We start from the raw sequence: 107,000 nt of genomic DNA, 5'->3' as shown, positions 1-107,000 counted from the left end.
GGCAACAGAAGCCACAAATCATGAGAACTGGACACAAAGCTGAATCCCAAAAAATCAACAGGACAAAACTGACATATGATAAGCCAAAAACTTGCTTTTGCTAAAGTTACTCAACAGAAAACAGGGAAATAGGTAAGGATGGTTTGACTCAGAAATAGGAAAGGAGAGTTGCATCTTGTTGCCAGATGTATATGATTGCTTTGATTTGCAAAAAATTGAATAATAAATATTTCAAAGTACCAGGAAAGGAGGAGCAGCTAGCTGCTGGAATCCCATAACCTAGACCAGGGATGCTAACTCTGCATTCCCTTTTCTGAATCAATATCTACTTCTTATCTTCATTGGTCCCTGTCTTTTCAAAATGAGGAACTCTGGGAGTTGATTCTTTTAGCATTTAACTTGACAGCCACAAACCAAGAGTCATGTGCTAAAGGGGAGAATTCAGCATTCATCTTAAGTAAAGTTCTAGTTCTCTGGGTATCCCCGATGCCATTGATCCACCATTCCATCTGTGACTGCAATTATGGCCTACTGTGAATAAAGCAGTCGCTCGACACCCAGTAGTATGATCAAAGAAACTATAGCCTTCCATAGTACTGACACTCAGTATCAGCTAGAAGGGAAATTATATCTTTTAACATTTTCTCCAGAACTTGAGCTCTAACTAGATTGTTGTCTACCAACCATGAAATAGGTTCCGTCTCTTGCCTCACTACTTCTTTAACATACGTGCTACCTTCCCAGCAACAAACTGCTTTAGAAAAGAGTCATCAACTCAATCAACATAAATGGAGCCCCTTTGTTTAAACAGAAAACATGTTTAAGAAATCAGTTAGTTTAATCCTCTCTTCCCTGAAATGCACTGCTGTCAGGTGCAGTTGTGGTATAAAGAATTAAATACACCTTGCAGTAGTGCCATATAAGGTACAATATAATTTACATTAAGTGGAGTGACTTCAGTTTTCTCTTATCTATACGTTTGCATTTAATAGATATGTGTTGGAAAACAGCTAGTGTTTGGCTCTTAGTTCGGAGCTTTCTAATTCATCAATCTGTGGCAGCATCCAAACTATTTTTCCATGTTTCCTGATAACTGTATTTCCAACTTATGTTTACGAAATCCAGTGAGCCCTTCACTCATGTTCAATCAAATTTCTCTTTGTGGTACAAGTTTCTTCTTTTGAAACCGCATGTGTAAATTAAAGTGCTTGCCTGATTTATTTTTTAAAGCAAAGTCTCTTGGTGTGTTTTGTGTTAAACCTTCCTTTTGAGCAGAACTGTATTGCAGTGCGTGGAAGTGAAAATGTGAGTATTGTACTATGCATTTATTTTTAGTAAAATTTCATCAGTTTCTAGTTACTGCAAGCTGTTCTGGTAGATGGCATAAAGGAATAGTGTTCAGGCCTCTGATTGGTAGCCTTGGGTTCAAAATCTATCAAGTTTCATTCTAGTAAACTCCTTTGGGGGGAGATTTATCACTTTTAATTTTATTTGTAAAACATGTTGCCCAGCTATGGGCCTGTATAAATTGCACTTGTCCATTGTACAGCCAAATCACATTTTCATGATTGCTGACTTCTGCACCAGGTGATGTGGACTACCACAGTATTGGTGTTTCAGTATATGATCTGAATGGGAGAAGCTGGTACGGATGGATAGCTTTGTGTGAGAACTGTTCTCTTGTTGCTGAGCATGAAATTCACCAACACATCTTTAACAGTAGCATGGAAGGTGAAGTTGTAGGACAAAAGCAGAATAAGAAATGTAGCCTTTCTTGCACCATAAACTGACCTGGAAAAGCCTTTAGAATGGCTGGTCTTTTTCCCTGTCAAGGCAGGATTGTTCCCTACAGATATAACCATTTTTAGCCAGAGAGGGCAGGGCAGCTAGCAGTGATTCAATGAGCAGACACTACTTAAGACTGGTTGTTAATCATCAGAGGAGTGAAGTTCTGGAACTGCCTTCCAACCAGAGTCATGGGGGAAAATAACTTGTTGTAAGACTGAGTTTGATAAATGATGAGATTACATACAATGACATATTTGCTAATAGTAGATAGTCTTATCTCCAATAGCTACAGATGGCACGCTAAAGGGGGAGGGCTCTGCTATACTACAGAGAATTATTTCCCAGAGGTGTGGCTGATGGACCTTGCCCAATGATCAGGGTCTAACTGATCACCTTATGTAGGGTTAGGAAGGAACTTTCCCCAAAATCAGCAGAGCACTGTGCAGATACAAATATGTGGATCTGCATCCGTAACAATAAATTTCTATCTGACCCACAAGCCTTACTCCTTTTTAGATGTATCTGCATCCTCAACACCAATCTGCTGTTTGCTGACCCATCAAACAGCTGATCTGCTGTTCAGCCCTGCCTGCCCCCATCATCTGTTCTAGCTGGGGGCTGGCTGGCAGCTGCTCTAACCCTGCCCCAGATGTCAGAAAGGTCCCAGAACCTTAAGCTGTGACCATCCACATCTGATCCACAAAAAATGGTCCATGGATAGCCACAGTCTCAGATATAAAGTGGTTATCTACAGATTTGCAAAGCTTTACAAATCAAATTGGTGGAGAGCCTGTGGTTGGTTGTTTTTTTTTTGGTTTTTTTTTTTTTGTCATTGCTTTCCTCTGCAGGGTGGAGCATGAGTCTGATATTGGTTTGAACTACAGAAAATAGTGGAGTCTCTGTAAAAGTCTTTAAATCAAGATTTGAGGAATTAATCTGTAACTGAGCCAGAGGTTATGGGCCTACTACAGGAATGGATGGGTGAGGTTCTGTGGCTTGCAAATGGGCCAGTCAATGATCATGCTGGTCCCTGGTGGCCTTAGAGTCTAGGGCTCGATGAGCTGTTATGGAGTGTTAGTTTCCAAGCTGTGCTGCCCAGGACCTTCCCGTCCCACTACTGCAGGGAGAGGGGGGCAATGCCAGGTGCTAAGGATGATTCTCCTTTCCCCTGCTAAATTAGGATCTGTCCTAGCAGCTGCTGCGCTGCTTTTCTCATCAAGCACCAGGCCCTGATTTTCACTTAGGAGTCTCAGTGCCTCTAAACATCTAGGAACAGGGCAGGGCCCTAGCCCAGCTGGCTTCGGGGGAGGGCAGGCACTAGCAGCAGTGCCCCACACCGAGCATGCAGCCAGAGTGCGCACCCAGGCCGCCGAAGCTAGACCAGCTCCCAGACCCATGCATGTGCTTTGCACCCGGGGGCAGCGCACTAGGCCGCCTACCACCGCCCCCTCAGGCAGAGCCTGCCTGGGCTAGGGGCAGGATAAGCCCGCCCCACACTGTGCCTGCCTTCCGGCCTACCTTGTCCCAGGCGGGCGATACCACCCTGCCTGCCACGAGGGCCGGCTGAGAGTCCCCCCAGCCTCAGGGTGATACCATTCTGTGAGGGTGGGAGGGGCGGTGACCGGCCTGGCGCGCTGGCGCGCGCCTGTTTCCATAGAAACGGTGACAGCAAGAGCCGGGCCTGCGGCGAGGGGAGCGGCAAGAGGAGGCGACGCCGGGCCGGGTGGGGTGGGGGAAGCTACGTCCACCAGCGGGCCTGCGGGAGGAGCTGGTGGGTTCGGAACTTCGGACCCTGGGGCTGCGGGTGCGGGGGTGGCTGAGCCGGGGAGTGTGGGCGGGAAGAGGCTGGGGTGGCAGAGCCCAGGGGTTTAGGTTTGGGGGGGGGGGGGGACTCGTGAGGCGGGTGGCTGAGCCCAAGCTGTGTATGTGTGGGGAGGTGGCTGAGCCCAGGGCGTGTGTGCGCCAGAATGGGGAGCTGAGTACTGGGGGTGTGGGGGGGGCTGAGCTTGGGGAGGAGGTGGCTGAACTGAGGGTGGGGGAGAGGGGGAAGTGCTGAGCTTAGGACCCAGTTCCGGCCTCCTGGCTCCCCACTAACTAAGCTCACTCTCTTGTTCTCGTCTCCCCACCCCCCTCCGATTCTAGGTTGGCAACTAAATTTGAGGCCCATATGCAGAAATGGCTGGTGACCACGAGGAGACTTGGAGCAGTGATACTTGCCCCCTCCCCTTCGCCCTGTAAGGCCAGGTTAGGTAGAGCAGAGGACCAGGCAGAGGCACGCAGAGCCATAGTCCACCCCCTCCCTCTGAGAGGCAGTGACCACAAGCCCAAGTGTCAGGGTCAAATCCTGAGGAGACATCCCCCCACCCCACAACTTCTAATGCCAGGCTCACAGTAAAGGGGCATTTGCATGCCAGGGGTACAAGGCACATACAGGGTCTGACCTCATAGAGACTGAAGCATATTAAACATGGTCACTGACCCTTTAGTGGCATTGCCTCAGTTATGCTACTGAGAGGTTGTAGGCTGTCCATGTAACCCTAGCCTGAAAGCCATTTTTGTATCAGGATCTTTGGGGATGTACAATACCAGTTTGCCTCCGCTGGGGAACTTACCACAGTGGTCAAAAGTAGGACGACTGGATAAATCAAGCCATCTTCAACTTGGCAGCCACAATAGCCAGGGACCACCGCCTCATTCTGAGTCCCAGCCTGTTGAAGTCTGGAACAAAGACCCACGTAAACTAATCATGGACTTGGAGAGAAGCCTGAAGTTCCTGCAGCAGCAACATGCTGAGACCCTAATGAAACTTCATGAGGAAATTGAGTATCTTAAAAGGGAAAACAAAGGTGAGGTGACTTTCCATGTACGACTTTGTACAGATTCTGAAAATGCTAGGTGAGAGATTGGAAAGTTGTCACTGCAAGCAGGAAAATCTTTGACTTTGTCTCAAACACACTAGGTAGGGTGTGAATGAATTACAATGAATGTAGGTTCTTTGCTTTTATACCCCCACCTTTTTTCTCCCCTGTCATCTCTTTAAAGAGGTCCTCAATGCGACTTGCTTAGGACTAGACTTCAGCATCAAACTAACCTACCATTCCTTTTGCTTTTCACAAGATTTTGTTTTGGAATTGTTAGAAAATATTTCCCAACACTTAGACTATATTAGGGGCTATAAGAAGGGAATTCTAATGGTTTTGAATGTGAGAGCTAACAAAAGCTTAGAGGCAAATCTGATCAGTTGCTGACTCCAATGCCTGAAAATGCATGGGGGACTGGATAACTGGGAAAGGCAATGAAAACAGGGTTACTTACCAGTAACTGTTGTTCTTCGAGATGTGTTGCTCATATCCATTCGAATATAGGTGAGTGCACGCCCCGTGCACTGGTTCCCGGAACTTTTTTCCCCTTAGCAGGCCCCATAGGGTCAGCTTAGGGGCCCCCTGGAGTACCATGCTCATGCCGCGGTACATAGGGCATCGCCGACCCCGCGGGCCCCCAGTCCCTTCTTTCTGCTGACTCCGACAGCGGGGACGGAGGATGGGTGTGGAATGGATATGAGCAACACATCTTGAACAACAGTTACTGGTAAGTAACCCTGTTTTCTACTTCAAGTGATTGCTCATATCCATTCCAATATAGATGATTAAATAGCCATACCTTGGAGGTGGGTAGGAGTCAACGGCGAGCTGCTCTCATTAGAACGGCCCTGCTGAAGCTTGCGTCCTCTCTCGCCTGCTGCACGATGCGTAGTGGGACGTAAAGGTGTGGACCGACGACCAGGTAGCTGCTTTGCAGATGTCCTGCAGGGGCACTCTCTCCAGAAAGGCTGCCGACGAGGCTTGGGCTCTGGTTGAGTGCGCTGACACAGCTCCAGGAAGCGGCACCTTTGCCCACTCGTAGCAGGTCCTGATGCAGGCGGTGATCCTGGCCGAGATGCGCTGGGTGGAGACAGGTGAGCCCTTCATCTGGTCCACCAATGCCACGAACAGCTGCATTGACTTCTGGAACGGCCGTGTTCACTCGATGTAGTAGGCGAGGGCTCGTCTCACGTCCAGCGAGTGCCATCTCCGCTCCTCCTCCGAACCGAACTTAGTCTTTCATACCTAGTAGGCCACCAGTTCAGCATACCAAGGGATGGATATGTTGCAGTACATCTGAAATGAGCTGGTGATCTCAAATTTAGTTTCTACTGGACAAGTGTTCACATTACAAAAACACCGACTGAATCTTTATTGAGAGAATGTGCCTTCTGTCTTGCTGATTGTTTTTCCAGGTCAGGGTTGGAGCATGTTGTCAATAAGAGATGCAGGCAAAAAGTGCCAGTATGACAGACTGGTTCATTTTGAGCACAGCTGGTTTGCAATAAATACTACCATAAGAAAATTGACAAAAGCTCAAAGTTTGTTGCCCCTGGATAACAATAAATGCTTTTACATTCATGGTAACACCAGTAAATTCTTTAGAGGTCAAAGTAGCTAGATGTTTGGGCTAGTAATAAACCCTTGTTCATTGTGTATTCTTAGGCCTTTAGTTTTCAGTTTTTATTTTATTTAATTTTTCCCAGGAATGTATTGGTGTTTATTACTACAACAAAAACAGCTGAAAATCAGTGCAAAAAACTATTAAAATGTTTTTCTAGGTAAATATCAGGGTTTATTTTGGTGGACAGAATGATGGGGAAAGTATTCAGATTAATGCTTTGATGAAAGGAATTCAGTGTGGTTTGCTTCAGAACTAAAACAACTCAAAATACAATGCCACCTCTGAGTTTAAGAAAACAATGTATCTCTAATCCCCCAATAAAACTTTTTATTTGAATTAACAGTTTACTGTTGTAGACTTAGAGCTATTAGCCTATAAATATTTACATTTACCCAATATTTTAAAATATTTATAAACACCGACTGTCTTATGTGAAGTCCTTCAGTGTAATTTCCAAAAGTCCTGCATAGCATAGGCTCACAGCAATCTTTTTAAGGAGTCTTTTCCGAGGCCCGTTCTCCCACAGTCTTGGAGGTAGCCGAATTTAAAAAATATTCTCTCCACGTCAGCTGAGCCAGGTGGACAAGGAGGATGTGAGATGCAACATGGTTCAAAGTTGGAAAGTCAGTTTGGTTGATTTTCCACAATTCAAGAGGAGTGATGGAGTGGCTGTGTGGGGAAGGCATTGCCATGTAGGCACGGAATTCACTTTGTTTTTCACTTTCTTCGTTAGAAACCACAAAGGGGGAGATTATATGAGCATACTCTTTACATTTATCAGCTGAGGCCACACTTTTACGATGAGGGTCAAACAGCACAATGATTTTCTAGACTGATGATTCACAGTGAAAAGCTTCAGGGGACATATTGCAAGTGACAGTATCTTCCCACTTCTTTGACAGCTCTTCATAAAAACTTTTGAAAGCTTTTGCAGGGTTGTTCCACTCAGTGACTGGCGACAGACATGAAAAGATTTTTTTTTCTGGAATCTTCCCAGATGTGCTTTTGGGAGAAAGTTCTGCAGAGATATCATTAACCAGAATACCATACACCTCTGTATTAGAAAATATGCTGTCTGTTCCAATTTCTTCTATGCTTCATGTAGTGGTTGAATTGTTTCAATCAGGAATTCGAGGTTTTTAAAAAAAGGGTTTGCCTAATTTCTTGCATAGCCGCTCTGAGAGTTCAGCTTTTTGACTGTTGAACACTTCGTGATCTAAAAGTCGCATTAAGACCCCCATGCCTTCCGAACACTCTGTGCAACCAAATACAGACTAAACCATCTTGTCGGTACAACTGGAACTGGAATGCTGCATTCAAACACAATTTCTTTGCACACATCCTAAAAGAGGTTTTTTGTTTTACTTGAATGCTTGAAAACTCCTCCAGCATCTATTACAAATCTTTTTAAATAAGACATTTTGGGACACCTGTTGCATGAGAGAGCGCAACCTGCAGCAGGTGAGCTAGGCAAGACAAATGAAGCAATTCAGGTTTTTCATTCAGCTTTACATCTTGTGTGAACTTCATGCAGTAAGAAGCAGAGTCGGAATAATCACTGTTGCCATATCCTTCCAGGTAAATGCATATTCATTAGAAGTTTTACTGACACAAGCTGCAACTGTTTGACTCTTTGCTGACTTTACAAACTCCAAATCTGCCAAAATGAATCCAGGCTTCTCCACAACAAAGTCAAAAAATGAAAACAAAATCACCAGAGTGGGACAGTCGAGAACATCTGGCAACTGGTCAAAAATCAAAGAATTAACCATATTTCCAGCCAACCTCTTTAATTGTTGGTCAGCAACATCATTCTTCTCCAAATATTTCTTGGTCAGATTGATTGAATTTGGCAAGGATTTTGCAGCTGGATGGAAATTTTGTACAAAGGCCCCCAAACAACCAGCAGCAAGGCCTAGTCTAGAGGCTGCCCTGAAAATCAGAGGACATGTACAAATTCACTTACCACATCATGTCGATCTTGCGCTTTCTCCCATGCTCAAGACGAATGCTGATTCCAAGGTTTCCTCTTTTCTATTTTCACCTTCTTGTTTTAGCCTTAAGTGTTTGCTCTCCAAATGTTCTTTAATCTGGTCAGCTGGAGGGTCAACTTCGATGACACACCATTTGCAGCACATACACTCAACTTCATCCTTTTCTCCTGTTTTTGTTTTTTTAAACTTTCGAATACTTTCTTGTATTCTGAAACGTATTCTGATACAGGTTTTCGCTTTCTTCCCATTTTAGTGTGTCAAATCTTTAAACCGTTATCTGCTAACAACTAGAAATATATACGTGGTGGGCATGAGATTCATCAGTATGCTCTGAAGTGCGTGTGTATCTGAACTTGCGTGCATGCCTGTTTGTTTGTGTATAGCTTCTAGACTAATACATAGCCTTATTTCAAACAAGCAGCTTTGCATATACATACACAGACTAATGTATTATCATAATACATATATCTCATGCAATGTATTGTATTTTCCTAATAAAACATATTTTTATATATTTGAAAGATACAAAAGTAAGGTGAAAATCAGAAATAAATGAGTAATAAATATTTTTTTCAGTAAAATCGGTTTAAACTGAAAATAAAGGGGCTTATGTATTCTGCACTAACTAGTTTCATTTTTACATGTGTGACCTGAGTTTTATGGTATACTTCTATGTGCATATTTGTCTTAAAGCTACTGAAATAATTTTTCTTCAACTCTACTTCCCATCTCTGCGTCCTTCCCAATATTGTTTAAAGAATATCCACCCTTAGGTTTCATAATTACACTTACTCCCTCAGCCTTGTAAGCCTATGTGTTTAGTGAAGATTTTTTTCATTAAAAATGTACAGTCTGTCAGAAATGTTGAAAGCTGATGCATGTGACATTGTCTAGGGACAAGCTTAGCTGTACTCTATAATGGAAAAAGGGAACTTAAGGAGATGTGGAGTGTGCTCAAACTAAATTATGTTCTTCTTTGATTACAGATCTTCATTATAAACTCATAATGAATCAGTCGCTGCAGGTGAAAGGTATTCTATGCTTTTTATTCTTTTAGAAGTAGGATTATCTAGTAAATGTCTTGTTCTCTTGAAGTACCTTCCCTCCCCCCATTAATAATAGACATTTTGCCATGGTGCTTTGTCCATTTCCCAGCCCTGAGAGAGAATCTTGAGGTCATCTTCCCTCTGCACTACAGAAATGTTTTAGCTCTCTGGGGCCTGAAGACTGTGCACAGTGAATGCAGTATTGTTGCTTTCATATCGGAATTTAGTTCTCATGGGTTTGTGGGGAGAAATGGCATAGCTAAGCATGGGCTGAGTTTCATTATTCTGATCTAGATGTGAGTTGTCTGCCCTAAGCCAACCCCTAGGTTGGCATGATTGATAGGTTGCAATCTGAGTATGTTAGGTCAACCAAGAAGCATACCAATGATACTGTGAGAACCTTAAACAGTATCTGCCTGCAGTATAATGCTCTTCCAAACATATTATGCTACAGTTAAGATCCTAAGGACCAATCTATACTAGGATCTTTTGCAGGTATAGCAAGAGCAGTTGAGTGAGATTTGGGGGGGAGAGGAAGAGCAGGAGGGGACAATACCTTTGTACATGCAAAAGCCTGGCTGCAGATGCAGTTATACCAGCAAATGCATTTTTGCAGTGTAATTGATTTTGCTCCCTGGATTTTTATAAGTTATACTAGCTAAAACACTGGTTGCTTGAAGTTGCCTCTATACCAGGAGAGTTTGGACAATATAGCTACACTGGCAAAACTTTTATGTAGGCTAGGTATAACTTTCACAAGTACAAACATTCATGGAACATATCCCATAAGTTTTTCCCTTAAAGCTTTGGCTTCTGGAATAGTAATTACATTATAATGTTGGTTTCATTAGAAAAAAGTTTATAGCCCTCATGGCTGTAGAGAAACCTTTTAAAGAGGAACCCTACAGGCTCAAAAACCCTCAAAATAAGGGAAATAAAAAGAAGCCCCAATTTATCATCTTTCAAAGTCTCAATGTTTTAGGGTTTGACATACAACTTTAGAATGTTTGGGGGTTGGCAATACTGAATCTTTCACCCATGAGGCAAATCTATGTGAAGTCCATTAACTTTAAAGATATGCAAGGTCAAAGGTCAGAGTCCTCTGGAAAATTAAATATTTATTACTTTTAATGCATCCATCATGACAGACAATCTAAAGGATCTGTGTCTCCGCAACCTATGATAAGAAAAGCCTCGCCAAAGATGATACATAATTAAATGTTTAATCTAAAATACACTATGCACTTGCACTATGCTGTGTGGGTCAGCACACTCACTCTGGCAGTTTTCTACAGGACATAAGTTCCACAGCTAGGAACCCTGCCCATAAAAATACCTTGCCATGTGTCCTGAACACTACATACCTAGGATGTATCAGCAAAAGCGTCTTAGCTTACCTTAACCACGGCATTGGTTTGTAGGGAAAGAAATACTTATGGAAATAGCTGGGTCCCAATGCATGTTGCACTTTCTAGATTAAAAGTCCTGGAATTTCATTCAGAAGATGGCAGCTGGTGTATTTAGTCACAAGTTAATATGCTCCTGCTGATCCACACTTAAGAAGATAGGATATCACACATTCTGCCTTAGCTGAAGCTTCCAAGCTCAGCCAAAGTAGTACATGGAAGTTGTCCAAATGAGAGGGGACAGAAGACATGGCTGACTGTAGTGAGTTCAGCCTTAGAAAAGAGAGGCTACAGCCTCTAAGTTAACTGCAGATAACTGTATGAGCCACCACTGCTACCTAGATATACAAGAGCAGTCAGGAGCCCAGAATTACATTGCAATAACCAACTACTATGACAGAGGATGGACAAACTCCACAATAGGCAGCAGTCAGTCATCCATGTTCCTAGCTGCTTAACCTTGCCCCTGAGCATCCCTCCTTTTCACAGATGAACATTGTTATTTTATCCAGGTCTTTGTGCTCATATTGTGTTCCACACTGAGTGTAGAAAACACACTCCCACTGGTTAAACCAAACAGCTATTCTGTTCCTGTAGGTGCTATGGGAAAGTTACACCTCAGGTTGCCTTCAGCAATCCTGAATGGAGAAAGCCTTGTCTCTGCAGATTTTAAATAGTTTACCTGTGTATCCCATTCTAAACTGAGGATAATACAGCCTCCTTGCTGGTCATCTCTATAATCATAATGCCCAATTCATCACTTCTTCTTCTTTGCAGATGATAATTTAACTCCCTACTCTGCCAAGCTCCATTCAAGGCACCATTCCACAGGTAAAACAGCTTTAAAACTGCAAGATTTAACTTTAGGGGTAGCAGGACTGTAATAACTGGACAGAGTAGAGAAGAAGGGGAAAATAAATTACATGAAAAAGTATCTAGGCCTAGATATAGAAACAGGCAACAATGTAAAAATCTGAGTCTCTCTGAGATTTGTTTTAAATCTCTCAATGATGATCAGGAGTCCTAGTACACTTTTTTCACTTATTTGGATCGTATGTGCATTCATACGTTTGCACACATTCATAATAATTTTTACATTATGACTAAGTTGCTAAGAAATTGGGAGAACAAAGCCTAAGTTTAGGCTGCTTCTAGTTTATTTGATACTTACTGGGTTAGTGCTAACATGTCAAGAAATCCTATTTTACTAAATGTTGAGATAAGATACAATGAACCTGTTCAGTTGTTCACAAAATTAGGCCCTAAGAGAACATAAACTACCCTGAACTGCTGTGAAGGTGAGGATACTTAATGCTTTTATATGCAAGCTGTTAAGTCTGTCTTGTGACACATGTGCACACACCCCTCCCCTCTGAAAAAAAACTCATGTTTTGCCTTGCTGCAGTTTCTAGGTATTCCCTGACAAATAGGCAGCAGATGGACCAGTCCAAAAATCAAAAACTGAGTACAGAAGAACAGGTGGTCAAGGTGGTACAAGGAGAACCAGAGCCTCCCAGTCCAAAGGCGGAGAAGCCACTAGAGGAGGTTCTTTCTAGGTATGAGCAACCTACCAGCATACAGAAATTATAGGCAGTTCATTTGGGAAGGTTTCTGGGTTGTGCGCACGCAAGCTTTTTTTTTTTCCTTTGACATTGTGAATCCTATTTATAGTGCACATGCACTTTGCATATCTTAGAAATAAAAGTAATGTCAAGAACAGATTCAGGAGAGTTGAGAATAGGTTACAGTAAGTAACTGATTCTAGCAGTGGTATTGAGGAAGCTCTTCGGGGAAAAAGTCTTCAACTGAGTTGTCATTGTGTATTGCAATGCACACAGCCAGAAGTGCTAATTAATTCAAAGAAAAACTTAGGTGTAAAGTATACTGCCATGCACTATCCTAGGCAGAGGATACAGATAGTAGTTTATCTGCAGAGGATGTGATCTTTGTAGAGTTAAGACTCTGGGACCTGCCCTATTTCCTTAATTTCTCACTTGTGAAATAAGTATAATAGTTACCTGCACCATCAAGCAGTTGTGAGTCTTAATGTTTGACAAATGTTTTGGGGGAGGTAAATGCAATAATTATTTACAGCTACATACCATCACAAGGGAAATGGATTAATTTATTCCTTGATCACTTTTCTAGAGAGAACAGAGAAATCTCTGATAAAATTACATCTCCAGTGCTTTCACTGCCAAGCCAGATTAGATCTGGGCAAGCTCAGGTACCACCAGCCTCATCCAATCCTTTCCTGGTGAACGTCCTCCCTTCCCACATCCGGAAACCACCTACACTGGAAGAATGTGAGATTGTCATTCACCAGCTGTGGAACATCAACCACATGCAGGCACAAGAGGTGAGGCTGTTGATTCTAGCTCACTCTACTCTATTCAGTTAAGAAACAGTACATTTGTGATCATGAAATAGGGAATAGATTTTCAGAGGCAAGCGGATTATTTTCTCCTCTCTATCCTTCAGCTAATGTATTTGAAATCATATCTAGAAGACATCCACAAGAACAAAAGGATTCCTGAAGACTATCTGCTAGCCAGCCAGATTGGGTAAACTGTTTTGAGTTATGGTATTGGACAGATTCTAGATGAGTTTGCTAGCTTCCTTTCTGCTTTGTACTGGAATGAATTTGCACAATAGAGGCTATAGTGCAAAGTGCCTAGATAGAGGCCATTAGTGATCTTTGACTTTGTACTGCTTCCCTCCTTAACTCACAAAGGAAAGTTAATTTTGAACCACTCCCCCCCCCCCTTCAAGTTTTCCAGAATGCAACCACTCTACTGTTAATGTGAGTTTAAAATCCTCTCGTGATATATGCCTTAAATTATACATCTACACACAAGGGGCCAAATTCGACAGCTACAACCCCTGTGTCTTATTGTAACAAGACTGCTGCGCACAGCTGTTAACAGCACTAATCCAACTGGGAATAAACGTCCATAAACATAGGGTGCAGGTAGACTTGGGTTGTCAGTTTGTTTTTTCAGAGCACTTTCATTTAAACTGTCAACCTAGAAGGAGTTGAGATACATGGTTAACAGAATCCACTCAGTCCAATTGAAAGTCAGACCCTTCCACACAGAAGCATTTCTGAGAGATTCAGAGGGACTATATAGTTTGAAGCTTTGTTTATTTTAAAGAATGATCTTATTTATAGTGTAATACTGTCTACAGATCCCATTTGGGTTTAGGGCTGTGTTGTAGTAGGTGGTATACAAATACACAGTAAGCTCTTCAGGGCAGGATCTGTTGCTGTCTAGACACTGAACAAGAGAGAGCAAGGGGCAAGATATTACAAGGACAACAACAAAAGATCATGGGTTACACACAACTTGTCATTGAGAGTCACAGATTTCCCTTACCTTTTACTTCCCACCATTGCCACAACAGTTCTCCAATTAGAATCTAGAAGGCATGATCACTAGGACTGTTTAAAGTAGTATTTGCAGTAGCCCACTAACAAAGGCTGCAGATTCAGAAGGCACGAACAAATCTAGCCTGATCTGAATACCACAGGCAATTAAATTTCATCAGGTTACCTCTGTATTGAATATCAAACTTGCTTAGCTAAAGCATGTCTTCCAGAAAGGCACCAACCCTTGGAGAATCCACTTCCCTTGGTAGTTTTTGTAATCTTCACGGTTACAAAATTTGTCTGACTTCAGCTTCCCCCCTTGGTTCTTGTTATGCCTTTCTTTGCTAAATTAAAGAGCCCTTTAGTAACTGATATTTTCTCCTTGTGATGATATTTATACTCTAATCAAGTCACTTCAGTATTTGAGAAGCTAAACAGCTAAGCACTTTAAATCTTGCATTTTCTGCAGCTCTCTAATAATGTTTATGGCCCCTTCCTGCACCTGTACAATTTCCACATTTTTTTAAAAAACGTGGACACTAGAACTATACATAATATTCCAGTATATCTCATCAATGCCATATACAGAGGCATGCCTACTTCCTATTCCTACTTTCTACTCCCCTATTTATACATCCAGAGATCACATTGTAGCCACCTTCCACAGCATTGCACTGGGACCTCATGCTGAGCTGCATGATCCCTAAATCCTTTTCAGAGTCATTGCTTTCCGGGATACAATCCCCTATTCCATAGGTATGGGCTTACATTCTTTGTTCCTAGATGTATAACCATACATTTGGCTGTGTTATGATGCATTTTAATTGAATGGGCCCAGTTTACCACATGAGCCAGATCACGCTGTATGACTGCCCCATCCAGATGCTATGATGCAGCTTCTCCTGTTCTCTAGGTTCAACATTCACATGCAGTGAACTCAACTGCTTCTGTAGCAAGATTCATTCTGTTTTCAAATCCAGGTTACATAGGGACAGCACAATCAATCACTGCTCTGCAATTATGCTATGGAGTGAATTAGCCAACGTATCATATCTGCAAATATTTTTTAATTTAGGAATCAAGAAGTTTCACGCTTACCCAAAATGCTGCTAAAAGATACATCTAAGAAATGGTAAGTACTTCTACTTTTTTAGATATCGACACTTCATGAAAGACAGCTAGTTACACCTGTAATGTAAATCAGATGTTGTCAAGCATGTGATCCCTTTAAGCAAATACTAAGTGTTATATCATGAAGTTAAAAACAAGCCTATTATTGGTTTCCTCCCACCTTTCACCTCTAACTCCATCAGTCACAAGATTCTCTCTGCTTCTTAAGATAATGATTGCCTAAAGGTCAATCCATATGCCCTGCTCAAGAGACAGATTTCAGGAGAGATCACTGCAGCTATCTAGCTTACTTTCAGTGTCCTATTATTGCCACAGAGGAACCTGCACAAAATGTTTTAATAACTAATTCTTTGAGAGTTGCTTTTGCATATCCACACTACCAGCCTCCTTTTCACAGAGCTTTACATACAGGACTCAGGTAATAGGGACTGTATTGCCTCCTATAGCTCCTAAGTCAAACATCTGGTGATGTAGTCCCAAGGGACACTCACTTTTCTTGGGGGATCACAGAGCTCAGCAACATCCCATATGTATGCAATCAGAGGCAACAAAAACCTCTCTCAAGTAGGCAGGACATTAAAGTGAGCTTCCACTCTGAAAAACAACAAGGAGACATCTTTACTCAGACCTTACTTGTGTTTTCAGAGTCAAATCTGCTAAAAACATTTTACACCTGTGCTGGCTCTGCAGTGCTATAGGAAAAGTGGATTAGATTCTTTTTTGGATCCCACCTCAGAATTATTTGCTAAGATCCCATTACAAGGCCACGTTCTGCCCATGTGATTGCACATGTAGCTTTTCCATTGTCAGTGAGGAATCAGTCACACAGCAATTTGAATTTTAGATTCCAGTGGGATTTAAAACAGCACTCTATTGTGTAAGAATTGCATAAAAGGGAAATAGGAAAGCCATACTCTGATCTTAGCCAGTCATTTGAACAAGACGTGTCATTGGTTTGGACTATGATTACCACCATCTTCAAAATACTCAATGAATACTTTACAATGTCCTTTACAAAGGACAAAAGCTTAGGCCAGGACTAATCCTGTGCATGGGTTTTCTCCATTCCTCCAAGCCAAGATGTTCTCAAGGTAACAGGCATTTAAAGCTCTCCACCTATGAGAATGGCAGGAATAAAGATTCTAAACTCTCCACCCTTTACACCTTTTCATGCAGCAGCTGCAAACACAACACACTATTTAAAAAACCCATAGGTGACAGATATAGGTATGTCCCTTTGAAAGTTGAAGTAAACACTATTTATTGATTAAGGTTTTTCTGCAAGTTAAACTGCAGGATCTCACTTATTTCATGAAATGGAAGGTTTTTTTAGTACTAAAAAAAATCAGGTCCCTCCTTTAGTTGCTTATTAGAACCCTAAAGATAGGTCTAGTCTCTCCTCTAACGTGATTGCGGCTAGTCAAAGCAGAGGATGAAACCCAGCTTCATGCATTCAGTGTTACAGGAAAACAGAATCCTGAATTTGGACTTTGGCAGGTAACGAGCCATTCACACTTAAAATAACATCCGTCTCTTACATAGCAGTTTTCATCTGTCTATTGCAAAGCATTTTACAAAGGTCAGTATCATTACCTTAATTTTACAGATGGGGAAATGTCTAGCAGAATGATACAATTACCTATCAAAAAAGCTGCTATGCCTCTAAATGGTGACAGGGGTATTCACTAGCAGAAGGAACCCTACACACACCCCACTCCCATGACAATGTACTGTAAACCACCTCTTATCCTCACCATACTAGAAAAATAATTTAAAGCACTCTGAAGGCTAGGGAGAGTTCTAACTACAGAAGTTTATATCAGTGGGACAGAGCACTGCTTAGAGTAGTACATCCATCATGTAGAATCACTAAGGTGACTAATATGGAGGGTGACCCTGATCCAGTAGACCTTGGTAAAGGGGAAGTGATTTTAAATCATCACATTTCCAATCATTCCTCTATCCAACTCTGATCTCCAGTTTGATTGTTACTCCACTGCCTGCTGCTGAAAGGGCAGTTCTGCCAGCACTGAAGCAAACACTGGGAAACAGTTTTGCTGAGAGACAGAAGAGAACACAAGCAATTCAAAGAAGCCGTCTTCGTCGGACCGTACTTTAGTCTGGTTGTTCAGCCATTGCATTCCAGGTCTCTTCTTAAAAGTGTTTCTGTAGCTACAGCTCTCCCAGTACATGTTTGAGTTTACATTGTAGTTTCAATATAGATTGGTTTGCTGCTATTATCTCTCCACTTTAAGTAAAAGTTAATTATGAAATCACGGTGTCATCTATTCAGGAACAAAAGGATTGTGTGCTTCTATTGTTGCAGCTTGCCTCATTCCTTCAGTGATTTATATGGGTACCACCTCCATTAGTTCCTTCAGAATGTTTACTTTGTGAGTTAACTTAATGTTAAAAGCCTGTGAAAGACTGATAAGCATCCAATTTATGGTTCCTCTTTTAAGCATGTCAGTACAGCATCCCAAGAACTTCTTTAGTTTGGCAGAGATTGTTTAAAAGCAGTATATATTTATACTTATGTAGGGATGGGCCACAGTTTTACAGATAACAGTAGATCACTGCTAACCAATCAGTGGAAAGGCTGGAAGCCACATGCTACATCATGTTACCAAGCAGGGCAAGATTTCATAGCCCTACACAGCTGTTAGATGGGATTCACTGGGCTGCTTACAGTAGTCTCGTCAGAAAAAAAGTTGATGCAGGTAGAGAATCCCCTGATCAGAAGCAAGGGGAAACTATGGGGGGAGCTCATATTACCCTACTCTAAGGCTGCACACTTTTTATTCAGAATTTATAACATTCCATTGTGTCATCTTTGCTATGGGCTCGTTTCCATTCAACTCATGGCAACATAGTACTGAGATGTTGGCTTTTTTTTATATGAACACCTGTCCACTAGAACCGGACTGAGGCCCTGAACCCATTTTCCATAAGCATCTGGACACCCATTTAATAGTATTAAGTTAGTAGTGATTGGGCTAATTGAAATTAAAAATCTTTCACCTCTACATAACATTTCTCTTAGCAATCTTTTGAACCTCTCCTCCAGTTGATAATGAACTTGGTTGCTCTCCTGCAGCATGAGAAAACTAATGCAGTGCCATGTGTGATTTCCCCCCTCACTTCTGGGCATAGGAAGTAACCACCAGCCTTTGGTCATTGCAGAGCTGTTGCCCAAGGACCAATGAAAGTAGGTTAGTTTCAAACACAGGAATAATAATAAATTTATTACGATAAAACAAACAGATAATGCATTAGTTCATGTACAAAATATTGATACCATTCGGCTGCCTCAAATCAGTGCTTACTAAGTACCCACATTTAAAAACATTCTAAAACTGATGACATCACACAGATTTACAGAGGTCACAGCAATTTCTTGACACCACTGTAAGAGTCCAGCTACTTGTCAGGGATTGTTGCACAATACTGGGGATGGAGCAAGAGGTGATGGGAATATTTGAAACTGAAATTCCCTTTCACCCTGTGACAGGAATTGAGAGTGAATGAACTACAGAGATTGGACAAACTGAAATGTAATCACATTGTGTATGGAACCACTTACAGCAAGCGGTTTCACTTGCATTGTCTCACACCACAGCAACTGATAATCAGTCTTGGGATCCCGATTGAGATGACCAGTAATACTTTTAGTTAGGTGCTCCTCAGCGCCTGAGGCACATAAGGTCAACTGTCAGTCTTAGACCTAAGCCATGTTCAGTTTTCTTAAACAGATGTGAGTGGGATATGCAAACACTCCCCATGAACTGCATCACTCCCCAGGGAAGCCAACACCAAAGAGACAAATGCCAAGTAAGATGCAATTCCCCTGGTAAACATAAATGCAGGTAAGTAGCTGCAGCCTGTTGGATTCATTTACAGTGCTGCTATGATTCAATCAATTGATATTCCCTGCACACACACACTTGGAGCTCACAGGGAAATCAGTCAGCATGCACAATGAATACCCCTCCAGATCACCTGACCTTCTAAGAGTGAGAAATGCATGGTCCGTGCTAACCAAAAACCGTTTATACGAAGTAGTGTTTAAAATAAGCTATAAAAATTTTCCTATGGTTGGTTTTCCTCCTAAATATAATTATTCAGATTAATCTGACATATTAGGGATGCCCTAAAAAGGCCCCGATTTCTCCCCTTTCTCCAAATTAAATTACCAAACTCCTGCAACCATAGGGAAGTTTGTGTGCACATTCTAGCTGCAGCTAATTTATTCTTGGGGCAATATCAAGTCACACAACATACAGTGTGAGGAATACTGGCATCAGGCAAAGTCTGAAGCAAATTAGGACATTCTCCCCTCTCCCTTCTATACCATTCAGACTCCCTGATGGAAGTCTACAAATAATTTCTTCTCTAAGAAGACAATAAAAGCCCCTCCTAATACATCAGTCTCAAGAACCATATATACATGTTCTGTATATCTGAAAATGCTGGCAAAGTCCACAAAGGCAGAAGATAAAAGCATGAAATCTAAATCTAACACCAGATTCTCTATTGAACCTGGCACCTAGAAACAAAACAGTATAAGGCTTTTTCTTCTGAAGTTCCCTCCCAAAATGCCTGTGATTCTTCCAGTGGCCATGGGAGAGGCCAGCTGTCGAGACCCAATTTCTTTGCTTCATGATTTCGCAAGGGGGGAAGTTATGCAGCAGAGAGGCAGGCTTGACGGATACTCTGTGCCCAGGTGTTTAAGAGTGCTGTGACTGAATGCTTGTCTGGAAGTTGCAGCAATTTTGATGTCATGTACTGATACACTGACTGCAAGAAGGGATTGGCTGCTGAAAAAGAAAAAGGAGACAGCCCAGATAAACACAGTTCCCCAACAACTGAACATCATGTATTGATTCTCCACTTTTTAAAGTGATGCTATCCCATTGCCCCCATACCATATTGTCGTGAGTTGTCTATCCACAGAGGGCTCTGATCTGGATAGTCAGCTGGAACACTGAGCTGTAGTGGCGGGACATTTGGAAGGTTCTTGTCATCTAGAATTCAAACACATTCACTTTAACAAAAGAAATTTACCATCAGGACATCAAAGTATGTCTTGTGGAGTTTTCCCTATGGCTGTACGTTAAATCTAGTCCCTCCCTACCCATTCCAGTATCTAATCTTGGAAAGGAACCAAGCTGATGAGTTTTCATTTCTGAAAAGCAAACGTACACACCTATACACATCTTGCCAGTCTCAGTCTTTCAGGAGCTGTACTTCATTTGACTTCAGTTTCCGAATACGAAATGTCCATGTACTTTTCATACTACACATTTAAGCCAGGACCAGAGCTTTCCTATGTCTTATCCAGTACACATTAAAGTGAACCTACTGTTCCTTTGTTTCTGTCCAAGGGACAAACAAGTTCACATGAAGGTATACTCCATGCTTGCTTGCTTGCTTGCTTGCGAGAGAAGGGCTGAGATTTACACACTCTTCCCCACCCACACCAGCTGTGACAGACATTTTCAATACAATTAGACAAAACTCCATTCCTCTATGTCTCCATATCACATTTCAGGGAGCTAAAAACTTTTATCCTGACTATGCTAGGCATTAAACCATTTTCTAATACCACAGGTGACTGAGCCAAGGATGAGGAACTGTTATCAACAAACTGTACCCATTAGTGCAAGAGGCAGGATTTTTCATCTGTGGAGCAGAGATCTAACAAGACCCAGTTGTATAATTAAATGCTGTACTGTTTCACTCTTGGGATTCTTCCACAGTGGCAACAATTACCTACAAGTCCAATTTATTCCTCACATCCTGAACAGCAAGCTTCTTGAAATACAAGGAGAAAGAAATGTAGATACATTTATAAATAGGCCACTTTATACTATCAGGAATTTAGATTACCTAGAGTTTGCTTGGATCCCAATTTAGGGAGCCAATTAAATGCACATACGGAGCAACAAAAACCACTAATATTTCAGTTTAAGCAAGCAGCATTTTATTTAGAGACTAGCCTATAATGCTGCCTTTTTTAGTGTTAATACCATAGCACTGTGGGTAGGAGATGCAGAATACCACACAGAATAATTTAGCTTCTACAAAGATTTTCCCCACTTTAAAAAAAAGTGGTAAGTGGATTAAATATATAGCTGCTTGATCTGGGGTACATCCTGAGACTGCTCCTGAACCCAGCTTTGCAGGATAGCATATCATGCACTGCCACAACTCTGGCAAGCTAAAGAAAAGCCATGATGAAATTACAGGCTGGCAAGATTTACAGTTGTACATAGTCACAGGGGGAAAAAAATCAACATCTCTTGAAAACAGAGTCTTCCTTTCTTCTTTGCTTACCTAGCTTGCATATGAGGTGGACTGTGCCATTATTACTGCAATGGGAGGGATCCAGATTCACCAGGAATTTAGGATTTAATCTTGCGACTTCCCCTTGTAATACATTTGGTATGGTCTGCCTTTCATCCTCTTCGTATTTACGCTTTCGAGGGGAAGCCATCTGGGCCCTGTGTAAAATACATCCACAAAAAGACTCAGAGTGGATACCGTATTATATCAAGTCCACATTTTTCAAACTAAGCTGATTTATCAAGTCTTTTACAGATGACAAGAAAGCATACACACATCCATAACCCCAGCCCATTCTTCCAACAGTTCAACCACATGATTAATTTCTCTGAAATAGACAGACAGCAAGGCAAGGATACATACGTGATTGGCGGGCCATGTATCGCAGTCATAGCTGGCACAAAGGTACGGTAGAGGGAATGGTTGAAGACTGGTGAACGAATGTTTGCCAAAACAGCATCCAAAAGTGGCTGGCACAAGTACTGCTGTTTGGTAGGGGGCACTGGTGGAGGTGGTGGTGTGGGCTAAAGCACAAAGAAGCACATATTACTTTACCTATCAGTCACAAATAGTCTGTATAAGACACCTTGATATACTATTCATTATGCAAACTTCCACTACAGTATTTCTAATACATTTAAGAATCCCTTGCCTTCAAACTTCTGTTTTGTGCTACTCTAGAAACACTTACTACTTGTTTACACAGGGATATTCAGGAGAGTTAATCCCAATTAACTATGAATTTGAAATGGATTGGTTAAATTGCATTAAACTTCTGCCTGGGTACACTCATTCACAGAATTAAACTTTGAAAGTGAATTAAACTAAACTAAACTAAGGCCACTTTAATTCTGAATGAGTGTGTCCCTACAGGGGTTTAATGCAGTTTAACTAATCTATTTTGCATACGCACCTTGTAATTAATTAATTTGGATTAATTTCCTGACTGTCCCCAGGTAGACAAGCCCATAGTAAACAAAACGGACATGATAATATCTTTCATGGAGAAATCCTGTCTTGGTGACAGCTGCTAAAGACAAGTACAAGGATCATTCAAGGGTGCTTGTACAAGGCAGGAATATCTGAAGGTTAAGAAAGAATAATTTTTAAGAAGCATGCACAAGGACACTCCTGCTGAATGGACCAGTGTTTGCCCAGTTTTCCATTTACTTGCTCTGTCCACCACTAACAAAAATAATCTTGGGTGTGAACAGGAGGAGACAGGAAACAACTCTGCCAAACTGATGTCCTCTGTGGAATTCATTGTCACCCTAACTCTTAGATGAAAAGTAAGCCCTATTGCTTACCACAGCCATGTCATTCTTGAGCTTCTCCAGAGCAATTTCACATTTCTGTAGAGTCTTCAAAGGGCATCTGAAGGGAAAGAGGAAAGAGTTAGCAAAATCTGCTCTGCTGTGCAAGATGAAGGTTTTGTGATGTCAAAGCCTCTCCTGTCCACATTATTTCGGTGCTGATGTGCTTGAGTGCTGTTTGAAACAGGAACTATAGCCCTGCCTCAGGGAGCTTAAATTCTAAGTTAGATCACATGATTCAAAGCTAACATTCTGGCAAATAAAGGTCCAATCACAAGTGCTTAGTTTTTTAAATGACTTATTTAGATCATTAAGAGGCTTTGCTGAAGGGCATATTAAGGAGGGATTTTAATAGAGAAGGAAAGAATAAATACCACAATTTCTAAGTAAAATAAAGCTGATGGTTTTCAGCAGATTAAAGTTAACCCAGATGGATTTCTCCAATCATTTCAATTAGTTCAAACAAACTGCATTAAAGCAACAAAGAAAACACACCTGACAATCTAGTAAATAGCTTTCTATGGAAATGTGTGCACAAAAGATCCCATGTCTTAGGGGAGATTCACATTGTAAAATCTCTTGGCAGGATTTTGAATAACTTCCTAGATAGAAGTTGCAACACAGAATACAGAATGTATCAGCAAAAAAAGGGTTTGATATTTAAACCTCTTGCCCACCATTTCTCAACACTGAAGGTCTGCAAAAACAAGAGAATTCAGATTAGAGTTAAGAACTCCTAACTTACTGCTCTTCTGGCTAGATACTACATGTTGCCACAGAATGGTAAACTAATGTTTGGGACACCATTATTCTTCTGGGACTCCATGGTAGCTTATGTATTCTCTCAGCTTAACTAATGAATTCCTTACAGTGGGTTTTGGAGGAACAGAGTTCATTGTAGAGGCACTGGCACAAGCCAAAGAAAAAAGGAAATTACCGTTTTGAAGGATCAGTCAGGATATCCAAGAGGCTCTTCATCTTACTCAGGTCCTTCTTCCTATCTGAAATAAAATCAAAAGGACTAGTGAGAAACGCACTAACTGCAGGCAGAGCTTTCAGCTCTGCAGTCATTAAGAAATAAGGGAGGCTGGGAATACTGAAAACATGGCTCATTTGAGAAAGTAGTAAAGACTTTATATTTTCATAAGAGTCTGTATCCAGAAAAATTTAGATATAGTGAAGAAAAACAGAGGTCCTTAAAGAGAGGGGACTTAGAAAGGAAAATGTTGCCATGCTTCAGAGTTAAGTATTGTTTTCCTTGCTCGTGGCTGCAAAGACATATGCCTGGTTCTGCCAGTACCCCTAAAGGAGCAGCACACTGCTGTCTTCACCAAAGGCTGACAGAGAACTGTATGGTAAAATTCAAGAGGTCACACCTTCATTTTTATCAATCTTATTGATCATTCTCCGGAGTGGCTCGATGTACTTTGACAGCTGTTTGAGTTTCTCCAGGTACTGCTGCTCCTCAGACTGGCTGGAGCTCGCTGGACTCATGACAGAGTTTGGATTTCCTGCACAAGGCAAAAAGGTGAAGATGATACATCACATGTCAAAAGAGGTCAAGCAAAGCAGGATAGTGGCTTATGAACTGTTGCTAGCAATTTCCAGCTGCATGAAACCCCAGAGCCAACAGGCCTTTACATCCCCTTCTAGTTACCATTTCTGTTCTGTAAAAAAGTTATGAAAACCCTCATGTAATTCAATGACCAAAAAAAAAAAAAAAAAAATCAGAGGAGACCATTCCAAACAAGGTAAAAACTAGAACATTCTCCTTGCTGCACATGTGGTGCATATGGCCCGGCCACCACTGAAATACTACTCACTTGGTAGATCTCTGTAGAGCCAAGGGCATAACTGTGCAACCTCAGATTTCTCAGTGTATGTTTTAGTTACTAAGATGCATCACTGGATCATGCTCTGCAGTACAATTCTTACTGATAACCACATGAGTTACCTGGAGTGTTTAAAGGACCTGGAGATGGGACACTAAAGTTCTGTGGTGTTCGTGCAGCTGCTGGGCTCTGGGATGGTTGAGGAGATGGACTGGGGAGGAAGCTGCTGGGAGATGGGGCTGGGCCGGAGCTAAAGAATGGAAATGAAAGTCAATTCAACACTTAATATGCGGACAAAGTGGCCTGTAAGAACCTAGCAGAGGAAATGGTTAGTCTGAACACGTGTTTTATACTGAGTGCTGCTGCAGCATTCTGCAAACCCCACTCATTGTTACAATCTCTGAGTGCCTATCCCACTAAGCCGCACTGGAGTGGGATTTACAAAAGTGCTCAGCATTGCCCTGCTCCCAGTGAAGTTTGTGGTAAAAATCCCATTGAGGTCAATGGCAGCAAGGTTAGGCCAACGCTAAATGCTTTTAAAAATCCCACCCTTAGATCACTGTATTGCCCGTAGCCCCCAATCAGAATCAGGGCCCACTGTGCTGTTCGGTGCTGCACAAACAGGTCTCTTCCCCAAAAAGCTAACAATCTAAATTAGACTGATCCAGGTTTTTTTGTCAGTTTCACACCACTGTTGCAAGGTAAAGATTCAGAATCCCTGCCAGAAAGGTTTGATTACAGCATTCAGTAAAGATTCCAAAGCTAACCACTGAATTTCGACTGAGTAGGAGACTCTCAGCACTAGCAAGACTGAATTTTGTTAGAAGATCTTTAGTAACTCTAGAGTTCTCTGAATAACAACTCTATCAACCCAGGAGCCTGGTGAGACCTCTCTCTGCAGACTAATCAGAAGCCTTGGATTTAGGGGCCACTGTCTTCTTTTTCTGACATCCCATCCAATCCTTCAATTACCACCTTCCATTAAGCCATGACAGTCAGGTGAGTGCCTGTATGTGGCTAAACACAGAGTAACCTCAGAAAAGATGAATGGGGGAGGGGATAGCAATATGAGCATGACTCCTCCAAGTCCCTATGACAAGGTAGCCCAACAGCTGTGCTAATGAAGGTCCCAATCTGCAATAACATAACTTCATGGCATAACTGAGGTTGGACTCGCCATTGGAAAAAGCACCAGGACTAGCACATAGGACAACTCTGTTTTAATCTCCCTTCATGTTCATCACCATCTGGTGAAAGCATCTTCAGCTGCCACTCACCTCAGGTGGTCACATTCTGGCTCACCTGACATTCGAGTTTGGCTGGGAAGTTGGCTGCCCTGGTTGAGGGGATGGCTGTGGCTGAGGAGGTGGTGGCATTGACTGGGGTGTCTGCGCTTGCTGGACAGGTGAGGGAGATGACATCATGGTAATACTGCTCTGGCTGACCTGAAAAGGGAAAGAATACCATGAACGAAGAAGAGAGCTGACAATGGGAACCTATCTAAAAAGGCTTTGACTATGGTGAGAAGAGCATCCTCTGGCCTCTATAAGAAACAGAAAGTGTTAGTTTCCTAAACTCCTTCAGAGAGCACTGCCAATACCTCACAATTCTTTCCTGAGGTACACAGGGAATGTTTCACACTGAGATTTAACTAACAGTTAAAACTGCAAAATAATGCATGTTTTGTGGAGTCAGGCATTGAGTTCCTTTTTCCCCAAAGCAACAAGCTTAGATTAAAATATCAAAAGTTCATCTGAACTATCCTTTCCTTTATTAGAACTATAGTAAATGAGGTCAGGGAGGAAGAGGCATTCCTTGCTTGAGAATTTATGACCACAATAACAAAAAAGCCTTATTTTGGCTTTCAACTAATATTTTTCAAAGCCTTTGGCTACTGCACCCAAACCTGCTTTCTTTAGAAGGAGGGGGAAGAAACAGATAATATATGGAGAGTGAAACATAATATTCTTAGTATTCACATTTGAAAGCCTGGGGGGAGCCAGAAATGTTTTCAAGTAAGTGGTTGGGATGGGAAAAGGAAAGGTTATTTATTGGTTTTATGGGTTTATGCAACTCCATCCCACCTAAAGGACAAAGATCAGACTGGGGAGTCTTCTATGCAGTCCCAAGGACTTCAAATCTACAACCCTTGGAAGGGGAAATTATGTGTACAATAAAGTTTAGTCTTCATTTGTAATAATAAGATGACGCAAATAAAGGGTACAGATTGAAATAAAACAATTTATTCCTATGATCTGGTGGTGGTAACTCAGATTCACAAGGTGATTTGAGCTAGTCTACAAGAAAGCACATCATGATATCACAGTATCTCATGGATTTACCATGAGCCTTCTAATGGGATCCTGATAATCAGCCAACTCAATTTTCATCATGTGGAAAGCAAAGAGCGCAAAAATTCCACGAGCCCCAAACATTTCAGGGGCTCTGTATATTTGCTCCTTTCTCTCACTAACTCAGAGCTAGCCCACTATTGCCATGGCCCATACTGAATGTGGCAAACATAGGAAGCATGGCATGATCTACCATATGCACAGAGGGTCACAAAGTATTCTTGGCCTGGAACATCAGGACTTAAAGATACAGAAAGTTAAACTTTTACTAACTGACTGTCCTCTCACATTCTCTTATACTTCTTACACTGCTTACAATGAACAATAAAGTGAAGTTTACTATAATCCTGCATGTGCTGTTCCAATAAGTAGGATTTTAGTAAAGTGCCCCCTTCAGCAGCACACAGGGCACAGAAGAACAGCAGGGAAAAGTCTAGCAAAACTGAAGTGACTGAGGTTCTAGGCAAGAAAAAGTAATGAGCCCAAATGATCTAGCTAGAAAGAAATCTAGGGCCTCTCTGAGCTGACAGACAGACATTCTAGTTGATCATCCACTAAGGCACAGCTTAACATTCATGGCAATGTGACATGTTATGGTCTCATGTCTACTTTCAATAACCATTCCTTTTCCACCCACTCATCCATGACTTTAATACATGGTTTCAATGCTTCTCTTTCCAGATGCTTTGAGGCAGCAGAGCTACCTCCCTTTTCTCCATAATCAAATAAGCAATGAAGCTGTGCTCACTGTTTTCATAGGAGGGGAATATCTGCCAGTGCCTCTTCCCAGCAGTTGAAGAACAATGCTTGGAATTAAATGGCATAATTCTGCCTCCTATGCAACTTTTGTGCCCTGAGAGCTCAGTTGAAGGAGGAAGAAAGACATTTCACTAGGGTTTCCCCTTCCTTCAAATCCCAGCCTGCCCCAATGCACAGGTCCTCTCTTCTTGGCAAGCATCCCTTATGAGCACATCAAATAGTGCGAGTTGTTGAACAGCAAAGGACAGAGCAGACTGCATCTGCAGTGCTCCTAGCTCAGTACCAGACAGTCACGTCCAATGTCTGGGGTCCTTATCTTTAAAAAATTGTATACCCACTGTACAGTCCCCCGAGTATACAATAGCAAACTGAATTAGTGCTTATATCCTGTTTCCTTTCATAGTGCTAACCATTCATACAAGAAATGAGCGTACACAGAGCATGTTCTCTCCTTTAAAATCAGCCTGCACCCCCTGCTGGATTCAACTGGGAAGACTGCAGTCCAGTGCTTGACACTCAGTGTGGTTATGACATTTTCATAGATTCCAAAGCCATCATCTAGTCTGACCTCCTGTATAACACTGTATAATAAGCTCTGCCTCCTCTTTGGCAGCAAACCCTCTGCTAAGAGTATAGTACTTTAGGAGATGCAGGTCAGACCTGTGCTGAGCAGCGACCTGACTCTTCAGTCCATCCTCACCATTCAAAGCTTCAGTCATCATACTACCTTTCCCACAACTGCTTTGGTGCTCCAGGAATCTTCCCCTACTAGAGGTCACCTCAGACACTTGTAATCTTCTGACTCCTACACAGAATTATTCCCAGGGAGTAAGATAACATTATACAATTTAATACACAAGACCTTGGTTTCTAGGATATCATCTTTACAGCTGACTCAGACTAGCTCTGTAAAGTCCAGCTCAATTCCACAATAGGTTTGCATGACAAAGCTTGCACCCAGCGAAACTCCAGCAAATCCAAGCTACCTCGTGTTGCTTAGAGGGTAGCACGTCATGCTGCCATGTTCTTTAGGGGAATCTCACCAAGTAGCAAGAACACTTTTGGCCTAAAGAAAAACTCCAGCAAGCAATTACCTTACAATACTTATACTTTTAATGCTTAAGCCAATGAGCAAAGCCCTGTGTACCCTCTAGCAAGCCAGATTCAAGTTTGTCACCAACGGGCCCCATTTTGTGGGGCAGACTGAAAATTCTGCAGAAACTTCAAATAAATTTAACAAACAGGTTTTCAAAATCGCAGTTGGATCAGTATCCATTCTATTACTTTGATATTAAATTCACCTTTACTTTATTCGGAGATTTCCAGTGTGCTCAAGATTTTTGTACCATCATTTCACAAGTGCATTGTAGAACTCAAGGCTACGGAGTCTTAGCAAATCAGTAGGGGAAGCTGGGGATTTTGACACTAAAGAATATATAGCAGACAGTTTGGGATTAGTACACTGGCTTTTATTTTAGCAGAAACACTTGGCTAAACATTATTAAAGTAGAAAAGAACTCTTTAATCTGACATTTAAATTACAATCAGTGTACAAATCAAGGCAAATGAGACAAATGGGGAAGTTCACCCCTCTTAGTTATTGTTTTAGACTTAGGAAGACCCCACCAGCATTCAGTTCATGCTTCATAGCTCTTCAGTCACAAGGGCTAGAAGCCTAACTTTTTTTAGATGAAAGTTTTAAAAAACTGAGCTCAGTTCTGAATTTGGTTGCAAGTTCAAATAGCCACTAAATCAGGAGTTCTCAAACTGGGGGCCGTGATCCTTCAGTGGGTCGTGAGGTTATTATGGGGGCAGTCGCGAGCTGTCAGCCCCTGGGTATGCCGATAAAGGTGACATGGCTTGCATCACCACTTTTGCAGTGGGTTGTCACCCCAAAATATTTTCAAAGGGGGTCCCAGCAAAAAAAGTTTGAGAACCCCTGCATTAAATTGTTGAGTACTAAGTCCTACCAGCAATCAGTAGTGCAGCTGCACTCTGAGCAAGATCCAGAAGCTACTCTGCAAAGAGACCATCAAGCCTTGTGGTGACAGATACATGCTGCTCTTGAGTCATGTAGGATAAATAGAAGACACAGCCTGCACAACAAATATTTTTATACCACATCCACATTTGGTCCTTTCTTGGAAAAGGTGTTATCAAATGTGACACCAAGATTCTTAACTTTAGCACTACCTCCAAATTAATCTTTCAATTATTGGGTCAAGAAGATAGCATTCCTATCGGACTAAAATATGTACAGACTAAAATCCGGCATCCATGGGACAAAAAACTATATATTCTTCTGCAATCTGAACTGAATTTTTGGGGATTGGTTTTACTCCAAGCACAGTAGTCAAAATTTTACACCATGGATCCTGTGCTACCCAAACACCTGCCAAGTCAGTTTAATTTTTAAAACATTCTTCCCATCACTGCTGACTGATGGTCCATTCATCCTACTTCCTTTTCCAGGAGCTATTTTCATTCCAGCTACTGCCACATGTACATGTTTTCCCTTTTCCACTGGCCTACATTTCCCCAGTTGTCCAACACTACAGGACATCATTCTCATTAAAGTGGCACTTACAGTCTGCACCTAATGCATTTGATGTCAAGAGTCCAGGCTTCCTAGCAATCACTGGCACAACAGCACGAAGAGGTCTATATATATAGAACAGGCAGCTGGACAGACAGATTAAGACTCTCTCCCCCATTGTGGTGGTCTCACTTTAGCACAGTAGTGCCCAAACCTCTCCAATGTGCCCCTTCTTACCAGTAATGGAATCTGTCCATGCCCCCCCATTACTGCACAGCCAAGGCTTCTTCAACAGCAGAGCTTGGGGCAGAATTGGGGATGGGGAGGAACTAGGGCTAGAGATGGAGCAGGTCTGAGGGTGGAGCAGGAACGAAGGCAGAGCTGGCCTGGGGATGAAGCAGGGGGCAGAGTGGAGCTGTGGCTGGGGGTGGGAGTAGAGAGGAGCTAGGGGCAGGAGCAGTGCTGGAGGAGTGCTCACTTCCCAGCTCCATGGGGGCTGGCCCAGGCCCTGCCACACCTCGCAGCCGCATATTCCTCAACCCCTCCCTAAGGGGGCACGCCCCCGCAGTTTGGGCACCATTGCTTCAGTGTGGATGAGAGGCTCAGGGCTATTAGTGTAGCAAAGCCTACTGGAAATACTTCTTTGACTCAAATAGCAGCTACATCGGCTGTGTGTTTTATTTCAGCTACAGAACAATTAGCTGGATTAAAGTATCTTTCCAGATGCAACCAGAAAAAAAATTGCATTGAATAAACATGCCAGAGTCTGTGATGTATTTCTGGTCACTGCATCTTTCTGCAGCACCTGCCATCTTAGCCAACACCTTACTTTAAACATGAAGCGTACCTACTAAGTGTTGCACTTCAGCAGCAATACGTATACCATGCAAAGGACTCAGGATTTATGGATATCAGATGCTCCAGAACTCCAAAGCCTGCTAGCAAAGGAAACTTAAAACCCAACACTGGGAGGATGACAGAACCCTTGTGTAACCTGTTAACAGGAAGCAGCAATATGGAAACTGGAGCTGCTGAGCAGATATCAGCTGTGAAGGTGACAATGTGAACATAAGACGTGCAGCTCATGAGGCCCATGGAGTCTGTCTTTGTACATGCAAAGCCTATCAAGCACTAGATGAGCAGTAAGAAGAGTTGATCTCTGCTTCAGTGTCACTGCATGAGATAGCTTTAAATCAAGAGATTCGCACAGGGCTCAGCACTGAGGAACAGTAGTATATGGTTTCATAACTAATTCATAGAGCTGAGGTAGGACTTTGCTATTGTGACAATGCTCTTGAGCAAATGAGCACCAAACGCCTTTTCTGCTTCCTTCTAGTTTTTCCCCCTTCTTGTTCTTGAGATGACATATACTGCACTAGTGAAACATGCGAGAAAGGATAGTGCTGGTCCTGTTCTTTTATGGCAGGTTTAATAGACTCAGATGTTAAGGTCAGAAGGGGCCATCATGATCATCTAGTCTGACCTCCTCCACATTGCAGGCCACAGAACCTCACCCACCCACTCCTGTAATAGACCCATAACCTCTAGCATATTCTGATCTAAAATTTCCCGAAAACAACTGGATGGGGTCCTGCCAGCCTGTGTAGATATATTTTTCTGAGGCAGGTCAACAGACAAAGTGCTGTTATGTGGATTCCTGCTTCATATCTTTGAAAGGATAGGCAGAACATGGGCAACTACCTGTAGGAAAGAGGGGTAGGAAGTGCAGCAGAAATCTAGAAGTGTAATTTGAGGGCATAATCACATGCTGTTTGCCACAGGATCATGTTTTATTTTATTCAAAGATTGTTTGCAACTTGCATCTTTACTAGGAATTTAAAGAAGTAACTTTTTTCTTTAGTTCAGGATTATTTCAATTAGCTACATGTTTCCTGCACCATATCCTAATCATCAATTGAAACTGAAATTAGCATGTTTATTGCTCATGAAAGAGGCACTAACACTAGCCAGAGCAATGCATAGTATGGGGAGGTGTCATGCAAGCTTCCCAACACAACTCAGCCAATGCCTTAATGCCTTGCACTATACCAGTCCTGGGGACTCTCTTGAGCAAAGACAAGCCATGCAGTGGTTTTGTGATATGTGCAAAGATTAAGCAGAGACCAATAAATTTGATTAATTTGAGACCTGATCCATATATGAACATGGAAAAGTTTTAAACATTAAAATGTGAACTGTGTCACTTTTGCAAAGCTTTATTCAATATCTCAAGCTCACAAAAAGTTTCCATTTAAAGGGAGAAGGGTACACTTGGGACAGACTGCTCAAAAAAAGCCCAACAGTACAAGTGGCTAAGAGCAAATATCTACAAGTAATATTTTGATGAAGATAAAAGTGAATTTCTTTTAGTTTGAGGAGCACTAAAATATAACCCAAGTACTGAACGCCTTGTACAATCCCTGACACAATGTGCTTCAACTCAGTAAATACCTGTGGCATTTGCTGTCCGCCCAAAGGAATGGAGCTTGGAGGCGTGGCAGATACAGCGGTGGTAGGCGGGAACCGTGGTCTTATTTGCATCCCACCTCTGGCCATAGCTGCGGTGATCATCTTTGAGGACAGAGGGACAACAGACAAAAGTAATCGCAAAACAAGAAATGCAGTGCACTGGCAGGATGAGAAGCACATGCAACCTCCAGGATGGGACTCCAGTGAACTTTTCTCCAGAGATGAGCCTAATAAGCTAGTTTATGGATCAAACCCCCTGCTTCATATACCCTATATCTTCCATTTCTAGAGGGCATCTAGTGAACCCTAAATATTATGTAGGGTGATATCTAGATACAAGTATATGGGAAATGCCAATTATATAGAAGTATAATTTGGTTGAAGGGGTTTCCCAAATTTTGCCTGACATCTTGAATTTCTAACTGAATATTGGAAATAAGGGCTTTAAGACTTCCATCAAGAATGCTTTATACAAGCTTCTTCGCTCATATATTGTCATAAGTCTTTGTTTCTGATGTCCTCTACCATATTATGGATTCATCTGAGGATTTGAAACCCATAACAATATTCACACATTGCATCTTTCCACATTAATGGAACTGATGGACATTTCAACAGTAACTACTAAGACTCCTCCAATGAAGTCTGTGATTTAGTGAGCAAGACTTCAGAACAAACTAACCCATGGCAGTATAATGACTCCAAAGAAGAGACGTCCATCATTCCAACAGAAAGGACTTCTAAGGTTTAGATAAAATACTCCCTCCTCCTGCCTTCCATTCCCAGAATGGGTCAAAAATATAGTCAAAACTAAAGTTTGAGTCCCCTTGGGTGAACACCCATCCCCTCTGCCAAATAAAAAGCCCTAAAGTTCTTTCTCAGGGCCACTAACTTCAATAAAGTAACCGGCCTTCAGGTATGTTCATCCCTTTACTTGGTTTCCAAGTTACAAGGACTCAGAAGAATCCCTTGGAATATAAACACTGCTTAGGACAGATCTCAAAGGTCAGTGCTAGAATGGATTTATTTTTAGAAATAGTCTTAAGGGTGAGTTTCTCCTGGTACCAGAAATCTCCTTGCAGGCGGCTGGATTTAGAAACCGGACATTTAATCATATACACCTGCATAGTTTTATAATTGCTTAAAATGCTGTAATTACACAATGTGCTATGGATCAGAAGTCTGATACAAGTGAAAATTTAGCATTTTGTGGCACATTCTGCTACTGGGATTCAGGGAATTTTGGCACATGTATGCATATCAGTGAGGAAGAGCTCCTTTTCATTGCTTGGCGCTTCTGTGACAGAGAGCTCCAAGTCCCTTTTCCCTGATCTGTATACTACTAACTGTGATAGCAGGACTTAACTAGTCCAGGTGTGAAATAAGTCTCCTTTAGTTTGAATGATTGTGGGCATTCTTGCTTAGTGTTCTGTGTCAATGGATTGAAGCAGCCAGCAATGTGTCTCTAGAGAGTCAGAGAATGCATGTGCTTACACTTGTTAAAATAAATAAAATTAAATTACAACACAGCAAGACTGAGAAAGGAAAGCAAAAACTGATAAAGAAAAAACTGCATCAAATTCAATAAAGCTGTTAGTTCACAACATCAGAGCAATGAGGTCTCTTTCCATCTGGGCAGTGAGGGATGGTCAGAAACAGGATTTCAGAAGGTAAACAAATGGGAGAACTTCAGACACCACACACATGCACATGAACAAACACAGCATGCAACAGCCATCACAAGTAAAACAATCCAGCATTGGCACAAAGCACAGGTGGATGCTACAGAGTGCAGTGAAGAGCTACCGTATCAACATGAGGGCTGGTGGAGCAACACAATCCTAACGAAAAGGAAAATGCTGGCAGAATACATACCCCTCCAAGCCCAGTCCACCCACCGCATGGACCAACATGTGCGCACACAAGGGTCCAGTAAAGTATGTGAAAACCCATGGATGCCATGCGAAACCGCATGTACCATCTTAATCCTGTTTCTCATGCTTACACCACCAAAGTGAGCACATTAAATCTCTCCTCCAGAGTCAAGGAAATTAGATGCAGATTCACTGTTAAGGAGTCTGGCTAACCATGAAGCAACAACAGGACAAACTCTGATTCAAAGGTTTACAGCTGTTCAGTGGTTTGTTTTGGTTTCGTTTGGTTTTTTAAAGCACATGCTGTTGGAGAGGAAGGGAATGTGATGTTAGAATTAGACCAATTCCCTGATCTTTGACTAAGGAATTCGCCCTTTGCCACCTTTCCAGGTGTTCAAGAAGTTCATTACAATAGCTCCACTGGTACATAAGGGACCCTACCCCTTTAGTATGTGGGTGAAGGAAAGAGGTTCAAGAGACTGCTGTTGCTTTATGAAAGTCAATACAGGACATCAGCACCACATTTACAAGACCTATTGTGTAAAAACGGAAGGCCTCTATGATGCTGCTGCTCCAATGACAGTGCTTTGGGGCTTCTGGAGAAAGATTTATACTGGAGGCAAAACAAACTATATTTGAGATACCCTCACCATGAAAATCAGGACAAATTATCTTTGGGGGAAGGGAGGGAATCCTTCCTAAGAGAGGAAGGCAAGGGGAAAGACGAAAGGATTCTTCCCATTTAAGATATAAACCCCATGATTTGATAGCATCAGTCAGTCTGGATATAAGAATTTGAATCTTATAAAATCCCCACAGATTTGCTCCAGATGAAGTCTGACTCCTTGGTTTGAGGATTCAGAATTCCCCAAATATCCAAGCAAGCATCATGTTGGGATTATCAGGCCAGCTCCTTGTTTTCAAAGAGCAACAAACAAATCTCTATTCTGTGCAGCTGGAATATGTCAAAGCAGAACAGAGTGTCTTAAACTTAAGTTTAAAATTCAGGTCATCATTTGTCTTCATGTCCAGAGTGATCGTATGGCCCTTCAAGTAGGCTCTGGTCACTAGGACATTGCTTACTTCATTAATCTGCTCAATCTATGGGCACAGATACAGTCTGATAAAGGGTTAGTACAGAAGCAGCAGAATGCTCCTGTCTGAACAAAATCACTATGACAACTTCAGAGAAGAGCCAAATTCTTGTTTCCACACTTCATCCATGTTAAGATTTAGAAATGGCTTTAGTTGTACCCAAAGACACTGAACAAAGACTTAAATGAAAAGGACACAAACATACTGGTGCTCCTAGGTGCTATAATACAAATAAATAATAATAGCAGCACTGATCCAGACTCCCAGACCATTTGACAACCACAGAACATAAAGCTCATATATAATGAGGCAAGTGTTATGATACAGTATGCTTATAATAAGACTTCCTCAGAATAGAATCTAGAATTCAAAGGAGCTTTTATAGAAAATTTTAAGGAAGTATTGTTAATGAAATAAAAATAATAGGAGGAAAAATTTACTCTCCAAAAGAAGCTGCTAGTTATAAATCAAAGAAAATCCAGTCAATGCTCTGATATCCAGGACTGTATTGAAATATTCTACTATAATCTCAAAACTAAACATTTTACTATACAAGATATTACAAAAAATATAAGAAACATGTTTAGTTATTGGACAGAAGAGAATTAACCGAATTGTAATTGATTTAAACTGTATCAGTATGGACATACATGAGTTTAGTGAATAAGCCTGCCAGTGGAGTTCAGAAAGCTTTCAGCAGCCCTAATTTGTGACATACAGAGTTGTAGTTTATCCTGTATAGCAACGAAGCTGGGATGCAAAACCAGCTGTCAACCATCACCACCAGAAGTGTTCCAGATGCACTGTGGTATTAAGCCACCTGTATGGGGAATTCACTTAACGGGGCAGGAATTAGGTTGCACCCATATGAATACAGCCCATTTGCTGGACAGCAACACTAAATTAGTGACAAGACAGCCGTCCTGCAAGCCACCCTAACTCCCTGTAGCTCCCACCTGAAGATTATTCACAAAACAAAACACAAATAGAACAGTTTTAAAAGCAGATATTTAAACAGTAGTGAATGGGTTCTGTGTCATTGCCAGTGCTGTTCCAGTTGTACTTACCACCGCTCATCTTTCATCTGGTGTCAACATAATGTAAGAAATATAAAAGGGCCCAGTATAGAAACAGAATGTAATGGCCTAGCAAAACTTCAGCATCAATAAAAGTGGCTTTGGGTTATCTTAGGCCACTATTCCTAGTACAGAACCTGAGGGATGCAGGTGGGAATAACCACTAATCATTACAACTCACCCTGTACACAAACTTTAAACACTGAAGGGGTGTAGGATGCCCAGCCCATTACGTTTCAACTGATGGCAGCATGATCCAGTGGACAGGGAGTCAGGAGAACTGGATTCCAAGTCACTTTCCCTATATGCCTCAATTTCTCCATCAGAAAAATGTCGATAATTACACTTCCCCATGTTAGTAAAACACTATCAATGAAAAGCACTAAGCATTACATGAGAGCTTTGAGGAGGGTGGGAAGTATGGTTCAACTCAAGTCCAAGGAGTCTTCCCCATCTAGCCTTAGTGCTAGGCACACAGAGGAACACAGTCACTGAGGCTAGAGTGTTTATTGCAGCTTAAGGAAATGTAGCTGTGCGGTGTACAACAACCTTCATCCAGCACTTCATATGCAACTCATTTACATGGGCCATTTATCTTGAGAGTTCACATTCAGAAAGAGAACTCTGTCTATTTCACTCAGAATGAGAGGGGAGAGGAAATGATGGAACAGAGAAAAGTGGGGGGAACATATTAGTATCTCCACTATTACTTTTGTGTTTGGGAGATGGAAGGGAGATCACATCGGAGCATGGATCAGCAGGCACCAGTTCATAGTAGAAAGAGACGTTCATAAGACAAGGCAGTCTTATAAGAAAGTGTTATGGAAATAGAGGTGAAACATTCCAGGAACCAACAGTTAGACCTATTGCATGATTACAGTCGACAGTCTTAATGTGCGCTGCTATATCACTCCAGGCAACAGTATCTGACCTACTAGGGACAGGCATGCACAAAGAGGGTATCAACAAAATCCTCCCTCCGACTCACAGCAAAAGGGAAACAGTGCATAATAGCCCATACCTCCTTCATAAAGGTAACTGATGCCAGACCCCTCTTCAGAAAGCCACCAAAAATCCATCTTCATGCTCAATTTTCGCATGCACTTGCTACAGGCCTGCACTAGCGATACTGGCTCCATGGGCCCTTACCTGCCCTGAAGCTCCCATCTGAGCAGCCTGAGCTGCTTGGACTACTGCCGCTGCCTGCTGCTGCTGCTGCTGCACCAGTTGAGCTCTTACCTTGGGTATTAAAAGAAAGAAGGGGTAAGCACATGCAACTGGTTATGGTGGATGTCACCTTTCCACAGTATTAGATCAAATCCTTCAGTTATGAGCAAACAAGACAGTCAGCTATGCATTTCCACTGGATTAGTGTGAGACTCACTATGAACACGAACAACTGGCTTAGAATAAACCTCTCCAATGCTACACGTTATTGACTTTTCTCTGTGGCATCGTCCCTAGTCTGGCATTCTATAGGTAATTCAATTGCCAGTTGGACTTCATGGCAAACATAATTAGCTTTGCTAATAATTTCACTCAAGTACGCAATATTGAATGCCTGCATGCGATATCTGTTCAGAAGTGTGCATTGCTCTGTAACTGTTGCATGGGTGACACGTACGTAGGGTATTCCTAAACGAGCTGCCAGGAGTGACTACTGAACATCCTTTCAGCACTGGTGCCAAGCCCCCACCTTCAGTAAGGCCAAGAATCAAGTAGAGTAGGGCTTGAGGTTAAAACTTGATCTCCTGCTTAGTACTGCACAGCACTCTTACTAAGCCTTCACGAGGTCAGTTTCCACAGCACTAAACAGTAACTCAACAATAGGAAAAGCTGCACCATTAACAGCATGAACTGATTCAGACTGAAGTCCAAAAATCATTCTGTCTTCAGCCTATCAACTGTTATTTTAAGAGAAGTTGTATCAAGTAACAATCATCCTTGGCAAGATCAACCATAATACTACAGTCATCAGGGACAGATTTGGCTATCATTGTTGCACCTCCCTCAACCGCTGAGGTTCTAACCCAATAGTCCCCAAACTGTGGGGCATGAGGAATGTTCAGGGGGGTGCAGCAGGGCCTGCACCAGACCCCAGGTGGGGCGGGGAGGGAGTGCCACCCAGATGTGGTCCCCAGCTGCAGCCTCTGGCTGACGCAGACCAGGCTGGGGAGCGTGTGGACCAAAAGAGTTTGGGGACCCCTGTTCTAACCCCTTTAAATGTAGTGGCAGAAGCAATGCCAATGGGGTCTCACACTGCAGTAGTGTGGGGGAGCCGACATGTACCCCAATAGTTACGTACTAGGGCATTCAAATAGTTTGCTCATGTTCTAGCAGAATCAGCATTCATCAGAATTTAATGTTATATCTATATAAAATGAGATCTCACTCATCTCTTTGTCCTCCAATAGCAACAAAGGAACTGAATTTCAAATACTAGCTTCTCTGTCCAGCATACCAAACAGTTTCATAGACGAACTACAAAACCTTGGGATTTTACCAAAGAACTATGCTGTGCTGGCAAGCAATAAAGCAATACAAGTTAGTGGTTAGCATTGTTATGCATGCACTAAGTTAACAGTTGGCTTAACACATTGCACTATTTCACATCTCTGCTATTAGCACTAACAAGGCTTATTTATCAGTGAGGGCTTTCTATTTCCCTACAGGCTGACAAAGTACATAACCATTTGTTTGGTATCTTTAGCACACTTACCTGCATGGCTTTTATCTGCTGTGGTGTCAAAGGCATGACCTGACTAGAGATCTGTCCAGAGATTGCCTGTGCTTGAGAGACCATGGGCTGGGGCTGAGACTGCGGTGGAAGCTGAGATTGTTGGGCCTGAACTACCTGCTGCTGTTGCTGCTGTATCTGTTGCATCTGCTGTTGCATGACTTGCTGAGGCTGCTGCTGCTGTATCTGTTGCTGTGGTATTTGTTGTTGTTGTTGCTGCTGCTGCTGCTGCTGCACCTGCATAGCCTGAGCTGCCTGCTGCTGTAACTGCATTTGAGCAATTCGCTGTAGTTGATGCTGCTGCTGCTGCTGAATCTAAAACAGGAAAAGCCAGGGTGCTAAAGTTTCCAGCAATGCAACAGTGTCTTTAGTTTTAGGAGGTAAGCCAATGGCAGGCAGCATACTAACTCATCATATTACGTTAAAGCATTTAACCCAGATGAAAAACCTAACCCTTTGAGGCAGCCTCAGGCTTCAAACAACTCACCTGCAGGCAATTTATATTCTAATTTCTCTTTCCAGATGAGCACAAAGTCACCTGATACCACTAGGAGACAGTTTTATGGTGAAGGGAACCAGCCCTCCAGCTTCTCCCACATAAAAGATCACAACACACACTTCTCCAAACTGTCATCTAGCTAATGTCAGCATTACCATTTACCTCCTGCCCCATAAGAACAAAACAGCATAAGCCTCTTCTATTTGCATCATCAGCTTTGGACATCTCATATTTTAGTACTGCATTTTTTTTTTAAAACGACAATGAGGAATTCACACAACTGAGACAAAACAGCTACTATTTCTAGAGGAAACTGGAGGGAAGACGGATGTCCTCCACTCCAATCCTCTCCTACACTCCTGAACTTCTCAGAAGCAAACAATCATCATCTTGACACAGACTCAAATAAGAACAGGACAAAATTCTTAGCTTCTTTCTTGCTATGTGTCATGGGCAATGGCCTCGGGTGTTATTGGGATGTTAAACGAAGGGCCCCCGAGTTGCTGTGCAGAGAGGACTACCTAATGAAGGGGGAGTCCTGTGTAGTGTGACCGACTCCCCTCGCTCAGTTCGCCGTGGTCCTGACAGTGTTACAGTGACCAACGGTTTCCAGCCCTTCAATCAGTACCAATACTCAATGACCCTGTTACAATCCGAGTCTTTATTTAATTCACAATTCCGATGAAGATATAAGAGATAGAAAGGAAAAGAAATCCTGAGCAATTCAGGATGTAAGCAATAGGAATGCGTGCCTAAACTGTCGCAAGTCCCCCAATAATACCTCAATACCCCAATCGTGGCTCCAAGCGAGACCGCTACAATAGCTGGTCCTCTGTTATCTCACTTGCAGTGATCAACAGCGACCAGTAACAGTCCCTAACTATACTTCTCGTGCCTTAGGCCTGCTATGCCTGCTTCCTGCACATAGCCCCAGCCTCACGGTAACCCTTAACTGTGTCCTCAGGACGTTTCAGTCTCACCTAGTCTCTGAGCGAAAGACTTTTCCCCTTGAAGCAATCTTAACCTAATCTTCTGTTACTTGTCTAAAAGTATCAGAGGTTCCCTACTTCCACGAATGGCTACGCTGCTCGGCAAAGAGCCGTTTGGTCAGGAAGGCCACTCCTACTAGGCCTAATACCTAATCACCGTACTCAATCGCAATATACTGACTCAGTCTTTGATTCTGTCTCAATCAGTCTTTGATTCTGTCTCAATCAGTCTTTGATTCTGTTCTGCTTTGCTTCAAGCGGTTTCTCTTCCGGGCGAAGTCCAGAAGTCAAGGGGTCGAGAAGGGGGATGTGCTGGCTATCAGCCTCTGCTGTGCTGATTACATCCGAACACACCACACTCCTGGGCCGTTTGACTCTATCTTTTATCTAGTTTGGACCTTAGTCGAGCCAATGCTTGGTGTTGCTGGTTGGGTAGAACTTTGGCCTACTTAGACTGGCACTTGCCAATTGGAACCAACAATTGGCTTCCATGTCAATTAAGCATATTGGTTTGGTGATAAGCCCTTCATCTGGCTTATTTTGCTAATCCAAATAGGCCAGTGATATTTGCTTAATTTCCCCCTATTTATGCTAATTATACCTTATACGCAAAATCAAAACTCAAGTTTAGTTTCTTCATATAAAGTGATCTAAAAACGCACGCTGAGAGGATGATGCTCACCCATCTCTCACCCGTTACACTTGACCGCAACACATTCTATTATTCTACTCAAACAGCCATCCAGCTGTATGTGAGCCGGGCGCAGAGCGCCAGGCCTCACACTGAAAGACCAGACTGATCAAGAGATGAAAGCTGATCCTTTTTCTCTAGGATAGGACACGTTGCTGCCAATGAACTCTGCCAGTACAAGCTGATGCCTTGCCCAGAAGCAGAAGTATGTTAATCTCAGTGTGGAGAGCTGGCTCTTCACTTTGCTATGTAAGCCAGAGCTCTGGAATGATTCCATCTGACAAGGGGCTGACAGCAGACTGCCAGCAATGCCTTTGTGACTGCTTCGCTGCTCATTACCTGTTGCTGGTTTTGTTGCTGCTGCTGCATCTGCATTTTCAGGATGTGCTGCTGCTGGGCTGCTTGCAGTTGCTGATGTTGCTGCTGCTGTTGTGCAGCTGCTGCTGCCGCCGCCTGCTGCTGTTGGACCTGGAACTGTTGCTGCATGGCGGACTGCTGTGCCTGGAACTGTTGTTGCTGCTGCTGCTGCAAGGCCACCTGTTGCTGCTGAAATTGCTGCTGTTGCTGCTGCTGCTGCTGCGCCATTTGTTGCAGTTGGAGCTGGGCTGAAAGTCAGAGTGTGTGTGTACAGCACGACTGAAGTGTAGCCAGCTGGTCCAACAGACAAGACTGGTGATCTCAACTCAACTCCTTTTACAGGAGACTTCAGACACCTTGGTGTCTTTGATAGCACACATTTGTGCTAGGAGCAACTGCATAACAGCTAGCACATTAACCCATTATAACCTCCCATTTCCAGATATAGATTATACTCATTTCAACAACATGTGTTGTTCGTATTATCACAGAATTTCTCATTACTATGACATCCAAGCCTCACTCTTTGGCTGACTCTGCAATCTAATTAAATAGCTTAAGAACTGCAGGAGGAGGAGGGTGGGCGGGCTCATTCATACCCCAACAGGAACAGAAAGAAAAGGTCTCACATTGTTCCACAAAGAAATCTTTAGTCAAAGGAGGAGCTGTCCTAATGGGCTCTGAAGGGAGCCTCACACCTAGTGGCCATCAGCTGGAATGATGGAGGCCACAATGAGGTGTTATAAAGTAAAGCAGGTGGAAACAAAACACTAAGAATGTCCAAGAACTAAAATATTTTGAGGGGAAGGAATCTACTAGTCAGATCCAAACTCTTGATCAGAATATTCAACCTCAGTCTCAAATGCAATTGCAAATGAGTCCACACCCAAGCATCAAGTGGAAAGTCACAAATGTTAAGTATAGACAAAGTGGGTGAGGTAATATCTTTTATTGGACCAACTTCTGTTGGTCCAATAAAATACATATTATCTCATCCCTCTAATATCCTTCAACCAACACAGCTATAACAGTGCATACAGCTATAGATAGGATATTTATGGTAACGATGGAGGTCTACCCCTTTCCCCACCTCATTTAAATCTGTTTTTCTCAGATCAGTGACAAGGGGTGAGATGTATTTCACTGAAATTAAATCATTTTAGGCTTCCAGTGGATAGGCACATATTGAATACTTACTCTGTTGAGTTGCTGCAGACACACCAGACATACCATGAGGGGCCATCCCAGAGGTCCCAGGAGGCTGCTGCCCTGGGAGGCTCATCTGCTGCCCCATTGGCCCAAGTCCACTCATCCCACCCATTGGTGCTCCTTGAGCTCGTGAAGCCATGCCCATTCCAGCTGTTCCTGCTGGAGGGCCACCTGTTAGGTTCTGCAGTGCATTCATAGAATCTGTGAATACAACATCATTACTAACAGAACAAGATGTGGACTTGTCGGCTAAATTAGTTCTCCATGCTGTGAAGCCACAAGGAAGTTTTAGCCTACTAGACTCAGCATAGGACTAAATGTTCTACTCGAGTTCTACTCTCACAATTCTGCCACTGACTCAGTCAGTGGCTTTAGGTAAATCTGTCTCCATTTTTCCATCTGTAAAATGGGGACAAACAGTGTGAGGATTATTTAGATATTTGTGAAGTGCTTTAAATTCACAAAGCACAAAATAAATGCTAAATATATATTAACGAGAGGGAAGTCATTGGTCACCCCTACTCTAAAAGGATATACAGGTACAGGCAAGACATGGCAGGCTCAGCATGCTGTCAGCAGAGCTCTATGCTACCACATGGGACACATGACCTGTAACTCCAGGAAGTAAGAGCACACTGATGTGATGGATCCAAATTAGTTCCCTTCCACTCCAGGTTAAGGAGTGGGAGTGCTCAGGAGACCATGAGTTCAGCCTGAGAAGTACCTTGCAATGCAGTTCCTCTAGACTGCCCATTGAAGTTTATCCACACACTCGTCAGATACCCACGTTCAGCACTCCTCAGTCAGAGAGGGTGATAAGTTTGGGTTTGGGGCTACAGAAAAGTAACAGCAAGCAGACTTCTGAAGGAGGGTGCATTACAAATGTTTCAGGAACAATATTACTGTTGTTAATCAAGTGTGTAATATGTTCTCTTTGATCTAGACCCTTATGGAGGAGGGCACATATCAAAGAACATAATTTTAGAGCACCCCAGAATCCTGGCATTAATATATATTGTGCACCACATCTTTAATCTATACTGGGAAGAGATGTGCAACAGACAGTTGGTGTCTCACCATATACTCTCTTATAGGGGGCTTAACATAGTTATAGAGGAGATTCTTTCGGGCACAGTTCCTGCTGACAGGACCATTCCACAGACTTGTAACGCAGAACAGGTATCAAGCTCACACACCAGTGAAGACTGCAAGAAGGTAAGCAAGGATGAACTCAGCTACTTCCTGCTGGAGAAGCCAATTCACAACACTGGCATTTGCTGAATAGATTTAATGATGATTGGCAACAACAGACAGTACAGGGATGAAATCAAAATAGTGTCCCACGCAACACCTATATGTGAGTCCAGGAGGCTCACTAAAAACTTTCCTCTTCACCATAGTATAATTTATTAAGAGTTTAAGTTGCCCTAATCCCTCCCTGCTTCATATGCCACCAGAAATACTGACAATTTTCATTTAGACTGAAAAAATGTTCTTACCACTGACTGAGGCCTGAGATTTCTTAGTGTCTAGAAAATAAGAGTGAATATATACACAAGTTATACATTTTGCTACATTGTGTTGAACAGTTGACTATAAATACATGGCAATTTAAACTGTTATGCCCAATAACCAATGCATTAATAGTACAAAAAATTGCTTCCTATCAGTTACCTACATGCCTCCAAATATTTTACCCAGATTCCCTACCCTAGGCAGCCAGCCACAGAGCATGAGAGCTCCTAGGTTACTTCCTAATCAGGGACTTAGCATCCCAACTGGCTATGGAGTGCTGCTCCTGCAGACATGCTCTGCAATGTCAGATCATTGCTACCAACATCCCACATGGTTCTGCCAATGTAAGAGCTCTGCAAACTAGATTTTACTCTCAGGCTTCAAGATTAATGCCTGCTTTGTGTACTAAATATAGGTGAAATTTTCTACAGAATAGGACACGCATCTGAGGCAGCTCCTGGTGCAGTGTCTGACAGGTAGCTTTCTCCAGCAGTTCCACACCTAGGAAGATTCATCAGCACTTTGAGAGAGTTTGTTGCATTCCAAAGACTTCTTTCAGAAGGAATAAAACTAAAAGAAGGGCAGATTTCATGGAATCCTGAGTTAGGGTGAGGAGAAATGTTACTGTAATATTATATAGCTGAATGCTTTTTATTTCATTTTTACATCGAAGTAGAGCAAATAAATGTAGCTCAGCCACTTCACAGCATTCTGGTGGTGATAGAAATGGAGCGGCAAAATGACCACAGAGAAGACATTTGGGGAGATGAAAAGTGGAGATTTCAAGAACTTTTTAGTATGTTCTTCGGTTCTAGATAGACATTTTAAACAAGATTACACATTCAGGAGCTGGGAATATATTCCACAACAGAAACAACTAGAGCAAGTCACGGAGAATGCCAGGCAGAACTGGCAGATTCAAGCCACCCAAAAAGCTATGCTTTAATCTTTGCGATCACTCCTATCACTATAACAAATAAACATGAGAATTACTTACGAATATCTCGAAAGTGGAGAATAAGTCTGGCCACAAGAGAAAGATATTCCTCCTAAAGTTGAAAACAAGAAGCAGCTTAGCACTGAATGGGGAAGCAATGCACTCCATGACTCACTGTTTCCCTTCCTCACATTGCCATTCCCTCAGTGCAACAGAGGGGTCCCCTCTTCCTACAGGGCTGGTAAGCTTTTTATAGCAGCTCATTTGCAGACCATGATCTGCTCAGGAACTGAAATGGGCAGGGCATGTTTCTAATAAAAAGATCATTGTGTTTAATTGTGCAGGGCAGGAGGAGAAACAACAAAAGCTGCGTAGAAGAGGCAGACAATTGCCAATGCAGTCACATACTAGTAGTACTGTACATATGTTTATACACTAGTAACAGCTATGTCTACATTTGAAATGCTACACAACTGCATCTGTAGCATTTTACATGTAAGCACTCACTACAGCAACGGGAGGGGTTTTCTCATTGCTGTAATTAATTCACGTCTCCAAGAAGCGGTACCTAGGTGGATGGAAGAACCTAGGGCTGTCTTCACCAGGTGGTTAGGCTGGCACAGCTCTCTCTCGGAGGGGCGGGGGAGAGGGAGGGGGGGCAGGTTTTTCACATCTAAGAGACATAGCTATGCCAATATAAGTTTTCAGCGTAGGCCAGCCCAAAGCCTTTTAGGCCAGATCTACACTCAAAAGTTCAGTCAAACCAGCTACATCACTTGGGATGTGAAAAATCCACACTCCTGAGTGAGGTAATTAGCCAACTTAACCTCCAGTGTAGAATTCTTCCATCGACCTACCTACCACTTCTGATGGTGGTGGATTAAATATGCTGATGGGAGAATACCTCCTGTCGCTGTAGTGAATGCTTACACTGAAGTACTACAGTGATGCAGATGCAATGCTGTAGCATTCCAACCATAGACAAGCCCTTATTTCTTACTATCTTCTAGCTCTTTATGTCTGAATTATGTAGCTATTATTTAAAGCCAGGCTTGAGTGATGTCACTTCGCATTTTTTAAAAATTATTTTTAAGCAGATGCAGTACTTTTAAAAGGTGATAAATTGAGAGCCCTAAAGACTAATGCCCCCAATTTATCAACAGAACAGGTATAACATAGATAATAGAAGTGCAAGTAGTTTTCCTCCCATCGCTTTGCTAATAAACTTTAAAGTGGATAGAAGGATCACTGTCAACAAGGATGCCAATTGTAGTAGTGTTTGTGTGATGGAGATCCTCAGCAACTGAGCCCACTCAGACAGCCATACATTACAATTCCTTATCACCTGGCTTTAAGGAAGAAGGAAGTTTAGAGACTATCTAAGGCTGATTTATCAAATACTGCAGCCTTTTGCAAGTGCGAAGACCAGCAACTGAAACAAAGAAAAAACATTCAAAAGTAAAGTTTTCTGCAATGCAAGAATAACTAACATCTTGTAGCATTTGCACTTAGCATAATAAAGATCTCTAAAGATTTCTCTTAAGACTTACATTAGTCTTAATTAGTTTAATACAATAGGCACTATCTATAGCAGGGGTTTCCCAACTGTGGGTGCTTCCCCTTGGGGAGTGCACAAGAACAGTTGGAGGGGTTGGCACGTGTGGAGGTGGGAGGGAGCACTATGCATCCAGCCCCACCTGCCCCCTGACCAGCTCCACCCTCAGACCTGTTCAGCATCCAGGCCCAGCTCCACCCCCAACCCAGCTCTGCCCTCATCCCTCTCTGCCCCCATCCCCAGCTCAGCTGCTAGGAAGTCATGGCTGTGCAGTAATGGGGGGAAGGGAAAGACAGATTCCATTCCTACTAAGAGGGGGTGTGGGGGAGGAGAGACACTACTGAAAAAGCTTGGGCACCACTGACCTAGAGCCTGAAGTTGCGCAATAAGATGATAACCAAACTGCCACACAGCCCTCACCAATTCCCTTCAGTCATGGCCCTGCACAACCTCTTTTTGGCTACCATGGGCTCTCCTGATCAGCAAAAATCACGCTAAACTGTAGATAAAGTGAGTTAACTGCACGTGGGTCTTTTAGATGAGATCTTATAAAGCACATTCCTGTGTTCTGCATGGTCATTAGAGAGCCTGTTGCGTCTTTCGTGATAATAGAAATTCACCATACTGTCTTTGCCAAACATTTCACGTCTCACTATTTTATGTATAGTGTGCAAAGCACTTTGGTTTCTCTCAGCATTAAATGCTTCTGTATACATTTAACTTAGTTTATGCCCTGGCCAGATGTTGCTAGACATAGTTTCATTTGGGAACCTGGTTTATCTACTCCCCACACACCAAGACAGACACTCTTGGAAATACATGAAAGCGCCTTACCCGAGTTTTGGCCTTCAGAAAAACGTGACTCTCCATTTCTTTGCTGGATTTATTGTGGGCTATACTGGCCATCCTCATGGCCTCATCACTGCAAAACAAGAGACAGAATCCAAGGACGTTAACTGATAGCAGCAGAAACCCCTTTCCCTACCTTGGGAGCAGATGGATGGCAAGTTTTCAACACTGGATCACTCACAAATTCATACATACATTAAAAATAAAGGAAATTAATATCATTGATTTATATGCACATAAATGCCATGAACATTAATAGCAGATAGCCAGGTAGCCAGTACATCAATAGGAGAAGTCTCCTCTAAATCATTTACCTCCTTGCTAGAAAGGAAGAAAATGAGATAGGAAATACCTCCCATTAGGTAGAGATCTTATGAGATTCAGCAACTGATTCCAATTCAAGGTGCACAGGAAACCATCTTCTCCTGTCAGAAGACCAAAATAAACACCTTCCATGCTATGGGGGTTGCCACGGGGTTTCTTTGCTACTTTTAGCCTAGTGTAATTTAAAGACACTAACTTGGGACATGGATTGTACTCCTCTCTCCACCTTTCCAACATAATTTGCCTCCTTAGATTGTGACCCTTTGAAGCAGAGATCATATCTGCATATGAGGTTTATAGAACAGCCAGTCAATAGAGGCCAATCCTTAGGGTACACTCTGAGTGCTACTAAAATATAAATATAGCATATACTTGAAGCTTTATAAATTCATACATTATTGATGGGTTGTGTGATTAATCTTTTTTTGTAATAAATGCAAGTGATGCAGTCTCATCCCCTCTGGATTCATAACCACAGAAGTATCCCAGTCAGCTTTCAAAAACAATTTAAGTAAAAGTTATGGTTACTTTGAGGGAACAGAGGGAGATGGGTCTTTCTGCCGAGTGCCCAGACACTACCAAATGGGTCACATCATCAGTTAAGAGCAATATGTTCATTCCCTTTTGTTAACAGGAATATGCTGAAGAAGAGAAGACGTCATGACAATTGGTAGCTTTGGTTTAGGTGAAGGGCAGGTGAATTGTCAAGGAAACCTTTCTGTTCAGGAGTCCCTGAGGAAGGCTGCTCCTGCCCGTACCTCTGATTTCATTTGTAGTGGTTTAGGCCTGGTCTACCCTACAGAGTTTTGTTGACACAGGAGTGGAGGTGTACACCTGAAAATGCTCATCCCACCAATACAACTCCCGTTACTCTAACGTAACTCTGCAACGTAGACCAGGCCTGACTTTTTGTCTCTCTTCAACTTCTCTCACGCTGGCCAGCATCTGTTTTTTGCCAGGTTCCTCTCTCCGCCACCTTAAACGGATAACTCAAAATTTTGAAACCTGGCTAATTTTAAACAGCTCCAATTTCTCAGAGGATCCTATCAACAGTATGGTATGGAATTCTCATTTATTCCATTACTAAATTTAAGGGTTGTTCTGCACCTCGGGTATTTAAGAGGGGGTCTTTTCAGCAAGTGAAAGTGGCTGGACCTGAACACAATGACAAATAGCCCACAACTTCCCCATGCCTCAACTTATCATAGCACAGCACCAGCAACAATCAATCAATTAGCTTTGATTCACTCTAGGAAAGATGAAAGTTAAGATAATGCAAACATGTTTCCTGAACAATGGATCTCAGTTTGCTTCAAGTCAGGGTGTTCCTCATACACTGCACCCTAACATGACCTACTCATAACATTTTTAGATTCTAATTATTTTTCATACAGTGATAAAGCATATGGGTGATTGGAGCAGTGAAGGGAAATGTGAGTGTGTGGGAGAGCAGTACGGAAGGTGTGGGGGTTGGAAAAGTGCAGGAAGGGGGAGAGAAGGATTGGGGGTTGTCGAAAGGGAAGGGAGATTCAAGGGTGGGAGGGGTTTGGGGAGTGAGAAGGATTAGACTCTGGGAAGGAGGACCTGGGGATGAGTGGCAGAAGGAATGGGGTCTACAAAGCTACAAAAGGCTGAGTTCTTGCATAACTAGACAGGGTACATTTGCATACCCTCTCCCTAGAGATTTACTGTGAAACCCATTCTTGTCTGGTACTTTGTGTCAAATAGGCTTGTGAAGCTCCTAACATTTCCCTAGGTTAGCTTAGTCATGTCTGGAGGGAGACATTACATACAATCCCACAAGAATACATAAATATTTGCATTTTTAATACAATGAACTCCTAAGATACTTAAACTTCATTCAGTAAGATTTAACTTCATTTAACAATATTTGTCAAAGAAATTTCCCTCTTTCACAACCACTATTTTTCCATAGGATCCCTGCTACATTCAGTGCACAGGAAGGACAGTACTCAGGGACTGAGTCAAGATTGTATAGTGAATTAGTTGGCTTTTTGTAGGGCCCTTGCCTCATTTGCTGAGAAAGTGGAAGATGTGTAGCAAATGAGACAGGAAGAGAAAGGATGATCTCATGGTTAAGACAGCTGAACACTACCCTGGAAAATCAGGGTCTATCCCTGACTCTTCCAGAAAATTCCTAAATGATGATGAGCAAGGTTTTCACAGGTAGCCACAGTGTGTTCCTCATTTTCTAGGTATCCATCTTGAGACACCAGGGGTTTACTCTGCAGAAGTACTGAGTGCTTTCAACCACAACTGAGATCAATGGGAGCTCGGCTCTGAATATATAAACTAGTTTGAAAAAAGTCAGGCTCTTGGCTCTCAAAGTTGGCATAAAAAATTAGCAGATACTTTAAAATGGGGGATAATATGAAGTCACCTCACATGAGTCTTGTAAGGACAGTTCTTTACAAACACTAATGAATTTAAGATACTACAATGACAGATGGAGCCCTGCACAAGACAATCCCCCTGCAGGGAAGAATAAGTACCACTATCCTTTGGAGCTCTCAAAAGAACAAATTTACTGAAGCATCTTCACATCCATTCCCAAAAGCTTTACGAAAAATCAACAAAACCTAGCAGTGAACAGTATCGAAGGCTATTTATAATTGAAAGAGACTAGCATGGATGTTTTGCCTGTGCCCACACCATCATTTTGTAATTGAGGATCTCATGGCTATCTCCAGCAAATATCCAAAAATCAGACTAATAGAGGAAAGCCATATTTGAAATTGCAGCAACAGAAGCTGCCTCAGTTACCACCTATGCAGCTATTCCACATCCAAGAGACTGTCCTTGAAGATGGGTCACCTGAATATTTTCAAACAAGCTGAACTTATTTTAAAAGATTCTTAGTAGTGTGAATATTTGTTATAGTAAGTAAAATATTAATTTTCATCATCTTGTAAGGGTGAACAGGAGGATTTGTGCATGGGCTAGTGAATTTTCAGGACTATTTTGCAAGATCTTGTTAAACATTTTTATGGTTACAAAACATTTTCCAGAGGAAATCCTACATGGTAATTATTTTAATTATTTCCTTTACATGTCAGTTAGTTATGACTCACTGAAGGTGAAAATGGAAGCATAGGAAGAGGAACGAATGTGTGACCAGACCTCAGAAACACTCCTAGGCAACAGCTCCCAACCCCGCTGCTTTATTTCACGCTGAATATACCTCTATTACAGCGGTTCTCCATTTTAATGGGGTCACCAGGGCTGGCGTTAGAATTGCTGGGATTTGGGGGTGAAGCCAAAGCCTTAGAGCTTCAACCCTCAGCAGCAGTGCTCAGGCTTTTGGCTTCAGCCCTGGACAGCAGGGCTCAAGTTACAGCCCACCCCCAACCCCACCCCTGCCCAGTGCAGCAGGGCTCAGGCTAAGGTGCCCCTTCCCTGACGGGGGCCGGGGAGGGGGGTGCATGTGTCTGTGGCGTAGTAATTTTTGGTGTCAGAAGGGGGTCGCAGTGCAATGAAGTTTGAGAACCACTGCTCTATTATAACCCCTGCTTGTGTCAAGTCTCATTTTAGTCTAATTGCAACAAGATGAAACTGCCAAACTGTAACTTCAGATGTGACACATGAACCCAATTTCAATAAAACCATTATAATAATGATACACAAATACACAGCAACAGCATTTTTTTTAATTAAGGTAATATGTATGGCTACTTTTATGTCTGAGATGTGTTATGTAGTTCAGAGAAGGAATTGTCACTTGCAGACCACAAAAGGATGGTGAACCTGATGAAAATTATCAATGTTTAAAATGATAAAGCAAATCTTAGAAAAACAGAGACTATGAACTGAGAGGGTATTTTAATACCATCTACTTTCCAATTTCCAGAGTTTTTAAGAAGTTTTAGTTAAATGGCATTCCCTGTTATACAAATATTCTATTTTAATTAAAATTGTTTGCTAAAACTGATACATTTACTTAATGTTATTTTAAATTTCTCTTGAAGATAGTCATCAGCCATTTTTTAAATACCTTTGATAAAACACCACTACAGATTGCAGTGCACAGACAGGGGAAAAAGTTAACCGCATTAGCTCCAAGTTTCCTTGCTCCTGCAGACTGTCTCCCTGTAAATCAGGTGACTACAGAACAAACTAAAAAGTGTAACATACAAACTCTGAGTGATCACCCAACAAGCATGCGAGGCACTTCACAAGCAAAGCCGTTCCCTGCCCTGAATAGTTTATACCCTAAATTCAGACATGAAACGCCACGAGGACCCTAACAAATAAAACAGGACAGGGAAAAGTTAGGCCAAGGATTAAGGAACGAGGCCAGGCGGTTACACTAAGAAACAGTTAAACAACTTGATAGAAACGTTACGATGGTTTGTCATTATTTGCTTCCCACAAGCGACAACGCAGAGAAGTGCAGGACCCACGCAGGCAGCAGCGATTTATTATTTAAATATTGCTCAAACCACAGAGGCCGCCGCGCCGGCCGCTCCCAGGCTGCAAAGCAGCTCGAGGGAGAAAGCAGCGTGGCCAGCCCGCGGCGTGCGTTCGCTGTGGGGAATTAGCCCCCCAGCAAGCCGCTGGGCGGGGAGAGGAGCAGCGGCCTGCTCGCCTGGGCTGGGGGCAGGGCAGGGCAGCCAGCCGCAGAGAGACACAGCCGGGGATGGCGAGGAGAGGGGGACGCGCCGCCCGCGGGGGCTGCCAGCCGGCAGAAAGGAGGCTACGGCCACCCGCAGGGGAAGCGGCTAGTGCCGACCACGGCGGGGGCGGTGGTGGGCCGTGGCAGGAGAGAGGGAGAGCGGGGCGGCCTGCCAGCTCCGGAGAGGCCAATGCGGGAAGCGGCCCCCACGCCCCGGCTGCGGGGGGGGGAGGTGATGTCACGGCTGCCCAGTCAGTCCCCCAGTGCCAGCCCGGGCAGCGGGCAAGCCCAGGCAGCCAGGGCGCGTTTGCGGCCTAGGCTGCCCCGCTCCCGCGTCCTCCTCACGGGGCCCCGTACTCACATCTGGCTGACCAGCTTCTGCCGGAAGGTCGCGCTGCGCCAGTCGCTCTCCTGTCCAGACACGTCCATCTCCGCTGCTGCCGCCACCAGACCCAGCCGCCGCCGCCGCCGCGCTTCCTCCTCCGCCGCTGCCTGACGGTGACGACTCCGACGATCCGCCACAAGCTCGCTAACCCGGAAGTGACATCAACCTCCGGCACAGTCAGGAGGCGCGCGCTACGACTGCGCTGGAAAATGAAGTCTCCTTTAGCCTCGTTTTCGCCCACCGCTCTTCGCCCCCTCCGCCTTCCCCTCCGCCTGTTGGGAACCTGTCCCGCTGCCCGACAGCCTTTCCGAAGTCACGTGGGCCCCCGTTGCATGGTGGGAGATGTAGTTGTGTGTCTAGAAGAGGCTCGGGGTGAGCCTGGCTGCTCAGAGAGCCCCACGTCACGGCCCCAGGGCTACGGAGGCCCCGACTCGTGCAGTGACGAGACAGCTCAGGGCGGCCCTGGCCAGCTGAGGGATGAGCAGAGGTTGCGAAGTGATTTTATTTGGTCTTCGCTCCCTCAAGGGCACACGAGACGTCTGGGCTTTAGCCCCGCAAGCTGCTGCACACAGCTCCTGCCCTGCAGCTGCGGGGCTTCACGCCGATGTAAGGGTTTGCCCAGACAGAGCAGCCTGCAGGAATGGGGCCTTGGTTACGGCCAGCATTAAATCCGGCCCATCGGGTCCATATTTTCTTTCCCCAGAGTCAGAGTGAAGCAGTGCAAGGAATTACCCTGTCCTGCCACTTCTCCACTGGCCTCCTGCATGCCTTCCGAATTAAAGCCTTCATTTAAAAACGTAGTAAAGGGAGACTATTCTGGGTGAGTACCTTGTACCGATTATAGGCTCCTGTCCTGGAAATAATTCACCAAATTCATCGAAACTACTCACATGCTTAAAGTTAAGCACAGGTTTGGTTACAAGTAACATCTCCCTCTCCATGCACTTAGCATCTGTAAGTGCCTGCAGAACCCCAGCCAACACTTCCTCTAACTGCTAGGTTAGAGGGGGAAATATTTGTGTTTGTTTACTTTGTACATTAGATAGCACTGCATATGGTCATTTGCCCCCTTGCTGAATGGAACTGTAGGGCCACCCTGAAGAGACACATCATCAAGAATGGGAAGAGATAAAGGAATAAAGTAATGAATAAATCTGCTAAAGGCACCAGAGGGAGGCAACATGGAGCAGAGGGCTACTACATGGGGCAAGATTATATAGGGCTTTGTGTAAATAAAGAAAGAATTTAAATAGAATGAAGTAAGAGATAGGTAGCTAATGGAAAAATTCAAGCAACACCGAGTGATGGGATAAGAAGTTTACTTCGGCAGTATCATTTTTAAACAGGCTACAGGAGGAAAAGGTGAAAGACATGAAGGCCAGACAAGCCAGTAACAGAAACTAAGGCTAGAGGGGGACAAACCAGGTACCCCTCAGAGAGATTCAAAGAGAAGGATAATTAAAATTATTTCCTTCACAGGGCTTTTACATCTATAATTCATTTAATTGAAAAGTGACAATGAAAGCATAAGGAAAGAACAAAAGATGACCTAAAAATTCAGAAACATTCCTAGGGAGCATCTTTCAGTGGTATATTTCTGGTTCCATGCGCTGCTCCTTTTCATTGTAAAAAATCTAGTTCCAGTTGATTCAAACAGAATCAGGATGAAATTTAGAACCAGTTTAAAGTGTGTGGAACAATCATCCCAGTCTTAGTAGACCTACTGTACTCTGATACCAAAGTACAGTGACAAATGTTCTGAGACAAGCGGCCATGCCTGTTGCATTTGTAATAATGTGGCACAGACAGCCCCTGCATCCTACAAACAGAAAACCATACAAAGCTTTGTAGTGGGATTTCTCTCACTCAAATAAGACACTATGCCAGTGTTTCTCAGTTATATTTCGCCGCAGCACCCTTGCACGGCCATGCGATGCCCTCCACCGACAAGTCCAGGAAATCTTCCCCTTTTCGGCAGCGCGGTGTAGGCTGGTTTTGGCGGTGCGCTCTGTAAGCAGTTTTCGGCAGCGCAATCAGCTGTTTGGCGGTGCGTTCACATCTGTTCGGCGGGCGCCATCTGCTGTTCGGCAGCACGCGATTTGTGTTGATTTCGGCGGTGCGGTTCCTCTTTTTCGCGGAACCCTTCAACTCAGCCCGCAGAACCTTCCGCAGAACACTATTTGAGAAACATTGCACTATACAATTGATCTCTTCTGAGGCAGTAGAGTGGGACATGGCACAACTAGGAACCTTTAGCTAGGGATATATTTGATATGGGAAATATCAACCAAATTGCTCTCACTTTGCTGGTCATTCACATAGCAGCACCAGCAGCACATTTAGGAGTAAGGCAGCTCTGGCTAGGACCAGTCACTGTAGCATCTAGGGCTTGAGATGTTTCAGTCAATGAGACAGACAGAAACTAATACAAGTGATGAGGCAGTCAAAATCACAGAGATGAAACTGGTTAGCACATCTTTACAAGACAGTGGTCATTGCTCCACTCTGCTGAATGTAGCATTGGAGTGGGCCCACTTCAGGCCTGTAGGTTGGATGCTCTAGTCCAGCAGCAGCATGGACTCTATGGGTTCCCTGAGGGATAGAAGGACAGAGCAAGGCTTGTGTGCTCCTATGTTCCCAAGTGCCTGTTTCTTAGAACTATGAACCCCTAGACACAAGCTGTCATTTCCCTCATTCCGTAAGGGGTTTCTTATGTTCTACTGACATTATTTTCTTAATAAACTATTTTAATTACTCAATTATGTGGCAATTACTTACATTCAGACTAATGGACTGATCCTGAAAAGTGTGACTTTTTATGAGGAATCATAAAACCATAGGGTTAGAAGGAACCGCAAAGATCATTGAGTAACTGCCTGCTAAAATGCAGGATTTGTGTCCAAGACAGATAGCTATCCAGCCTCTTTTTTTAAAACCTCCAGTGAAGGAGATTCCATGACTTCGCTAAGCCCTTGGTTCCATTGTCCTACTGTTCTTATAGTTGGGAAATTTTTCCTGAGATTTAAGCTAAATCTGCTATGCTGTAATCTGAACCCGTTGCCTCTTGTGCCACCCTTGGTGGCAGGAGAAACATTTTTCTCTATCTGTTTTAGTGCAGCCTTTCAAGTATTTGAAGAATGCCATCTAGTCCCATCCACCCCTCCCCCCCCAAAAAATCACCTCATTTCCAAACTGGTTATATCAGGCAATAGCCATTCCTCCTCTCCCCAACACAGGATTACAATTAAACATTCCAAATACAATTCAAGCTGTGTCATCTTATTACACTTCCTATTCAAGTGACTGACTTGGTGAAAATAAAATGACTTCTCAGGATTAAACATACAACTCCTCACCCATGAGATGTGTGTGCGAATGTGATCTTTTAAACAGCAAGGTTATTTAAACTTAGGCCTGTTTTAGATATTTGAGGAACTATAGATGCTGTTTTCAGATGGCCTCAATGAATACTACCTTACTGCTCCCCTGCCATGTGCTGCAGTTAAAAAAAAAGAAAAAAGTGCAAGAATGCTGAGGTAGAGGCATTCCTCTACCAGAATGAAAAGCAAAACAAAACAAGAGAGATTTGATGCTTATGCAGGATAGTTGTTGTGACTTGTTTTATTCACTTCAGGAAGCTGATATGCAGTTGGCGATAACCCAGTAGTCTTACTGACTTCAAGGTTTAACATTGACAGGCTTGCTGGCTAGCTAGCAGTTACTTGTTTGTAGATGCTAAACCTTAGATGTTGCACGGTATCAGACTGGCAAATCAGAATGGGGCACTTTTCTTCCAAGGTCACTGGACTCAAATGTAGTCCGATTATATAACCTTTATGCAATTTCAGACCTCCACAGATCCAAAAATACAACCAGTCAGTAAATCAGCAGATCTATAGGTACTCTAAAATACTTGAGCTCTTGTCAGTCCACAGGCACTCAACAATCCTAAGTAGTCCTAGTTCAAAAATAAATTTTAAAAAAGGATCCAACTTTTGACTAGCTTTGTAACTGAAACAAAAGGAAAACACCAATCATATAGTCACTCAGCCATGCCCAGAGAGGGAGTTTCTGTTCTATCAACAGATGTTTATAACTTCCCCTTTAAATTTCAGTACTCAGCAGCTTAACTTTGAACAACATTTTCGACACAAGGTCTGGGTAAACTAATTTAGGAGGAAAAAACCTTGACCAAAAATTTACAATTTTGGGGTTAAATTTTTACATGCAGGCCTATTTGCCTCAAAGGTACTAAGCATCTGCCATCGACTGCAGTTAAAAAGATTTGCAGATGCTCAGCATTAGAGTCATAGATTTCAAGGCCAGAAGGGATGATTGTGATTAACTTGTCTGACCTCCTTTTATCACACAGGCCTTAGAACTTCCCCAAAGTAATTGCTAGAGCAGAGCTTTTAGAAAAATGTCCAATCTTAATTTTAAAATTGTCAGTGATGGAGAATCCACCACAACCCTTGGTAAATTGTTCCAATGGTTAATTACACTCACTGTTAAAAATGTATGTATGTCTTATTTCCCATCTGAATTTGTCTAGCTTCAACTTCCAGACACTGCATTGTTTTATACCTTTCTCTACTGGATTGAAGAGCCCATCATCATTTGTTCCTCATGTAGTATGCAATGTAGTTGTAGCCATGTCAGTCCCAGGATATTAGAGAGACTAGGTAGGAGAGGTAATATCTTATTTGACCAACTTCTGTTGGTGAGAAAGACAAGCTTTCAAGCCACACCAAGGTCTTCTTCAGGTCTGGAAAAGGTTCTCCTAGCTTCACAACAAAATGCAAGATGAAAGAGACCATTTAGCATAAGTAGTTAGCCCAAATTGTAAGGGACCATTCAAGGTTTAGTGGCATGTTACACTTCTGCAATCATAGGTCAGAGGAGGTTAGAGGGTTACAGACTGTTATAATAAGCCATAAATCCAGTGTCATGTAGATACTAATAGATTTATCGAGTCAACCCTTAACCGTCTCTTTGTTAAACTACACAGATTGAGTTTCTTGAGTCTATCACTATAAGGCACATTTTCTAATCATTTAATCATTCTTGTAGCTTTTCTCTGAACCCTCTCCAATCTATCATCATTGTTTTTGAATTGTTGGCACCAGAATCGGGCACAGTATTCCAACACTGGTCATACCAGTGCTAAATACAGAGATAACATAACCTTTCTACTCCTACTCAAGATTCCCCTGTTTATGCAACCAAAGACTGCATTAGCCCTTTTGGCCAGAACATTTCACTGGGAGCACCATGCCAACCTTCTCCTCTCCCCCCCAATTCTTTTTCAAAGTCATTGCTTCACAGGATAGAGTCCCCCACTCTGTATATATGGCCTACATTCTTTGTTCCTATATGTACATATTTTTTGCTTGTACCCTGTTTAGTAATCAATCCCGATTGCTCTGAATCAGTGATCTGGCCTTTTCATTATTTACCACTCCCTCGATTTAGGTCATCAGCCAGTTTTGTCAGTAATGATTTTATGTTTTCTTTCAGGTCATTGATAAAAAATGAGAAATCGCATAAGGCCAAGAAGAGATCCCTGCAGGACAACTAGAAACACACCCATTCAATGATGATTCCCCATTTAGTTATATTTTGAAAATTAACAGTTAGCCAGCTTTTAATGTATTCAATGTGTACCACATTCATTTTATATCTTTCTAGTTTTAGTCAAAATATCAGATTTGGTCCTATGGCCAGTCAGATTCTGGAGTTGTTGCATAGCTGACTGATGTATCTTTTGAAGTTGGGATGGAGAAAAACATTATGAGCATGTAAGATATTGCAGTATGGAGCCCTCTCCAATAAGCAAGACTTGTTGTCTCACCCCAATTCCTTCTAAAGGAAAAAAGATAAATGGGTGTAATTGTTTTATAGTATCCACACTGATAGGAACTGAGTAAAAGTTAGTGCATTTACCCATCAGAACTCCCAGTTTCCTGAAATTTATGTATTTAAAACTACATTTGTTGTTCATTTTATCATGGCACTGCCTGTTACTATCGTAAGGAAGTGAGACATGAATGTGATATTTAGTTAGATTGCCTTTGCACATCAGCATGTTCATAGCACAAAGGTTTCACCCTGAGCTTTCACCAGTCTAATTATTTCTCACAGGGGTGTTGGGTTGAGAATGTTATGTTCCCTATTCCTTGGGTAAAATCCTCAGTTTGGGCATTCTGTTAATTCAGTGAAATGTTTACGCTGACCGCCATTTTGAAATGGCAAAAGAACAATTAGGACTCCATCTTGGAGGTCTTCTTCCCCAGTGTTTCCCGCCCTTTCTGGGAAAAAGGCGGGAAAGGTAAGGTGGAAAGGAGTGTGATCTTCCTGGCAACAGGACTCTATAAATTGTAGCGATCCAGTCAGCTCGGTGCTGTCCGCCCTAGAGGCAGCAAGGTGTCATCACATGCAGGAGTCGCGGGGAGAAGAAGAGAAGCCTCTAGGAAGAACATCTCGGATAGCCCCCCCACACAAGAAGATCAACATACCTACCGGCAGCGGTTCCTGAGTCCATCAGCAGATCCTGAGCTCCTGGCTCATCATCCTGGGAGTCGTGAACAACACCCAGGAGGGTGAAGAAAAACCTTGAGTAGTTCTTATTAACTTTGGGCCTGGGTAGTTTAGGTTTAAGTTGGGAAAGAATCTGGAGTTAAGCTCCACCTTGTTAAATCCCCGAGTGACCCCTCGTTTGTTATTTGCCCCCTGAATAAATTGTTCCTTGTTTTGCTTTAGTCTGAGTTTTGGTATTTACCCACCTGACTACTCCGACGATAGATGCGAAGCGGGACCTAGACACTTACTTTTTTAATTGTTGGTGGGAGGGTTAGGTGTCTCCCATAGAATCCCGTTCATTTTCTTCAACAGGGTGACCCCAATAACCCTGCCAGTCCCAAGTCTCCCCAAACCTGTCTCCCGTGCGGTATCCAGACCCTCTTACTGGACATTCACAGAAGTAACACCAGTTTGCTGTGCCCTACCCCACCCTCCCAAGAGCCAGTACACATAACAGCTTGCAGCTGAGCTGTGATTATACACTCCACCCCAATACACAGCATGGAGACATGGTTTGTAGTAAAACTAAGAATAGGTTTATTAACAAAACATAGATTGTTATTTCAAGCAACTGTGAGATATGAAAGTTACAATCAAAGCAAAAACATGCTTTCTAGCATCCAAAAACTTAATTCTAGTAATATATAACTTTACCTAAGAGTTTCTTACTTATATCACGGTGTCAACATTCTCCAGCCCGCACTGTTCCATTGTTTGCCTTTGAAGCTCTTCTGATGGGCTCTGATGGGAACTGTATCCTCAGTTGGAGGAGTCCAGACCCAAACAAGGGAAACAAATGTTAAGTATATCTTGGACGTTTTACTATGAGAAAGAAATATTTAAAGGCAAATCCTCCCTTTCCCCACCTGATTCAGATCCTATTGACAAGAAGCAAGATCCCTGCCAAGAGCAATCAAGAGATCTAGGAAGTATATTGTATTTTCTTCAACATCCTTTCAACTCAGAAAGGGAATCTGCACTGAAAGCTTGAACTGATAAAACATGCTGAATATTTGCTCTGTTGAGTAGCTGCAGAGACACCGGATATACCTTGAGGGGGCCACCCCAGAGGTTCCTGAAGCCTGTTCTCCAGGGAGTCTCTGCTGCTCCAGTAGTCAAAGTCCATTCATCCCAACCCCTCATGCTTCAGTTTCTGAAAGAGGGATCATTATGGATCTTTCAGAGGCAAACCAACTTCTATATGTCAGCACAGAACCTTAGCAATATGTGCCCTCCTCCCTCTTCTCCTTGAGGCTGTATATCAAAGTGGCTGTAACAGGCTGCTGACAGGCAACCACGAGGTTCCAAGCCTTATCCACACATCTATATTGCAGGACATGCATGAAATTCATACACCACTGAGACTACAAGGAAGGTGGTGGGGGGCAAATCCAGCCACTTCCCCCTGGAGAGTCCAATTCCTGACATGGGCATTTGTTACATAGGTTTAACAATGATCAACACCAACCAGCAGTATCAGAGAGGGGAATCAAAAGAGTACACCAAGAGATGCCCATAATGGAAGAGCACAAGGGACTCACTAGTCCATACCAAAGAGTGCATTAGTAAGGATTGAAACTGCCCTTCTTTGCTGCAAGAGGAGTGTTCCAGCAGCGACCTCCATCCCTCTTTACGCATGCCATCAACAACACTGGCCTAACAAATTCTTCTTTAGAAGAAAAAGAGGTTCTTATCTTTGGCCAAGGCCTCCACTTTCTTGTGTATGTTCTCGTATTTTCTAGACCAGGTACACATGTTGCTGCATTCTGTTGTACAGATGAATGTACATACATGGCAATTTAGACAGTTACTCCTAATAAACCATGCAGACTCAGGCAGATCTCTATCAGTTATACTCATTTAACATCCTGAAGTTTTTCTTTGCAGTTGTAATAGCTAGAGAGTTTGTTTGAAACTGATGAAGAATTGAAAGGTCTCTGTACAATACCTGGTTAAACCTTTGTTTCCCAACTCAGAGAAGGGCACATCCCACCCACTGGGAAATTCTATCCTAACCCATCAATGTCAGCAGAACAGTGCTGTGGAGAAGTTTCATTCTGGTGTAATCTAATGTTTTTCTGTTCATTGATAAAACAAAATAAAACAAATAAGTGTAGCTCAACCACTTTGTCTACAGAACATTCTGGTTGTGGTGGCACTGGAGAGAGACAAGGGTCTAGAAGAAGGCAAGAAGAACCTCATCACCTTCACGTACATTAAAAAGTTTCAAGGTTGGCCTTGTGGCAGCTCACTGTGGGGACAGAAGCTCACAACCAGCAGTGGGTCTCTCTCTTTGGTTTGATAGAGGTCAGGCTTTTCATAGGTACCATCAGGACAAATGCTGCTTACTATCTGATTACCAATGATAAAGCAACTGCCACCATGTGGACTACCTGCCTGTAGACAAAGAAGGGTCATTTCCCTTTCCTGGCTACAGGTGGCAGTAACTGTGGTCATTTAGAGTGTTGATTGACCAAAAGGTAGAAAACTGATAGTGAGAAGAAAGAGGGGAGATTCTAAGAGTTGTCTACTGGCTCTTCAGTTCTAGCTAGATGCTGTAAGGGAGACTGAATGTTCACAAACCTGTGGAAACACTCATGGGAATGTCGCATGAAACAGGTAGATTCAAGCAGCCCAGGAAGCAGTGCTTTAATCTCCAACTCTTTTCAGTGAAAATGCCTATCACGATAACAAATATATACAAGGGTTCATGGTGGATAAAATTCAATTTTATTTTTTTTTAAAGAATCAAAAAACTCAAGATTTTTTTAAATTTAAATCAGATTTTTTTTAAATAATCAATAAAATACTAAATTTATCTCATTTAAAGAATAACAGTTACAATTAAATCTCATCACAAAGATGTTAAACCTATACTTACATGTCTCATAAAAATGAATTAATGGCTCTAGTCTGTCTAGCCTAACTACCAGCTCTTGCTTCTTGAAAGTTCTGGGCTTTCAGTTTCTGTTTCTCAGCAGACTAAAGTCACACGTGCAAAGAAAGACATTGGATTGTTGTTGTTCTGTGCTTATGTGGTGGTGGAGCTGGGCCCAGCAAGGTAGAGAAGTTAGTTAAGACACTGTCTTAAACACAGAGAGACAAAGGAGGGAGGCAGAGTAGAAAGGAACAGTGGAGTGGACTGGAAAGAAAAAGGGGAGACATTATTCAGCACACACACAGCTTCCTATAATCCCCCACACTTTTGCCACAGAAAAACTGTCATGGTTTCTGGGCATAAGAGAAACCCTATTTGGGAATATTTTGAAGAAATTCCTTCCCTGGGTAAAAAAGGAAAATGTGTCAAGTGTAAGCAGTGCAAGAAGGAGATGCAGGGCCTAGTTGCAAGAATGAAACATCATAATGAAAACTACTTACTGGGAGAAAATTAAGTGGATGAAGATGTGGATATGTCTAAAGAACAATGTGGATCAACTGTTAGTAACTTAAATAATTCACATTGCAATATATCATTCTTCAAGACTTTCTCTCTATGCCTTTTAATATAAGTGTGATTTAACAAGTACATTACTAAGCTATTTGCTATGTTGGATGTTGCTAGAAAAAAAAGTTTAGTTTAGCTAATCCTTATGGCTTGTTTAAATAGGTAACTAGGTTTAGAATCTATCACCCAAGTATATGGTGCAGAAAGCTGCAGTAAGAGAAATCTAGAGTTACCAGTTGCCAGTGGGTGTCACTTTCTTATTTTAGATTACATAATACATGCCCCTTATTTTGTAACATCATGGCCACAGAACATAATGGTGATGCCATAAGTCTAGTCCCTATTTTACTTCAGCATAACTCAGCTTTCCCAAGGGAACCCCATCCTATACTTGTTTTCTCAAAAAACAGAAGTGCCAGTGAGTTCTATGGGGCTTACTCCAAAATTAAGTGCACTCTAAGTGCAGTCAGTCTTGCTTTTTTGGTAATTTGGAATCGGATCATCCTTGCTGAAAAAATTGTAAATGATTAACTGAATAATAGAGTGAGAACTGGGAAGAACGACTATTCAAAATCATTTTAAAATTTTGTTTCAGGATCCCATTTAAGCATAAGAGACTTTGACTGTGACTGTCTATCTGCAACAACTTCAGAGTCATCCTTTGGTACTTTTAAGCAGCAGTGCTGCAACTAAACGTATTTCAGACAACGAAGTATCAGTAGCAAGCAAAAGATTTCAATCATCCAGTAAAACCACCACCATGGATGGGTTTGTAGTAAGGACCAGCAAATACCAACAAGTCACCATAGATGAAAACATTGCTCGGATCATTTTTGCCATAAATTCTCCTTTTCGCATTGTTAACAATAAACACTTCATTGACATGGCTGAGTCCTTACAGCCAGGCTACACTCCATCTGGCAGAGCAGACATTGGTGGAAGGTTGCTAGATACAGTGTATGAGAAGGAACTTGAACAGTGTGCAAGAAATAATGGGGGGAAATTTGCCAGTTTAAGCCTTGGTGGGTGGAGCAATGTACACAATGATCCAGTAATACATGCCAGTGTGACAACAGAAGCTGGGGTTGCATTATCTTTCAGAGACAATAGATACATTGGGAAATGCCCATACAACAGAATATTTAAAACAAATGGCAGTGAAAGCTGTAATAAACGGTGAACAAAAATTCAACTATCACATGTGCAGTTTTGTCACAGACAATGCTGCAAACATGGCAAAGATGAAAAGATATTTAGAAGAAGAAACAGAAGAATGCTCCTTAATAACATATGGTTGCAGTGCCAACTTAATGCACCTTTTAGCCAAAGACATAAGTATGTCTTCTCCAGGAATAAAAGAAAGTGTTGTGGAAGTCACAAAATAGTTCTGTAACAACTATTTTGCTTCAGCTTCACTGAACAGAGCAGGAAGATCCAAACTAATTTTCCCTCAAGATGTTCGATGGAATTCTGTGGTTGATTGTTTTGAACAATTTATTAAGAAGTGGCCTATTCTCATAAAACTTTGTGAAGAAACCCGTGATAAAAATAGATGGAAATATCCCATCCAAAGTATCTAACATTGGATTAAAGAGAAATGTAGAGAATATGCTCAGTATACAGAAACCTATATTCATAGCCTTAAACAAACTTCAGAGAAACTGTTGCTACATTACTGATGCTGTTGAAATTTGGAAGGCACTTCAATAGACATTGAAGAAATAAATACCTCATCAGAAAAGTTAAACTGCAGGCAATAAAAAGACAAATGGATCAAGCACTAACTCCACCTCAGTTTCTTGCGAACATTCTCAACCCGATATAAAGGTAGATGCCTAACTTCTGAAGAAGATGCTGCTGCCATGGCATGGGAATCTCAAAATCACTCCTCAGTTATGACAGTCATAATAAATTTCAGGGCTGGAACAGAACCGTTTAAACAGTACATGTTTACTGATGATATTTGAACAAACTCACTCCCCTGAATTGGTGGAAATCATTAGCCAGACACCGTGAAACAGAGTTCCTTCAGTTGCTAAACCAACTTTTCATAGCAGTAGCTGCCTCTGCAGGCACAGAGAGAATATTTTCATTGTTTGGTATTATTCACTCAAAGCTAAGAAATTGACTGGGAGTTGAAAAAGCAGGAAAACTTGTATTTGTTTCAGTCTATGAATAAAAATGACAGTGGGAGTAGGGAAGATGAGAGCTCAATGTAGAAGTTTTAAGGACAGCGTACATTTAGTATTGTGATGACTTGTCTGTTAGAGTTACTAACATTTGAAAATTAAAAAAAAGAAAAGAAAAGAAAAAAGAGTTTAAGGACAGCCGTCATCTGGCAACTCAGGAGACTGCTGCAATTGCAAATGTGAAACATTTATGTAACATTTAAGGTTTAGTTTAATAAAATAGAAGTGCTATTGTGTTTGTGTGTGATTTAGTTCTTACCATTCCTAATGTACTGCTGCTGCATCAGCAGCTTGAAACAGGTAATGAGCATTATGTACTATTTCCTAAATTAATAAAAATCAAGTTATCTAAAAAATTACACAAAGTATACCCTCCTAGATGTTGTAAAATACTGTACTGAGCTGTCAATTAACATGTTTTAGTGATCAGATTTGCACCATTGTTTAAGAAATATGTGAAGAAGTATCAGTGGGAAACTTGATTTAAATCAGTGGGTTTCTCTTGGTGATTTAAATCACAATTGATTTAAATCAATCCACCCTGCAAGGATTACTTACAAATGTCTCAGAAATGGATAATAAGTCTGGCCATAAGAGAGAGACATTTCTCCTAAAGTAAGAGCCAAGATGTAGCGTAGCAGAAAATGATGAAACAATATACTCCATGACTCACCATTTCCCTTCTTCACATTGCCATCCCCTCAGCATAACGCGGTGTCACTTCCTCACCACCGGGTTGAAGGGCTTTTCATAATAGCTCATTTGTAGACCGTGATCCGCTCAGGAACTGACAAGGACAGGGCATGTATCTAATAAAAAGGTGACTAACTGTACAGGGCCAGAAGAGAAATAGCAAGTGCAAAGCTGAAGGGATAAACAACTGCCAGTACAGCCACACTCTATCAATTCTGTGCATACATTCACATACTAATAAACAATTAATTTTCTGCTTATCTCATCCTAACTATTCATACTGATTCAAGGTACCTCTTTCTGTCTGAAGTTTTAAACAATATACTCCATGACTCACCATTTCCCTTCTTCACATTGCCATCCCCTCAGCATAACACGGTGTCATTTCCTCACCGCCACTGAGTTGAAGGGCTGAGCTCTTGATCAAAAGTTTCATGCAATTTACTTCATGTGTGTCTTTTAGAGGAGACCTGATAAAGCCCAGGCCTGTATTCCACAGGGTAGAAAGCCTGTGGTATTTTTTGGTGAGAATAGGTATTTTATTGCAGTGTTTTGACCCAAAAGTTCATCTTTCACCATTACTGTGTAGGATGCTGTGCAATATCCCAGAGGACTATACTGCAAAGGTTTTTTGAAGATGGGGGATGGACTGGTTCCCTCCCTGTGGAGGAGAAGGTAGGGTTGGCTGCTTCCAAACAACCCAGTCCTGGAGGAGGGAGGGACGGCAGGGAGCCCTGGGATGGCTGCCCCCACCACAGGGAAAAGCCAACTGATTCCCCCCACACTCCCGCAGGCACAGAGGAGGGGACGAGAGGCCAGCTGCCCCAGAGGGGAAAAGAGACAGGAACTGCTCCCCCCACCTGGAGGAGGCACAGAGGGGCGGTTGCTGCCTGAGGGAAGATAGAGCCCAGTGGGGCTCACTGAGCAGGAGAAGGGATATCCCAGAGGCCCAGCCAGCCCTCCTGTCCCAGGGAGTGAGGAAGCCTTATTTGCCCTGGCTTCGTCCCTGCAGGGCCCCCATACTCACATACTGAGGCCCCTCTTCCAGCTGAGTCCAGCCCAGTTCCGCTCCACCACTGTCTATGTCTAACTGGGAACTAAAACCTTAACCTAGCTGGGCTGTGTCCCCACATAGCTGGCGGGGAAACCTACCTACTAGCTTTGTGGGGGAAGGGGAGGGAGGGGAGGTCGCCTTTATGGGGTCCCAGTGCATCCTGGGAAAGGTAGTCTGGCTGCTTTCACCTGAACCCCTTAGTGCATTGTGGGAAGGGTAGTTCTGTGTTTGGGATCTTGGTCCGCCTGGTGCGTTCAGACTTGGCCATTCTAATGAGGCTGCCCATGAGGTGCCAGGTAGTGGCACATAAGACTGATGACATGCATTTAGTGAGTGACATAATTGATGAAGCTAGATGCACTAAGGAGCAAAATATATAGGTTAGTTTTGGGCCCTGATCTCACAACTCGATCTGGAATGGACACCTGCACCTGTGTAGAGCCCAGTTGTCTTTAGAGTCATCACACATGGAGAAGCTGGCAGGATGGGGGATTCTAATACATAAAGTTAATGGTTTCAATATTTGCTTTCCCAGGAGTCGGATTGAACCAGTTCAGGACATTGTACCACCCTGACACTTCTCTGTTGGCTTCACAGGCTTTTGCAGAATTAAAAAACAGTTTAAAGAAATAAGGGTTATTATCAACTTGTAAACCACATTTCTATCTGAACGTTTGTATCTACTGTGGTTATAGGTAACAGCTGAGGTTTTCACAGAAGCTTCTTTGAAAATCACAGACAATACTGTAAACACACATGCTTATCTTTACTCGTGTGAATTAGTCACACTGAGCATCATGTGTTTTCATGCCTGTGGTCTAAGATTCTTATAACTGAAAAACATTAGAAGAAAACATTTTATTCTGTGTATTTTCTTTGTGCATTGGGCACCACTGTCTGTGTTGTCATTTTCACTGTTTCCACTTCATAGAAAGTGTGTCAGTCAATTTCTCCTTTGCTAGAGACTCAGTAGATCAAGGCACAACCCCAAAAGTGGGAGAAGGGAGGGGTAAAGTGAAAGATTGGTAAAGGATGTATGTGAGAGGAAATGGGAGCAGAGATTTATGTGAGGCAACATTATGCAGGGCCTTATGTAGATTATGCAGGTGAGGAAGACAAAGAACTTGAATATGAAGCTGTAAGAGGAAGGAAGATAACGAAGGTATTAAAAGGACGTAAGTAATAGCATTTTGAGCAGAGTAGAAATGAGAAACCAGACAGGAGATGAATACAATAATTAAGACTAAACAGAGTTGATAGATCCTGGTGTCATGCAAAGCAGAGTGAGGTACAAGTTGGAGGACTGCCAAACTAGTGTGATTGAGCAATATGTTCACACAAACAGTGCACAGTAAATCAACAAGCAATTAATTCCATTCCTTCAAAGTAAATTACATAATACGTATTAACTGGCAAGTTAGTGTGCTTTGAGAATTGCATTGTGTGTACCCACATCATTTTAATCAATGTGCATGAACTAAAGTTAGTGTGTCTCTCATGTAGAGAAGCCCTTAGATATGTACCACTCTAATGGATTTAGAGTCAGCATCAATGCACAGTGGTTGATTTTTCTGAAACAAGCAGCCATGCATAGCATGCATCTGTGAAAATGTGGTGGGCATGTCACGCACAGAATACAGGGAGAAGCTATGAAAGCTGTGGATGGAGGAAAACAGCATATTAATATATTTACAATTAAAATACACTGAAAAATAGAGCAGGAAGAGAAAGTATATGACATATCTGGCAACTTACTGTTTGTCAGAGCCAAGGGACTGATCGTTTTGTACAGCAGTAGGAAGTTTTATCTGACTCACTTCACCCTCTGCCTCCCTTTACAATACTGATAGTAAATCTCTTCAAGGGGAAAAGAAGTGGGTTATGGTGCATGTAGGTGCCTTTCTACTGCATCATATGTGATTTAGATGTCATCCAAACGTCTCTTTTGCTGGCCATTCATCTATCAGCATTGGCAGCACTTTTAGGATTAAGGTAATTTTTGGATGAAACCGATCACAGCATTAACCAGGGCTTGAAAAATGTATCAGACCCCAACCTAGAGGCCTATCCGAAAGGCATGAGAGATATCCAGAGAGATCTATGGGCAAGCAGGTCTATATACTCAGCCAGCCAGAGAGGAAATTGGTGAGGGTCATCCTACCGCTCTGTTCGGTCATGTGGGAAAGGCGCTCTGGTCCTACTCTGTGGGGGGCAGGAGTGGGTGGTGGGACTCTGGGAGCCAGTCCTGGGAGGGACAGGTGTGGAAGGGTAAACCTCTCAGGGTGCCATGGTCTGTCTGGGCCGAGGAGGGCCGCGCCCCTTGGTAGAGACAAGGGGCTACTGGCTAGCCTATCTAACAGTCACCAGGCTGGGCTCAGGTGTGACACTGGCCTCGTCCACACATGGCACAGTCAGTGATGACAGGCATGGCAGTGGCTGAGGCTGACTTAGTGAGCGCCCAGCACAATCACCTGCTGCTGGCCCCACCCAGCCCTGCTGCAGACAGAGCCCGTCTCACTACACCCGACCCCCCTCAAGCCTTCCCCCCACCTGGCAACAGGCCAGGGTCGCCAACCGCCCGTAGATTTACAGAGTCAATACAGAAAACGTACAATTTTAACACTGTCCGTAAACCCGCAGATGGATGAAAATGTCCCTGAAGCCGGGTAGAAGTAAAGCCCATTGTAGGTGGACACCGAGTCACGTCTCGTGTCCCCAGACTGCTCTGAGCACGACTTCACCCACGTCCTGTCTTCTAGTGCTGCACCTGCCCAAAGAACCCGGCTGACCAATCAGCCGCCGCTAAAACAACTGCCTAATTCCACACTGCGGTGCCCAGCACACGGCCCGCGAGCACACACGCCTGTGACGTGATTGTGGTGTTCGGGGTGTTTTTAGTGACGCAGTAAAAAGTTCGCCGTGTCAGTTAAACGGTCGGTAACGACTGCCATGCCAGGCTGGCACACGGGTATAGGCCGCAGCAGGAAGCAGAGCGGGGGTGGGGATGACTGGGGGGGGGTGAGTGCATGAGTTTGGTCCATGTCCCCGCCCCACCCAACAGCCTGGCAGTGGCGGGCTGGCCCGGCTGGCACCCACTACCGCAGGCCCCGCCCCTTCCAGTCACTGTCATCGCGAGGTGCCACTTCCTGTCACGAGAGGCCGGAGGTGAGAGAAATCGCTTCTGGTCACGCGGCACGCGCCGGCACTTCTGGTCACATGACGGGCGGCACCGCTCACTTCCGACCACGTGACCCGTCCCGCGGAGTGGGCTCGGCTCCGGCTGGCTGTGATTGGCGGCGCTGCTTTTGTCGCTTGTGACACTCGGCGAGCCCCGAGTCTCCGTCTATGGCTCGGCGAAGATGAGCCCGGCAGACAGCGCTGGGGCAGGCGCGAGCTGCCGCTGCCGGTAGGTTGCTGCAGAGCTTCGTCCGGGTGGGGCGCCCCCCGCCCTCCGGGGATTTCCCGGCGCTGCCGCCGGGGGCCGGCTCCAGGGCCCCCGCCAGGGTGTGTGTGTGTGTGTGTGGGGGGGGGGGACCCCTGACAGCTCGTGCCCCCGGCCACTCTGCCGCCCTGCCCCCACCGACGGGGAGCCACCCCCCGCCGAGGGCCGGGGCCCCTTGCCCCAGCGCGCCGGACTCCCGCCGCTGTCCACTAAGGCTTCCTGCTCCTTTTGCGGGGCCGGCGCTGTTTGCGGAGAAACTGGCGGACAAGCCGGCGCAGCCGGGTCCAGTGCGCACGGAGAACACCGCTGTTGGAGGCCCACACCTGCTGATACTTCCGCACCCACCCCGCTGCCGTCCGCACCCTTTGCTGGGTAGCGGGCTCGGTCCCTTGGCCGGAAAAGGACTGCCTCAGGGTGCCGCGCTGCGGGGTTTTGTGGGCAGAAAGAGAGACATGAATAACTGGCCGGCTGCTGTGCTGGGATTCTGCCTTGTCAGTCCCATTCCCCTGGCATGTGACACAACTGCTTCATTTCCTAGGGTCGAGGGGATCGGGACTGAGGAATGCCCAGAGCCTGTACTATCTCCGTCTAGTCTTGCCTGGGGGAATGAGGATCCAATGGGTGACCACTTAAAGCCCTTTCTATTATTGACCTTTGTGGGTCTGAAAACGCTTTGAATTAACCCCTGGAAACAAAGTTTTCTGCAGTACTGTTCCCACAGCTGTAGAAGTATGGTTACAACCACAAACGGGATGCAGGCACAGTGGCTAAAGGTGAATGAGCAATCAGCATTGTCCTTCAGCTGCCATGAAAAGCAAAGCCACAATATATAGCAGGGGATGTCACTGAAAAGTCAAAGCTCAGTTCCACCTGTAGTTTGCTCTATTGGGAGAGCAGAGCCTGCACTCCATTGTCCTGAATGCAGAGAAGATTCTTTAATCAGACTGCTGACCACACACTCTTCTTATTGTGAGTTTCTAACTTCAAAACTAACAGCCTGTGGTCCCAAATGCCACTGGTGTTTCATCACTGAGTCCTAGCCTCACATGTTGCTAACTATGTTATCCTTATCTGGACCATGTACCTTGGGATTGGGATGACTGTTGGGGTGGTTGTTTTCAGTCCCTTGTAAGCAATAATTTTAGCAACTAGAAGGGATAATTTGGGAGTAAAACTGGAAGTTGACTTTATCACCTGACCTAGGAACTGACATGAATTGATTAGCTTGGAACTCAAATGTTTTTTTGGGAAACTATCTTTCAGTTTTGTGTAACCTGAGAATTAGGAATCTGGGTTGACAGGTACAGTGACATTAGGAAATTGGAACTGCTCTGTTATTGGAAGGAATAGGCACTTTGTTACAGGAAAGACTTTAGGAAAGCTCCATTTCCTCTTCTAAACCATAAAAGATCGTACAGAGCCTGTAATAGATCTTTGGGGACTTGGAATTACTTTGGGAAGGAAGGAAATGTTCTACAACAGATGGCAGTGATGCCAGTTAATGCACATATGGCAGTAAAACCATTAGATTGCGAATTCTCAAACTTTTTGTGGGTGGACCACAATTTAAATGTATCCTGGACACCTCTCTCCCATTCACAATTGCATGACATCTTTGTGGCAAATACAGCAATTACTTAATGGAAAAGGAATATTGAGAAACATTTATGCATTTTTATCTCTTAATCTGATTAAACAGTTGGAAACACAGGAGAGAGCAAGCAACATTACCAGATAGCTACCTGCAGACCAACAAAATGTCATTCAGTGGACTAGAATTTGAAAGCTGTTACATTAGATTAGCTGTTGTTTAAAAACCTGCAGAGCCTCACAGAATCTTTAGAGCTGTTTCTAAATTAAATGTTTCAATGTGCCATTTTTTTTTTCTTTTATGAGAGATATTGGTACAAAAACAGGCACTTTTTTATTTAATAGAGTTCAGCAGCTGCTGCTGTCTGTCAGAATCTTCTCTGTGTGACATCCTAAGTAGATGCTGTGAAAATTATGATGTTACAAACAAAAGGCAAGCAGGACATGGAAGGAGGAATAAATAGCAGAAACAGTTGAACTCTTAAAGATTCACTGTGGCCTTTATGAAAAAGCTTTGGAAACATTGTTTAAAGACACTTTTGCTTCTTTAACATTTTTTCTGTATTTATTGTTACACTATTATGCAGTAATGCCCAGTGTCTGGCCTTCAAGGTAGTGCTCAAGAACACAGTGCAAAATATCATATAGTAATGTTACGAACTTGGGGAAAGGACACATGAGAGAAATATTGGGCAAACGTCTCAGTAAAACAGCCACTGTTAGGAAATTCATACTCTTAAGATAACTCCATAATGGTGTTTCTCTGAGAAACATTTTGTGAACTATTACAATAATAAATTGCTATTCAGAGAATGTATGTGCTCAAAAAGAGAAAAGTCACATTTAAAGTTACACAGTAATGTAAACACCTGTAAAGTCAGTGGGAGTTTTACCATTAACTTCAGTGGAGCCAAGATTTTCCCCATCATTGTCTAGAGAAAACAGAACTTGTATTAAGAAAAATCTCTACTGGATACTACTTATGATGATGAGCATAATGAGGGTATGTGAAAATTATATGTATTGCAAGGTACTACTTATGGGTATGGAGAATTTGTATTTTGCACTTGAGTAGGCTGTGACTGTACAATTAATGTCTGTTGTATGTATTAAACAAACACAAGACAGTTGAAGTTGTGTTCAGTTTTAACTTTGGCATTTCCTGACTCTTGATTGCCTAGCTGTGCAATTTGCAACTTTAATGTTTTCTCAGCATAATTTTGTAGTGAATACTATACAGTAAAATCTAGAGCTGTGTGAGTAAATGTAGTTTAGACAAATGGAGATTTCTCCCTTTCAGATGTTCCACTGATTCTAAAGGCTGGGAATTGTTCAGAAGTTCAATTCTTCCTGAAAGTTGTGTCTTTATATTCTCACTTTGGTAACTTTCTAGAAAAGCAGTGCCCATTTGTAGAGCCGTGCAAATCTGCAGATATCTGCTTTGCAATCCATAAAGGTGGTTATATTGTTTACCATCTTTGCGGATTGGTTGCAGATCCAAATTCACATGGCTATAAAAGTGAGATGGGGCTGATGTGGATACATATAAAAGGTGGAGTGTGGATCCCGGGTTAGATACAAGTTAATTATTGCAGGTGCGGATCAGATGTGGATCCAAATTTTTTGATCTGTGCAGGGCTATATCCATTTGGACAGCAAAAGCATCCCCTCACAGTGCTGAATGTTCATAGTCAAGGTTATAAAAGGCCAATGCAGTCTCCAGTTGCCTTAGTTCTTTCTTTTCCTCGGTTAGCCATGAGAGTAGAGACTTTAGCCCTGGGTCAAGAAGGGCCGTTTATGGAAACATGCTCAGCTAAAGTAATGTAAAAAGGCAAAGACAAGAAAAAATACAACAAAACAAGCACTCTAGTAAACTAAAGATGTAAACTCCAAGTTGCAGCTTCTATTACAGCAAAGGTATCTAAGAACACTCTGAAGCTGGGAATTGGATAAATTGACATTTTGCACAAAACTCTTCTCTTTGTGTAACTCCAAAATAATCCCATTGGGGTAGAACCGTGTTTTAAGATCTCTCCATTGTATTTAAGGGTTTGTGTGTTTTGCTGACTGTGATAAGAGTCAAAATGCTGTTAATGAATCACAAACACAAACATTTGCTATTTCTGTTGTCTCACAGAATTCATCTTGCTGTAACTGGTGGCTGTGAGGTCCTGAGCATTTCTGCTTGTGATGGCGGAGGATCAGGAGCTGACTCAGCCAGGCAAGACTCCCTTGGAGCCCTCCCTTCAGCAGTGCACCAGCAACACTTACCGCAGTGCAGAGCACTCCCAGTCCTTACTCAGTGGTCTGGTAGCTCTCCGAGATGGTGGCATCCTTTTTGATGTAGTCCTGGTAGTGGAAGGGAAACCTATTGAAGCTCATCGGATACTTCTAGCTGCATCATGTGACTATTTCAGGTGAGTCCAGTGTCACTGTGCATCTGTAACTAGCATCTTTCTCAATATGAATCAATGGATCCTTTGTAGCAATAGAGCACTGTCACTCATCTAGCACACTTCAATGGCTATTTTGAACTTCTTTAAAAACAAAGGTTTATAATATGAGCCTTAAAATCTTTAAAGACAATGATCCCATTGTTGGATGCAGGAGTCTGCATGCCTTCTTGATTGCCATTTGTTTGTTTGTTTGTTAATGAAGGTGGTTTTTATGTTTTTATAGGGCTTCAAGTGCTTAACAGGGAAGCAGTTTATAAGTTAAATTAATGCAAGGATGCACAGGGAGAATATGGGTACAGATAAGCGCTGGTTAACCAAAGCTTGACTATGCCTTTTGGATTTTTGGAGCCAGCTGGCTTGTGTCTTTTCACTGCATTCTGAAAAGGCTGTGGTCTGGGTTTCCAGTTCCAAAACTGTATAACCCAGCGTATTTCCAGGACTACTGGATTTGGAAACTGGCATGCAGACTTTGCAAAGCTATCTGTCCAGCTGTCAGTCTTACTGCATGTTTTGGATGTCCCCAGAGCAATATGGCTAAACTGGGTTGAACTGTACATAGCTTTGGTACATCTCCAGTATAGTGTGTGCCTTTTTCTTTCTACAGAGGAATGTTTGCTGGAGGGCTAAGAGAGATGGAGCAGGAAGAGGTTCGTATTCATGGAGTATCCTACAATGCTATGTGTAAAATCCTGAACTTCATATACACTTCTGAGCTGGAACTCAGCCTGAACGATGTGCAAGAAACGCTAGCTGCTGCCTGTCAACTTCAGGTGAGGGATTGGGAGATGGAGCAAGAAGACAAAGGGAAGAATGGGACATATAAGGAATGGGGACACCCTGGGGAATAAATGGGAGAGGTTGAGGAGGTGAACAAACACAACAGAGGAGAAGTCAAGGGGCAGGGGCTCTTCAGTCTACATATGTGGATTTGACTTGAACTTTTTTCTGCATGTTCTAAACTGTGCATTAAGGGCTTGTCTATACTTACAGCGGTACAGCTACACTGGTGAAGCTGTGCCACTATAGCACTTAGTGAAGATGCTGCCTACGTCGACAGGAGCTTCTCCCATCGCCGTAGATACTCCACCTCCCCAAGAGGCAGTAGCTATATTGATGGGAGAAGCCCTCCTATTGACATAGCATTGTCTAAACTGGGGGTTAGGTCAGTATAACTATGTCGCTCAGGGATGTTCCACACTCCTGAATGATGTAGTTATACCAACATAAGTTTGTAGTGTAGACCAGGTCTTTGTAAGTAGCTGCAGATGAGTATATGCTAGGTTTGGATGGATGGATGTGTCGTTCATATAAGTAGTTTCATGTTTTTATTTATAATTTTTCATCATTTTATCCAGAGCGCTGACTTGTATAGTAGTTGTCGTCTCCTGATGTGCTCAGTAACCCCTTTCCTGCTTAGTGACACCTCAAGGGAGATTCTGTTAGAGTGCCTACATTATGATCTACATTAAATAACCTGCCTTCCTTCTTCCCATGTTGTGATGCTGCAGCTTCTCAGGATCTCATCTACAGCATAAAGGCTGATTCCACAGACACACTGTGGGTGGAACTAGGAACCCGGTTGCTACAGAGGCTCTTGTTTTGCCATTGAGAGAGTTTTTGCTTTTATTATCCACACTGTACATGCTGTGGTATTACATTACATATTCACTAGAGATTTACTCTGTCAAGCCTTGTGGAGTCAATAGAAGTTTGTCAAGTATAGCAGAGAGAATTTTTCTGCTGTCAGGATGCTCCTGATGTCCAGAAGCAATGTCATGCTGTAGTCAGTAAACTACAAAAAAAAATATTAACTTTCCTTGCAAAAGTTTCCTCTGCATTTGAATGATCCAGCCCAATTTACTATTCTGATGTGCCTTTGTGTGTCTGCCTTTTGCACACTGATTAATCTGTTTGGAAACAGAAGAATTATACTCTGTTCATCTACAAACCACAGTGGATCATATTCTTGTCGTCTCTGGTGAAAGACTGAGTTCTGTTGACTGTGGCTATCAGTTTTTATTTCCAGCCAGTACTGATAACAGCTAGAGACCATTGTCAGTCTTCATGGTGACAGGTGTTCCCTTTAATTTTTTACAACTTCCTCAGCTTGGGTCTTCCATACTCCGATAAATCTGGTCTCTGTAGTGTAAGACACACATTTTTAACTGAAATAAACCATCTGCTTTGTCTCTTGCAGATTCCAGAAGTCATTCATTTCTGTTGTGATTTTCTCATGGCCTGGGTGGATGAGGAGAACATCCTGGATGTGTATAAATTGGCTGACCTCTTTGACTTGAATAAATTGAGCAAGCAGCTGGACTCCTACATTCTCAAGAACTTCGTAGCTTTCTCAAAGACTGAGATATACCGCCAGCTACCCCTGGAGAAGGTCTACTCCATCCTCAGTAGCAACCACTTGGAGGTCAACTGTGAGAATGAGGTTTATGAAGGGGCGCTTCTGTACCATTACACCCCAGAACAGGTGGAGACAGATCAGGTCTCGCTGATGGAGCCTCCTAAACTATTGGAAACAGTCCGCTTCCCTCTGATGGAGCTCCAGATCCTGCAAAGACTCCATGACAAATTAAGCCCATGTCCGTTAAGAGAGACTGTAGCTGATGCACTAATGTACCACAAGAACGAATGTCTCCAGCCTATGCTTCAAAACTCACAGACACAGCTCAGGTCAGAGTTCCACTGTGTAGTGGGCTTTGGAGGGATGCATTCTGCTCCATCCACAGTCCTCAGTGACCAAGCCAAGTACCTGAACCCCCTGTTGGGAGAGTGGAGGCACTTTACTGCTGCATTAGCCCCCAGAATGTCCAACCAAGGGATCGCTGTTTTCAACAATTTTGTATACTTGATTGGGGGAGATAACAATGTCAGAGGTTTTCGAGCAGAGTCCAGGTGTTGGAGGTAAGAGGAGACTACTTTTGCCACCATTTTTTTTATTACCATTCCCTGAGTCGGGCAGTCACTTTTGCAGTACACGTGATAGCTGGCCAGGGAAGTTGGGAATGGTACTGGGACCTCATCTGAAGAAATTGCAAGGACTAAGGAGGACCAGCCTGATTGTGGAGGAGGAGAAAGCTTTCTGTTTGTGCATACATCATTTGGTAATCAACCAGGAGTGGGGAAGCAAATAGAGCAATGTTACACAACAGCTCTGTTGAACGGTGTAAAATATTCTTGAGTGCTGAGCACAGAATGGGGAGCCAGGGACTTCTGTGTGTGCTGATCTTGGTTCTGACACTAACTCTCTTTCTTACCTTGGTTGCTTTTCTTAACCTCTCTGTGTGTTTCTGTCTCATCTGTAAAATGGCAATAATATTTACCACCCTGTAGGGTTGTTGTTGAGGATTATTTAGGTTAATATTTCTATTGTATTTTGAAGTCAGATGTGCTACTATATGTAAGTCTTGTATTTGGTCGCCTGAATGGGGCAGGAATGGAAGCTTTTTAACTGTTTCTGAAGGGAAAGTTGCTTCTTAGACAGAGGGGAAATGTCAGATTGATGATTCACAGCAGTGAATTAGGATGGTAAAAAAATTAGAGATGTAGGATACGTGAATCTGGTACCAAAGGGAAGTGATTTAAGGAGCACAACTATTAAACATCTTAAACAAAATTGTAACATTGGTTAATTAACGGCATTATAGACACCAATTCAAAATAATGAGCATCCTGCTACTTCCCAAGATTGGAGCACAACTAAATAATCATGGTAAAAAAAAAAAAGTCTTAAATTTTAGGTTACAAAATTCCAATTGAACATGGTAACAGTTTTTGTTTTGTTTCTTTTAAGTTCCACTGAGATCAGGCTTTCTTTCTAGATTTTAATACCCATTACGCAGTAAACAGCTGTATTACAAGTTCTTTGGCTAACGTCTGCAAATTAGTAATTTTTATAGGTTTTAGCTCAGTTGTTTTTATGTTTGTCACATGCAAAATGAATTTAAGTTCCTGCCATTGCTTTCAGGCTGCTCCTATAATTAAGATTTTCATATTTTATCTGAAATTGATATTTGGGGGTGAAAGCTAAAGTTGAGAAGGTTGAATATCTTCTTACCAGGAAATATCTGAACAAATCAAAGAAGCTCCAAATGTTCATGCCCTTCCTGGTCTCTGGAGTGCTATTTTTAGCCAATTTTTACATTGTGGAATGTTTGTAAACTAACAAGGTTGATGGGCTGTAGACTGGCAATAGCGCAAAGCATACTGGAAATAGTAACTGTGTACAGCACGATTAGATTTGCTAATGGATTCTCCTTCAAAATAGAATAAAAAACTTAGCTGATAATTATATTTTGACACGAGTGGCCAAATTTCACTCTAGTGCAGTGTTTCTCAAATAGTGTTCCGCGGAACAGGGTTCCATGGGCTGAGTTGAAGGGTTCAGCGAAAAAGCGGAACCGCGCCGCTGAAATTAAGAGAAATAGCGCGCCGCCGAAAACTGCTTAGAGAGCATGCCGCCGAAAACTGCTTAGAGAGCGCGCCACCAAAAAGGGGAAAATTTCCTGGACTTGTCGGAGGAGGGTATGGCATGGCCGCGCAAGGGTTCCGCGGCGAAATATAATTGAGAAACACTGCTCTAGGGAATTGCACCTACTTACAGGAAAGTTGAATTTGGGCCAAAGACAGTGCACTGGTCCAGATCAATTTGGTGCTGACCCATGTTCCAACAGTGACACAGTGTCCGTGTCTTAGTGCTCTGTGGTGGATTTGCAATGGTAACCCAGTTTGGTCATATTCCTTTGCAAGGTATGACCCACGACACAACAAATGGTTCCAGATCCAGGCTCTGCAGCAAGAGCATGCTGACCTCTGTGTCTGTGTTGTGGATGAATATATATATGCTGTCGCAGGGCGGGACTACCATGAAGACCTAAGGGAGGTGGAAAGGTATGATCCAAAAACCAACACCTGGGAATATGTGGCACCTCTGAGGAAGGAGGTAAGGAATACACATGCCAGCAAAAGCTAATAAGCGCCCTTAATATTTGACATCATCTTTCCTAGATGCTTTTTGCTACTTTTCTCAAGCATACCTCTTAATCTGCTAAATTCAGGTGGCTGACAGAGGTCTCTCTCTGTGTGTAGGATAAAAAATAGTAAGAAAGATGCTTAAAATACCAGGGGGTCTGCATCTTTGCCATGTGTATATTCTCTCTAACTGATATTAAATGCTAGATTTTAAAAATTAAATCATGTTGAGAAATTAATTCTGCACTTGTACATGGTGAAGGTAAACTTCCTGTGTGCATGACAGAGGTTAATTTGGGTGTAATATTAAAATAGCATACCTCTTTGTGAGAATGGTTGAGAGGTATGTTCTGAAATGGCAGCTTCATAAAAGTTGGAAGTTTGTATTAAGAGGTTTTACACTTCCATTTTTTCTCATTTCACTCATCATGTGAGGGGATTATTCTTTGGTGTTCCAGTGACGCTACTTTTCTAATAATATTGAATTGCCAAATTGGAATATGCTTTCCAAAGAAAAGTAGTTCCTAAATAACGTAGGGTCTGATCCTGAGTGGTACTGAGCACCTGCAATTCCCATCAGTTTTAATCAGAATTGCAGATGCTCTATTTGTCTCAGGGTCAAACCCTAAACTGATATGGGCAGAGAGGAAAAAATCCATAAGTGTATGAGCAGCAAGGACAACATATGTATGACCTCCCATTGAAATTAGATGCTTGTCTTCCTTTTCTCTTACTAGTTTCCCCTGTAAACATTAATTTTATTGTTTAAAAAAAATTTAAAAATTGAATTTCATGCTGGTGAAAGGAGCCTGATTCATACCCTTGGAGAATGAAGACCTCTATTTATTCCCAGAATAGATACAGCATGGGCAGCGGTAGTGCAAGCTTCTCCGTCTCAGTCCTGATCTGAAGGGACCACCTCTAGGGTGATAGGGTAAGTCAGTCTCTATGGCCCATTCAGTCCTTGGCCACTGTTCTGAGACTGCACGCAAGGGTGACAATGGTGGAGGTTTATGTGATGTAACCATCAAACAAGGGTGTCGGTTGTGAAAGTTTGTGATGTGGACTAGATGTAGACTCACTGACCTAGACTGAGACCACTGCACTCATTTGAGATATGTCACTGAACAGCCACTTAACTCAGAAGGATAAATACTATGTGTCTACTTAACCAGCCATGAAGTGCTATTTTTAGGTTTCTAAGAGACTGTCCCAAAACAAGGAGGAAATAAATAAAAACTGCATGCAAAAGTTCTTGATGACAATTTTGGTTAGGAAAGAAGTAAAATCCTAATTCACCTCTTCAAGAAATTATTCTGAATTTTACTGTAACATAAAAAGTTATGTGGCAGGTTAACAATCCAAAGTAAAATCACTTCATAATGCTTCTTATCTGAAAACCTCAAATCACTTTACAAACATGTAAGTATTATTCCCATTTTACAGATGGGAAATAGAGACACAGAGAGATTAAGTGACTAGTCTGAGGTCACAAATAACAAGTCCGTGCTGGGAACAGAACCCAGGTCTTCTGACTTACTCAAGTTCTACCCACTAGGTTATTATGCCTTCCTGAGAACATTGCTAAAACTTCTGTAAGACTTAATTTCCAGACCGGGCTTCAAAAAAGGCAAGGGAAGAGCTGCTAATTCAGGAGCAATCAGAAACATGAAGGGTCGGCAATTGTGGCGGAGTCAGAGAAATTCTAGTTAATTTCAGTTCAAGGACTGATCCTTAGTCCTATGGAATAATTGCTTATACAGAATCCTTCCAAATATTGGCATCTAAGTAATCAGAGGAAGACACCACCTCTGATATCATATATCCTCAGGAGATTTATATTCCATACTTACTGTGCTTGAAGCTGGAGGAAATACACAAAATAAAACCTGTCATCATCCTCTTGCCTTTTCTTGTGATGGTGCAGGTGTATGCACATGCTGGAGCAGCACTGGATGGGAAGATGTATATTACGTGTGGGAGGAGAGGAGAGGATTATTTGAAAGAATTACACTGTTATGATCCAAAGGCTAACCGGTGGGACAGCTTAGCTGATGGTCCAGTCAGACGTGCCTGGCATGGGATGGCTGCATTCCTGGGAAAGCTGTATGTGATTGGAGGTAGCAACAATGACTCTGGCTATAGGAGAGATGTTCACCAGGTGAGAAGATGTCATGGCTGTTTCTTTCCTGTCCAGGCATGTGACACTCACATTGTGCCATAATTCCTTTTTCCTGTTGAGCATAAACGCACAACTACCAGCCACCCAATTGTCTGCCTCTCCTCCATCTAATTGACAAACATTGAAGTGCTTTACTTGCTGCTGCCACCCCTGCATCATGCATTCTCTCTTACAACATTAAAACTCCTAGTCCTTTGACTTCTTATAATTTAGAAAAAGTCAGTGATGGGTGGTGGAGATCCAGCTGGGCAGTGTGCTGACAATAGAAACAAAGTGCCCCAGGTACTTTCCAGCAAGACAAATCTAAATTCTGTAGCACTCTGGTGTGGCAGACTAGAAACACTGTCGCAGCTTCATTAAAACTAAAAAATGATGTTGTTGTTTTAAATTAATTACATAAGAAATTAAGTCAGTTGTTATCCAGTAATCTTGGTTTTAATTCAGTTTATTTTTTACATTATCCCTGCACTTTCATTTTTGATATGTCAAGTGCTTTGATACTAGGAATGCTTAACTGTTTCAGAGACAGTATGTTGAGGAAGGTGGAGGTGTTAGCACTTGACTGGGAGCAATTGGGTTTTAGCATCTGTGGTGGCATGGAATTGTGAGAAACACATTTGTTAGATATTTCTACTAAAATGAATCAGCAGTGAAAAAGTTAGCAATGTTGGGATTTATCTTTGGGATTTACACATAATGCCCCCTTGTATCATAATATTGTACAGCTATTAATAATGTACAACTATGGCAGGCACCCATTACATACAGATTTTTTTTTTAAAGGAATATGTTGCCTTGTCTTTTATTTCTTTATGTTCTTACAGGTTGCCTGCTATAGCCCAAGTACTGATCAGTGGATAAATGTATGCCCTCTACCTGCAGGGCATGGAGAGCCGGGTATTGCTGTCCTAGCCAATAAAATCTATGTCTTGGGGGGCAGATCCCACAATCGAGGGATCCGGATGGACTATGTCCATATTTATGATGCTGAGAAAGACTGCTGGAAGGAAGGTCCCCAGTTGGAGGATGATATTTCTGGGATGGCTGCCTGTGTCCTCACTCTGCCTAGGGCCATGCTAATGGACACAGAGAGGTGGACTCCAGAATGGCACCCAGACCGACTACAGCATCACCCAGACTTTGCCTCTGAGGTTATGAGTGTGTCAGACTGGGAAGAATTTGACAATTCAAGTGAAGATTAAGGACCTAAGGATTTTTTTTTTCCAGGAGAGAAGGAAATTAAGGTTTGGGAAAATTGTTTAGAAACCTTTTAATGTCTTTGGTATGACATACATTGAATCAATATTTAAATATTTGGAAACGTAAACGTTCTGTACAAAAGGACTTCTGCATTCTCTCCATTTGCCACAAAGCAGCAGTGTGAAAGCAACCAAAGAACTTTCATTTTTTCAATTAAAACGCGAGAGGATTTTGTCCTTTGAAGGGGACTCTTCTCAACCCACAGCATGGACAGAAGAAACACAAAAGACCTAGCTTGGCTACCTTCTTTGCTTCAAATTTACAGCATGAAATACATTCCTGGTTTCTCTGTAATGACCCCATCAGCATAAAGTCTAATGGCCAGGAAGATAAAACCTAGTGTCTGTCTCATGTCAGTTGTCAGTCTGCTCTGTAGGTTGTGCAGTGAGAGTGAGTGCTGTAGCAATGACAGCAGCAAGAAAGTCAGAATCCTCCTCCCATCTGGTTATGCAGCCATCCTCATACCAAGCTTAGAAACTTTGATCTGATGCCCCCTTCTGAACTACTAATATTGCAGGTTTTTGTCAACAAGATGGAAGACTTCTAGAAAAACTATCTTTGTACTGGTTATGGTAATCTCTTTAATCAGATGAACTTTCACAGATACCTTGGTTCACAAATGAAATAATAAATCTTTATGGGAACTTTTTATTTTTCTTTTGGTTATTGTTTCCCCTCCCCCCCACCAGAATATGAGCCAAATTACATTGCTTCATTAAGGTCAGTGAAGTTATACCAGCAACTAATTTGGCCCAGTTATGTTGTTTTATCTTCACTTATATGCTTAAAAGTGAACAAGAGGAGAGATTGTTTTGCAATGGCAAAAGAGGAAGAAGGAGAACCTCAACAACAAGGGTAAGTAAAAGGATTGGAAATTACATTGGTCCAAGGTCCAGGACTTGCTAGACTAGTGCCAGGAAAGCAATGTTAGACTACCAAAGCAAGAAACAAACATTGCATAATAAAGCATTCCTTTTACTAATTGGCAGTTTGTAAAATTATTTACTTCTGATTTAACGTCTTGCTTGATATTAAATTAGTAATTTAGCAGCTGCCATAGAAACCAATGCTTTATGACATCCAAAACATGGAATCCCTGCTTTCAAATAGGGATAGGGTAACCAATTCTGTCAGTTGTTCATTAGATATCAGGTGTTAAAATATCATAATTAAAATGGCAGAAGGGGAGGGGGCGGAATCAAAGTGACTATTGGAATGATGTGATCTTAGTCAAGTAAGTCATCGCAGAGGCTTTAGAGGTTGAACATAGAATTGGTACTATAAAGAATTTCCACTGGCTTCTGCCAGTTAACTTCAAATGGGGAACCTTTGTAAGGAAACGGATTACCTTGTAAAATAGGTCTAGAAGATGCCACATTGGTAAACAGGATTTCTAAAAAAGATTAAGGGCCCCCATGCTGTTCTTTCAATACATTGATCAACTTTCTGAATCAGAGCAGTTTTTTCAGTTATGTTAATTTTAAATTGAGAGTCCTTGATCTCCTGGACCTAAGCCAGTTCAGTGGCCCTGTCTGCAGCCTGAAATAGGTGCTCTATACAGCTAAGCACATGAAGCAAGAATGCTGTGGAGGAAGACCCAGGAAAACAGTACAAATGACCCCCCCACTTCAGAAAAGGCCCTTTCAGGAGATAATGAACCTAACACCCACACACTCTTAAAATACAGGCACACTTCAATATTAAGATTGATGGCTCTTCATTCTGTGTATAGGAAGCTGCTTTGAATAAATGAGAGGACTAAATTAAATCGTGTTCGTTGTATTGCTTGCTGTGCTGTATTTTAATGGGGGTGCTAGAGTAGCTCCTTATAAAATTCTACTCTTATAGTTCAGACCTAAAGTAAGATAATACGTTTTGAAAAACTCTGTTTAATGGAGAAGCATTACGAGCAGAGACGAGTGCTATCCTAATTATATGCATTTTTAAAGTGATACTGTCTTTTTTTGTGACCTGAAAGGGGTTAATGATTCCTTGTGCTGCTTGTGGAGGCATGTTTTCTTTCCCTACATCTACCAGTAGAGGGCACTGCATACAATTGCAAATAAGGAGGCCTCAAGGCCAATTCTTGGATTTCACAGGAGAGGTCAAGGTGAGACGATGATATGCTGTGTTCCAAATGAATGTTCCTCAGCTGAGCTAAAGAAGCAGCTGGTAAAAAGTTCTGATGTTACATGTTGCCAGGTGCCTTAAGCTTTCTTGTGCATAAGGAAACATATTAGAGACTGTGATGGAAGTGGAGGGAACACATTGGTTAATAATCTCTTGGTACTGCTATTCAAACCTCAGGGAGAATGTTGTCAGGCTGTTTTGTTAGCATGTTGATGTTGGCAGTTCGTGGCTGGTAGGAATGGCAGTCTGGCTTTTCTAGGCTGCTGAGAAGAGCTGTTGTCAAAGGGTGCGTCTCGGAGGAACAAGGCAAATGCTGCCTGCTCAAGTGACTTTTTTTGTGTCTTGCAATATTTGGTGTTTGTTTTTTTTTTTAAGTCCCACTTCATGGCATCATGTGCCTATATTACCATCTCAGCCTTCCTTTAAATAAAGTTTCTCTGACCCTCCTGGCTGTAGAAAAGATGTTGAAAACGTGATGACTTAAAAAACTGAAGGCCAATTAAAGAAATCCACAATGTATTGTTTAAAATACTGAAGCTAGTGTTGATGTGGGGGTAGGCCTGACACATAGGGGGGAGGGAGAAACAGAGACATTTTTGTTTTGTGGAAACCTTCAGCTGAGAAGGGGAACAGGCGAAGGTAGGACAAGGGGCCACGCTCTGCTTGAGGTTCTCTGCTGTGTTAGGCAGATCAGACTGAAGTATCACAGCAGCCCCTTCGGGCTCGAAGATCTCTGCCCCTGTTAACCTCGGCCGGGCTGGCTGCCACGTCCCACTATTTACAGAGGACGGGGGCTGCCCTCAGTGAGGGTAGTCCGGGCTCCCAGCTGTTCTTAACAGGCCTGAAGCCAGGATCTCCTCAGGAAACCGATGGTCAAGGGTGAGACCAATCGACCGGAGCCTGAGGGGAAGGGCGGGTGGGGCAGCAGGAGAGGGGGGCAGGTGGCGGCCGGAGCCGCCCATGAAGGATGTGCCCGCTGTGTGGGGCAGAGGAGGGAGCTGATGGGGAAATACCGGGCAGGAAGGCAGGCTGGTGATGGGGAGTGAGGAGGGACAGACGAGCAGGGCTCGGAGAGGATGAGCGGTGCCCTGCCGTAGCGGCCCCTCTGTGCCTTTCCTTGCGGGCCGAACGCGGCGCCCCCCGGCAGCTCGTAGAGCACAAGGCGGGCGGGCGCGCACCAAGGGTCTCTGTAAGAAGCTGGGGGGCGGGGCGGCAGCGCTGTGCGATTGGATGAGACTACGCCGAAGAGCAGGGGCGGTGGCTCGGGCGTCCGACCCCGAGCTGCGAGTGGGGGGGGGGGGGAGGTTCGGAGTCGGAACGACTCGCGCGGCTGACGGAGAGACGTTAACTCCCCCTTTTGTCACGACAGGCCAGGCGCGCGGCACTGAGCGCGCGGGGAGAGTGATTGGGCGGCTGCTCCGCGCCGAGTCACAGCGCCTCTCCGACGGGGCTCGCGCGCTCTGCCTCCCTGCCCGTCATGCCTCCTACGGGGGGGAGCGGCTGCGGCAGGCTGCACCCTGCCCAGGGGGCCGCGAGCCGAAGCGTCCAGAGCGCCTGCGCGGGGCGGGTTCTCCGGAATCCTCCCTCGCCCGGCGCAGGCCGCCATTTTGGCTCTGGCTCTGGGGAGAGGAGCCGATAGGATAAAGCGCGAGCCGAGCGTCTCTCCTCTCGTTTCCTTACTACGGAGCTGGCACAGCAGCCACCCCTCGCCAGCGCCCTGGGCCCGGCTGCGTCCGCCACCGTGCTGCGCGCCCCCGGGCCCCGCTGCCGGCCGGAGAGCGAGGCGGGAAGGATGCCCCCTACGCCCCGGGGCCGCCGCTGAGGGAGAAACGGGCCCGACCGCCGCTCCCCTTCCACCCGGCCACTCCGTGGGCCTCCGCCTCCCAGTTCCTAGGGCTTTCTTTCCCGGCAGCGCCCTTGGTTCCTCCGCCCAGTCCCCCTCGCTTGGCTTTCCCGGCCAGGCCTTTCTCTCTTCGGGTGTCTGCGGCCGGGCCTTCGGGCTCCCCCGTCTGTTGCCATGTCCTCGGCCGCTCGCTTCGACTCGTCGGACCGCTCCAGCTGGTACGTGGGCCCGTTGTCGCGGGCTGAGGCGCAGACGCGGCTGCAGGGGCAGCGGCACGGCATGTTCCTGGTGCGGGACTCGTCCACTTGCCCGGGGGACTACGTGCTGTCGGTGTCCGAGAACTCGCGGGTCTCCCACTACATCATCAACTCCCTGCCCAGTCGCCGCTTCAAGATCGGCGACCAGGAGTTCGAGCACCTGCCTGCGCTGCTGGAGTTCTACAAGATCCACTACCTGGACACCACGACCCTCATCGAGCCCGCGCCCAGGTAGGTGCCACCCTCGGCGCGGCCAGCCCGCGCCCGGGTCTCTTGTCGTGTTCAGGGGCTGCCCTAATGCTCATGCTGCCCTACCGCCTTGGGAGCTCCCATGCAAAGGTGCTGTGCTCACTTCTTCGTGGTTGTTGCAATTGCCTTGAGTGAGGGTGTGGCCGTATGTTGTATTAAGCAAGCCTGTTCTGAGTGACTCTGGATTTAGGTGCCATCCTCTCTGCTCGTCCACGCAGTTGGGGAGTGGATTTGCAAGCCTCAGATCCAGCGGAGCTGGTACTGGCTCTCTGGAGTTTGTGCTTGGGTCCCTATTCCTGCTGATTCCCATGCTTCAAGCTGATCTGAACGAGAGCTGATGTGGGACCCATGCATAGGCTCAGTTGCACTAGGCTGAAGTCCTTGATTTTAGTGTTCATTAACATCTTCCAGGACAGCATTTCCTTACCTCTTAAAAGCTGAGGCCCCTCCTCTTCGCCTTCAAGAAAATAATATGCATTCTCCTTTAGCTCCGCTATTTGATGTTAAAAGGCTTACCATCTCAATGTATGTATCTTACATGCCACACTTTGGGAAATGCTGTTATAGAATATGGACTAAAGAAATTAATCATTTACTCTGGGGCCAGCTCACACCTTGTCCCGTATTCAACACAGGATCATACTTACCTGTGTCACTAAAATACATTAGAAAATGATTGATGAATTTGTTCTTTATCTTTAATTTATAAAGCCTTTCTTAGCACCCTGCTTTGAGGCTTTTGGGATCTTCATAAAAGCTATCATTGAAATGTTATATAAAAGTAAAATGAAATACTAAAAAGCCAAACCGTGGCATTTAAAATCATTTTAGCTCACTTGAGTTATTTATGTAGTTTAGAATCTCACCATTAGTGACATCAGAAAGGCTTTTAAAGAACTTTTTCAACTAAACTGATTCTTAATTTAAATTTAGCTCCAAATTTAGCTTTGCATTTGATGACTGAGGATCAAATAGGCTTGAGTAGAAAAACTTGGTGTCAAGAAAAACTTTCTGAATTATTAAGCAGTGGAATAGTTTTCCCAGGGACCTGGTGGAAACAGCATCACTTGGTATTTTTAAAACTAAATGCTAGAAAATGTTCAGTAGATAATGATGGTGCTTTGGCAGGGGCTAGCTGCTCAGTAATGAATAGGTGCTCTTGCTCCATTTGCAGGAGCAGTTAAGGTGGACTACCTGGTACCTCTCTGTAGAGTTTCAATCAAGGGAGAGAGTTGTGGCTCATTGCAGATATTTCTTCAGTCTTATCTTAATTCTTCTCCACCTGGATCCTGTTTTGCTTTCCTAGAAGTTAAACCCCTATTCTCAGTCATGTGCTCTAGTGACTTAACTTGGTTTCTTTAGCCATTTGAGGTCTTGGTGCCATCTAACTTGATCTCAGGCAAACAGACTCATTTGTCATCTGTTTGTTGGCCTTGAGCATACAGGTATAGTTTGGTTCAGTGGACATTCTCTGTATGCAGAAAAAATTATGGAAATCAATTGGAATTCTGCCTGCATAAAAAGTACAGAATTGGGCCCTAAATTACCTCAAACTGACATGCTTCCTAGCAATAGTTGTAATACTGCAAATGGGCTCAATTAGGAGGAAGAAATACATTCTAAGCAAAACTATCTAAATTGTTACCCCCAATTAAGCCTTCATGTTAAAAATAGACAGTTGAAGAAATTCAGTGTCCTATTGGTAAAGTTCTCTAAAGAGACCATGGGATGGGATGGGATGGGATGGGAACCCAGTTTTTTCAGCTGTAGCATTTCTCAAATTATACGTTCTTGTAATATGCTAGAATATGGGCAGGACTGAGGTAGCATGGCTGCCTCCTTGCTGATCTCCTGTCCCCCTGGCCACAGCAGGGAAACTGCATGCATCCTGTAGTCACATGTGCTATAGGTTGGTCCCTAGGCAATGGCTCCCTTCTGCAGCCAGGGGGATGGGAAATCAGTGCTCCCCTCCCCCTCCGGCAGGGACCCTAGCACATAGGGATCCAGGTAGAGCACTTTCCTCTCTGCTGGAGCCATGGGAGGGGAGCACTGATCTCTCCTCCCTCTGGCTCCAGCAGGAACCCCCAGTGCCTAGGGTCCCAGGAGGAGCACTTTGCCATGCTCCCTTGCTACAGCCAGAGGGAGGGGAGCACTGATCTCCTGTCCCCTTGGCTACATATAGTAAGGAGCCTGCACCAGCCTTGTAGTCCTGCGACTCAGCCTGATTCCTTAGGTGGCCGCTCCCTTCTGCAGCCAGCAGAATGGGGATTGGTGGACCACTTTGAAAGACCCTGTAGGCCACTTTTGGCCTCTGGGCCACAGGTTGGGAACCACTGGTCTAGTACAATGTCTAGGACTTCCACCTGTTAAAAGTAATTCAGATAATAAAAGTAGTACCTTGCTGTACTGAATCTAAGATAAAATAAGCATCTTCCATTTTTCTCCAACCTCAATGAACAAATTTAACTTTTTAATAAGTTCTTGACTACACAGAGTTGTTAGCCCATTGTTTCATGAGACTTCAAGAAAGTGCTAGTTGTGTTAAATGCTTCAAAGTTCTGTCAAACTGGTAATCTTGTGACAGCTGAATTTTAGTCTCTCTCTAATTTGAATTAACCTTTCTGCTGTAAGAAATGGTAAAGAGTAAATTTTGTTACCCAGTATAAAGAGTAAAATACTATTAAAAGTAATTTTTTTGTTTTAAACACTCAGATATCCAAGTCCACCAATGGGATCTGGATCAGCCCCTACTATGCCCAGTGCAGAAGAAAATTCTGAATATGTTCGGACTCTCTATGACTTTCTTGGGAATGATGCTGAAGATCTGCCATTTAAAAAGGGTGAGATACTGCTCATTGTAGAGAAGCCTGAAGAACAGTGGTGGAGTGCCAGAAACAAGGATGGTCGTGTTGGGATGATCCCTGTTCCTTATGTAGAGAAGCTAGTCAGATCTTCCCCTCATGGGAACAGGAATTCCAACAGTTATGGTATTCCAGAACCTGCCCACGCTTATGCTCAACCTCAGACCACAAGTCCCCTTCCCTCTGTATCCAGTACACCTGGAGCAGTGATCAACCCTCTGCCATCAACACAGAATGGACCCGTCTATGCCAAAGCTATTCAAAAAAGAGTACCATGTGCTTATGACAAGACTGCCTTGGCATTAGAGGTAAGCTTTTCTAAAGTTCTATGTCTCTTAACATTTTCAGTAGTTAATAAAATAAGAGCATAATTTAGTTACAAAACCCAGAGTCAAGCAGAGGCATAGGTGCAAAGTAATTGAGAACAAGGTCTTCATACCATAACAGCTCTACAGAAAATTGCTTTATCCATACCATTTCCCTTTGCAAAAGGACTAGAGTACATATACAAGATGTACTTAATTTAGCCTTTTACCGTCTTATCTTTTCCACTATGAATAGTCTCCTAGATTGTGTTGTAGGAGTAATGGGGTGGACACATCCTGCCCTGGAAACATGTGGATCCATCACGTCTTTCAGTGGCAAAGGAAAACAGTTTGGCTGGCTTGGCTATTCTGCACCTGAACTATGAATGTTTTTCATTCAGCTTTGTTTGCCAGGGGGAGTCCTGGAGGATCACACTAGTAGTCCTGGTTGGGAAGACTAATTATAGCTTCCTCCAGAGAAAATACTACTGTTGTCATTTAGCCATATGTGGATGGTAAGCACGTGAGGCATACTGTCTATCTCCTTCTCATAGCTTTCTGTGACATTTATCCATTACACAGCTGGGCTACCCAATAGCAATTAGTATTGTATGCTTGAATTTCCATTGGCCTGTATGATGTTTCTGTAATTCTGGATATGGCCTTTGGTCATGTTCTAAATGCAGCTTGACTTCCTGGTGGAATGTGTTTGATTCTGGGATGTGTGAAAACTTAAGCCGTGTCTGCATTGGGGTTTTTCCTGGATCACAGCCATTGGTGTAGCTGTCTTAATGCAACCACCTAATATAGAGAGGCAAAACTGCTATTTGCACTCATGAAAAATGGTGCTTGAAACTGATGTAAGTTGCACCAGTTAAAATCATGGCTTACAATAAGTAGCTTACCCTGTCTCTACTAGAAGTTTGCATCTGTACAGCTACAGTAGAAGCTGGGCACTGAGCTGAAATCAGCATAGGTGAGTAATAGTCTCGAAAGCATCTCAATCCCATCGACTTTCAGTTAGGATTTTTTCCCCCCATTTAAAAAAGTAAGTCAGGTGGGCACTCTTGAAAATTTTACCTATGATCTAAATTAAAATGTTAAGATGCAAGGTGGTGGTGGTGTAGCCCATTTAAATCTTGTGTTAGAACCCTGTAATGTGTTCCTATAGCTTAACAAAAACGTGTAGTTGCATCATCTTACTGCTTCTTTTGCAGAGCTCAGCATTAGAACTAATCTTGGGATGGTGTTTGAACAAAAAAAGACTTATCAATGGCCACACCAAATTAGAAACTGGCTTTACTGGAAGCAGCTTAAGTTAAACATAGTTCCCATTCTCATTTGACATCTCATGTGAATGGGGCTGAAAAACCTTCTCACTAAATGTTGATGGAAGCAGTGGATTTTAACAGAATAAAAAACAGTACTTCATTCTGCAATGTAACTATGGCTTACTTGCTATCAGCAGGGAGATAAGGGAGAAAATGCAAGAAAGAGCAAACAAAGATACTATGCTTGTTTGGCAAGTAACTGCATGAAGTATTGCCCTCATAAGGAGACTTCTTCTGAACCTTCATCGCTGCTGTTCCTCAAAAACATGTCAGAAGCTAAGGCTGCCTTTTACAATTTTGTCCAACAATTTTCCTAACTTTTATTCATTTAAATGACCCTTCTGTACCCTCAAGGTAAAAAGTGACACTGTTAGAATAAAAAATTGGACCTTTTCAATTTCCAAAATCTATAGTTAACTTCTTGATGTATCCTTGTGGGGTTTGCTAACAGTTAAAATGCACCAAAGTATTTTATTCTGGGAATGGAGGAAGCTATTAGCCCATTATTTGCAAAAAGCCCTAAACTAATCTATTTGTGCAAACGATAAAGGCAATTTTTCAATGCCATGTTCAATATACAGTTGCATCTTGCTGTGTTTTATATGCTTCTGAAAACAAGAGCATGCCATAAAAGCTCTAAAAAGGGGTGGGAAGAACCTGCTTATGACAGAACTGCTTAGAGCAATAAATTGCACAAATATACTTTAAATTCCCATTCCGTAACTCTAGTTTTGGGGTCACGTCAGACTTACTATTGCCACTGTGGGATTAATTGTCTTAGACCAATATATGGGCTTGGATTGTTTGAACCTCCAAATATCTGGAGTCTGATCACGAGGAGATCTTTTCTTCCTCTGCACGCTTTCATTGCTTCTACCTTGTGATGTCCCTGTGGTGTAATCTGGACTGGTATACTGCTGTCACCCCAATCCCCAACTTCTGGATCCCGTCTTACTCTGCTCTGAGAACCCCTACTTCTGGGTTGTTCACACACAACCTCCAGCATGTAAACTGCTCCTGAGTGAGTGAGTGCTTCTAGCCAGCTACTTTTTGGATTATGCAACAGAATGACCCCAGGCAGTACCCCCACTCCCAGACACAACCCTAGGAGCCTCCATTTTACAATGTTCAGTTATGCCCACTGAACAATGTAAGCTCCTATAAGTGTCAATTTAACAAATAAATTAATATGTACCAGCCTTGTTATTCCAAGTGGAGCCTCCAATACACTTCAAACCAAATGCATTGCTTTAGGTAAAACAAATTTATTAACTTCAGAAGGATTTTAAGTGATTATAAGTCAAAGTATAACAAGTCAGATTTGGTCAAGAGTAACAAGCAAACATTCTAAACTAAGCTTAACACTTTCCGCAATCTTACGAACTTAGGTGATTCTCACCATAGGCTGGTTTTCCTTCAACCAGGCTCTCCCCTTTGGTCAGTAGTTCAGTTGTTTGGTGGAGTTTATAGGTGGAGATGGAAGAGAAGAAGCATGGCAAATATCTCCCCTCTAGGGCTTTGCCTCCCTTCCCAGAGTCAGGTGACAGTGTCCTTATATGGACTCATTCCTATCCTAGGTCAGTGAGCATTACATCTGCAGGGTTCCAAGCTGGCCAAGAGAAGGGAGGTGACTCACTTGATCCTCAGGCTATATTCCTGGGGCTGAGCTAGGCTTGTCCTATATACACCTTAATGAACTGCGCCTCTGCTCCAGAGAGTTTTGCTTGAATATATTTCAAGATATGAGGACACATCTTTGGGAGTACTACATGGTGACGCCTCAACCATACACATAAAATTGCAACAAACATATTACTATAACAATAATGATCAGTACCTCATGAGCATACCAAAGACATATGATATACTTTGCATTAAACAATACACAATTATACTGTAACATGGTGTTGCAGGGCGTCACACCTTCATCAGAGTCTTGATGCATTTGTCTAGGAAACATTCCTATTCACTGTGGAGGGCAACTTTTTCAAGTCCTACTTACAACCAGCTTAAAAGTGACTTACTGCATTTTTCAGCTGGCATTTGATTGCAAACGTGTAGCTGTGGAAAAGTTGAGTATGTCACTCAAGTATTTACTTCACCAAAATAGATCTCTGCTCACCTTAATTATATAACTGACTTCTAGAATTTCTCTGGGGCTTCTTACAATTAGGTTACAAAGAAAACAATTAATAGTAAAGGAAAATTGAGGCACAAGTAGGACAAAATGTACCACTAGTTAGAACCTCTTAATTCCCCTGATGTACAAATTGAGTGGCAAATTAGGCTACTTTTCTCATTAAGGTTTCGACATTCATACAGCAATGATAAATTTCCTTTGTGGCAGAAAATAGTACATGTAAATATTTCATATCTATTTACTTAATACTTGAAGCTACAGCCATGTACATACAAGTTCCAACTGTTTATTTTAAGACTACCCCCAGAACAAGTCCATAGGCCTCATATTAATCCTGGCGCTAACTTTTTTATCCAGTCTTCATATTAGATGAGGTGTACCAAATCATCACTTCAGTGCCTTTGTCAAAGCCATTGGCTTACTGCTAGAGATTTTTCTGGATGAGATTTTTAATCTTTAGGAGTCTGTTTTTCTCTCTCTCAATGTAGGTGTGCTGTGCCACCTAAGAGATGCAGCCCAACTTGCAACCTAGGAGGTGGGAAATCTAATGAGATCTTTATGCCACCTTTGTACCTACCACTCTGGGGAGCCTGTCCCTAGCCATCTGTGCACCACAGCAATGCTGTAACCTCTACACGGGGATTGCCAAGGGATCCTTGGAAGGTACCCTTATGTTGGTCTTTCTCAGTCCCTACAGTGGGGGATCTTGTTCCTGCTGAATCTAGTTTTTAGGTCCCCCTCTATGCTGATCTGGCCCTCTTACTTGGCATGAAGACTTTTAAATGGATGTCCGTCTTGCCTCCTGGTCTGAGTGGCTAGATTACTTAGTTTAGGCATGGCATTTCTCTGCCATCCTCTACCTACTCTCTCTCAGCTTTGGCACCCAATTTAACAGCTGAGAAGACCTGAATAATTTTCTCTGCTGCCTCTAGTGACCTAGCATGACTGCCACTCTATGGGCTTTGCTGCTGATTATGCCTCTTTGCTGCAGCAGTTTAGCCCCACCCTCTATTTTCCATGTCCAGTTGCACCTCAAATACTCAATCCCACATTGTACCTCAACCTGGTTCTGAACGGGTAGTCATATCTTCATGGTCCATTCAGTATTGCACACTACCGGTGATCCCGCCAGCAAAGATACCAGTTGTGAGGCAGACACCTATCTGTTAGCAATTGGACTGAGATTACCAACTCCAGATAGATTGCAAACAGCCATTTGATTATTTCTGATAGCTACTGACCTAGTCTGCTGCTAGTGAACCACTGATTTAGTTGTAATTAATGATTTGCATCTCCTGTGATCCATGGTCAATCCTGTCCCCGAACACATCACTTGTGCCTTTGTGAAATTGTTAATGAGTAACTGTAAAATTCACTTGGATGTAATCTTACATTTCTGTAAATAAAATGACATGCATCAAACTTCTTCCCCTTTTTATGATGCATGAATCAGTTCCAAATAGAAGACACACTATGGAAGAGTCTAGAGTATATGAGTAAGACCTGGACTAGCATATTCCAAGAGCTATATTTCCTGGGGCTTTGAATTCATGCTGTAACTGGAACGTAATCTAAACCACATTCTGGTTTTATCATTGGGTGGGACTAAATGGCTGCACCTTTAAAGAATTACTCATTTCAAGAATATTTTATACTCATCCCTCCAAAGATGTCAACATGCTTTGCAAATGAAGACTTGTCCAGGTCTTAAGACATTTGTGGCAAAGCTGGGAAAAGAACTGCCCAGGTTTTCTGTCCTGTGGATAAGCTCTTATCTTTAGCTCATTCCCCTGACTGTCTCAACCATCCCTCGCTCTTGTTCCCATCCAGTCCCCTTTCTGCCCGCTTTAATTACAACAATCCTTTGTAGTGGCTTAAGTACTTTCAGATCAAGTATTTTGTTTTCATGTTTTTTTATTCAGAAAAGCATAGGAACATCTTAAACAGCTCTATAATTTGCCGTTGGTGACCTTATTTTCCTGCAAACGTTTTGTCTTTAGTCAGCATTTTGAAAGTAATTTTCAGATATAGGAAATAATCAATTCCCAAAATATAAAACAACCTAAAATACATCCCACACTGTCGACAGACATTCATTAACTTGTCTGCTCAAAATCTTGTTTCAGCATCTTTTTTCACAAAATTAAGGGAAGTGCTTTATTTTTTTAATAGTATCAGAGGTTGTTCAGAAGCTTTCAATTAATTATAATTAGTTAGCTGAGTTTGTTAAACACCTGCCCTAGAAATGTGTGGTAGGTTCTGGTGCATTATGTCTACATCCACTCATCTAAAGCTGGTTCTCTCAGTGCTGCTCAGCAGATTAAGGTATTCAAGAGCAGGAGCCTGTCAGGTTTTGTTAGTAAACTTGTCACCACTAGAACTTTGTTAAAAGCTAGTCCTCAAGTAAATCCATATTAAATTAACTTTGGTGTAGAGCATTGTTGCCTGATTTTAAATTCTTAATTTTACTATTTATAGAATGAGGTTATAGGCTCACCAATTGATCTGATCATAAGATAATGTTCTTCTCCCAGAATCAGGCTACATAGAGTTTTGCAAGGACCCTCAGCCTGTATGACAAGGACACTCACATTAAGAACCAATATGTAGCCTTAGAGATGGAGATAAAATTGAATAATCAAATAGATAATCAGAATTAAAGGCAATAATATTTTAGAGATACATGTGGTAGAGATACATGATATACTATAAAGCTTTTGGATTAATGTACCCTTTCTTGGTAAGAGACAAAGGACCAGCCGTGCCCTGTATGCTGATGTCCAGGTTCCTCCATTCTTGTGTGGGAAGTGGAGATCTTAGGAACTGATCAAGAGCTAACACTAGGACCAACAGATCTTATGCTTCATGTTTAGTATTCTGAGACATAGTGGGTTGCCCCTCTTATAACCTGAGCACTCTGTGCCTCTTTCCATGTCCAAACTTGGCTTCCTCACCCACAAAATATCAGGGTATATACTTACTCTATAGGCTGGCATGTTTGTGCCTAATAATGACACATCCATATCCTTCTGACAGTTTGCTTGTTCTCACCTCTTATTTCTGGCCTATTTCTGTTCTTGTGGTGTACCTGTTAAGTCTGGTGAGGTAGCCCCCCATCATAATGCTGCCTGACTTATCTAGGGTAAAGGTTACAACCATATATACACACTTTATCCTTTAGCTTATCATTACTTATCTAGGCTAAAGGTCCTGAACATATGTATGCTAACTTGTCTTTGCTCATCATACAGGATGTGGCCTGTAGATATCTTGCGTTACAGCCAAAATTATTTATATAAATTTATAAATCTATAATAAAACAAGCAATTAAATTAACAAACAATAACCTCAAAATATATATATATATGCAGGCTAGGCTAGGCTTATGGGCTATAGCATGTTTAGAAAACTTCAAACTAAGTTCTCCCTTATTAAGCAGCCTTTTATTGCAAGACAGCAGAAATAACATTCTAAATCTGATTTAATATCAATTTTGTTGAAGTCGGAGCAATAAAGGCGATTGGTTTTGTGGTGTCTACTATTGTATAAGGAGAACTATTTTGGGAAATTGGCAAAATGGATTATTCATCTTTGTCAGTGCTTAAATTTGGTTAACTATTTTCTTGCTGTGAGGAGTTTAACTACTTCATGGTTAAGATTGACCTGATTCAGATTGGTTTGTTTTAGGGTGTAGAGGGTAAATGCACTGTCTCAAAGGATTAACCACTGATTAGAACTTTGGTCTACAATCTGTATTTTAGAACTATGCCCTGAACGGTTATTTAAATCTAGCAGCATGACCTTAGGTCCTTTTATTTATGTAGATTGTCAGCACCTTCCTAAACAAATACATTAGGCCCCTACTTTAGTAGTAATAGTCTCTTGGTGCTGAGCTTGACCATGCCAGCTTTAATCTTCCTTTCTGCAAAAAGTTATGTGGGGGGGAGATCATTCTGAAGCAGCTGATAGTGTTTGTTACATACAACATTTGATGATGGTAGTGCCCTCTACATAGGGCTAAACAGCCAAACTCCAGTTAGTACAGATGCATGGGCAGTATATATACCTTTTGTTCCTTTGTTTGTACTGACTTCCAGCTCAATTTTAGGAGCAATTGAAGTGGGGCTGGTATAGGTCTGTAAAGCCATTTATGGTTTAAATCCTATTGTGTCCCACTAGTTAATCAGCCAAAGCACTCAAACTATCAGTCCCAATTTAACACATCTTGGAGGTAAAACACCATGTTATGCAGAGGGGATGGCAATGTGAAGAAGGGAAATGGTGAATCAGGGCATAAGAGAGTCTTAGTAAAAATCTGGAATTCACTTGTATTCCCAGCAGGTGGTGATTTGAGTTTCAAGTCAGGCAGTAACATATATCAGTCTGAGAATGCTTGAGTGAGGTGTGGTCTCTTCTGTGGAGGGTGCAGGGAATACTGAGCCCCTAAATTGTCACTGTAGTCTGAAATGGTTTTGGTGTTTAACATTCTAAATGCTGTACATGTGCTTGGAGTACAATAAATACATTCTAATAAAATCAGAAACACACGAGCTGGAACTGAAGTACAACAACAGCAAGTTGCTTTCAGATGACTTGCAGAAAATTTGAACAAAACAGAACTAGGAAATGCTTGACCAGTCTCCAACCACTGTACTCGAGTCCCACTGATATAGAAATCTGCTGGCAACATTCAGCAACTATGATGTGAAACTTTTGTTTAAACAACGTCAATATGAGCATACAAAATACTGCAGTTCTTCCACTGTCAGTTTTAAATTGGGAGAAAAATGGATTTGAGTAACATTAAAGGAGATAATTTGATTTCTTTTGAAAGGTAAACAATGTTCTTGAGTCTCTTATAATGTATAGTATTTCCCCTTTGAAGTGGTAGGGAGAGGTTAAAAACTTCATTTTAAATTTCATTCTTTAGTTCTAGTGTACAACATAAAGCTTAAGGATATGGAAAGAGCACCTTACCAGAATGTTTTAAAAGTTGCTTCTGAAGGACACAGTGTTTACTTGTTCTTCGTTGTAGCTTCTGTTGCAATCTTAAAATCAAACTCTATCAATCTCCTTACACCCATTAGGAACATGGTACAAAGTTGGATGTGTAATTTATGCTGCCTACAGAAGCAAAGAAGTCTTACTTAAGGGAGTGTGTCGTCCCCAAATAGCCTTTCAAGTCACTTAAATAATATGCCTAGTAATCAAAGGTCCATTTAAAGAACTGGCTTGAGCATCTGGTACTAATTCAACTTTGTGAAAAATACTTCATTTTCTTTAGGTAAAAGCTTTTGTTGAAAAGATGTAAAAATCTTATGACTAGAGAGCTGCAACAGTAATATGTAATGGCAAAAACACAGTGTTTTACAAACCTGTAGAAATAATGTCCTTGCTGCAATTTAAAGATCCTGGCACAGATCCTTTTTAAATTAGATGAACAAGTTTTAAACATTACAACCATTTTATGTAACTTGTCTAAATATTCTATGGCTGGGGCCAAACTGTAGTATTGGAAACACTAGGCTAGAACTTTTTTTAAACAAACAGAGCCAAATACAGTTCAGTAATATTTTGCTGATACTTTAAAATATGAATTCCAGTGTATTACAATTGCCATATCTACTAAGTACCCTTTACAATACTAAATATCAAGGAAAGCTGTGCACCTGGTGACCACCCCTTAACATCTAGCTGCTGTTTCTTCAGTGAATGGGTAGGTGACACTTAACATCTGGAAACCTTTGTCTCCATAGCATGGCAGAGAGGGAATGGTCTTTGGTATTCCACACTAAAACTGGTCAGAATTTTCTACATTTTGATTTACAGGGGTTTTAAGAACAAAACCGGTTTTCAACCAGCTACAGAGCTGGCCAGGATTTTCCAGGGTGGTCTTTTTTTTAAGTAACTAAAACTTAAACCCTGTAAGTTACAAAATTTGAAATGTTTCACTTTTTTCAAGCAGCTCTAACTCTGTACCTTGTTCATTCTGCTGCCTGCCTCTACTCCCCTGCCAAATGCAAAAGGTCTCACATCCCTAATTAATATCTGCTCTGGTGTTTGCCTCTGCTTGCTGTTGCTTTCCCACCTAGCAGCTGTGTTAAATTAAATGGATTATTGTCCATTTCAGTGCTGCTAACATTGTGCTGAATACAAGAGAGAAAAATGACACGATTGTTCATTTTTCACTTTGTAGTTTGGGAGAGCTATAAGCACCAGCAGAAGCAAACACTGGAGGTGTCCACAGAATTAGGAAGACACCTGTTAACACTTGGAAAAAATGTTCAACCATAATGGCTAGAAACTTCTCAAAAATGAAAGCTTTGATTTGGACCATTAACTATGTTGGTCACCAGGCTCACTCAGGAAGGTGGTGCATTCTCCATAGGTGAGCAAATTACATTTGTCCAAGTCCTGATTCTGGAAAACTTGAGACTAGATTTAGTATCGTGACATAAGGAAAAGCCAGCACCATGTAACTACTGAATTGTATGAGCTGGTAAAATGTTACATGGAAAAATGTTAGAAAAGCAAGCATCTGCTGCAGTTCTCAGATTGATGCAATGTAATTATGAACAGAACAGGAAGGCAGGTGGTAAAGTTTGAGAACTACTGCAACTAGAGATGTATATTTACCTGTTCTGAAATTTTTAAACATTAGGGATATTTCAGGGAGAATATTAGTCAACTTACTTTGACATTAGTTGGTAATAGAAATGCTGCATATTCTTCATCATGCACTGCTCTTTCTAAGGTATAGTACATTTCTTTGAGTGATGAGAAAGGATATCCTGCCATCAGTGGGGCTGTATTAACTTCCAGCTTGTTTAGCATTGTTTTCTTGTTCATTATGAAATGGGAAGGAACATATAGCTGTGGCAGGAAAACTCTGTTTTGGCATTGCTTCTGCTCTAAATTCTTAAACAAATAGTGGTAGAAACAGTGAATAAAGCTAAAATCTTTATTATAGCTCTTATAAAGGATTTTCTCTAATAGGAAATGTAGCATTGATTCAGAAAACTATAGTTCCTTAAATCTCATCTGTCTACTGTATCCCCTCAAGCAATTAAAATAAATTTGACCATACAAGTTAAGATTTTTCCTATAACTCTGAAATTCAACCTTGTTTAACAGCACTGACCTAGTTAAAGCTGGAATCTGCATTCCTTTGAAATATAGGCATCACATTTTATTAATATCAATGTTAGTTTTAAAGAGGTATCTCTGTACATGCAAGCTAATATATTGTTGCATAACTGAAGTAAAAAATGAGCTGCACACTTCCAGAGGAGAGACTGACGGGAACACTATTCTTTTTCTTGTATAATTCAGTTAATTTGCCCTAGGAGTAAATTTTCAAAAAAGAATCTTTTAGTTAGCTGCAGAAATGAAGGGGGAAATGTGTACATTAATCTCAAACATTACAAAACTTGCAATTATGAGAATTTATTTTGAAATCAGTATCCCAAGAAGCTGTTTTTCTTTCTCTGATCTTTAAATGCAATATTTTTGCTCCCCATTTTGATTATGTATCTTTATGCTAGCAAGCAGTAGTCCTGTACTGTAACTTTTTTTTTTTTATTATGCTGCAGGTTGGAGACATTGTGAAGGTTACGAGGATGAATATAAATGGTCAGTGGGAAGGTGAAGTCAATGGCAGAAAAGGGCTCTTTCCTTTCACACATGTCAAAATAATTGACCCTCAAAACCCAGATGAAAATGAGTGATTCCTGTTGCCCAATTTACACTGCTGCTTCATTTTTCTGGCTATAAGCATCGTTTGAGGTGAGGATGACGACTGTTAATGGCACATTGCTAGCATTGCCCATTTTTCTAGCTTGCTGCAGTTTGATGGTTCTTTCTATACACATTTGGAATGCACACAACTGAAGTCACCTGCTGACCATACCATAGTTGCATCATCCAGAATATTCTGGCCTACTCACCAGAAGAGTCCTAACCCTCAGATCAAATATAAAACTCTTAGCATCACTGTCCAATAGAGCACCACCACCAAAAAACAAAAAAAACAAAAAAAACTGCAATTTTGAGGCCGAGGGAGGAAAAAGCTGGATTGAGAGAAAATCTGTCTTAAGATAATTTAGTTAAAATAATAGTCTCTAAAGACAGTAATTGGATCTTGTGTGTATTTTGAGCAGCTATTTTAACAAGGCTGTTTTTGTGATACACCTCTAATCTTGCTGTTGACCTAGAAATAAAGTTTGTGTGATGAAAACAAATATTCATTGAAAGAACTGCATTGAAGTGGAGACGTTTATGAAAACTTTAGTTGTGGACATTGTAAAGGGTAGCCCATTTTGTCATATACCTAAAACCAGTTCTGCTGATTATTGAATGCAGATATAAAAGTTGTTAAAGGATTTGCAAGCACTAGAACTGTAGAAAACAAGCTTTTAAGGGAAACACTTAAGCCTGGTCTATACACAGTCTTTTGTACTAGTATAGCTCTTAGAGAGGGGTGTAGAGTTTTTAAACCGTTTCACCAGTACAACCCCTAATATGGGGGAGGGGATAGAGAGATCAAGGTGCCTTATACTGACATGACTTATTCCCCTATGTATAAGTTATATTGGTATAAGTGCATCCACACCAGGGGGTTGTACCACTTTAAACTTTTTTAGGTAAACTTTGCAACTTGTGTAGATGAGCCTAACTCTGACATTTTCTGCCTGCCACTTTTAAAATTCATTTAAGAGGTGACTTGAAAATTTTTTAAAAATAAATAGAATACATGTGTAAAATAAAGATTACAAAGCTTTTTTTACCCACAGGTTTTGGGGGGAGGGGGAGATCCTGGCTCTGTTATCTTCCCTACAGAAGTTGACAACTCTAAACAGCAGGAAGATGCACTTTTAGCCACTTTAGATATTAAGGATGCCTTCAAGCATAGCAAAAGATGCAGAACTGCAAATTTTGCTTTCAGCATTTAGAGGAATGTAGTTTAAACATTTACACTTAAGTTGGTTTTTTTTTTCCAGCTTAAGTCTGAACATGTATTCTTTTAAGGATATTGGGCTGTTGAGCTTTATGCACATGTTCTGAACTCTGTATTGGAGTGCCTTATGATTCTTAGAGAAGGCACTGAAGAATTGCAAAAAAATACATTTTCCAGCCACTGTTCATTTTTAGAAAAGCATTTCACCTTACCTATTAAGTATATATATATTGTAGTGGTAATCAAGTGGCTGACACTCTGGATAAATTCTTAAAGCATTTTACTGCCAAACAAACTTACTGTGAAGTAGAATAGCATTGACTGAAGCATGTGGTGCTGTAGGAACACCTGCTTGTGGGCAATAACGCTGTCCTTTGCAGTGGAAACAATTATGCAGCTATAGGAACTAGAAAGTGAGTGTCCCTGTTAATCCGTTTGTGTCCTGACCCCTTCCTTAAGTTATTATGAAGCTCATACTACTGAAAGTTACCTTGTACTTAAACTGCACTAAACTCAGTCTGCTCTAAGGAAATTCTATTTTGGGCCTGGCTATCAGCGGTATAGGGGTTTTTTCATTTTCTTTTTAAAATCCACACACGTAAATTTTCCAAATAAATCATGCTTATTTTCTAAGCTCTCTCCCTCATTGAATATACTATGTACTTGGAACATTGTTAAGTACTGTTCTGGCTTTAAGTAACCTCTTGGTCCCACAAAGCAGCAAACCATTTCAGCCAATGTCAACATAACAGAACAGCATTACATGGTGGTTTCTAATGTAGAGAATACCTAATGATTGTGAACCTAATACTGGACCACTTAAACGGCTCCCTGTACCAGTAAACTACACCTCCATTTATGTATCACACTGAATGGGCTAAGTTGATTGTAAACTTTGCATCAAAATGTCTTCACTATTTTATGACAAGACAAGTATTTTCATATAGAAACTTAATTTGATCAGTTTGTGTTTCTCCTTCAAAAGACTGGTTTCTTGAGATCACATGTTGCTTGCAATGCTTTCTGTTGCTTTAGTGAGCCTCTTCAAAAATTCCTGGATGATAGATAACCCTGTCATCAGTGTTGCTGTTTCTTGGGGGTATAATATACACTTAAGATGGGGCATAAAATTTTATCAAGTGATGGCTTCAATCTATGCAGCATTAAGTGGATCATATTCCACACTTAATTTTTATGTAGATGTCTGGGTTTCAAACTAGCAATTATTTCAGTTGTCAAAACAATTAATCATGAAAGGTTTACTGTTTGACTTCTCCTGTTGTGTACATGTATATATTGAAGCCTCAGACCCGTATGATGTTAAAATGAGAACTGTTCTAATCAGTGTCCACATCACTGGATAAGCACTAACTCAATTTATGGTTGTTTACAAATCAGGCAGGAATAAATAAAGGGAAAACCTTTTTGGGTTGGGGCTCTGAACATTACTTTTGTAAAGGGAAAAATACATTCTTTGTGCCATTTCATGTGCCTGTAAATCTAATTTTTATATTATTAACATTGTGGGAATGAGTGGGCTTTTTGTTTATAGTAAAAATTTCAAGCATCTCCAAATATCTGCAACTGAAAGTGAGACCTGCCTAAAAAGACTGCCTTTTGGGACCAGTAAAAAAGTGTTTCTGTATAGTTGTCATTTTCTATTTTCTTGTATTTTAAAAGAAAATGTGTTCTGTGAAAAGCAAATAATTTTTGCAGAGGGAAAGGTGGCCTTGTATTTGAGACAGTCTTCACTGTGTAAACATTAAAACAGTATGTAATTTAAAGACCATGAACTTCAGGCAATAAGTAAGTTTTTAAAGTTTATTTTGGGGGATCATAGCTTTTTATTTTTTGTGCTATAAAATTAACAGTATTAAATGAACTATATTCTTAGAATACATGGAGTGTCTCTTCTTAAGACTAGTGCCTTTTTATTTTCTTACTCCACTTATTTCATAGTACTGGTCCGTACATCAAACCAGTGTTACCAGTGCCCTGTTTGTACAGTCTAAATAAAACTTACATAAACTTGTAACATTGTGGTCTGTACCGCTTTCTCCAATATTACTAGCAGAGCATTTAAGCCCTTATTCTGCTGTAGTTTACATGCCATAAGTGACATCAATGAAACATCTCCCAGGCATCTTGGAAAACCGAAGCAAGGCAAGGACAATAGATTTTTAAAACTACTGCCCCTGCCAGCTGTGAGGAACAATTGTGTTCATTTGCTTTTCTCTATCCCTTGTGCTCCCACCCTCCCAACAATGAAATACTGCTGTGAAGAAGGCTGATCTCATCATTGCATCCACCACCTATAGACGCGATCACTGTGATAGTGTTAAATATAGCATGTGACTATCTAATCTTTAGTCTGTTTCTGCAGTGTAATTCTGTCTGAATTTAATTAAGCTATTCCTGTTGGCAAAAATAAAAAGCTCTAAATGTTATTGAAAAGAACATAACAGGAAAATTTAAGTGTTCAGTTTACTGTGCATGTAGGAATAAGGATTAAGGTATAGTCTGCATTTAAACTAGCATTTCCTGTGTAGATCAAGTCTAAATTGCACATGAGCCTTGAAAGGAGATTAGTTGTCTCATGGCCACAGATGGAACTAGTTCTTCAAGATAAGTTCTTCAAGATAAGAACAAACATGCATGCTTCTGCAGCCACTTTTAAAACAGAACCTAAAAGATCAGAAGATTGCTCTCTTTTTACTGCATGTCTTTCCAGATTGGCTTTAACTACAACTAATTGAACTAGAGTTCTCATTCAGGACCAAGTATAAAATCTAATAAAGACCATAACACTAAGTAAATTAGTTTTAGTACCAACATTTTTGGAGTAGGAAACTCCTATGGCATATGTTTTTTTGTTTTTGTTTTGTTTTTGTTTTTTGTTTTTTGGGGGGGGGGGGGGGAAGGAGGGAAGTAGATAAAGGTTGAGAAGGCAGTATTTACTGTTTTTTAATCCACCCTCCACCAGCTGTTGCAAGGGAGAGATTTAAGGAAAAATTATTCTGACCACATCTAACAAGAAGCTAGAGAACATCGGTAATGCCTATAATCACTTGCCTTTTTCTCCTTTACCATCTTCATTGGCTGTCTGCTTTCAAGACATCAGATGTCAATTGTTATGTAAGGGCCAGTCCAAATCTTTCATCTATCACAGATAAATAGTTCCTCTATAAGCAGCCTTCCTTAAACCTAGTAAAGGAGGTGCTGAAAACTTTTATGCTGTGTACATCAACAGTTAACCATCTTGCTATCAGTTACTTTTTTTAAACTTGTCACTACAGCCAAATGTGCCCCGATAAGCAACTGTTGCAACATATGCATCTGCAGCAGTCAAAGGCAAGAACAGCTGTGGTATTTCAAGAGAGACAATCCATATGCTACACATGTGGAGACTTTCCTCAGTTTTTGATTAACAGCCAGTCCAGTGTTTGCTTTTAATTACCTTTTAGGAGTTAGCTGAGAGGAAAAAAAAGGAACCTACCCCCTGCAA

The 107,000-nt window shown here is 42.3% G+C and overlaps 4 protein-coding genes across 10 annotated transcripts; 3 read left to right on the top strand and 1 right to left on the bottom strand.

Moving 5' to 3' along the window:
- Nucleotides 1-3,485: 3,485 nt before the first annotated feature.
- On the top strand, nucleotides 3,486-18,052 carry LOC137154393 (coiled-coil domain-containing protein 74B-like). The gene is made up of 9 exons (XM_067549992.1): nucleotides 3,486-3,559; nucleotides 3,931-4,634; nucleotides 9,254-9,298; nucleotides 11,497-11,550; nucleotides 12,125-12,275; nucleotides 12,868-13,078; nucleotides 13,201-13,283; nucleotides 15,165-15,221; nucleotides 17,201-18,052. Exons 2-9 carry the CDS (start codon nucleotides 4,364-4,366, stop codon nucleotides 17,337-17,339), a joined length of 1,011 nt encoding a protein of 336 aa, XP_067406093.1. The 5' UTR covers nucleotides 3,486-3,559; nucleotides 3,931-4,363; the 3' UTR covers nucleotides 17,340-18,052.
- Nucleotides 18,053-18,444: 392 nt separating this feature from the next.
- MED15 (mediator complex subunit 15) lies at nucleotides 18,445-53,749 on the bottom strand. Of its 5 annotated transcripts, XR_010920205.1 has the most exons (19): nucleotides 53,527-53,749; nucleotides 48,194-48,281; nucleotides 45,865-45,916; nucleotides 44,852-44,881; nucleotides 43,341-43,553; nucleotides 42,126-42,391; nucleotides 39,590-39,922; nucleotides 38,020-38,109; nucleotides 32,808-32,927; nucleotides 26,013-26,155; nucleotides 24,833-24,960; nucleotides 24,255-24,389; nucleotides 23,816-23,879; nucleotides 22,873-22,939; nucleotides 21,929-22,089; nucleotides 21,557-21,723; nucleotides 20,874-21,034; nucleotides 20,146-20,244; nucleotides 20,020-20,037 (listed from the first exon to the last, which is right to left on the bottom strand). XR_010920205.1 is itself a non-coding variant. In XM_067549989.1 (18 exons), exons 1-18 carry the CDS (start codon nucleotides 53,592-53,594, stop codon nucleotides 19,901-19,903), a joined length of 2,361 nt encoding a protein of 786 aa, XP_067406090.1. In that variant the 5' UTR covers nucleotides 53,595-53,747; the 3' UTR covers nucleotides 18,445-19,900. The 5 variants fall into 5 exon arrangements, 3 of the variants coding, with proteins under 3 accessions (XP_067406090.1, XP_067406091.1, XP_067406092.1); XM_067549989.1 differs by lacking the exon at nucleotides 20,874-21,034 and having other exon boundaries at nucleotides 18,445-20,037; nucleotides 53,527-53,747; XR_010920204.1 differs by having other exon boundaries at nucleotides 19,988-20,037; nucleotides 20,146-21,034.
- Nucleotides 53,750-71,857: 18,108 nt separating this feature from the next.
- KLHL22 (kelch like family member 22) lies at nucleotides 71,858-84,072 on the top strand. The gene is made up of 7 exons (XM_067549988.1): nucleotides 71,858-71,921; nucleotides 74,680-74,959; nucleotides 75,603-75,768; nucleotides 77,196-77,914; nucleotides 79,760-79,952; nucleotides 81,909-82,142; nucleotides 82,988-84,072. The coding sequence occupies exons 2-7, from the start codon at nucleotides 74,733-74,735 to the stop codon at nucleotides 83,363-83,365; spliced, it is 1,917 nt and encodes a 638-aa protein (XP_067406089.1). The 5' UTR covers nucleotides 71,858-71,921; nucleotides 74,680-74,732; the 3' UTR covers nucleotides 83,366-84,072.
- A 2,107-nt stretch (nucleotides 84,073-86,179) lies between these two features.
- Nucleotides 86,180-105,391, top strand: CRKL (CRK like proto-oncogene, adaptor protein). 3 transcript variants are annotated; one of them, XM_067549984.1, is made up of 4 exons: nucleotides 86,180-86,192; nucleotides 86,923-87,884; nucleotides 90,615-91,071; nucleotides 102,132-105,391. In XM_067549984.1, the coding sequence occupies exons 2-4, from the start codon at nucleotides 87,571-87,573 to the stop codon at nucleotides 102,264-102,266; spliced, it is 906 nt and encodes a 301-aa protein (XP_067406085.1). In that variant the 5' UTR covers nucleotides 86,180-86,192; nucleotides 86,923-87,570; the 3' UTR covers nucleotides 102,267-105,391. The 3 variants fall into 3 exon arrangements, with proteins under 3 accessions (XP_067406085.1, XP_067406084.1, XP_067406086.1); XM_067549983.1 differs by lacking the exon at nucleotides 102,132-105,391 and adding an exon at nucleotides 92,534-92,879; XM_067549985.1 differs by lacking the exon at nucleotides 102,132-105,391 and adding an exon at nucleotides 92,286-92,661.
- The last annotated feature ends 1,609 nt before the right edge of the window (nucleotides 105,392-107,000 follow it).

This window comes from Emydura macquarii, unplaced genomic scaffold, assembly GCF_026122565.2.
Source record: "Emydura macquarii macquarii isolate MOO-44397 ecotype Brisbane River unplaced genomic scaffold, CSIRO-AGI_Emac_v2 contig_1254, whole genome shotgun sequence".
In the NCBI taxonomy this organism is placed as follows: domain Eukaryota; kingdom Metazoa; phylum Chordata; order Testudines; family Chelidae; genus Emydura; species Emydura macquarii.
This window is presented reverse-complemented; position numbering and strand designations above follow the sequence as displayed.

Excerpts from the sequence above, each read along its gene's own strand:
- LOC137154393 (XM_067549992.1), top strand. The coding sequence starts at position 4,364 with ATGTACAATACCAGTTTGCCTCCGCTGGGGAACTTACCACAGTGGTCA. Across the intron at positions 9,299-11,496 it reads TCAGTCGCTGCAGGTGAAAG|ATGATAATTTAACTCCCTAC; the intron begins GTATTCTATGCT and ends TCTTCTTTGCAG. Across the intron at positions 13,284-15,164 it reads CTGCTAGCCAGCCAGATTGG|GAATCAAGAAGTTTCACGCT; the intron begins GTAAACTGTTTT and ends TTTTTAATTTAG.
- MED15 (XM_067549989.1), bottom strand. The coding sequence starts at position 53,594 with ATGGACGTGTCTGGACAGGAGAGCGACTGGCGCAGCGCGACCTTCCGG. Across the intron at positions 48,282-53,526 it reads CAGAAGCTGGTCAGCCAGAT|TGATGAGGCCATGAGGATGG; the intron begins GTGAGTACGGGG and ends CTTGTTTTGCAG. Across the intron at positions 24,390-24,832 it reads AGGTCCTTTAAACACTCCAG|GAAATCCAAACTCTGTCATG; the intron begins GTAACTCATGTG and ends TGCCTTGTGCAG.
- CRKL (XM_067549983.1), top strand. The coding sequence starts at position 87,571 with ATGTCCTCGGCCGCTCGCTTCGACTCGTCGGACCGCTCCAGCTGGTAC. Across the intron at positions 87,885-90,614 it reads CTCATCGAGCCCGCGCCCAG|ATATCCAAGTCCACCAATGG; the intron begins GTAGGTGCCACC and ends TTAAACACTCAG. Across the intron at positions 91,072-92,533 it reads AGACTGCCTTGGCATTAGAG|CAGGGAGATAAGGGAGAAAA; the intron begins GTAAGCTTTTCT and ends ACTTGCTATCAG.
- KLHL22 (XM_067549988.1), top strand. The coding sequence starts at position 74,733 with ATGGCGGAGGATCAGGAGCTGACTCAGCCAGGCAAGACTCCCTTGGAG. Across the intron at positions 77,915-79,759 it reads GCAGAGTCCAGGTGTTGGAG|GTATGACCCACGACACAACA; the intron begins GTAAGAGGAGAC and ends TTCCTTTGCAAG. Across the intron at positions 79,953-81,908 it reads TGGCACCTCTGAGGAAGGAG|GTGTATGCACATGCTGGAGC; the intron begins GTAAGGAATACA and ends GTGATGGTGCAG.